General features: G+C 45.0%; 1 protein-coding gene and 1 pseudogene across 3 annotated transcripts; both read left to right on the top strand.

Annotated features, from left to right (window-relative positions):
• The first annotated feature begins 1,433 nt into the window (after positions 1-1,433).
• LOC115462076 lies at positions 1,434-14,268 on the top strand (annotated as a pseudogene).
• A 2,319-nt stretch (positions 14,269-16,587) lies between these two features.
• Positions 16,588-68,183, top strand: MFHAS1 (malignant fibrous histiocytoma amplified sequence 1). 3 transcript variants are annotated; one of them, XM_030194484.1, is made up of 4 exons: positions 16,588-19,591; positions 57,205-57,499; positions 61,789-61,844; positions 68,008-68,183. In XM_030194484.1, the coding sequence occupies exons 1-2, from the start codon at positions 16,684-16,686 to the stop codon at positions 57,333-57,335; spliced, it is 3,039 nt and encodes a 1,012-aa protein (XP_030050344.1). In that variant the 5' UTR covers positions 16,588-16,683; the 3' UTR covers positions 57,336-57,499; positions 61,789-61,844; positions 68,008-68,183. The 3 variants fall into 3 exon arrangements, with proteins under 3 accessions (XP_030050344.1, XP_030050343.1, XP_030050345.1); XM_030194483.1 differs by having other exon boundaries at positions 61,789-61,983; XM_030194485.1 differs by lacking the exons at positions 57,205-57,499; positions 61,789-61,844; positions 68,008-68,183 and adding an exon at positions 24,142-24,218.
• The last annotated feature ends 53,713 nt before the right edge of the window (positions 68,184-121,896 follow it).

Genomic DNA, 121,896 nt, shown 5'->3' with positions numbered 1-121,896 from the left:
TACTCGTCCTTCCCTACACCCCTTCCCGTGCACTCCGCTCCATGGATAAATCCTTCTTATCTGTTCCCTTCTCCACTACTGCCAACTCCAGACTTCGCGCCTTCTGTCTCGCTGCACCCTACGCCTGGAATAAACTTCCTGAGCCCCTACATCTTGCCCCATCCTTGGCCACCTTTAAATCTAGACTGAAAGCCCACCTCTTTAACATTGCTTTTGACTCGTAACCACTTGTAACCACTCGCCTCCACCTACCCTCCTCTCCTCCTTCCCGTTCACATTAATTGATTTGATTTGCTTACTTTATTTATTTTTTTGTCTATTAGATTGTAAGCTCTTTGAGCAGGAACTGTCTTTCTTCTATGTTTGTGCAGTGCTGCGTACGCCTTGTAGCGCTATAGAAATGCTAAATAGTAGTAGTAGTAGTAGTTAATCAAAAGAAGCTAGAATATATATCTAGGAATTAGATAATATACAGATTAAAAAGGGGAAATGTACAAGTCAATTCACTAACACATAGCTTCGAAAAAGTAAAGTTTTATAAAGAATTTCTAAAATCCCTCTCCTTCTCTGCACATATTCAGCAGACTGCTAAAACCTGTCGTTTCTTTCTCTACAATATCAGCAAAATTCGCCCTTTCCTTTCTGAGCACACTACCAGAACCCTCATCCACACTCTTATCACCTCTCGCTTAGACTATTGCAACTTGCTTCTTACAGGTCTCCCACTAAGCCATCTCTCTCCTCTTCAATCTGTTCAAAATTCTGCTGCACAACTAATATTCCGCTAGTGTTGTTATGCTCATATTAGCCCTCTCCTCAAGTCACTTCACTGGCTTCCTATCCGTTTCCGCATACAGTTCAAACTCCTCTTATTGACCTATAAGTGCATTCACTCTGCAGCTCCTCAGTACCTCTCCACTCTCATCTCTCCCTACATTCCTCCCCAGGAACTCCGTTCACTGGGGTAAATCTCTCTTATCTGCACCCTTCTCCTCCACTGCTAACTCCAGACTCCATTCCTTTTATCTTGCTGCACCATATGCCTGGAATAGACCTCCTGAGCCGGTACATCAAGCTCCATCTCTGGCCGTCTTCAAATCTAAGCTAAAAGCCCACCCTTTTGATGCTGCTTTTAACTCCTAACCCTTATTCACTTTGTTCAGAACCCTTATTTTATCATCCTCACTTTAATATTCCCTTATCTCTTGTTTGTCCTGTTTGTCTGTCCTAATTAAATTGTAAGCTCTGTCGAGCAGGGACTGTCTCTTCATGTTCAAGTGTACAGAACTGCGTACGTCTAGTAGCGCTTTAGAAATGATAAGTAGTAGTAGTAGTAATTATAAGAAAGCAAAAGATGGTTAGAAATATCCATTCCACCAACTGGTTCATATTTATTCTGAATTTCTTAAAGACATTTGAGGTGGGATACAAACATGAAACGACATCGACTCAGTGGAGCACAACAAAGAAAAATTAAAAAAGCAAAAGAGGAGGCGACTGAAGCAATGTCTGGATCTATGTTGAAATATGTAATGCCTTCAACATCGCATATAGGTAATGAAAATTTGGAAGAAGGTGGCGCATCCAAAGCACCTATACTAGAAACAACACAAGATGATTCAGATGACACAGGGCTGAAAGATGACAATGAATCATCATCATCTATAAGCACTGATAATGAGGAAGAGAAAGGAATTGATAGCAATGGAGAAGAAAGAGACACTAGTAGTAGAGACCAACAAGAGTTTGAAGAAATGGCAACAAATTATATTTTACTTTATTGTGATATCGCTTCTTGGCCAATACCGGTCCCAGATAACTTGAGAGTTAATCTGGTTAAAAGGGGAAGTGAACCTCTTCAGAATAAAGTCGGACCTTTCTCTGCAGTTCAACGAGAAGGAAAAAAGAGCAAAGGAGGCAGTCAACATTTAACAACTTAATGTTTTTATAAATCTTTACCAATGGGTGAAAAAGTGTTTAGAACTTGGATGATTTATTCAAAATCAAAAAATAGTTTGTTTTGTTTTTGCTGCAGACTGTTTGCAGATAATGAGACAAAAGCTGGAACATCAGTTTTTATAATTGGCTTTAAAAACTGGTGGAAGTTAAATCCTAAAGTTCCTGAGCATGAGATATCTGAACATCATCTGTCCTGCTTAGAAAAATGAAAGACCTTGGCAATGGGACTTGCAACTCCAAAAAACTATTGATAAAATCCATCAAGTGGAAATGGATAAAGAGAGAAAAACCTGGAGAGACATTTTACATAGTCTTTTGGATGTAATTATGTTTTTGGCCAAACAAAACCTTCCTTTCCGTGGTCACAGAGAGGCTATGTCTCCAGCAAACAAAGGAAATTTTTGGGAGTTGGTAGGATTACTCTCAAATTATGACCCAATTTTGAAGGAACATTTTGTAAAAATCAGTCATACTGTTCCTTCTGAAAGGCGATTGACTTCGTACTTATCTCCAACAATTCAAAATGAATTCATTCATCTTCTGGGAAATTATGTCAAAGAAAAAATAGTAGCAAATATTAAAAAAGCAAAATACTTTGGAATTCTTTTTGATAGCACTCCTGATGTTTCATACACTGATCAAATGTGTGAAGTGATCAGATATGTCCATATTGAAGATGATAAAGTTGAAATAACGGAATCATTCTTGGGCTTCTTTCCTATTTCCGGGAAGACTGCTGCTGAACTCACAGAACAGATCTTGAAACAACTGGATAGTGATGGACTGGACATAAACCTCTGTCGTGGTCAAGGATATGACAATGCTGCAACTATGGCTGATAATTCATGGTGGTGTTCAGGCAAGAATCAAAGAAATTAATCCCAAGTCTTTATTTGTGCCTTGTGCAAATCATTCTCTGAACCTTTGCAGAGTTCACTCTTTTGGAAGTGTTTCTTCATGTGTGACATTTTTTTTGGAACTTTGGAAAAAATTTACTCATTCTTTTCAGTCTCAACTCATTGATGGGAAGTGCTGCAGAATGTAGGTGTAACAGTAAAAAGACTTTCCCAGACAAGATGGAGTGCTCATTATGAAGCTGTGCGTGCAGTAAAGACACATTTTGAAAAGTTAATCTCTACCTTTGAAGTACTGTGTGATCCAAAAGAAAATGTAGATACAAGAGTATCAGCTCAGATTTTGCTCCCTGCTGTGTGCGATTTTTCTTTTCTGAGTTATCTTTTTCTCTGGTGTGAGGTTTTAGATGAGGTAATTCAGACACAAAAATACTTGCAAACAGCCGGAATCAGCCGTGAACAATGTACAGTGAAAATGCAAGCTTTAAAACTGTTCCTTGAAGATCAGCGCACAGAAATTGTGGAGAAGGCCATTAACTATGCAACAACAAAATGTAAGGAAATGGACATTGCCATAGAAAAACGAATCAAATTTCGAAGAAGAATGCCTGGAGAAACAACAAAACATGCTGGTCTTACATTGCCAGAAGAAATCAAAAGGGCTATGTTTGAATGCCTTGATCGTTCTCACCAAGAATTGAAGACTCGTTCTAAAGCAATGGATCAAATGATGTCAGTGTTTGCTATCATTCAGCCATTCTCTCTGATTTTTGCAGAAGAAGAAAAACTTCGTAAGCTTTTACCAAATATAGTTGAAGTTTATGATGATTTTTCTGGTGAAGAAGTTTTAGTGGAAATCTTTCGACTGCGGAGACATTTAAAACCGATATGGTTCTCCAAGCAAGTGGCTGAGAAAATAAAGGCTAAAGAGTTGGCGTTCCAGAAATATAGACAATCTCAAGAAGAGGAACACGGGGAGGAATACCGGATGAAACTGAAAGAAGCCAAGAGAGAGGTACGTCTGGCGAAGGCGCAAGCGGAAGAACAAATGGCTAGAAATGTAAGGAGGGGCGACAAAAATTTCTTCAGATATTAGTGAAAGAAGAAGGACTAAAAAGGGAATTGTGAGACTAAAAGATACAGCGAACCGCTATGTAGATAATGATGAAGAAAAAGCCAATTTACTAAATAGCTACTTTTGTTCGGTTTTCACTGAAGAAAATCCTGGAGAAGGACCGCGAGGGACTGGCAAAAGTACACCTGAGAATGGAATGGATATAGCACCGTTCACGGAAGAGAGTGTGTATCAACAACTTGGAAAGCTAAAGGTGGACAAAGCCATGGGACCGGACGGGATCCACCCCAGAATATTGAGGGAGCTCAGAGAGGTCCTGGCAAGTCCTCTTAAAGATTTGTTTAATAAATCCTTGGAGACGGGAGAGGTTCCGAGGGATTGGAGAACGGCGGAGGTGGTCCCTCTTCACAAAAGTGGGGATAGGGAAGAAGCTGGAAACTACAGGCCGGTAAGCCTCACTTCGGTTATTGGAAAAGTAATGGAAACCATGCTGAAGGAAAGGATAGTGAATTTCCTGGAAGCCAATAAGTTGCAAGATCCGAAACAACATGGTTTCACCAAAGGGAAATCGTGCCAAACGAATCTCATTGAATTCTTTGACTGGGTGACCGGAGAATTAAATCAAGGACGTGCTATGGACGTCATCTACTTAGATTTCAGCAAGGCTTTTGACACGGTTCCCCACAGGAGGCTCTTAAATAAACTAGACGGCCTGAAGATAGGACCCGAAGTGGTGAACTGGATTAGGAACTGGTTGACGGACAGACGCCAGAGGGTGGTGGTCAATGGAGTTCGCTCAGAGGAGGGAAAGGTGAGTAGTGGAGTGCCTCAGGGATCGGTGCTGGGGCCGATTCTGTTCAATATATTTGTGAGTGACATTGCCGAAGGGTTACAAGGTAAAGTTTGCCTTTTTGCGGATGACACCAAGATTTCCAACAGAGTGGACACCCCGGAGGGTGTGGAAAACATGAAAAAAGATCTGAAGAAGCTAGAAGAATGGTCTAACGTTTGGCAATTAAAATTCAATGCAAAGAAATGCAAAGTGATGCACTTAGGGAGTAGAAATCCAAGGGAGACGTATGTGTTAGGCGGAGAGAGTCTGATAGGCACGGACGGGGAGAGGGATCTTGGGGTGATAGTATCTGAGGACCTGAAGGCGACGAAACAGTGCGACAAGGCGGTGGCGGTAGCTAGAAGATTGCTAGGCTGTATAGAGAGAGGAGTGATCAGCAGAAGAAAGGAGGTTTTAATGCCCCTGTATAAGACGTTGGTGAGGCCCCACCTGGAGTATTGTGTTCAGTTTTGGAGGCCGTATCTTGCGAAGGATGTTAAAAAATGGAAGCGGTGCAAAGGAAAGCTACGAGGATGGTATGGGATTTACGTTCCAAGACTTATGAAGAGAGGCTTGCCGACCTGAACATGTACACCCTGGAGGAAAGGAGGAACAGGGGTGATATGATACAGACGTTCAAATATTTGAAAGGTATTAATCCGCAAACGAATCTTTTCCGGAGATGGGAAGGCGGTAGAACGAGAGGACATGAAATGAGATTGAAGGGGGGCAGACTCAGGAAAGATGTCAGGAAGTATTTTTTCACGGAGAGGGTGGTGGACGCTTGGAATGCCCTCCCGCGGGAGGTGGTGGAGATGAAAACGGTAACGGAGTTCAAACATGCGTGGGATATGCATAGAGGAATCCTGTGCAGAAGGAATGGATCCTCAGAAGCTTAGCTGAAATTGGGTGGTGGAGCAGTTGGGGGGAAGAGGGGGGTGGTTGGGAGGCGAGGATAGGGGAGGGCAGACTTATACGGTCTGTACCAGAGCCGGTGATGGGAGGCGGGACTGGTGGTTGGGAGGCGGGTAATACTGCTGGGCAGACTTATATGGTCTGTGCCCTGAAAAGGACAGGTACAAATTCAAGGTAATGTATAAACATATGAGTTTGTCTTGGGCAGACTGGATGGACCATGCAGGTCTTTTTCTGCCGTCATCTACTATGTTACTATGTTACTATGCTGGAATCAATCTGGAAGAAACAAAGGCATGGACAGTATTGCAATTTCTGGAATTTATTGTGAAATGGGATTTTTATGAATCTGTGCCAAACTTATCCTTATGTTTAAAACTTTTCCTATTTGTATATCCGTTGCTTCATGTGAAAGAAACTTTTCAAAATTAAAATTAATAAAAAGTGTTCTTCGATCAACTATGAATGAAGATAGATTGACAAATCTGGCTATCCTGTCCATTGAACATGAATATGCAAAGGAGATCAATTTTGATGAAGTAACTGACAAATTTGCAGAAGTTAAGGCTCGAAAACAGAAACTATGTTGTTGTTCTTCGTTACTGCAACACACCAATTTGTAGGTTTTCCACATCTTTTTTCAAAAAATACATTAATGTAATTAAAAAGTATTAATCCTTTACTTTTTCCCTTTTTTGTATTGTAATATTTATTTTATGTTTGTTTTTACTGGCATGATGATTACGTCTTCAAGTTTCAATAAAAGAAAATGTTCATGTTCACTGTCTGTTTCTTTTCTGACCATTTATCTCATTTAATGATTATTGCTAAAAATAATTTTTTTCATGGAGGGGGTGGTGTTTAAAAAAGGTCAGCCCCGGGTGTCAAGTATGCTAGCTACGGCACTGCTTTTACTTACGGATGTAGGGCAAGAAATGAAGAAGAAAGGCGGAAAGTAAAGAAATAAATGGAAAGGAAGCCTTGGAAATGGAGTTAAGAGGACAGATAGCAGCAGAATCGGATACTGGGCCAGCATTAGGGTTACCTTATGGCTCCAGAAAAAAGGAGGACAGATTGAGCCAGTCTGGGTTTTACTTTCATTGCTTTCAATGGAAGCAAAACCCGGACTGGATCAATGTGTCCTCCTTTTTCTGGAGCCATATGGTAACCCTATCCAGCATGATCAGAAAAACAAAGTCACCAGACAACAAAAGTAGAAAAAATCATTTTATTTTCATTATAGTGTTTGGAATATGTCCACTTTGAGAATCAGGTGCTCAACATTAAAAGTTTATATTTATTTACTTATTTATGGCATTTTATCCCACATTAAACATGAATTAGATTGGAACCTGGGATCATTTAAATTTTTTTTCTGGAGTAATGCATTGCCCCCCCCCCAGGCTCTCCCCCCCCCCCCCCGACTATAGCCAGCTCTGCAATTTGGGGGAGGGGCGCAGAGGTGGACGGGGGGGGGGGCAAGAGGTGGACCGGGGAGAGAACCTATTGTTAAACATTTACCAGCACACCACTGGCCTTACCTTATGGTTCACACCTGTGCTCTTTATTATACAGTATTGCCTAATATAAGTACCATAATCAAGGTCATTCACACTTGCAATCAGCAAAAGCTATAAAACAGTTTTCAGTAAATCAGTTTTCAGTAAATCATATCTCTGTTTCTCAGCATTCTGCAGTTAGTTCCTCTTTCCACTTGTTGGCAAGCACTTATGGAAACATATGTCACACTTGGTAACTGGCATCTCCGTGACTGTATTTTTGATCTTTAGTGAGGCCTAGCTCAACACACAACTAAGCAGGCTACATTTGTAAGCCTGTTCTATGGTTCTATAGTTCTATGGTTCATGTCCAGCATGTTCCTTATATTAACAAAAGGCCCCTAATTAAATAAATAAACAGATAGAAACTCTGAATGCTGAGCACCTGATTCTAATAACATGATGTCTGTTTTAGTGGCCCTTTACCAGGAGAAAAAAAAATCTCTGCATGACTATAACACAAGCTACGGTTTCCCTATAACCAGCCCCCTCCAAATGACACACTGATTACGAGTTATAACAAATTACTACTCTACCTATGAAAAGTTATTCCGTTATTATATTTTATTTGTGCACATCCATATGCTGCACAAGCTGGCATGTTTGAAAATATAAGTGAGATTAAATAAAAATACTACCAACAACGTGGATGCAGCAGTTCATAGGTTTGTTTGCTTTGAGCGTAGGGGAAACATAGACTAACCTAAGTGGCTTCAACTTTTTTACATCATGCCATCTCCGCCTGTTCTCAATCAAACATCCTTGGGTTAGACTCAGAACCTCCTCACCAGAGTTGCTCCCAAGGAGGTTTAATAAAGAGGAGTAGAAGTGAGCCTATCTAGTCCACTGTAAGCAAGGAAGCCAATTAATCTGTTTCCACACCTCCAATCAGATGTCATCTCTAGTACAATCAAAACAAAGCAAGCAAACCTATAAGCTGCTGCATTCACGTTGTCATTCTTTATTGTTGGTCCATCTGTAACAAGTCTAACACAGTTTAAATTGGATAGGTAGTGCCTTAAAAGGTGGAGGGCAAAAGATGTTTTTTTAACTTATTGGACAGCTTTTTAATTTATTTGAAAGCTTCCCATATCTATATAAATAATTCTCACCTGGAAAACATTCTGAAGCTCACTCTGTGGGTGGGAAACAGTGAAGGCTAGGCTGTCAGCTCACTCACTCTCACTCATGCACCACTCACTGTCACTCATAGACCCGCCCTCAGCCATGCCCCTTCTGGACATAATTCGCGACCCGAACATTCTAAATGAAGCCTCCAAACTGGAAGTGTGAGGCGCCCGAGATATCCTTTTTGCCCATGGCTCAAAACCGGAACTGTGAGGCGTCCTGTGCCCTGCCCTCGCGTCAGAACGTGATGACGACGAGAGCGGAGCACAGTCCACGAGCACACGTCATCTCCCCCTGCCCCTCGGTGGCCATGGTTCAGACGGGACCCGTATCACACAGCGCGCAGGTGCCTGGAGGGGGCTTGGGGGTCAGCTGGGTTGCTGGGCGGCGGTGCCAGGTGGGTCGCTGACCACGGGACAGCTGGATCACTCATGATATGTGCGGATGGGATGACGGGGCTGGAAACGCGATCTCCCCGTGCCTGCACGGGGGTTGGGGGACAGCTGGGTCGCTGACGATGAGTGCGGATGGGTGGGGAGGCTGCACGCACCAGCCCCCATGAGGATCGCTGCACACTAAAACTGGGGGTTGGGGGACAGCTGGGTCACTGACGATGTGTGACGATGGTTGGGGAGGCTGCACACACCGGGAGACACGAGCATCGCTGCACACCAAAACCTTGCTAGCGCCCATTTCATCTCTCCCAGAAACGGGCCTTTTTTACTATTGTAGATATAAATATTATGAAATAACAATTGAATATCACTAAAACAGCTTAAAAATTATTATAGCTTGTTGAAACAGCAATTTTAAACTCTGTACTCTGCCCTTTTTTCTACACTAAAACTTAAATAAATAAATACACTGTATACAATACAGATGGCCAAATTTCAGTGAGAATGGGTTCATCTTAACTGTTGGTATAATCTGCTTTGGGAAATCTGGTATTATAAAGATGATGGAATATATTGAAATTAAATGGAAATAAAATTAAACTTTCTTTTCATTGGGGCACATGGAAACACATCTTCATTTGTTTTGTAGACATTTACCTTTTAGATACACAAATGGATTATTCTGTTTTTTGAACATGTTTCAGGGGCAAGTGGTTTTATAAGTCAAAAGAAAAATAAATATTTTGTTTCATGCAGATCTCTTTTGTTTAAACATAAGCCCCTAACGCAGTCCACCGGTTTTCTTATATTTTGTTCTTCTGATGACTTATACTGTGCCAAAACTGAAAACTCTTATCTCTATCTGGTCAATAATAAAATGAGCTAATTGTGAACACTATCCACCCTAAAAGGTTGTTTTCTGGTTGTACATGAGGAATTGTGATATTGAATAAATAAGCTATGTTTATGTCTCTAGTCATGCATCCAAAGTTTATATAATCATTTCAAGAAAGCCAGTTAATCGTTTAACTTATTAGTGGAACATAACCACAGAGGGATAGTATGGTCACATCTATCTAATATAATAATTCGCACCTCCAACGTTCTGAAGCTGACTCCGTGGCAGCGTGGCAGTGAAGCCGTGTAGTGTTCGTAGGATTCGTAATCGCCCCGCCCTCAAGGGAACTCTGTATAGTTGCCAGCCCCCATGCCTCCCTCCCTCTCTCTGCCCTCCAAGCTCGATCTGTCCTCCGGCAGCCCCTCGCCTTCCTAAGTGCTGGCTGTATTTTAAAAATTCTTACCTTGGGGTGCGGCGTCCACAGTGAAGGCGAGCAGTGCTTCACACTGCCTTCACATGTGTCTCAGCTCTGCCTCTGGTCTCGCCCTTCTGGAAACAGGAAATGAGGACGGGACCAGAGAGAGAGAAGGAGGGAGGCGCGGGGGCATGGAAGTCAGAGGAGAGGGGGGCGTGAACCTCGGAGGGAGGGGGCATCCTGCAAGTCGAAGGGGAGGGGGGGTCGTACTAGAACTCGAAGGGGAGTGAGGGAGGCACGGGGGTGTGGAACTCGAACGAGAATGGGGGCATGGAACTCGGAGGGGAGGGAGGGGGTCCTGGAACTCGAAGGGGAGGGAAGGAGAGGAAGGGGATCCTGGAACTCGAAGGGGAGGGGGGCCTGGAACTCAAAGGGGAGGGGGGCCTGGAACTCGGAGGGCACACAGAGAGAGAGGTAGGGAGGAGGCCTAGAACTCAGAGGGGAGAGAGATGGAGGGAGGGGGGCCCTGGATATGGGTGGATGGAGGAGAGGCCAGGGGAGAATGCAGAGTTGATGCACATGTAGGGGGGAGGGTAAGGGAGAGAGGAGAATTGCTGCACCACGATAGATGGAGGGGGCAGGGGAGAAATGCTGCACATGGATGGATGAAGGGGAGACAGCATAATTGGTGCACACGGGACACACACTACACTCTCTCACTCACACAGACAGACACACACATTCTGTCTCTCAATCACACACTCTCTCTCTGACACATATTCACTCTCTGACACATACTCATTCACTCTCTCACCCATACTCACTCACTCTGTCTCACACATACTCTCTCCTAACAGTTCCCTTAAAAACATAATTGCCATTAGAGGACAACCTTGCTAGCGCCCGTTTCATTTCTTTCAGAAACGGGCTTTTTTTTACTAGTATCTATATAATTTGTACCTCCAACGTTCTCTGGCTGGCTGGCTGGGTTTGTAACATCCTGACGTCAGCAAGCCTCCAGCGTTCTCTTCCCTCTCACTGTCCCGCCCTCGCGTAAAGACATAATGACGTCAGAGGGCGGAACAGTGAGAGGGAAAGGAACGCTGGAGGTGAGCTGACATCAGGATGTTCCGAACGAAAGCAACTGAAGGCAAGTAGGCAACAGAACGCTGCGCTGGAGGGGAGGACAGAATCGAGGGGAGGGCAGGGCAGAGGAGAATTGATGGACATGGATGGGAGGAGAGAATCACAGGACATGGATGGGAGGGTAGGGCACAGGACAATCACTAGGGAGGGCAGAATCGCGGGACACGAATGGGAGGGCAGGGCACAGGGCAATTGCTGGACAGGGATGGGAGGACAGAATCGCGGGACATCGAGGGGAGGGCAGGGCAGGGGAGAATTGATGGATGAGATGGGAGGAGAGAATCGCGGGACACGGAGGGCAGGGCACAGGAGAATCACTGGGGAGGGCAGAATTGCAGGACACGGATGGGAGGGCAGGGCCACAGGAGAATCGGTGGACATGGAGGGGAGGCCAAGGGGAGGGAAGAATCACTGGACATGGAGGGGAGGGCAGGCGAGAGAGGAAAAATCACTTAGAAGACAGCCTTCCTAGGGCCCGTTTCATTTTGGACGAAACAGGCTTGGTTCCACTAGTTTTCAATATAGTAATACTAGGGCCCAGCTAAAGAACAGGTTGTTTTGAGTTAGTCTTCATTGGACCAAACTTCCTTCTGCCAGCACTATTCAGTGGGTAGGCAGTGTCTTAAAAGGTGGAGGAGAAAGGATTTTTAAAAACATTTAAATCACACATTATCCCACACAAAGCTGGGTTCAGTGTGGCTTACATTTGAAAATACAGTGCGACAGAATAAAAGAATTCAGTTATATCATGGGAGCAAATAGATGGATATGTCTGAAACATTTAACAAAGTTGAGATTAGCATACATACCCAACTGGGCATTTAAAAGTTTATCATTTAATGATGCTACATGTTCAGAAATCATAGCCATATGTACAGGCAGTTATTCAAAGATTATCGCATACAACCACCAGAACAGGCATCCATCACATTGCAAAAGTAAACAACAACTTCTACAGAGTACAACCAAAATTTAGTTTGTATTTCCTTATTTCCATCGTCCAAAATTCTAGACAGTAGATGTACAGATCAGCAGGACCCAAAACACTCCAAAATAAGTAAAGTCAGAAACAACATAGTTTATACCTAATTGTTCAACCACCCATAGGATTCACCTTTGGGTTTAAAAAGCAAAAACATGTGCATGTAAGGGCTGGATAAACAAAGTTCAAAGCAAATGCTCATAATATGTAATATGTGGTAGCAATAATGAATGAATGATGGAATATTCACATAGCAAGCAGCCTGAGGCAACAGATTTATTTTCCACTGAACATAATTAACTTTGAACTTGGTTGCTAATATTGTGCTGAACTGAACAATGTTGGCACATTTAGACTGATTCTGGATTTCTGCATAAAGGTAGCTCTGCTGCTCTCATTATCTAATATCTTTCTTTTACATAACAATATTAAGAGGTGGCTAACGCCTCACAGTACTATGTAAGCCACATTGAGCCTGCAAATAGGTGGGAAAATGTGGGGTACAAATGTAACAAATAAGTGCATTTTTATAACATACCAGTGCAATTCACGTTCCCACAAACCATCTTTCTCTTTTGATCTAGGTACAGGAAAAAATAACGATTTTAAATGTTCCCATGCTTTCAACCTAATTCATGTTAAATGTGGGATATAACTGCCTTAAATAAGTACATAAATAAATACATAGATAGAAACTCTGAATGTTGAGCACCTGATTCTCATAGCATGTCTGTTTTAGTGGCCCTTTGACCAGGAGAAAAAAGATCTCTGCACGAATATAACACATGCTAGGACCTATAACCGGCCCCTCCAAATCACAGACTGATTATGATTTATAACAAATTACTGTAAACCCCCCACTATGATGTCATAAGTGCTCTCTCTTGAAGGAACAGGCCCTGAAAAATGTCACAGTGCGTCCCCACAAAAATAATAGCCAGAGCCTTCGCCAAAACAAGGAAATTGTTACAAATCAAAATTTATTTACTAATTTCAAATTATTCCAGCAATTCAATTTCTTTAATCTATTAACAAAACTACTATATTAAAGAATTCTGTTTCTTGTCCTCAACAGCAATCAATTCTAGCAACTTGGATTTACTCAGTGGCATTCCTAGGGGGGGGCAGTGGGTGCAGTCCGCCTCGGGTGCACGCCACTGGGGGGGTGCCGCGTGCGCCTGTCCATCGTTCGTTCCATGCTCCCTCTGTTCTGGAACAGGTTACTTCCTGTTCCGGGGCAGAGCGGGAGCATGGAACGAAGGACAGGCGCGTGCGGCACCCCCCCTAGCGGCGTGCACCCGGGGGGGGTTCTTTCGCGGGGGGGGTGTCCTTTCGCTGGGGGGGCCGCGCTGCATCCGTGGGGCGCACTGCACCCGGGGGGGGTGGGGCGCATCGGCGATCCGCCCCGGGTGTCAGCCCCCCTAGGAACGCCACTGGATTTACTTTCAATCAACACATCAGATAAGTGTTCTAAATTTTGAAACTTAATATATTTAACAATAATGTTAAGATTATTCTCCTATATTAAGAACTGACTCTTTGTGTGTTATTTCTGTTCCTCCAGATCTCACCATCAAGAATCTGAAGGTAAGTATACAGTTTTTCAATTTTTTCCTTTAACTTTAATTCAGTCCCAGCACATCCTTAAACAATGCACATCTTGTGATGTAAAGGATACTGTCTTCTCTTTCTTGTTATCTTCTTTTCTTCGCCTTTCTTGATTTGATGGGTACCATGAAGTCATGTAATGCTTCTGAGGACTGAACTGTTCGGGTTCAGGAACACCTCCGGGTACCTACTGTCCTGCTCTTTAATTAACTCAATAATGCAAAACCCTAAACCCTACCATAGCCCTGAATGTTAACACTAACCTCAGTTCATAACAGCAATTAGTTTTTTCCCTATGGCTAGCTACCCAGAAAAAAATGATAATTCTGTGTCCTTACTCTTTCCCTCCCACAATTAATGAATGCAGGGAATATTGAGAGTAATTCACTGCCAACTAAAGACAGTGTAATAGATGTTCTCCTATAAACAATTTCTCATTCAAAGCCTCTTGGTATATTTTCACTTTCAGCCCTCCTTCCCAAATCCTTTAGACTTAATGGAACACTTGTCAGTGTCACAATCAGCACTTAAGCTAAAACCAGTGAATAATTCACTTTATTAAACTAACTCATCTCACCAGCTCATCACAATAATAATAGTCTGGTTGGATTTATTGAGTCATTACCCTTTCACTCTCTCAAATTCTTGAACAGCCGGTCCTCTCTAAAACCTCTAAAACACGATAGCTTTTTTTTATTAAATACTAAATCTTATTCATTCACTCCACAGTCATACCTGCTTCTCAGAATACTCTCAAATCCATTTTAACACAGATTTCCCTTGACAACTGAGCCCTGATCATCAAACATATAAATTGTGAGTGACTGTACTCACCCGCAAATGCACAGTAGAGACTTTCCCTCTCTGTCCCGCCCCCGCGTCAATACGTGATGATGAGGGCGGGACAGAGAGAGAAACTGCACGAAGGGGAGGGAGGGAACCGCCAAGGTTGCTACCGCTCCCCCCCCAACCGGAGTCACCGCCGCCACCCCCCCTCCACCTGGCCCGGGCCCTCTCTTCGCAATTCAACTTACAGCGCCGAAAATGCAGCAGGCAGATCAGCTGCCTCTGTCCCGCCCTTGCCGACATTACGTCACACGAGGGCAGGACACAAGCAGAGAAGGAAGGCCGACGGCAGCTCAGCTGATCTGCCTGCTGCGGTTTCGGCGCTGTAAGTTGAATCGCGAAGAGAGGGCCCGGGCCGGCGACTCCGTGGGGGGGGGGGGAACGGTAGCGGTGACCTCAAGGGGGGAGGGGCGGCGGTGACCTGGTGAGGAGGGTAGCTGGAAATCTCGCCCGTTTTAACGGGCATAACGGTTAGTTACTACAGATTTGCTCAGCGTCTCACTCACCTCCCAACTGACCAGCAAGCCATTGTCAAGGCAATCAGGTCTCAGCTTGCTCAGCTGTTCTCCCAGAGTGATGTCACTTTAGAACCCTCTCCCCAGCTCTAGCCCTCAGCACGAGCCCAACACTCCAAATTCCCCCAGCACACAAACCCAGCGTTTAAAAATTAATTAACACCAATTTTAAACATATACACACCAGCTTTTTAAAATTAATGGTAATATTAGTACCTGAGTGTCCCTTGAGCCCCAAAAATCCACCAGACTCCGGAACAGCCCAGAAGACCCGGGTAAGCCCCCTTAAAGGGGACATACTTCAATTTAATTTTTTCAGCCATTTACATTACTACTACTACTACTTCTGTGTTCATATAAGTGAGATTAAATAAAAATGCTACCAACAATAAAGAGCGACTACTACTACTACTATTTAGCATTTCTATAGCGCTACAAGGCGTACGCAGCACTGCACAAACATAGAAGAAAGACAGTCCCTGCTCAAAGAGCTTACAATCTAATAGACAAAAAAATAAAGTAAGCAAATCAAATCAATTAGTGTGCACAGGAAGGAGGAGAGGAGGGTTGGTGGAGGCGAGTGGTTACAAGCGGTTACGAGTCAAAAGCAATGTTAAAGAGGTAGGCTTTCAGTCTAGATTTAAAGGTGGCCAAGGATGGGGCAAGACGTAGGGGCTCAGGAAGTTTATTCCAGGCATAGGGTGCAGCGAGACAGAAGGCACGCAGTCTGGAGTTGGCAGTAGTGGAGAAGGGAACAGATAAGAAGGATTTATCCATGGAGCGGAGTGCACGGGAAGGGGTTTAGGGAAGGACGAGTGTGGAGAGATACCGGAGAGCAGTATCCCACCCCATGCATGGAACAAACTCCCTGAGCCCATATGCCAGGCCCCCTCCCTGCCCATCTTCAAATCATTGCTCAAAACCCACCTCTTCAATGTCGCCTTCGGCACCTAACCACTACACCTGTACTCAGGAAATCTCGACTGCCCCAACTTGATATTTCGTCCTTTAGATTGTAAGCTCCTTCGAGCAGGGACCGTCCTTCCTTGTTAATTTGTACAGCGCTGTTAAGTAGTAGTAGTAGCAGAGTGAGTACATTTATAGGTTAGTAGAAGAAGTTTGAACAGGATGCACAAACGGATAGGGAGCCAGTGAAGCGACTTGAGGAGAGGGGTAGTATGAGTAAAGCGACCCTGGCGGAAGACGAGACGGGCAGCAGAGTTTTGAACCGATTGGAGAGGGGAGAGGTGACAACACGGATGCAGCTGCTCACGGTTTGTTTTGAGTGTACTAGAGATGACGGCTACGCAGCGGAGTGGAAACTGAGATTTCCTTAATTGGTTTCCAAGTGTTGACGTCACTTGGTCTCCTGCCTATTAAACCTCCTCGCTGTCTTCGGTACCGTGCATGCGCGCCTGGCTTCGCCTTTGGCTCCGCCTCCGCCCTCTTTCCCGTGCATGCGCGCTGTTGCCGGATTTGGGCTGGAGGATGCATCCGGGCCGGGGGACGACGAGCACGAGCCGGCGGCTGCGGGCGGCCCGGGGTGAACGGATCTTCCTGCTGCCGCCCGGGGCCGCGAGCGGCATGTAGCGCGTCACCGGGGCCCTGCTCCCGCCATGACCGAGCCCGAGAGCGGCAAGCTGCGGGCGGCGCGGCTGTGGCGGGACCTGGCCCTGCGCTCCCGGAAGCTGCGGGGAGGAGGAGGAGAAGGCGGTGGCGGTAGCGCTCTGTGCCAGCTGTTCCCGGACGCTGGGAAAGAGGAGGACGAGGACGACGAGGTGGCTGCGGCCACTGCCCTGGACCTGGCGCTGCCCCCGGACCTGTCCGACGTCAAGGTGCTGAACCTCGACAACCGCGCGCTGGAGGCGCTGCCGGCGGCGCTGGCCGGGCGGCCGTTGGAGAACCTGCACGCGCTCATTCTGCGGCGCAACCGTCTTCTGACCCTGCCCGCCACCGCCCTGCCCCGCCGTCTGGCCGAGCTCGACCTCAGCCACAACCGCCTGCAGGCGCTGCCCGAAGCCTTGGCGTCGCTTCGGGGGCTGCGCCGGCTCTGCCTGGGCCACAACCGCCTGCAGGAGCTGCCCTGTCACCTGGGCGCGCTGCGGCTGCTGGAGGAGCTGGAGCTGAGCTTCAACCGCCTGGCTGCCCTGCCCGACTCCTTCGGCCTCTTGAGCCGGCTGCGCGCCCTCGACCTGGACCACAACAAGCTGCCCGGCTTCCCTCGGCAGCTGCTGCTGCTCTGTGCCCTGGAAGAGCTCGACCTGTCCGGCAACCGGCTCCAGGCGCTGCCTGACGACATCGGCGCCCTGCGCGGCCTCAAACTTCTCTGGCTGAGCGGCGCCAGCCTGCTGGAGCTGCCCGAAGGCTTATGTCAGCTCGGCAGCTTGGAGAGCCTCATGTTGGACAACAACGGGCTGGCGGCGCTGCCCAGCCAGTTCGGCCAGCTGCAGAGGCTCAAGATGCTCAACCTGTCCTCCAACGCCTTCCAGGAGTTTCCCGGCGCCGTCCTGCTGCTGCAAGGCCTGGAGGAGCTTTACCTGAGCCGCAACAGACTCTCCACCGTGCCCGAAGCCGTCTCGGGGCTGAGTAGGCTGCTAACCCTGTGGCTGGATAATAACAGGATTAGGTACCTGCCTGACTCCATCGTGTACCTGGGGGGTTTGGAGGAGCTGGTGTTGCAAGGAAACCAAATCGCGATCCTCCCCGACGACTTTGGGAAGTTGGCCAAAGTCAGCATCTGGAAGATAAAGGATAACCCTTTGATCCAGCCTCCCTATGAGGTATGCATGAAGGGCATCCCTTACATTGCTGCCTACCAGAAGGAACTTGCTCAGTCCCAACCTGCGGTGAAGCCAAGGCTGAAACTGGTACTTATGGGTCTGAAAGATGCAGGCAAAACGGCCCTAAGGCAGTGCCTGACCAGTGGGCAACAGAAGGTGCACCTGGTGCAGGGCAGTAAAGGCGTAGAAGTCACCAACTGGACAGCTGATGTGGAGAGAAACCTCACCTTTATAGTTTATGATTTAGCAGGAGACCAGAGCTATGATGTCATTAAACCTTTTTTCCTTTCTCCCGGGGCCCTTTACACTTTGGTAGTAAACTTGAAAGCTTATGTTTCAAAGCACTTTTATCCATATGTTGGCTATTTTTTAAATTTTATCTGTGCCAAGGTGCCACATGCTGTTGTGTGCATTGTAGGGACACACTCTGACCTCTGTGATGATAAGGAGCTGGAGGAGAAATGCCTTGACATCCACCACCAGATAGCTCTACAGGAGAAAAAAAAGTGTGATATTTTGCAAGACTTAGCACAAAAAATAGATGAGGCCCTGGGCCAGGACTATGATGTGCGTGCCTCCAGCCCCCATGCAGCATTTTATGGTGTGAATGACAAGAATCTGCGAAGGAGAAAAGCCCAGCTTCAGTATTTGTTAAACAGCCGCTTGCAGATCCTTTCTCCTGTGCTCTGCGTGAGCTGCCTTGAGTGCTCCAACATTCAGCGCCTGAGAGACAAGCTGATGTCTGTTGCAGAGCACAGGGAGATATTTCCAAACTTGCACCGAGTCCTTCCTAAATCCTGGCAGATGCTGGAAGAACTGCACTTTAAACCTCAAGAGCTGTGGCTTACTTGGTGGGATTCCGCTCGGTTAGGGTTACAGGCAGGGCTGACGGAGGACAGGTTACAGAGTGCCCTCTCTTATCTGCATGAAAGTGGGAAGCTGCTTTATTTTGAAGATAATCTGACACTTAAAGAGTACGTTTTTCACAACCTAACAAAACTGATTGACATTTTGAATGTGTTTTTTCAGAGGGATGCCACAGTTCTTCTTCAGAAGCTTTTGAGTGATACCAACATGGATGAACTGCGAGCTACCCAGCTGCATCACTATGTGGAGGGATTCCTTCTTCATGGGCTCCTTCCTGCGCATATTATCAGGCTGCTTCTTAAGCCCCATATCAAAACCCTTGAGGACCTGCAACTCATACTCGAACTGTTGGAAAAAATGGGGCTCTGTTACTGTATTAACAAACCAAAATCTAAACCTTTGAATGGAGCCACTGCCTGGCACAAGTTTCCCTGTTACGTAAAAAATGAGGTGCCTCATGCAGAGGCCTGGATCAATGGCACAAGCCCAGCGGGGCAGTCATTAGTAATTGAACAGCTGCAGATAGACTACAGCTTTCCATTTATCTTCCCTCCAGGATTATTTGCACGTTTTAGCGTTCAGATTAATAGTCATGTAGTTCATCGCTCAGATGGTAAATTTCAGATCTTTGCCTATAGAGGGAAAGTGCCTGTTGTGGTGAGTTACAGACCTGCCAGTAGTCTGCTACAGCCAGACACTTTGTCCATTGCCAGCCATGCTTCGCTACCAAATATATGGACTGCATGGCAAGCTATAACACCACTGCTGGAGGAATTGAATGTGCTTCTTCAAGAATGGCCAGGTCTGTTCTACACTGTACATGTCCTCTGTTCAAAGTGCCTTAAACGAGGGTCGCCCAACCCACATACTTTCCCAGGTAAGACTTGAACCAGTTTACAAGAATTTGGGGTATTTAGATATAATTTACTGTAAAGCATTTTAAAATTAAGGGTTGTACTTGATTCCTACTATATTTTATCACTGAAGATGTATTGGTACACAATCTCTTTATCTATTGGGATCAGACTCATTTTGGAATTTTTTGGATTTTGGAATGAAAGGAAGATTAGAGATCAGGAGCTTAGCGAAAGTATTACACAAGCTTATCAGTACTAATTGGTTAAAGTTCATGTTCTGCTTCTCACAGTTACCCATGTTGCATTGGGACATGTTTGGCACCAAACCTGAGATTTGGTGTACAGAAAACCTCCATGAAATAAATTTTGGGTTTTGGAGCTTTTCACTTTTTAGATTTTTGAATAAGAATTGTTTACTTGTAATTATAGTTAGTAGTGTAAATAGGGGCCCTTTTACCAAGGTGTGCTAAAAAGTGGCTTGTGCTATGACTAGTGCGTGGTTTTCCCGTGAACTGAGGCCACTTTTAGTGCTGCTGTAAAATGGCTGCATTTTCTATTTTTCAATTGGCCACATGCTGATTTCCCAATTAACATGTGGCCATTAGTATGGGAGCCCATACTTACACCTATTTTCTAGGAGGTAAAGGCTCCTGTTCCAGCCATGTGCTAATTAGTTAGCACGACTACACTGCTGCTCATGAGCCCTTACTGCCTGAAAAATAGGTGGTGGTAAGGGCTTATGCGCTAATGACCACGCACTAATGAGGAAATTAGTTCATGGCCATTAATAGGAAAAGTGGAAAATGGGGCCATTTTGCCACCGTGCTAAAAGTGGCCTCAATATGTGGGAAAGACCAGTGCTGGTGATTGCACTGGTCACTTTTTAGTGCAGCTTGGTAAAAGGGCTCCTAAATCTAAGCACAGCTGTGCACTGCCATGCAACAAATATCCAGGTCTTCTGCTCCTTGTGTTGACTGGGGATTAGGGATGTATAGGCAGAATTTTTTTTTTAATTAAACTTTGTTTTATGTATTAATGCACCTATTTCAGCATGCTCTAAAGTGAAATGGCACATCCTTACTAAGGATGCTTACAAGGCAGGATTTACAACCTCTTGGGAAAGGAGTTGTGACCCTTCTTTAGAGGTCACGTGTAATGGTCAGATTCAGGGCCCATGGTTGCAGTGTTCTTGAAGGAGCTCCTGGCCAAGAACTGTCACTGCATTGACCAGACTAGGTATGATGATGGGTAGAGTGGTTGTACTTGAAGGCTAGGGATGTGCATTCTTTAACATGCATTTGGTTCGTTAGCATGCCTTAAAATATTTAGGAAACTTATAGTAATAATCATAAGCCCAGAATAAGTGACCCACATCTGTCACAATTGGCGAGCTTATGCACAGTCTCTTATATACAAAGTATGTTTTCTGAAATATTTTTAAACATGTTTATGAAGACCTCAGTGGAGAAGTTAGATGTAGGTATTCACCTTTTATCCATTAAAGTAGTTCTCCCGAATCGTCACTGGTCCTCGTTTTTTACTTTTTTGTTGTGTTAAGTTTCACTAAATCTTCTAAATCATGCACAGTTTCTTCAATTCATAATTAGAATCAAAAACTTAAAATGGTGTCAGTTTCGAGGGTTCTTATGGTCCGACATGAATCATATTTTGTCTGCTGGCTGTATCAAGGATCCAGCCCCTTTGCAAAATAATTTTTTATGTCTTAAACATTCAATTCTGAAGTATAACAGTTAACTTATAGTTGTACAAACAATAGTTGTTCACTAGTGTCATCCTTAGACCATCCATGCCGACTGAGTAAATTTTTTTCTTGTCAAGATGGTGGTGACATTTTTCATATGCTAGAACAGCGCTGATTTGCGAGTCCACCAATCACAATCCTGGATTCAAATTTCATCCATTTGAGTTCTGTATTCAGTCCCCTTAGAACCACCAAATGGATGACACAGCAAAGACAATCTGAATAATAAAAGCTGTTCTTTGAGGACAAGCAGGATCATATTGCCACACTGATGAGAGATGTCATCTGACGGAGCCCTGGGTAGGAACACTCTCCAGCAACATGTTAAATAGTTTGAATATTTGGGGGAAACAAACATAATGAACCTTGTAGTCAAGGTTTATTATGTTTGTTTCCCCCAAATATTCAAACTATTTAACTATCCAGGAATGGCTCCTGGCCGGTTATATAGCATTTAAGTGCCTAACCGCAGGTATTCAGTGGGAAATAATGGGTTATCTGCTGCTGAATATCCCGGTTAGCCACTATCTGGTTAGGCATGGATATGCAGCATCAAACCAGCTATTAGAGCGGTCAAAATAGGCTACTTAACTAGCAGGCCTATCTTTAACTGCTAAAAAGTTAACCGGCTAGTGCTGAATATCGACATAGCCGGTTAACCTTTTAGCTGCCAAAATAAACCCGCATATTCAGTGCTGGTTGCCATATATGGCCTGGCATTGAATATCTGGGTTTAACGCCGGCAGCGGACAGCAAACGTGCTGCCCGCCACTGGCTGAAAATCGGGTCCTTTATGTTTATTACAGACTTGATATACCGCCTTTGCTGACTAGCAGATCAAAGTGCTTTACAAGTAAAATATAAATAATTGAGACAGGAAAGACTCAAATTATATACAGTATATTGCAAACTGTTTTGACATTGGATCAGATCAGTTAACCCATGACTCAGGTTCCAAAATAAAATAGTTAAAAAAAAACATCTTTAATAAAACCTTTAATTTTTTGTGAGACTGTTCAGCACGAATAAATCCAGGAAGATCATTCCGCAATTTAGGGGCCAAAAACTAAAAAGCAAAATGTCTCATTGATTCATAATGGGCCTTCTTAGGTCCAGGCAAAACCAAACAGAATCTAAAGATCTAAGGGATCCAGAAAGTGTGTAAGGAATAGTTAAGGAAGATATAAGATGGAACCCCTAAATGATAAGCCTTGTGTGCCAGACATAAGATTTTAAATGAAATGCAGAAATGAGCAGGGAGCCAGTGTAGGTGCTGGAATAATGGTAAAAGATGATTGTATTTGTGGGGCTGATATAAAAGTCTTCCTGCAGTATTTTGCAATGTTTGTAGACATTTAACGTGTTGTCATTATGCAGTGGCCATGGTGCCTTTCCTACCAGGACCTGTGAGCACTACTTCTACAGAATTTAGGCCCTGCTGATCTGGGAAGTTAGAGACCTGAACCAAAAATGGAACCTAGGTTCCTCCACCAGACGGGTGTTTCCTCCAAGGAGTGGCCTGGTGTGTGCAAATATTTTTTCATGTGAGCCAACAAGTTTTAAAAGCTAACAGTTTTTGAGTGCCAGTATTAGCAATTAATTTCTGTAGGTATATAGCACCCAAAAATATTTTTTTGTGAGCAACCATGTAAAATCAGTGAGCGACGCTTCTAAAATGTATGAGCAATCATTCCTGCGCTCCGCTTAGAGGGAGCATTGCACCAGACCATCCCTAGTAAATGTCTTTTAAAGGATGCAGGTGGGATTGCTAAAATGAGTTAAAAATTGTTGTACTTTCTTTTACAGTGGTGATAAATCAGTAATATTATGTGAGCTGAAGCAACAGGCTTGCTATTTCATGGGTCTCTATGGCTTTAATTTACTGCTGCAGTGTGGCTATAAACAGACAGCAGTTACTGCCATGTAAGACACAGGTGTTCTAAAATGTGAACATCGTCATCAATTTATAAATGATCTGGAAATGAAATTGACAAGTGAGGTGATTACATTTGCAAATAACACAAAATTATGCAAAGATGTTAAATTGCATGTAAGCTGTGAAAAACTGCAGGAGGACCTTAGGAAATTGGAAGACTGGGCATCCAAATAGCAGATGAAATTTAATATGGACAACTATAGTAACATAGTAAATGACAGCAGATAAAAACCTAAACAGTCCATCCAGTCTGCCCAATAGTCACACTCATTATCAATTAATGATTAAACCAACAATATATGCGATTTGGTTTTAAACATGTGGATTATCCTTCCCATGTGCATCATTTTACTCATTGGGAAGAATAATCCAAATTATAGCTACTTGATGCTTGGTTCTGCATTAGGAGTCACCACCCAGGAAAAGTATCAGAACACTATCAGTGTTTTTCTTACTTGCTAACAGGAAGACTCCTTGCAAATAGGTTCTCTGGAAAGGTTACTTTCTCTAGAAAATAATTTTAAACAGATATTCACAAGTATAACCAGGCCTTGCTTTCTTTTTGTATTGGTAGAGATGTATTTTCTTTTAAATAGCTAAGCTGTGCTCTAACCTGATATTAAAATATAGGTTTCCTTTGACTATTAAGTGGCTTTGCACAGATGCTATGGTAAACTCTAAAATAGTACCTTTTAAATACTAGCCTATGAAACTGTAACAGACTTTAAATTCTAAAAAATAATATTCCCTAATCTGCATAAAGACAATAAGATTATATATTTAACTCTACCTTTTCCCAAGTTTAAAGGCAATTTTCTAGTGGGTAAAATACTCACCAGTGAAATTCTTTCTCTCTGGATGTCCTTTCACAGCACGTCTTCTGTACAGCCTATACAGAAGGCTGACTGGGTATAGAGTCCAGAAGGTTCCCTTGGGCTGATTCTGAGAACCTAATGCTGGTGCTAGTGCCGATTAGTGCTGGACTAGTGCCGGTGTTAATCTGCGCAGAATGTTCAGAGGGCTGCAGCGTGGGATACAACATGTGCGCCAAAGATTAGCATAAATAGGTATTTAAATGTGGTCAAACGGATGTTAATGAGTTCATTTCCTATTCCCTCCCCAATGCTCTGAGATCAGCGCACAAAACATACTGGTGGAAACCAAACGCCAGATTGGAGCTGGCGTTAGGGTGTTTGAAGAGAGGATTTCTCATGATTTTCCCCTTTAAAATCTGCCAGTTTTGATTAAATTTGGAAGCCTCTATGCATTGGGAGTGAGAAACACGTTCGAGTCCGAGCAGAGCTGAAAATGAAAGCGCACAGTGCCTGTTTTTTTGTGCTTAAATATAAGCCTTCAGTGAAAAACATTTTTTTGGAAGGCTTATACCTAAAGGTGCAGAGGAACGGCGCCAATGTATGCTTCACCTCCGGGTTTGCCTGCCACATGTGCACAAGCGCCGCGCTTACCACAAAACCCTTCTACACATGCGCCAGGCACATTCCTCTTCCTTATTTTTGGTTTCACAGTGCGCATGTTATTGGCATTCAATTAGTGTTGAGTTTCAGGAAGCTATAGTAGTAGTAGTAGTATTTTTCTGCACTGTTCCTGTGCTGTTCATGGGCGCTCTTCGCTATAGTGCCAGAGTTCTGAGCATTGGGCCACCAGATTTGAGAAACTTCAGCTTCCTCACCATTTCATGAGGGTCAGATCTGTTCTCGAGCCCAAAACCTCCTTGGTTGCCCCTGGGAGTGAGCTTGGTCTTTGGAGTTTTTTGGGAGGAAAATTTTCTAGAATACTATGCTCACCTTCCACATACGTTCTTAATGCGCGTGCACTTGTAGAACTTAGTGAACAGTGTTGCAGAGTTTGCAGACACTCTGCTTTCAGAGAAGCTGCAGAACTTTGCCAGCTAGTAACCAAGCAGCAAGAGTGTAGGAAGCACATGATCTGGGCAACCTATGATGCTTTTGATACGGCATCCAGGGCCTCTGTCATGGGTATTAGGATGTTCAGACTTGCCTGGCTGCATGCCTCAGAGCTAGAACCAAAAAGCTGGAGTTATTTTACCATGATTTTTGAGACCTAATATGTGTCATTACTGCCTAATCTGTGGCAGTTTTTCACCATGGTATTTTTTTGCCAAGCGGCATGAGGAATGTTTAAGTTGCACTAAGTCTCTAACACTGCTTGAAGAATTCCCCCCTTAACCTTTCATGGCTTCAGGTACAAACTCAGAATGTAAGCCCACTGGGAGCAGGAAAAAAAGCTATTGTACTTGAATGCCACTTGCTATGAGCTATTCCTGAAAAAGGCATGAGCTAAATCTAAAATACCCCCTTTTTTTCTGCCACTGATGCCTAAATGATATAAATGTATGTATATGATTCCATCAGAAAAAGATTTTTGGGGGCTCTCAACCCTTAATTATCTGGAAAATAAACATCTCCAAATTTACAGTTTATAAACAATTAAGACTAAAAGCCCTAAATATCATTATTATTTCAAAACAGGTTTATTATAAACTGATATGCTAAAACTAATGGAAAGGAATATGTGTGTAAACCTAATGCTTATTTAAAATTCTCTATCAGCTTTTTTTTTTGTTACATTTGTACCCCGCGCTTTCCCACTCATGGCAGGCTCAATGCAGCTTACATGGGGCAATGGACGGTTAAGTGACTTGCCCAGAGTCACAAGGAGCTGCCTGTGACTGAAGTGGGAATTGAACTCAGTTCCCCAGGACCAAAGTCCACCACCCTAACCACTAGGCCACTCCTCCACAGTTGAATAGAGAAGGTATAATTTTGTCTGTGATGATGTATTAATAGCCATACTAAGTACTCCTTAAATTCTTTGTCTATTATTGTCCTAGAAAAATTGTTTTCTGACATTCTTGCAGTTTGTGGATCTGGAAGTTCTCAGTATGTTTATGAACAGATTCAGGGACTTCCATACTTGGCCACATGCTGTTCAAAAGAATTAATCTTTTAACTAAATAGAGGCCTTGCCTTTTTGGCAGATTCCTATAGGGAATATTTAATTTTCAGTTTCCAGATGTCTCTACAGGCAGACTGCTTGTCGCTAAACTTTATCCACCCAATAAAAAGTACTGCTTGATTTGATTCTCATTAAGAAGAGAACTGTTTGGCATTTCTTTCACAATACCACGCAGTGTAATTATAAATAATACAAAGCAGCAAAAGGGAAGAGTGCTGTCCTTAGTCAACATGAAGAACCCAGAAAACATATATCATGCCTAGGGTTTCTACTTTCCATCAATTAGGTGTAGTTTGAACATGTAAGCAATTGGTATTTATAAGTGTTTATGTGGCATGGATATTGAGGCTGATTTTAGAAAGGACATATAAACTGGAATTTAGACATTCAGGGCAGGACATCTCAAGTTCTGCTAGTATTTTAGAATAGGATCTGCCGTTGTAGAGCCTTTTCTAAAGTACATGGTGAAATGGATATTTATGTACCAGTTATATGTGGCAGGAAGATCTATTTTATTAAATGTATTCATTAGGATTTATTTGTTTAGAATCATAAACCGCTAAAATATGAACAGGTCAACATGGGCCCATGTGGCAACACATACATTTTTTTTTTTATTTGCATTTAAAATGTAAGTACATCTAATACATAAATGTAAGATATGGAGCAACACATACATGTTTAATGACATAAATGTTTGTCAGCCATTTTAGAAACAAATAATGATTTTTCCTGAAGTCACATAGCCCGCAGTCCCTTGCCAGTTTTGCTTTTGGGGGAGGGGGCATCAAAATGCGCTGGGTAGTGGGTATAAATCCCATTATCAATCTTTATGGACATAAATGTGCATTCCTCATCTGAAATGGGGAATACATGTTTACGGTATAGGTCCACCCTAGTTCTATCCAGAACACACTCAGGTTATGCCTCTTTGCCATATTCATATTTTAGATGTGTATGTGGTAGCTTTTTAAAATCGGAATTTAGATGTTTATGCAATTTAAAGGTCTAAATGCTGGTGCATGACTTAAACCTGAATAGCTCTTTTAAAATAAGCACCATTATTACTTGGTACCTACATGTTAGCAGTTAAGGAGCTGTTAGCTTAGAACTGGCAGAGATCGGAATGGAAGATCCAAGACAGACGAGGGAAGGTTTGAGAAAATTCTATGGGAAGTGTTATTTTTCTGGAATGTTTCCAATAAACATTATATATATATATATATATATATATATATATATATATATATATATAATATGCCATAAAGCCTGTTACAACAGGCAAAATGTCTGTTGTATGTAATGAAATAGCAAAATGGGGAAGATTTTTATTTCTGGAATGTAATTTAAAAGTTGATGAACGTAATGTCAGTTGATGTTTATATACTATGTTTTTTGTGTACACAGCATTACATCCTTCAGAATTTGAACCTTGTTATTGTTAGACTTATGTGAGTTCCCATGTCCCTTATTGTTAACATTTTGTGTGTGTGCCTGTTTGAAAGAGAGAGAGAGGTGTGAGAGTGAGTTCAGAGAGAAAGTGAGTGTGTGTGCGCCTGTCTGGAAGAGAGAGAGAGAAAGAGTTGAGGAAGGAGAAGATAAATTTCTCCCTGCTTTCCCGAGCTTCCCTCTTTCTTTTTGGCCTGCCCACTGCCCCAGCCAAACAGCTGATCCACACTGGTCCGCTCCCTGCAGCATCCCTTTGCCGATGCAGGACGCAGCCAAAACTTGACGCCACCCTGACCCCCGAAAATGAATGGGTCGCCTCAGCGAAAACACCCCTTGCCTGCCCTTAGCTCCCACGGCCTGTCTCCCGGATCGCCGCTTCAGCCCCGCAGCAACTTACTGAGTTGCCGACATGCCCTCAGGTGACTGCCCTGGTGCAATCGTCTGCGTGCTGGCTCTTGATTTGCCCGGTAGCAGGGTCGATCTGGTCCTGTCTCTAACCACGGCGGGAGATACCAAGATATTGTGTGTGTGTGAGAGAGAGAGAGAGACAGACAGACAGACAGTCAGTGATTGTGCGAGAGAGAGAAAGTGTGTGTGTGCGCCTGTCTGAAAGAGAGAGTGTGAGAGTGAGTTCAGAGAGAGAGTGAGAGACAGAGAAAGTGTGTGTGTCTGTCTGAAAGAGAGAGAGAATCAAGGAAGGAGAAGAGAAATTTCTCCCTGCTTCTGTTTGTTTTGTGAAAGTACAGGAGGTATTTTGTGTGTGAGAGAGAAAGTGTGTGTGCACCTGTCTGAAAGAGAGAGAAAAGACAGAGACATGGCACTGTTTCAGGGGGAGAGTGCTTGAGCATCCTGTGTTTTTTTTCTCCCCAGCTGTGGTACTTACTGGTTCTCCGAGGACAAGCAGGCTGCTTGTTCTCACGACTGGGTGACGTCCGCGGCAGCCCCCACCAACCGGAAAAAAGCTTCGCGGGACGGTCGGCACGCAGGGCACGCCCACCGCGCATGCGCGGCCGTCTTCCCGCCCGTGCGCGACCGCTCCCGCCAGTTCCTTTTTTTCCGCGTCTGGAGAGAGTCGTGCCCCGCCGCTCTCTCTGATTCAGCCGCCGGATTTTCGATCGCGTTTACGCCGATCGTGCTTTTTCTTGTTTATTTCGGTTTAGTTACCGTCAGGTTTCTTTTAAAAAAAAAAAAAGAAACCCTGCGCGTGTGGAGCACGCGCTCCCTTTTTTCCCTCGCTTCCAGCGGGGACGCTGCGTTGCGGCCTAGTGGCCGCACGGTCGTTTTCCTTTTCGTGGTGTGATTTCAGCCACCATTGACGACTTTGACTTCGCCGACGCGATTTTTCCGTCGATGTCCTCGAAGGTCCCGAGTGGATTTAAAAAGTGTGGTCGCTGCGGCCGGCCGATCTCGCAGACCGACACCCACGCTTGGTGCCTCCAGTGCCTCGGGCCGGAGCACAATATCAAGTCGTGTTCTCTATGTCTCGGTCTCCGGAAACGGACTCAGGTTGCGAGGCAAGTTCTGCGGGACCGTCTTTTTGGAACTTGCGCCGGCCCCTTGACGTCGACCTCGAAGGCATCGGTATCGACGCCCGGCCCTTCGGTACCGGTATCGATGCCCGAGACATCGGCACCGATGGCAGCGACCCCAGGAGAACAGGTCCCGTCGGCCCGCCGGTCCTCCGGTGAGAGTGGGGGTGAGAGGCCGCGTGGGCAGTCGGCCCCGGTCACTCCCTCAACTCGTGGGCCACGGGACCGAACCCTGTCTGACCCGGTACCTCGAGACCGAGGGGGATCGACCTCCTCCTCCTCCATGCCCGGCGCCGGTGACGGGCATTGTAAGAAAGATAAGAAGCGTCGTCACCGGTCGCCCTCGGTGCATCCGGATATCGGAGAGGAGGCGACGCCGAAGCGTCATCGTCGAGAGGAGAGGTCTCCGTCGGTTGTGGAGGTACCGACGCGTCGGGGTTCCGGCACCTCGGTGCCGTCTCCTGGCCCCCAGCAGCTTCTGGCGCCGACACCCCTACCGGCCCCACCGCCTTTCCCGGCAGCGGGCCTGGACGAGTGCCTCAGAGCCATCCTTCCGGGGATCCTGGAAGGGCTGATGCGCCAGGCTGTGCCGGCGCCGGGGGTGCTTGCGCCCTCTGCGCCGATGACTGTGGCGCCGGCGAGCTCTAGCCCGGCGCCGGGGCCGTCGACACCGCCGCCGCTTGCGGTGCCGGTCTCGACCGCCACGCAGGTGGAGTCCCCGTCGACGTTGATGGAGGGAGCTCCGTCCCCGCCGGCGCGGGAGTCCACCGCTCGACGACACCGAGACCTTGGTGCCTCGACGTCGAGCCGGGCCCGGTTCAGGACTCAGCTACATGAGCTTATGTCCGACACCGAGGATGAGGACTCGTGGGGGGAAGAGGAGGACCCTAGATATTTCTCCTCAGAGGAGTCTATGGGCCTTCCCTCGGACCCCACGCCTTCACCGGAGAGGAAACTCTCACCTCCTGAGAGTCTCTCCTTTGCCTCCTTTGTGCGGGATATGTCTATTAGCATTCCCTTCCCCGTGGTCTCTGTGGAAGAGCCGAGGGCCGAGATGCTCGAGGTCCTCGACTATCCATCACCACCTAGAGAGTCCTCCACGGTGCCGCTGCACAATGTCCTTAAGGAGACGCTGCTTCGGAACTGGGTGCGACCATTAACTAACCCCACCATTCCCAAGAAAGCAGAGTCCCAGTACAGGATCCACTCCGACCCAGAGCTAATGCGGCCACAATTGCCCCATGACTCAGCGGTCGTGGATTCTGCTCTCAAGAGGGCACGGAGTTCGAGGGATACCGCCTCGGCGCCCCCGGGGCGGGAGTCTCGCACTCTGGACTCGTTTGGGAGGAAGGCCTACCAATCCTCCATGCTCGTGACCCGCATCCAATCATACCTGCTCTATATGAGCATTCACATGCGGACCTATGTGCAGCAACTGGCGGACCTGGTCGAGAAGCTCCCGCCGGAGCAGTCCAGGCCTTATCAGGAGGTGGTCAGGCAGCTGAAGGCGTGCAGGAAAGTTCCTGTCCAGGGGTATCTATGACACCTGTGACGTGGCATCTCGTGCTGCGGCCCAAGGTATAGTGATGCGCAGGCTCTCATGGCTCCGTGCCTCTGACCTGGACAACCGCACCCAGCAGAGACTGGCCGACGTCCCTTGCCGGGGGGATAACATTTTTGGTGAGAAGGTCGAGCAGATGGTGGGACCAACTGCATCAGCGGGAAACCGCTCTCGACAAGCTCTCCCACCGGGCGCCTTCAGCATCCACCTCCACAGGTGGACGTTTTTTCCCGGGCCCGGCAGGCTGCACCCTATTCTTTGCGAAGCGTAGGTACAACCAGCCGGCCCGAAGGCCTCGTCAGGCACAGGGACAGCCCCAGCGCGCTCGTTCTCGTCAACAGCGTGCGCCTAAGCAGCCCCCTGCGCCTCCACAGCAAAAGCCGGGGACGGGCTTTTGACTGGATCCACGGGAACATAGCCGCCCTACAAGTGTCCGTACCGGACGATCTGCCGGTCGGAGGGAGGTTAAAATTTTTTCACCAAAGGTGGCCTCTCATAACCTCCGACCAGTGGGTTCTCCAAATAGTGCGGTGCGGATACGCCCTGAATTTGGCCTCCCTGCCTCCAAATTGTCCTCCGGGAGCTCAGTCTTTCAGCTCCCATCACAAGCAGGTACTTGCAGAGGAACTCTCCGCCCTTCTCAGCGCCAATGTGGTCGAGCCCGTACCACCCGGGCAGGAAGGGCAGGGATTCTATTCCAGGTACTTCCTTGTGGAAAAGAAAACAGGGGGGATGCGTCCCATCCTAGACCTGAGAGGCCTGAACAAATTCCTGGTCAAAGAAAAGTTCAGGATGCTTTCCTTGGGCACCCTTCTGCCAATGATTCAGAAAAAACGATTGGCTATGTTCCCTGGATTTAAAGGACGCATATACTCACATACCGATACTGCCAGCTCACAGACAGTATCTCAGATTCCGCCTGGGCGCACGGCACTTTCAGTATTGTGTGCTGCCCTTTGGGCTCGCCTCTGCCCCACGAGTGTTTACCAAGTGCCTCGTGGTGGTAGCGGCCTACCTACGCAAGCTGGGAGTGCACGTGTTCCCATATCTCGACGATTGGCTGGTCAAGAACACCTCGGAGGCAGGAGCCCTCCGGTCCATGCAGTGCACTATTCAGCTTCTGGAGCTGCTGGGGTTTGTGATAAATTACCCAAAGTCCCATCTCCAGCCAACCCAGTCTCTGGAATTCATAGGAGCTCTGCTGAATACCCAGACGGCTCAGGCCTACCTTCCCGAAGCGAGGGCCACCAATCTCCTGGCCCTGGCTTCGCAGACCAGAGCGTCTCAGCAGATCACAGCTCGGCAGATGTTGAGACTTCTGGGTCATATGGCCTCCACAGTTCATGTGACTCCCATGGCTCGTCTTCACATGAGATCTGCTCAATGGACCCTAGCTTCCCAGTGGTTCCAAGCCACCGGGAATCTAGAAGATGTCATCCGCCTCTCCACCAGTTGCCGCACTTCACTGCTCTGGTGGACCATCCGGACCAATTTGACCCTGGGACGTCCATTTCAAATTCCACAGCCCACGAAAGTGTTGACGACGGATGCATCTCGCCTGGGGTGGGGAGCTCATGTCGATGGGCTTCACACCCAGGGTCTGTGGTCCCTCCAGGAAAAGGATCTGCAGATCAACCTCCTGGAGCTCCGAGCGATCTGGAACGCGCTGAAGGCTTTCAGAGATCGGCTGTCCTGCCAAATTATCCAAATTCGGACAGACAATCAGGTTGCAATGTATTACGTCAACAAGCAGGGGGGCACTGGATCTCGCCCCCTGTGTCAGGAGGCCGTCGGGATGTGGCGTTGGGCGTGTCGGTTCGGCATGCTCCTCCAAGCCACGTACCTGGCAGGCGTAAACAACAGTCTGGCCGACAGACTGAGCAGAGTCATGCAACCGCACGAGTGGTCGCTCCACGCCAGAGTGGTACGCAAGATCTTCCGAGAGTGGGGCACCCCCTCGGTGGACCTTTTCGCCTCTCAGACCAACCACAAGCTGCCTCTGTTCTGTTCCAGACTTCAGGCACACGGCAGGCTAGCGTTGGACGCTTTTCTCCTCCATTGGGGGACCGGCCTCCTGTATGCTTATCCTCCCATACCTTTGGTGGGGAAGACCCTACTGAAGCTCAAGCAAGACCGCGGCACCATGATTCTGATAGCGCCCTTTTGGCCCCGTCAGATCTGGTTCCCTCTTCTTCTGGAGTTGTCCTCCGGGGAACCGTGGAGATTGGAGTGTTTTCCGACTCTCATCTCGCAGAACGACGGAGCGTTGCTGCACCCCAACCTTCAGTCCCTGGCTCTCACGGCCTGGATGTTGAGGGCGTAGACTTCACTGCGTTGGGTCTGTCTGAGGGTGTCTCCCGGGTCTTGCTTGCCTCTAGGAAGGATTCCACTAAAAAGAGTTACTTTTTCAAGTGGAGGAGGTTTGTCGTGTGGTGTGAGAGCAAGGCCCTAGAACCTCGTTCTTGCCCTGCACAGAACCTGCTTGAATACCTTCTGCACTTATCAGAGTCTGGCCTCAAGACCAACTCAGTAAGGAATCACCTTAGTGCGATTAGTGCTTACCATTATCGTGTGGAAGGTAAAGCCATCTCTGGAGAGCCTTTAGTCGTTCGATTCATGAGAGGCTTGCTTTTGTCAAAGCCCCCTATCAAGCCTCCTACTGTGTCATGGGATCTCAACGTCGTCCTCACCCAGCTGATGAAACCTCCTTTTGAGCCACTGAATACCTGCCATCTGAAGTACTTGACCTGGAAGGTCATTTTCTTGGTGGCAGTTACTTCCGCTCATAGGGTCAGTGAGCTTCAAGCCCTAGTAGCTCATGCTCCATATACCAAATTTCATCACAACAGAGTAGTGCTCCGTACCCACCCAAAGTTCCTGCCGAAGGTGGTGTCGGAGTTCCATCTTAACCAGTCAATTGTCTTGCCAACATTCTTTCCCAGGCCGCATACCCGCCCTGCTGAACGTCAGTTGCACACATTGGACTGCAAGAGAGCATTGGCCTTCTACTTGGAGCGGACACAGCCCAACAGACAGTCCGCCCAATTGTTTATTTCTTTCGACCCTAACAGGCTAGGGGTCGCTGTCGGGAAACGCACCATCTCCAATTGGCTAGCAGATTGCATTTCCTTCACTTACGCTCAGGCTGGGCTGACTCTTGAGGGTCATGTCACGGCTCATAGTGTCAGAGCCATGGCAGCGTCGGTGGCCCACTTGAAGTCAGCCACTATTGAAGAGATCTGCAAGGCTGCGACGTGGTCTTCTGTCCACACATTCACATCTCATTACTGCCTCCAGCAGGATACCCGACGCGACAGTCGGTTCGGGCAGTCGGTGCTGCAGAATCTGTTTGGGGTGTAAATCCAACTCCACCCTCCAGGACCCGAATTTATTCTGGTCAGGCTGCACTCTCAGTTAGTTGTTCTTCGTAGGTCAATTTCTGTTGTACCCTCGCCGTTGCGAGGTTCAATTGACCTGGGTTCTTGTTTTGAGTGAGCCTGAGAGCTAGGGATACCCCAGTCGTGAGAACAAGCAGCCTGCTTGTCCTCGGAGAAAGTGAATGATACATACCTGTAGCAGGTGTTCTCCGAGGACAGCAGGCTGATTGTTCTCACCTACCCTCCCTCCTCCCCTTTGGAGTTGTGTGTTTCATCTTTTGCTAGTCATTCAACTGGCGGGAGCGGTCGCGCACGGGCGGGAAGACGGCCGCGCATGCGCGGTGGGCGTGCCCTGCGTGCCGACCGTCCCGCGAAGCTTTTTTCCGGTTGGTGGGAGCTGCCGCGGACGTCACCCAGTCGTGAGAACAATCAGCCTGCTGTCCTCGGAGAACATCTGCTACAGGTATGTATCATTCACTGTCCTGCTTTGAACTCTGCAGCTATTTCTTTTGGGCTGGTAGGGGTGCTCCTTAGGATTGACGCTCATATGTTCGGTGCTCTAGTTGCACGGTCTGCAGCTTTATGGTAGTGACACGCTCTAAGCGTTGTCCAGTGTGTCAGCGACATTCTCTAAATGCCTCCAGTCACTGTGCTTTTTGTATGAGAGAACAGCCTGTACCTTCCTCAGCATCTATGTTGGTGGCACCGGAGCTGGGACCAGTATATACTTCGGTGGCAGCAGGGGAGTTGATGGAGCAGCATTCAAGGATAGTTCCAGTTTCAGTGGGCACTGCTGCCATCTTGAATACCCTGCCACCTCCTGACTTGCCGTCGCGTCTGGAATCTTGTCACTGCAGGAGAGTCAGCAGGAGCAGATGCAGCGCTTTCTGCTCCAACAACGGTGGATTTTTGCCCCAATTTTGTGTTGGCCATGTAACGGGCCTTCTCTCTGTCCCCGCCGGTAATGATTGTCCGCAGCAGCTGGTCAGGAGCGCTGGCATGGGGTGCCCCTGGACGCGAGAAGCAGGCGGACCGGCCCGTGTTTGGCAAGCGACAGCTGCCGGCTGATTTCAACGGCACGTACAGAGAAACCTGTGCCGTGACGTCGGGAGAGATCTGTGATAATCTGCGCTGTTCTGCGCATGTGCAGCACGTTGGTCACTCTTCATTTATATAGTAGGATATATTTTTTTTCCATTAGGAGTGTTTTATCCATATTTTATTGATGAAACCCTAATTACACAATACTTAAAGGCCATTCCACAAGTGTCTCACTTTGATGTTTATAAATAAGGGTGTGCAATCAAATACTGAAAAATAAATGGAGAAGAAAATGAAATTAACTTGTTTTCCAGAGTAGCCAGCAGCTTGGTTGCAATAAGATGCCTGGAAGATATGACAAGTATTTTAAATGGGGGTGTATAAAAAGGCAAAGTATCTGTTTAGCTAATAATACTAATTTTTGTAAAGGATATGAAACTTAGATCCTCATTTATCAGTAAAGAACTACAAAATTACTTTAAATATTTAGAGGTCAACCGGATATGTCGGATATTTTAATAATGGATATGAATAACTAGAAGTGAAGAATTTCCCATATGCTTGTGAACAGCAGCCAAGAAGACAATTACGAAGCAATAAGATAGGGCATCACTGAGTGTTCTGACCCTATCATGAAATACTTCTAAAACAGGCTCTGGCACTTCTTTAATCAATTTTGAATTTTCCTATGCCAAAATACCCTTTAGGCCAGTAAGTACTTTAATTGAAATACAGTGTTTCTATCTTTATCATCATTTCAGAACTAAGTAGAATGGAATTAAAGTTTCTTTTATGAGAAAGCAAAACTAGTATTTGAGAACATAATTTGTGAAGCACATGAAACTCTAACATCAAACATATAAAATGCGAGTGACCGTACTCACCCGAAGATGCGCAGTACAGACTTCCCTCTCTGTCCCGCCCCCGCGTCAATAAGTGATGACGAGGGTGGGACAGAGAGGGAAACTGCGCGAAGGGGAGGGAGGGAACGCTCCCCCCCCCCTGAGGTTGCCGCTATCGCTCCCCCCACCCAGAGTCGCTGCCACCTCCACCCGGCCCGGGCCCTCTCTTTGCTATTGAACTTACATTGCCAAAAACGCAGCAGGGCAGATCAGCTGAGCTCCCGTTGGCCTTCCTTCCCTGCCTGTGTCCCGCCCTCGGCGACGTTACATCACACGAGGGCGGGACACAGGCAGAGAAGGAAGGCCGACGGCAGCTCAGCTGATCTACCCTGCTGCGTTTTCGGCGATGTAAGTTCAATAGCGAAGAGAGGGCCCGGGCCGGGGGGGGGGGGGGACCGGTAACGGCGACCTTGTGGGGGGAGGGCAGGAGAAATGCTGGATATGGGAGGTATCAGGAGGGGGGGCCTTGGAGCTGGGATGGGGGGAAGGGACGGAGGGGTCCTTTGGAGCTGGGAGGGAATGGGCCCTTGGAGCTGGCAGGGAAGGAGAGAGAGCAGGGGGCCTTGCAGCGGCGAGGTGGGGGAGGGGGCCCTGGAAAACCCCCATACCAATACTCGCCCGTTTTAACGGGCTTAACGGCTAGTTGTAAATAAAGCATAGTTTATCAGTAAAAAGTGATCCCTATGGACAGCAGGCTCATACAGCCACACAAGAAGTGATGACAGTACCCAGTCGGTGTGCATTCTCAGAGCTCAGAAGCCTCTAAGAAGCGTCAGCATGCTCCTATTTTCCTGCCTCCGGGCATCACCTCAGTTAATGGATCTGCGTGATGCAGTCTTGGGATTGGAGGGTGGGATTGTGTGGCTGTAGAATCCTGCTGTCCACAGAGAATTCTTATTACAGAGTAAGCAGCCATGCTTTCTCCATATACAAGCAGGATCACTACTTTACAATCACACAAGTAGTGAGTGCCGAACTGAGGATTGTGATTTTGGTTTCAGAAGGTAGAAATATACATTTTGTAACCCAAACCCGACCAAGTAGGACACACTCACAGGAGCTCCGGGCTTTAAGGAAAAGCGGAGCCTGGGCTGGGGCAGCAAACAGTATTCGGGGCTGGGACGGCAACCGGCCGCCCTCATAGCAGGGAGAAGCGACCGAGCCTCTCCCCACGGGGGACCGCACAAGGCTCATGTGGCAGTGGTTGCACGCCCGGCTCTGCCTCCTTGCCCACCCGGAACAAAACTACAGTATTGTTTCCTGATAAAATTCTTATCTTTGGAGTGTCTCTGAACAATGAAGGGTTCCAATCCTACTGACACTTTTTGTGATCTTGGGCAAATCATTTAACCTTCCATTTCCTCAAGTCTAAACTTAGGGCTCCTTTTGCAAAGCCGTGCTAGCGATTCCCATGTGGCAAATGAGAGGAGGCCCATAGAAATTGAATGGGCTTCCGCTCGTTTACCGCACAAGAATCGCTAGCACAGCTTTGTAAAAGAAGCCCTTAGATTATAAGCCCTCAGGAGACAGAGAAATGCATACTGTATGTGAATGTAACTTTCCTTGAACTACTACTGAAAAGGCATGATCTAAATCCAAATCCCCTTACATGTGTTTTGAACAAAGCACATATTCTGTGTGTATTGAGGGTGGGCACTATTCAAAGAGCTCATTTTCATGGGTAAAATCCTTACAGAAGTGGCTTTCATTATTTACCTCTAAAACTATAATAATATCTTAAAATAAAACAAAACTTTTTTTTCCACTGACATACAGGTGAGCAGCCCACACAAATAGGATAACACCCACTATTCAACAGATCCCAAGTTTGGTATATTGTTTGCAAAGCTATAGAGCTATCTATGGTGGTCTATGCAGTGGGTTTTTTTTTTTTTGTTAACTTTTTACTTTACATACATCCCATATAGCTAAACACATTTATCACACAACTTTCTCATATATGAATCCCCAACCTCCCTCCACCCCCCTCCCCCCCCTAGGCATCTCAGGTATACATCCAACTCCCCCTACAACAGAGTATCCTCGCTATACATATGTCACCCCGTTAATCCTCGCCATTCCACATAGGAGGGCCATGTTTTTGCAAATCTCACCATGCCCCCTCGCCTTAGGGCTGTAAGTTTGTCCATCAAACAACAATAGTCCACTTTAGTCAATACTTGATCCACGGTGGGAGTCGCCGATTGCTTCCAGTATCTTGCAATTAGAATCCTGGCTGCAGTTACAATGTATGATAGGGGCCCATGACGTAAGCCACGTCTTATGCAGTGGTTTTTAACCCAGTCCTCAGGGACCACCCAGCTAATCGGGTTTTCAGGATATCCATAATGAGTTGCATGAGAGAGACTGCCATGCACTGCCTTTGTAGTATGTGAATCTCTCTCATGCATATTCATTGTTGATATGTTGAAAATCAAACTGGTAGGTGGTCCCTGAGGACTGGGTTGAAAATCACTTGTCTAGTACATATGTGCAGGTGTTCTTTTATCTGTGTTCTGTGAGTTCATCTCCGTTTCAGTTTTTCTGTAGAGCTTGCCGGTCATAGTAAGTTGATCTTTTTGCTTTAGGAAGTTTCTTTTTCACCAGGCTGCCCTCCTGTTTTTACTCAGTTTTCCTATTAATACTACCCTCATTAATTTTCGTGTAGGTTTTAAGCCTATCTCTCTGCAGCCTCTAGTTGTTTGATTCTTGAGAGGTTTGCTGTTGACAAAGCCTGCGGTCAAACCTCTTACTGTGTCATGGGATTTCAATGTCATTTTAAACCAGCTGATGAGAGCCTTGTGAGCCGCTTGACTCCTGTCATCTGAAGTATTTGACCTAAAAAGTTGTGGTTTTGGTGGTGGTCACTTCAGCTTGCAGAGTCAGTCAGCTTCAGGCCCTAGTGACTGATCCACCTTCCTCGAAGTTTCAGCACAACAGAGTGGTTCTTCGCACACCATAAGTTCCTTCCTAAGGTAGTGTTGGAGTTCCATCTTAACCAGTCAGTTGTTCTACCAATATTTTTCCCAAAGCCGCATGCCCATCCTGGTGACAGTGTACTGCATACCATAGACTGCAAGCAAGACTTAGCCTTCTGTCTGGAGTGGACTGAAGCCCATAGACAGTCCACCTAGCGTTTTGTTTCTTTTGACCCAAACAGAGTAGGGGTAGCCATCAGCACACACACCGTATATAATGGGCTAGCAGATGGCATGGATGGAGGAGTAGCCTAATGGTTAGTGCAGCAGCCTGAGAACCTGGGGAACTAGGCTCCATTCCCACTGCTGCTTCTTGTAACTCTGGGCAAGTCACTTAACCTTCCATTGCCCCAGGTACAAAATAAGTACCTGTAGATATGTAATCCGCTTTGTAGCCTCAGAAAGGTGGTATATCAAATCCCATCCCCTTTCACTTATGCCCAGGCTGAGCTGATTCCAGTGGGTCATTCCAGGGCTCATAATGTCAGAGACATGGCTACATTGGTAGCCCATTTGAGGCGAGCCTCCATTGAGGAGATTTGCAAGGCTGTGACATGATCTTTGTTCTACACATTCACATCTCACTACTGCCTTCAGCAGTTACCTATTGTTACAGCCAGTTCAGTTAGACAGCTCTGCAGAATTTGTTTGGTGACTAGAATCCAACTCCCTCCTAGGCCCAGTTTTGTTCTGTTCCAAGCTGCACCTTCACAACTAGTTTGTATATAGTTTAAGGTTGATTGACTTCAAGGCTTCCACGTTTCAAGTCCTTGTCCTAGCATTGTTGCTTTCGGTGAGCCTGGTAGCTAGGGATTCCCAGCTATCAGGCTGGTGGCCTGCCTCCTTGGAGAACATCTGCTACAGGTGAGTAACTTTGTTTTTCCTTTGCCCCATCCTGCTTATTTTCGAAAGAGAAGGGTGGCCATCTTTCGACACAAATTGGGAGATGGCCGGCCTTCTCTTAAACCCGGCCAAATCGGTATAATCGAAAGCCGATTTTGGCCAGCTTCAACTGCTTTCTGTCGCAGGGCCGGCCAAAGTTCAAGGGGGCGTGTCGGCAGGGTACCGAAGAAGGGACGGGGCGTGGTTAAGAGATGGCCGGCTTCGGCCGATAATGGAAAAAAGAAGGCCAGCTTTACTTGGTCCATTTATTTTTAGGACCAAGCCTCAAAAAAGTGCCCCAACTGACCAGATGACCACCGGAGGGAATCGGGGATCACCTCCCCTTACTCCCCCAGTGGTCACCAACCCCCTCCCACCCAAAAAAAAAAATATATAAACATTTTTGTGCCAGCCTCAAATGTCATACACAGCTCCATCACAGCACTATGCAGGTCCCTGGAGCAGTTTTTAGTGGGCACTGCAGTGCACTTCAGGCAGATAGACCCAGGCCCATCCCCCCCTACCTGTTACATTTGTGGTGGTAAATGGGAGCCCTCCAAAACCCACCCGAACCCCACTGTACCCACATGTAGGTGTCCCTTGTTACCATTTAAGGGCTATGGTAGTGTTGTACAGTTGTGGGTTTGGGGGGGCTCAGCACACAAGGTAAGGGAGCTATGTACCTGGGATCAATTTGTGAAGTCCATTGCAGTGCCCCCTAGGGTACCCGGTTGGTGTCCTAGCATGTGAGGGGGACCAGTGCACTATAAATGCTGGCTCCTCCCATGACCAAATGGCTTGGATTTGACCGGGTTTGAGATGGCTGCCATTAGTTTCCATTATCGGCGAAAACCAATGGCGGCCGTCTCTAACGCTGGCGATCTCTAAGTGCGGCCCAAATATTGAGATTTGGCCGGACCCGACATTATCGAAATGAAAGATGGCCGTCCATCTTGTTTCGATAATAAGGTCAGGTATGCCGCTTTACGGGGTCGGCCTTAGAGATGGCCGGCCCAGTTCGATTATGCCCCTCTATGCCTCTTTGGAGCTTGGGTCCTAACCCTCTCATGATTTAGGTACTCAGACTGCTCGAACCCAAACCCCTCTGGAAGTTTAGCAGGAAAGAGAAAAAACCCGACAAAAATCCCTCCCATGCACATGATTTTGTGCTCTTACATGACATTATCTTATTTCACTGTGTTCTCTAATGACAGTTCCATGATGCATGTCATATGTCCACTCCCATCTACATACACACAGTGCCACCACTGGTAAAAGGTACACTTACAGTACAGTGTTGCCATCATACCTGAGTTAATGTCTGAGGCTGTACCCAATACAGTCTGGAATTAATAAGTGTCTTTCTGTTCCTCCTTACGTGTATATTTTATGTGATTAAATTTACAAAATAGCCAAGTAATTACAGATGGGATGTACTGGTGGCATCTTATAAACTAACAGATTTATTGAGGTATGAACTTTCAAGGGAAGGTATCCATATCATCAAAATAGAGCTGTGGGCTATATTCATTTCTCTTCACCTAGGTTTAAACCCCTCAACCCTGCGTCCCATCTTAGCTTCCATGGTCTTATATGCAGAAAACAGATGCTAGTTATAGGGAGTGGAACCAGATTTAGCATTGATACCTCCCTTTCTGTCTTCTCAGATGTCAAATTGTTAGAGTTCCAACCCTCCTCCAAAAGAGCTCTAGGAAGCCTTTACTAATCATTGCACTGATGTCCACTAATCCTTCAGTACAGTTAATACACTTTGCATATGGCAGCTTCTTGTTCTCATATCAAAGACTTTTAAAGATCAGTTCCTTATGAAATAGAGGAACAGCCAGCCAGCGTACAGTTTATATGATGTCAAGGGATTCTTCATAGACACAAGTTCTCTTTCCGATTATAGGTTGCAAATTAAGCAGCTGAAAACTATTTACTTGTTTGTTTCTCTATAGGAAAAATTTCAGTAGAGTAAGCAAGCATCAATAGTACGAAAAGGTCCATATTTATTGAGCAATCTGTGGATAACTTAAATTAACTTTACATTTCTTAGCGTCAGCTCCTCTTTTCTGAACTTATGAGTGTTACCCCTTTCCAGCAGCAGGTGGAGATAGAGAAAACTGAATTCTGCTAGTGACATCACCAGTGTAAGCTAAGGTGCTCCCTGGAATAATCCAGTATTTTTTTTCTACCTTCAGCAGGTGGTAGGTTGTGCTGACGGTGATCTTTCCCTGGACTTGCTCTCTGCTCTGCTGTCTGTGGCCATACATTGTGGTTGAGCCTAACAGCTGCTCCCAGGTCACAGTCTCAAGACCATACCTGATTGAGCTCATAGCTTGGCTCCGAAGCCCTTAGTCACACTTCTTTGGGAAAGGGAAATGGGACTTGATATACTGCCTTTCTGAGGTTTTTGCAACTACATTCAAAGCGGTTTACATATATTCAGGTACTTATTTTGTACCAGGGGCAATGGAGGGTTAAGTGACTTGCCCAGAGTCACAAGGAGCTGCAGTGGGAATTGAACTCAGTTCCCCAGGATCAAAGTTCACTGCACTAACCACTAGGCTACTCCTCCACTCCCACTCCACTTTGTGAGGCTTTGGCTTGGTCCTGTGGGGCCTTGCCCAAGAAATGCAGGTCCCCATCCCCCCCACACCTCTTGCCTATTCCCCCTGTTGGGGTGTACTTCCCCACAGCCTCCCCATGCAGCTCCCAGACCCCAACTACCCCCGCCCCGAGAACATACCCCAAGAACCCTTCCCTCCTGTACTTGCTTCCCTCCCTATAAGCTCACCTGTTTCCACCCGCCAAAATAACACAACAGATGTACAGATCAGTAGGACCCAAAGCAGTACAAAACAAGTAAAGTCATAACACAGTTTATACCAAATTGGTTAACCACCCTTAGGTTTTGCCTTTAGGTTTACAAGCAATACAATGTACATGTAAGGTGTAGATAAATGAATTTAAACAATCTATGTTTAAGGCATATGCCCTAAGTATGTAATACTTGGTAGCAATAATGAAAAAGTGATGGAATTTTCAAATAGGAGGTAGCCAACGGATTTAATTTCCACTGAAAATAATTAATTTTGTATGAACATAAATGTCATTCAGCTACAACTGTTCTACTGCTGCTTTCCCTTAGCCATCATTATTCCCAGGACTCATCTATATACAAACACACAGCTAGGAGACAAAGAACCCCCCCCCCCCCCCCAAAAAAAAAAAACAAAAAAACAAAACACCATGCATTTTAGAACCAAACAGACCTGAAGAAGAAATAAATATATATCACAGAACTGGAAAATGTTGGCACATTTAGACTGACTCTGGACTTCTGGATGAAGGTATCCGTGCCCTTATTATTAAAGATCTCTTCTTTAAATAGTAGTAATAAATAATATTAAGTGCATTTTTATAATATACCACTGCATTCCACAAAACAAAAGGAGTAAGTTCCCACAAACCATTTTTCTCTTCTAGGCACGGGGGAAAAAAAGATTTTCAATGTCCCCAGGCTTCAACCTAATTCATGTTTAATGTGGTATAGAAATGTCATAAATAGAAACTCTGAATGTTGAGCACCTGATTCTTATAACATGATGTCTGTTTTAGTGGTCCTTTACCAAGAGAAAAAAAATCTCTGCACGGATATAACACATGCTAGGGTGTCCCTATCCTCTTCAAATGACACACTGATTACATTTTATAACAAATGACTATTCTACCTATGAAAAGATATTCTGTATCATACTTCCTCTGTGTTCATCTGCATGCTGCACAAGCAGGCATGTTTGAAAATATAAATGGGATCAAATAAAAATGCTACCAACAATAAAGAACAACAATTTGGATGCAGCAGCTTATAGATTTGTTTGCTTTGTTTTGAGTGTACTAGATGACGGCTGCACAGGGAAGGCAAAACATAGACTACCCTAATTGGCTTCAACTTTTTTACTTCATCCCTTTTCTTGTTTTCTTGCACCTCCTTGGTTCCCCCCCCCCCCCCCCCCCCCCCCCCCCCATTCAGTTCAAATGGATGCATGTCTTTCTCTCAAAGTGTGCTTGCCATGGCACATTTGCAGATAGAATCTTACCTTCAAGACGGTATTTTTGGTGGCCATCACCTCCACTAGGAGGGTTTCAGAATTGCAGGCGCTGTTGTGTCTGGATCTCTATCTGTCCTCCTTGGAGGATTTTGTGTCCTTGCTCATGATGCCATCCTTTCTTCCTAAGGTGATGTCTCCATTCTGTGTGAATCAGGAGGTTTGACCTCCTGTGTGGTGCAGGGATTGTTGCCAGAGGATCGGAGGCTTCACAAGCTGGACATCCGGAGGATGCTGCTCAGGTGCCTCAAGGAGACAAGCAAGTTTTTTCTCTTGGACCACCTCTTTGCACCTTTCCATGGCTCTAAGACGGAGCAGGCGGTTTTGAAGGCCTCCACATTTTGGCAGCTATTGAGTCCGTTTACATCGGCAAGAATTGTCTGATGCCTCAAGCTCTATACCCAGTCTACTAGGGCTCAGGCTGCTTCCTGGGCAGAGGATCTGGTGGTATCCCCTGAGAAGATCTGCAGGGCGGCGACTTTTTTGTTGTTTCATTCCTTTGCTAAGCACTACAGATTGGATGTGCTGGCCAGAGCCCGCTTGGACGTTGGCAGAGCCGTCATTCTGGGGACCTTGTCTTCCCCTGCCCAATAGATCTGCTTCGGTACATCCCATTGGTTCAAAACAGTAGAGCTGACACTAAGAAAGGAGAAATTGTCTTACCCGATAATTTTCTTTTCTTTAATCATTGACACTGTTCTCAAGTCCTGCCCTTGGATGATTTTGGCCTGAGGTTCTGGGTGTGCTTTGTGCTTCCTTTTCAGTGCTTCAAAAAAAAAAAAAGAGAAATTTGTTTTGTGATTGGCAGCCATATGGGTTTCCGTGATATGGTTGTATCCTGGTATATGCAGGGTAGGTAGCAAGTGCTACTCTGTGGTATTTTGCTCATTTGATTACCATTGCAGCTGGAGTGGTTGATGGGGCATAAGTGCATTACAAAGGGACCTTCTGCTGCTTATCTGATGATGTCACAGGCAGAATTCAGTTTTCTGTACCTCCACCAGCTGGTAGGAAGGGATATACTTAGATGTCTTTTGTAGTGCTGGGAGAAGAGACAAAAGAGCTTCTGCCCTTTTGTCTCTTCTCCCAGCATTGCAAAAGACAGGCCATTCAGCTTCTCTCGCCATTAATTTTGAATCCTGCAAACTACAAAAGCAGAGGGGAAAATGCCTGCAGGAACTTCTGCTTAGTAGGGAACAGTTCTCCTGAAAAAGCTTGATACAAGCGAAACACAGCTTGTGTTGAGAACGAGAACCCAGCAGAAATGAAAACTGAGTGGCACTGAAGGCATGTGAGAACAAGAGTTGGAACTGAAGACAAACGGTCGGCACGGGAAGAGGGTCACGAAACAAAAATTGCACGATTCAACATATCTACTCCGGAGCAACAACCACATCAACATCAACGGAAGAATAAACCAGCCCCAAGATAAGTGCATTAATTATTACGTTGAAATAAACGGGACAGATTGTTAAATATAAATGCACAAAAATAAGACATAGAAGCCTGAATACACAAGGAGGCAGGGAGGGCTATGGTGCAATGATGTGGGTTATAACGTATTACTAAGATAAACATGACCGGAGTAATATGTAACAACTGAGCACTGTCATTAATGTTTAAAATATTATTAGGTGTAGCACATAAGACAAAGCAAGATAAAAAAATATAAAAATAAGGCGTAACGGTTTCTTAGTATTAAGTTCAAGAAGTAAAAAGTGAAACCAGAAAGAACAGGTACCCCAGGAAAATTATTGTGATATATAACTAAAAATTAATGTCAAAAATTGCAAGGAAATACATTTGAGTTGCAATCATTCTCAGGACATGTGTTAGGCAGGGAGAAGAGTAGCTGTGGATTTCTCATGTCCCTTTTCCAATTTCTGTCCACAATAAAGAAAATGTCCAGAACGGGTTGGTTGATCAAACAGCAGTAAAGTTACTGAAAGAAAATGACAGAGGTTCAGGCCATAAAAATAAGAGTAAGGAAAAGTAGGAGGTTGCAGTTCATATCAATTTGGATACAGACAGAATGCTTTGTGAAAAGGCATCCAGACCTCTTGTGATCTATCAGACTTTTCTTCCTTTCGGGATAGCTATCTTGTAAGGGACCATGAGCAAGCAGTCTCCATTTTTCCTCAGAATGGTTGATGCATTCCTTAGCCAACTTTGCTTCATGCTTCTTTGCCTCTCTAGTGGCTCATGAGCCCTCCTTGAAGTCCTGTGGGATGTAGACTCCAAACTGTTTTAACAGTGGAAGCATTCTCGCATGTCCTATCATCTTGGCTCAAAGGATCCACTTTCAAAGCCCAAGTGTTCCTTGAACCCTGTTACTCCAAAGGAATGGTAGAGAATGAACATTTATCTCTCCTCCAGCAAGGGGTTTATATCCAAAATTATATCATCATGACACCACCAGTACAATCCTTTAATCTCCTATTGCATATTACCATCAAAGACTACTCTGATATCTATATAGAATTGACTGATGTGATGTGTATGATTGATACAATTAATTGTTTTGTCTTCTTTGGTATGGAAGTTTTTGTTAGTGCTGTCCTATCATAAAATGGATTTCTTTAAAAATATTATTTATGTATGTTTGTATTTTAAAGATATAAACCGTTGTGATTTGCTATGCAAGAAGTGACGGTATAGTAAATAAATAAATAAATAAATGATAAACAGTTATATTATTAAAGGGGATTTAGTGACTGGGGAATTCTGTGCTACTGTGCAATGCAGAATTTTGTACAGAATTCCCCACCTCCACAGACCACAGAGTTCTGCCAATTCTGTGCAGTCTGCTGTTACAGCATCTGTGCAGTGTGTTTCTGGCTGTCTCACTCCCTGCACACTCACCACTCCAGCGCAGCAAGAGTAGCTGCCCATCCACAAATTGGGCTGCATCGTCCTCTGCCACTTTGGTCCCCAGTGGTTCCTTTAAGCCCTTATAATGGAGGAAATCTGCCCAAGAAAATTATAAATAAAGTGTGTAAAATTTTCAGTGTTTTTTTTTTGCACAGAATTCCCCCCAGGAGTGAACCCTAAAAGTCAGAAGAATGCTTGGGTGCATAAAGAATGGCTGGTAAGAAAAAGGAGGTGATAATCCTTCTGTAGTAGACTCTTGTGAGATCTCATTTGAAGTATTGGGCATAATGCTGGAGGCTGCACCTTCAAAAGGATATAGATAAGGTAGAGTTGGTCCAGAGGCTAGCTACTAAAATAGTTAAATGATTCGCTTCATAAAGCATATAGGGATGAACTTAAAAGATCTAAATGTCCATACCCTGGAAGAAAGACTTTTTAAATGCCTCCAGAATATAAATGTACAAGACATAGGGCCCTGTTTGCTAAGGTGCACTAGCGTTCTTATCACATGCTAATGCTAGAGACCCTCATATATTCCTATGGGTGTCTCTAGCATTAGCGCACACTAAAAACGCTAGCGCGGCTTAGTAAACAGGGCCCATAGGCTTGTACCAACAGAAATGGGGCTCTGGAATGAGGAATCGTAGCGTGAGGGTGACAGGAGGTAGACTAAGGAGTAACCTAAGAAAACATTTCTTTACAGAAGGGGTAGTGGATATGTGGAACAAAACCCAAAACTGGAGACTGGAGTAGAAACAAATGAAAATCTAAAAGTCCAAACTACTCTACTGTTGACCTGTGTACTTTCCAAAAATTTATTAGAGTATATAAATTAAGTGGAGAAAAATACCTAAGTAAAAAAGTTCCACGACTCTCAATACTTCATAGTTGGGAAACATTAATCATCAGTCTAAAAAAACCTCCACTCTTCAAAAAGTAAAAAAAAAATCAAACCTTCCAAATGAATTAACTTCAGTGAAAATGCCCAAAGTCAAAAATGTTATCCAGTCTCCAACTGTTTCCAATAAAAATTTTGTCAACAGTTGAATACCAAAAAATTAACTCTTGCCAGTCACAGCAGTCCTCTTCACAGCTTTTCAGTGGAGATGGCGGGGACAGGGACAGAATCAGAATTCAAGAAAGCATAGGATAAACAGAGGATCTCTGAAAGAGAGGTCTATCTGAGCAGTTGGTATGGCTGGGCAGACTGGGTAGGCCATATGGTTTTATCTGTTGTTATATTCTGTGTTTCTATATTTCTTAGTTGCAGGATATGGTCTGCCCCATTTAAATGGTAAGCAGCTATAATCTTTGTAATGTGTATGATCTCACCACACTGGCATCAATAGACCTACCTGGCAGGTGACACACAGCTGCCCACTGCTAGTAGATAGGGTTTGACAAAAGTGCAGCTACTTGGTACACCCAAAGCTGACACGAAGGCAGATTTTTAGAAAGAATGTACAAATCAGAATTGAGATGTTTGGGTTGGGACATGCCAAATTTAAGGATCTGCTGATGTAGAGCCTTTTCTGAAATATATGCAGTATTAGATGTTTACATGCAGTAGAAGCATCTCTGTTACAAAATATCAGCAGTGGCAACTTGTAAGTATCAGCACTTTACATATTTCAGAAGATAAACCTTTAAGGGCTGACACGTAGGCTTGCGTGTTTGCCATTTTAGAAACTTACATGTCTATCTGTGCCCAAATAGGTACAGAGCCCACAATAATTTGGCACAGTAGCAGTGGGGAGGAGGATTAAGGAGGCAACCCCCCCCCCCCCCCTAAATTTGCAGTTACAATCCTGACCAGCTTACTAGGCAGACTAGATGGATCATTTTGGTCTTTTACTATGTTACTAAGGGACCCCTTTACCAAGCTATGTTGGTGCCTACGCATGTCCAACGCACGTCAATTTTGAGTTACTGCCTGGCTACCGCGTGGCCCTTGTGGTAATTTCATTTTTGACGCACATCTGCTACGCGCGCCAAAAAATATTTTTATTTTCTGGCACATGAGCGGTAATTGGCATTTTACGCACATAATCCATTATTGCCTGGTTAATGCATGAGACCTTACCGCTAGATCAATTGCTGGTGGTAAGGTCTCAGACCCAAAATGGACAAGCAGCAATTTTCAAAAATTAAAAAAAAAGGCATTTTTTACAGGTGTGCTGAAAAATGATTCTGTATGCACCCAAAATAGGCATCTACGCTACTGCAGGCCATTTTTCAATGTGCCTTTGTAAAAGGGCCCCATAAAGTGGTTATTTAAGAAGCCTCATTTGCAGTTTACATGTGGAAATACCAGCATTTATACATGCATATTGAATAATCTTAGAAAATCCAATTTTACAAAACCAGTATGTACATGTGCAAATCACAAATATATGCATATGGAATGGGGGCGTGGTTAGGATGGGACTAGAGTGGGGCCAAAATATATACATGTATTCCCCATTTCAGAAAGAGAATGCATGCCTGTGTGTGTCAAGATCAACATCAGAATTTACACCTACTCCTGGGCATATCTAAGTTTCTGCAAAGTGCTAGTTTTGGACAGCACTCTATAGGCGAGTTACTAGTGTATCATCTTAGAAGTACAAAAAGGTAATTTTACTGCTGTTTTGAGTGAAAACAGCCATTGTTGGTTTCTATATCCTTGCTATTTAAGGATTGTCTGTGTTTTTCCCATTCCTTTTTGAATTTCATCACTGTTTGTGTCTTCTACCTCTTCCAAGAGCGCCCCCCCCCCAAATGTTTTTTTTGTGAAAACATATTTCCTGATGTTACTTCTGAGTCTCTCTCTTTGTGGCTTCATGTTGGGCCCCCTAATTCAACAGTTTCCTTTTCTTTGGAAAGGGTTTGTTTCTTGTGCATTGATACCTTCCAAATATTTGAAAATTGGTATCATATTTCTCCTTCCCCTCCTCTCCTCTCAGGTGTGCATAGTACATATTGAGATATTTAAATCTCCTCTCTCTATATCTCTGCTTTTCTGTCGTCTTTTATATCCTTACTGAAATATGGCCTCCAAAACTGAACACAGTGAGGCCTTGCTATCATCCTGTACAGAAAAATGAAAAAAAAAAAAGAAAGACCAATGTCCTTTGGAAACACTAATTAGGTTTCTAAAAAAAAAGGGGGACCTGATATTCAGCGTTATTTAACCGGCCAGGAATGGCTCCTGGCTAGTTAAATAGCACTTATCTAGCTAACCACTAATATTTGGCTCAAGATAGCTGGTTATCTCTGCTAAATATTAGTGCTTAGTGGCTAGCTGCTAACCGACTGTGTCGTACAACTTAGCCAGTTAAGTGTGAATATTCATCGTTAACTGGCTAAGTTTAGCGGTTAAGATAGGCCTGATATTTATGCGACCTGTCTTTAATTGCTAAACACTTAACCGATTAGTGCTGCATATCGGCTTAACTGCTTAAGTTGCTGTGGACAAAAGTGAAACCGGATATTCGATGCCAGTTGACAGATATGGCCTGGCATTGAATATCTGGGGTTAGTGCCATCAGCGGCAGCTAACTATGCTGCCTGCCACTGGCTGAATATTAGGGGGAGGGAACCCTCTTTCCTTGGAAGATTTTTCACTTTATCACATCTTATTTGGAGAATGACTTCTTTTGTAAACAAGTTACTGATGTACTAGGAACTTGTAGTTCAAACTGTTCTCTTTCCTTGCCAAATTTTAAAAAAATGTATTAACAGTAAATGCTTACGCAGTTCACTAAAATATGTTTAACAGAATTGTTTTTCCATTTTAAAACTCACCGAGATAAAATTTGGACAGTGTGGAAGCTTTTAAGATTTTAGTGGAAAGTAGAAACACTTTAACAAATAATGCTGCATGCTTTCGTAACAGCATTAGTAGCAGATTGACATGATTGAAAAAAAATTAGTCTTTACATGAATGATGAATTGATTAAGATGGGGACCATTTAACTGTCTGTTTTTCTTCAGCTCTGGAACCTATCAGTTAATAAGTTGTTGAATATAGTCTGGTAAATTCTGGGGTGAAAAGGGGTTGTTCACAGAGCTCAGGAAGCTTGCTGTCTGTCTTGAAACCTGCCATGCGCAAACAACTTTACTAAAATATATTTTATAAATTCACTGTACACAGTAGCATAGAAAGAATATCTAGAAAAATATAAACAATCATTTAATTGATATAAAGCATTAATTTCACAAGCCTTGCAACATTAGGCTCAGCTGCAAGAGCTCGCAGCCAAATAGGGGCTGAAAGAGAAATGCAGAAAAAAATAAGTAAAACACCTTGCAGAATATGCACATAGTTCATATGGAGCCCAATATAATATGGTAGAAATGTTAATATTTTCTAGGCAGTTCCTTGAGAGCTCTAATAGTAATAAATGCTTTACTTGAGATAAGTCATTGTGTAACATATGTCAAAACAACCTTTGCAGTGCCCCACATTGGGCAGTAGTCCCTTTCTGGGCTGAATGGATCCAAATGCATTCTTTGACCAGCTCTGGTGGAGATTTACACCGCTTGCCTTCTGTGACTGATAAAGAGTCCCTGTGGAAGTCCCTCTCTGATTCCTTCTGTCTTCAGGCTGGGGGGGGGGAGGGGGATCCACTCTGAAGAAAAGCCTTTTTACTGCTGCAGTCAAGTATCTTTCTTTGAGAACAAGCAATTAAGAAATTAGTTATTGAAAAAAGAAGAATATGAAAATAACAGCTGAAAAAGGGAAAGCACGTAAAAGGTAAAGTTTGACATGCTGAGAAGAGATTTTAAAAAACAACCTTCCTGCTCTGTGGAAAACGATAGATTGCTGGTCCCGCGCTCGAGCATCAGGCAGAAAGGCACCTGCGCATGCATCATGGGGGCACTGCCTCAAAGATTTAAATTGAGAGTGCACTTGGCCCTGTCTGCATCAGGCTCCGTGGATGAAGTCACCCACATGTGAGAATATTATGCCTTTAGTTGTTTTTTCAGTTATTTTTCATTTTTTCAGTTTTTGGCCTATGGGGCCTCCAAGCCCATCTTTTGCCCAGAAAGGATCGACCATTCTCAGGTATGCGACTACTCGACCTCCCCGGGCCATAGAGCCTTTTGACCTTGAATTGGCCATTTTTTCCCTCTATGTCAACAAGGGTGTTGAGTGGCTTTAAGAAGTGTACTCGATGCAATAGGACTATTTCAGGCACAAACCCCTATAACTGGTGTGTTCAGTGCTTGGGTCCAGAGCAATGGGATATACTTTGTAGCCTCTACCTGTGCATGCAAGCAAGGACCCTTAAAGCCCACAGAGTCCAGCATGAAAATTTTTTTGGTTCTGTATTGGTATCAGTATCCGCATCGAGCTTGCCAGGGGATTCTGCACTCAAAGCGGAACCTGCATTGGCATCGGGTGCACTGACACAACATTGAGAGGGTCCGATTTTACACTTGGTACCATGACAGCATAAGGACCCTAAGTCCTCTTTGTCAGTGCTGTGTGCTTTGAGGAACCTGCAGTGTAAAAAATCTAAGAAGCATCGCAATCGTTCTACCTCCAGGCACTCTGCCAATAACGCCCCTGCATCAACATCCTTGATGCATGTGGGAAGCTTTCATGCAATGGCAGCTGTCCTTTTCTTCAACATTTCTCATAGAGAGCCTTTGAGGTCTTTGAGATCTCCAATGCCTACACAGGCTATTACTCATGCTGCATTCATACCATTTTCCCAGCAAGTACCAACGCTTATTCTACATAAGGAAATCTGGGCTATGCTCAAGGAAGAGCTTTCAGGGCTACTACATTTGCAGTCTATACAGGTTGCAGGTTGCTTGCACCAGCCTCAGCCCAGCCTGTCAGTACATTGGAGAGACAGTCATTGGAGAAGGTACCATCCGGGGTAGCATGAACCCAACTGACGCATGTGTCAGCTTTGGCAGAGGAATTGTCTCCAACTTCAGAGACTCATCTGCTTTGACGCAGAGCCAGCGCTGTAGTTGACACTCTCTTCCACATTCTTCCCATGAACAGTACTTTGAAGAGGCAAACCTCTCTTGAGAGATGGATCAGGACCCACAGGACCTCTCAGCTGTGGAGTCCTATGACATTTCATCTGTTTCTTCGCCACCTGGGAGACGTAGATATCCTCCAGAAAGTATATTCTTTCCTGGCTTTGTCCTTGAGATGACTCAGGCCATACCTTTCAAATTAGAGACAGAGGAAGAATTTCATTCAGAACTTTTTGAAGTTCTGGGTTATGATTCTCCACTTCATACAGTTATGAAAAGTACTCTACTCAAAAACTGGGAGACTCCACTTACAGTTCAGATAGCCCCAAAAAACTGATAAAATGTATAGGATACAGAAATCCACAGTTACTATCAATCCCTAGTTGTGAAATCTGCTTTAAAACTCACTCACGGTTCAAGATCTCATGCTTCTGCTCCTCCAGAAAGAGAAGCTAGAACATTTTGATTCTTTTGGCAGAAAAACATTTCAGACTTCAATTCTAACCAATTATCAACTTTTTTTCCACAATTCAATTTAAATCTCAAATACAGAGTACTCTGTCCTTTGTGGAATTCTTCCCCCCCCCCCCCCCCCCCCCGAGAAAGCTGAGCAATTTCATAAGCTTTAAAGGAAACTTCTCGACTGTCGTAAATATCTGGCAGGGCAGGCCTTTGATGTCTCTTCACACATTTCTGCCATAGCAGTAGCAATGTGGTATCTCTCCTGGCTTAGGGTCTCTGACCTCTAATCTCTTGTCCAGGTGTGTCTAACAGATGGCCCTTGTCATGGAGAAAACTTGTTTGGTGACAAAGTCGAGGAAGTGACTGACCTAATTAGAAAACATACAGATACTATAAAAAACTCTATCCAGTACATGAACTTCTGCTACTTCTTCTAGAAGATTTGAAGGAGGATATTGAAGCTCTAATTACTATATGTCTAGCGTCATTACATTCCTACTCTTCCTTCACCTCAAAGGACTACGTCCAACTCTTATGTCCAAGGCAGCATCGGGATCAAAAATCCCAGACACCACCTCAGTCTAAACTGCCCAATTTTTGATTCCTTCATAGAGAGCATTGCCACTGTACAGTTGTCCAGATATTTTCTCATACCAAAAAAGATGATGGGGAGTACATCCAATTCTCAATCTGCAAGGCTTAAACAAGTTTTTACTCAAAGAAACGTTTGCATGGTTTCCTTGGAATCACGACTTCTCATGCTACAATTCAACAACGTATTTGCTCTCTAGATCTCAAGGAGGGTACACGCACATATCTATTCTCCCTGCACACAGAAAGTTCCTCTGCTTCTGCTGTGGGACTCTGCACTATCAATACAAGGTCTTACTATTTGGCTTGGCTTCTGCGCCTCGAGTCTTCACGAAGTGTCTGATAGTGGTAACTTCAACAGTTCGCACGTGGGGCATCCGTATCTTTCCCTATCTGGATGACTGGTTAAGGTAGACTCCCAGGAGTCGGCACACTCCTCTATTCTATCCACCATAAGGCTCCTAGAGCTCCTTGGGTTTGTGATCAATTAGCCAACCAGTTCAGACATTAGAGTTCATAGGGGCTCTCTTTGATACTACTCAGGGCCAGACCATAAGGCTCCTAGAGCTCCTTGGGTTTGTGATCAATTAGCCAACCAGTTCAGACATTAGAGTTCATAGGGGCTCTCTTTGATACTACTCAGGGCCAGACCTTCCTTCCTCAACTAAGACCTAACAACGTACTGACTCTTGCCACTCAGGTGCGCAAATCCATTCAAGTATCTGCTCGTCAGATGCTCTTCCTACTGAGTCACATGGCTTCAACAGCCCATGTAACACCGTTAGGTCGACTCTACTTCCTCTCAGTGGTCCCAAGCCACAGGATTGCTCTCAGCTCAAATTCAGGTCACTCCACAGCTACACCACTCTAGACAGTGATGGATGGTATACCAGAATCTCACCCGGGGTCTTCTGTTTTAGCCCCCTCCACATCACGAGGTCCTCACCAAGGATGTCCATGGTAGGTTGGGGTGCTCACCTTGACGTTCTCCACACACAAGATTCTTGGAACCCACGGGAGAAACGACATCATATTAATCTCCTCGAACTGCAGGCGGTCTAGAACACGCAAGGCTTTTCAAGACTGCATTCTTGATCAGGTATTACTCGTGTCTTTGCAGGGTTTTGTGTTGTTTTGCTAAGTGTCACATTTGAAAGTAGGTCCTTGGTGCAGAATAAAGATGTTCAAGACTAGTGGTCTCTACATCCTTTGGGTTGTTACACATACAAAAACCCATCTGATGTATTCAAAGTGTCCAGCAGTGAAAGGAACGTGTATTGCAACTTAGGTGATAACCACAATTTTGATTTTTTTTTTGTATTTGTATTCCTCACAAATGACCACTTCCATCTCTCCACTCTCCAACTCAGCAAAATCACAAATGAGTCTAAAGACAGGTTTAGCCTTACCCTAGACCAGTGGTTCCCAAATCTGGTCCTGTAGGCACCCCAGCCAGTCACGTTTTCAAGATATCCACAATGAATATTCATTAAAGAGATTTGCATGCAGTGGAGGCAGTGCTTGCAAATCTCTCTCATAATTATTCAGTGTAGATATCCTGAAAACCTGACTGGCTAGGGTGCCTCCAGGACCAGGTTTTGAAACCACTGCCCTAGACACTTCTGGGAGTTTTTCTTTCCACCCCCAGGAAGTCGATTTGCTTATCCATTATCAGCAGTAAACATTCATAATGTTACACCGCCCATGTCACACCTATGAACGCCCCCTGTGGGAACACCTTCTTTTCGGCAGCTAGCGGACTTGGGCGGTTTTTGTGTGTGGTTTGATTATACACTTTAGACTGTTTTCTGTGAGAAATATGTTTATTTGCCTGTATGTCATTTTTTGGACATTTTTCTGTTTTGAAAATGAGCACATAAATTGACAAGAAGGTAGGGACATGAAGCTATTGGATTGTGAAAACGGGCCATCTCTCAGGGGATATGGCTCAGAGCCACACATCTAGCAGGGAAAGAAAGCTGTCTGGTGGATGCACTGAGTCTGGTATTGCAGCCTTGCGAGTAGTCTGTATCTCCACATAATCTTTTGAGGGTAGGGCACCCCATCAGTAGACCTTTTTGCCACTCATTACGACAAAGTCCCTCAGTTCTGCTCCAGCCTAGAATCCCACAGCAAACTAGCCTCGGATACCTTCCTCATTCATTGGGAGGAGAGTCTTCTGCACTTGTATCCTCCAGTACCTCTCATAGCAAAACCTCTTCTGAAACTCAAGTAGAACCATGATTCTGATCACTGTTTTCTAGTAGAGGCAAACCTAGTGCCCTCATCTTCTGAAGCTTTCCTGCAGAGATCCAAGGAAACTGGAAAATTTTCCAACACTGATAACTCAGGATCAGGGATCCCTTTAACATTCCAACCTGTAGCAGGTGTTCTCGAAGGACAGCAGGATAAATAGCCTTCCGCCTCGGAATGAAATTGTATCAGCTTAAAAACTTGACTGACTAGGTCTTGCACTGTGATGTCAGGTGGAAAGACATACACGCTTGTGCAGTGCAGTATTCTGAAAAGTTGTGGTAAACAAGCTGAAGAGTGTTCCTGCGCAAGCTCCATTGGATGATGTTGCCCACGTGTAAGGCTATATCCTTCTTTCCTCATAGGACACCTGTTACAGACCTGTTACAGATAAGTAATTTCACCTTAGATGTTTTATAACATTATCCCCTAACTGTAAAATATAAACCACAGCAGAATTGAAGTTTGCTTCCATGGTATATAAGGGGTTCCTTTAGGCAACAAGCTAGTGGGGCAACTACTGTTTTTCAGTGTTCTTTGTCCATCTTTGAATCACAACTGTTTGTTTAACTTTGCTGCACTTCCAGGCCCTCAGAATGTACTGTGACAATGCATAAAGTGTTACGGATCTCATTTGACTATGAGATCTTATTTACAAGTGCTTGCTTTAACCCTGCTGTAATTTGCAGTGTCTAATTGAAAGTCTTGAGATAGCCTGTAAGAATATACTGTACTGAAATTAATAGGGTAAATGGTGACAGATTTTGCCTGTCTAGTCGTTTTTTTAATTGTAGGTACTCTAATATAAACCTTTATTTATCAGAAAAAGCAAGTATATTATCAATGTCCAAATTAGCATATATTTAACATTTAATTTTGTAAAGAAATGATGTCTTGTTTGTTTTAAAATTACCTTAACATTTCTTTTTCTTTCCCTTTTACCAGGAGAGTTACTGAGTCAGCCCAGACCAGAAGGTGTGGCCGAGATCATGTGCCCTAAGAATGGTAGTGAACGAGTTAATGTGGCCTTGGTGTACCCACCCACCCCAACTGTAATCAGCCCCTGTTCCAAGTAAACTCTGAAGAGACACACCGAACCTCCCCCTTCCTCCCACCTCTGTGCGCACCAAAGTAACACAAGAACAGCCACCAAAAAAAACCTGAGAAAAGTAATCTTCAAGCAGCCAAGGCACTGCTCTAATTATTTGTGACGTAGCATCATCAGATTTTATAAGCAAAGGTAAAATTAAAATCAGTATAACATTTTTTTTATGTTTCATTGAAAAGGAGTGACAATTTTAGTTTTGAGTGCAGATATAGTGGAAGGCATATACTATACAAAATATTCACCAGTTATGATTTCTGGCTTGTACTGCAGTAGAAAGTAGTAAGCAACTTCAGAAGAATATGCTAATGTTTTTATCAACCACATTGGTGGGGAACAGTATTTTCTGTCTGGGAATGATTTTTAATATTTAATTAACTATTAATGATGTCTTTTTCCTAAACTGACAGCCTATACTGTGTCTGAAAACAATGGACCTATGCAGTAAAAGTTAGCATATATATTAAGGCCATTTTGCATGTGCAAAAAATAGTCAAGTCAGTCAGTATTCAGCTTCCATGGTTTCATTGGGGTCAGTATTCAAAGCAGTGTAAATCGCGTTCAGTGGGCACTTAACTGTTGAATATCGGCATAGGCGGTTGGTGACTCAACTGTTTGGGGAGGCTACGGGTGGGGTTAAAGAGTAGGTGGGGTTAAGGCAGGGCCAAGGTGCGGTTGAATGGAGTTTGATTGGGCAAGTTAAAATCCTTAGGAGTAGCCCTTAGATTGTAAACCCTTCAGGAACAGGAAAATACCTATTGTATCAGAATGTAACTTGCCTTGAGCTACTGCTGAGAAAGGCGTGATCTAAAATCAAATCCCGAAAACTAGTACCACACATAATAAAGTGATATAAAACACAAAAAATGTCACTTAGGACCTAAAGAACAATTCAATACTACCATAATAACACTAACTTCCAGGAGTCACACAACAAGGGCAGCAGCATAAACAATTCAGTGGGCACTAGAACATCAATATTGGAAAACTAAACAAGGTGGATTAGAACAGATCAGCCCTACATAAAAACTGGTTAAAAGATAGAAAACAGAGTAGGGTTAAATGGTCAGTATTTTCAATGGAGAAGGATAGTTAATGGGGTTCCACAGGGGTCTGTGCTGGGACCGCTGCTTTTTAACATATTTATAAATGACCTAGAGATGGGAGTAACTAGTGAGGTAATTAAATTTGCTGACTACACAAAGTTATTCAAAGTCGTTAAATCGCGGGATGATTGTGAAAAATTACAAGAGGACCTTGGGAGACTGGGCGTCTAAATGGCAGATGACATTTAATGTGAGCAAGTGCAAAGTGATGCATGTGGGAAAGAGGAATCCGAATTATAGCTACATCATGCAAGGTTCCACGTTAGGAGTCACCGAACAAGAAAGGGATCTAGGTGTTGTTGACGGTACATTGAAACCTTCTGCTCAGTGTGCTGCTGCGACTAAGAAAGCAAATAGAATGTTAGGTATTATTAGGAAAGGAATGGAAAACAAAAATGAGGACGTTATAATGCCTTTGTATCACTCCATGGTGCGACTGCACCTCGAATATTGTTTTCAATTCTGGTCGCAGTATCTCAAAAAAGATATAGTGGAATTAGAAAAGGTGCAGAGAAGGGCGACGAAAATGATAAAGGGGATGGGACGACTTCCCTATGAGGAAAGGCTAAAGCGGCTAGGGCTCTTCAGCTTGGAGAAAAGGCAGCTGAGGGGAGATATGATAGAGGTCTATAAAATAATGATTGGAGTTGAACGGGTAGACAGGAGGCGTCTGTTTATGCTTTCCAAAAATACTAGGACTAGGGGGCATGTGGTGAAGCTAAAAAGTTGTAAATTTAAAACAAATCGGAGAAAATATTTCTTCACTCAACGTGTAATTAAACTCTGGAATTCGTTGCCAGAGAATGTGGTAAAGGCGGTTAGCTTAGCGGAGTTTAAAAAAGGTATGGACAGCTTCCTAAAGGAAAAGTCCATGGACCATTATTAAATTGGGGAAAATTCACTATTTCAGGTATAAGCAGTATAAAATGTTTTGTACTTTTTGGGATCTTGCCAGGTATTTGTATCCTGCTCAGGCACAATCCTCCCCCACTTTATCCTATGATCAGAAATAATAGCACACATAAATTTGTGTGCTATTATCTCTGATCATAGGGGCAGTAAAGCCCCGCACTGTTCCAGCACTATTTTTAGAGTGCTATTTGGAAAGGTTCAGGGCTTTCGATCAGCTGGGCATTATTGACTCTACCCCCAGTTTCTGTTGTTTGCAAGGTGCGTACTGGGTTTCATAGTCATAAGGGCACAACTCTGTAATGTATTGCCATCAAATTATGCTGTGAAAGAGATTTTTTGGAAAAAACAGAGCACATTTGTTTCATACAGCATTTGCATAATTGTATTATATTTAACATTTCAGGATGTTTTAATTGACATGTATGGTTTACTGGAAATTGCTTAAAATGTAATGATAGGCAAATTAAAAATATAGGAGTTGATATTCAGTGTGGTTTAAGTGGGCAGGAGAGCATCCTGCTTTCTTAAACCATATTAAGCAGGCTGGCCACCAATATGCAGAGCATTTTACTGGGAAGTGCTGCTGAATATCGGCTCTGACTGCTGGCACTGCCCAGATAGTGCCGGGATGATCTGGGGGTAGAGTCAAGGAAGCATCAGCAGATATGTGGCTACCAGCCATATTCAGTGCCGATGCTTGCAAAGCTCAGTGAGCATATAGGGCTGCACAAAAGGCAGTCCTATCTTTACTGAACAAATTTCAGTTTCAGTTATGGTGCCGAAACCAGCCCAGAATCCTTTTTCTTCCCCAATACAGTTTCAGCCAAAAGGTTATTTTAATTTTCGGACATGTTTTTGGTTTTAGCCAATGACCATGTGTTTTCGATGGCAGCTGAAAATTTGTGATTTGTCCCATTTGTTTTCTTCACTCTCCCTCTCCAAATAGACATTGCTCCTTCTCCTTGGCTCCCTGTCGAGTGTCTCCCCCACCTGTAGGCTCCCCAGGGCCTATTTTACAATCCCTGCTGGTCTAGGGGTGTAGTTGGGCAGGAGCGATCCGCAGTTACTCCTGCCCATTCTTGCTCTGCTTTGAATATTGGCTGGAATGTGGAATTATGACGTCGGCCATCACTCCGAGTGTGGCTCAAAAGTCAGCCACAGTAAAAGCATTGTGGCTTTCAGTCACAGTTTTCATTAGTTGCAAGCCATGTGTGTGGGGGCTATTTTGTTTGGAGGTAAAATACGGTCTTTCATTTTTTAAAATATATTCTGGCTTGGATACTGTAGGTTTAACAGAGGGATGCAGACTGCAAGCTGTTAAAGTCCCCATTGGTCCTCACTGGTTCTTCTCATTCACACAACCAAATTGAGTTTTCAGTTTTGGTTTCAGCTAAAAGCTTTCAGATAACTTCAGTGGCAGTTTCAGTTTTGGCTGAAACTCAAAAAAGCAGTTTTGGTTGGCCTCTATTTGCCTGTTTAGCTGTGCGTTGCTGGCACTGAATATCAGCAGACACCTGCACAACTTCAGTTATTCAATGCTGGTGCCTAGACATGGCTTGGTATTGAATTTACAGGTTTAATTGTACCAGCCACGGTCAGTGTCAAAAACTGCTGATTGCTGTAGGCTGAATGTCAACTGGATATTAAATATATTAAGTAAAATATAAAACTTTAGCACTGGGCCATAGGCCTCTGTTTATGAAACAAGTGATAGTAGTTTTTGGTAGTGACAGCTTTTTGAGCAAGTAAAATAGTTTTATCTGACTTTTAAATAATGTTCCTTACACCACTTCTCTGTATTTGGATAGGATATGTTCTACATCGTTCATTGTAATTATCAGAGATTTTGCTAAAAATTGTGATTAGATGAAATATTTCCACAGGGTACCACCTTTGGAGGATATACAACTTTTTAGTTGGTTTAGATCTTTCTTCCAGATGCCACACACTTGTAAACTCATTCTTACAACTTGATTGCTTCAGCAAGTGCTTATAATAGCAGCAGGAAGAAAATAAGCATTTACTGTTGGTATATGACAGTTCCAAAATTTCAGAGAAAACATTATTAATTTTAACAAATTCTTTCCCCCTCCCAAGGACCTGTGTTGCATATTTTAGAACTATACAGTTGTAGGAACCATTTATACTTAGCACACTTGGCATGATTCTTTAGGTTATGAGCATTTATAAAAGCCAGGGATTTTATAACCATTCTGATATCCTATGACAAAGTCAATTCCCCTGCTTACAATGTATATGCACATGAAATCTTATGGAAGCTTTGTCCTTGGAATGCATGCTGAAGGTAAAGGAAATGAATAAGGAGCCAAAAGAATTACAGCAGCTTTTATGGTACAGTGCATTGTGCTTTTACTATCATGTGACAGATTTTCTTTCCTTTTGCAGGAAGTATGCTGCTGAAAAGCACAGAAAGCAGTGATCTCTATGTATAAAGGAAATAGGTAAAATAATTATAAATCCTGAACCATTTTCAGCATATGGAAGACCATCAAGGAGTATCACAGCAATCCTGCTGTAAGGACAAACAGAAGTTTGGATGCATTTCAAAAATAATTTGGCTATTTATGGGAAGAAAATGGAGTAAATATTACAATCTTCTATCTGGATTCTGGGAGATGGAGCTGCTGGAAAGAGAATATATCTTAATGGCTTCTCAGGGATTGTTTGCTGTGCACATATAAGCCATAATTTGTCAGTAGGGATGGCAGAATTTAGTATTCTCACATTTTTAGTTATTTTAAATAGGAAAAATGGCATCACAGACGTTCACAGCTGTTCAGTAACACATGTAAAGTCACAGAATTGTACATTTTTATCTTTATTTTTATAATATGAATTTGCATTTGAATTTCTACAGTTTACAGCTTCTAGCGTTACTTAACAGCAGGTGTAATGTTCTGCATGAGAGCCACGTTTACATTGTCATATCAAAAAGGCTTACAAATATATTATGTTATATCTGAATGTGTACATATAGTGCGTGTGCATATATAAAATTATATATATATATATACACATACTATATATATGTATGTGTGTGTGTGTGTGTGCATATGTTTGTTTGTTTTTTGTGTTTTTTTACAGACGTTCGTTGGGCAAAAATGTTGACATACCTCCCACTTAAATTTTCTTTCTGGTTTCTAGTTAACCTGCAAATGAAATTAGAACATGGAGGTTTTGAAGTCTCATCCTGTCACTTCACATTTTATGTGTCTTTATACAGTGCTGTGTACACATGGTATGTGCTATACAAACAATATGTAAATTATGGTGCTGCTCTACTATTCATTAGAATCCAAGGTCAGTGCCACCCTGGTACATGCAAGATAGGAATATAGAGGTAAATATTCAGTCGGCAACTGTGAGCATTTTGCTGAATGCCGCTGGCATTATTCCTGGATATTCAATGCCAGCCATGTCTAGGCTTCAGCATTGAATATCCAGTTTATGTGGAGCCAGCTAACACATGGCCGGTTAGGTCGATATTAACTTAACTGGCCATGGGTTGCTGCATAAAGATAGGTCTGTGTTTTATGCAGGCCCATTTTTGTGCTTACTCTGGCCGGTTAAGTGCTAAATACCGTTTTTTAACTGGCTAAATGTTGACTCTGCCCTGGAATGCCTTCAAGCAGCCGGTTTTCACTTAGGTGCTAACCACTAATTTTCAGCGGTGTTATCCGATTAAGTGCCACTGAAAATTAGCGGATAGCCCCAGCCAAGCATTTAACCATTCAGTGGCCATTTCTGGCCAGTTAAATCGTTTTCCATATTGACCAGATAGGGCCCAAATTTCAAAAGCACGTATCCATATGGTGGCAGCTGCTGTATGGATTAGTGCTCTATCTAGGGCTTAATTTCTGGGGGAACGGCCTGGAACTCAGTTCCATTACTTCTTTTCAGACTCTAGAGCAGTAGGGGTGCTCTGCGTCAGCCCTCACTTTAAGGCAGACTGCAGGGAAGAGGAGGGGAGAGGTGAGTCTAGAACATAGCAGAGAACAATCACTCTGCTCCCTAATCCAACCTTCCTTTTCCTGTTACCCCTACCTTTAGCCTGCCTGCGTGCCCCCTCCCCACAGTTCCACTTCCTTTTTGTCTACAAATTAAGCCCTGGCTGTATATGAGAATTTTCTGTGGTACTGTACAGTGCCACTCAAAATTCTTACAGATCATCCTGGTACATGAAGGGTAATTTTATAAACCATTTTTGTGTCTAAAATAGTTTTATGTGCATAAGTAGGTTCTTAAAAACTTGGGTCACCCATCTAAAAGTACAAGTGGTACAAGCCATTGCATACTTTTACAGTAGGTGTGCACAGGCATGGAATTTGTGTGGAGCATGTGCAGAGTCACAGTTCACCTGCCAGCACTTATATCTGCTTATGAAAGGGAAATGGAAATGGGACTTGATATACCGCCTTTCTGAGGTTTTTGCAACTACATTCAAAGCGGTTTATGTGTGCTTTGAATATAGGCACTATTTCTGTTGGATTTGCATTTGTATTTTATAAAGATACATAGGTACCTGTGTGTCTTTATAAAATACTGTCAAAATAAGCATCTTATCCACCTTCAAAGTTAGGCATCTTGTTATAAAATGAACCCCTATTCATATAGCGCTGGGACAGAACCTGGACTTTCAGCCTAACTCATCAGAAAGTCAGCAATATTCAGCCACTATCCATGAGCAATGCAGTTTAATTTAGGAAACAAAAAGGTTGCCCTATCTTAAACCATATAATTATACAGATAGCGGCTGAGTATTGCTGCTATCTCTATAGCTGTTTCTGGTCAGTGAACTCTATGTTTATTCAGTGCTGCATGCTATGGAGGCAATTCTGTAAGTAGGTGCCTATAGCATTTTCACATATATAACACACACTAATTTCGGAACATGCAAAAAAAATGTGTATAACACATGCACGTTATATGCATGAAATTTTGCCAGCATCAGGCTCTTTACCCCCATCTGTTCCTTTCTCCCCTTTCTTGCTTATTCACTTCTCCACATGAGTCCTGCTCTGGTTTCTGTTTAATCACCGCCTCTCCTCCATGCAAATCCTGCATCTTTTCCTTTCCTCCTTACTTCTTATGGCCTCTAGCTGTACTGCCATACTGGCAGCAGTCCACACAAGCAGGCTTCTGCTAGCATTGGGACCTATGCTGTGACATGAGAACAAAAAGTTGTGTCAGAGCAAAGATCCTGATGCTGGTGGAAGACTGCTTGTGTGGATATAACTAGAAACCATGAGAAGTTAGAAGGACGCAGGGGGTGTGGGGGAGAGGTGCAGGACTCCCGTGGAGGGGAAGGAAGATTAAAGAGAGACAGAAATTAGAGCAGGATTAGTGCAGAGAAGGGAGAGCCAAAGAAAAATGTACAAAAAAAAATCAAATATATTGCACTCACACATATAACACTCAGTGGGTTATCTGGCATATAAAACAACATATGTGTGCATTTTGGCAAGGAAGCACCTAGCTTGCAGTTTTCTGTAAGTTATGTGCATAAGTGGGGAGCCTGTACCTTTATCCCGCCCCTATGTATGCCCTGCTTGCAGATTCACACTAAGTGAAGCAGGTATTTGCAGAATATCGCCTGTCTACTAGCACATAATGCAGGTATGTGCACACATATGCACATAAGTTTTAGTATTTTAAACATTTACACATGCAGTGGGCATATAAATGTTAGCACACAGTTTATAGAATTGTCTTTTATATGGATAGCAGGACTGAATATTCATGCTTTCTTGTTTGTTTGTTTGTTTGTTTAAAACACCATGGTTGGCATTTTTAAAAAGAAATGCCTGCTGCATCAGCTAAGTGCATAAGTACCGCCATATTGGAAAAAGACCAAGGGTCCATGAAGCCCGTCTCCGACAGTGGCCAATCCAGGCTTCAAGAACCCAGCACCCCCCCCCCCCCCCCCCCCAAAAAAAAAAAAATTAATAATGTTCAATGGACTTTTCCCTCAGGAATCTGTCCAAACCCCCTTTAAATTCCATAAGGCCAGCTGCTGTCACTACATTCTTCGGCAACGAGTTCCAGAGTCTAACTACACACTGAGTAAAGAAAACTTTCTCCTGTTTGTTTTAAAATCTACCATATTCTAGCTTCATCTTATGTCCCCTGGTTTTGTTGTTGTTTGAAAGTGTAAACAAACGCTTCACATCTGTCCGCTCTAATCCGCTCATTATCTTGTAGACTTATATCATATCACCCCTCAGCCGCCTTTTCTCCAAGCTGAAGAGCCTTTCCTCATAGGGAAGTTGTTCCATTCCCTTTATCATTGTTGTCGCCCTTCTCTGCACCTTTTCTAATTCCTTTATATCTTTTTTGAGATGCAGCGACCAGAATTGGACACAATACTCGAGGTGCGGTCGCACCATGGAGCGATACAACGGCATTATAACATCCTCGTGTTTGTTTTCCATCCCTTTCCTAATAATACTCAACATTCTGTGTGCTTTCTTAGCCGCCACAGCACACTGAGCAGAAGTTTTTAACGTCTTATCCACGATGACTCCCAGATCCCTTTCTAGGTCCATAACTCCTAACGCGGAACCTTGCATGACATAGCTGTAATTCGGGTTCCTCTTACCCACAAGCATCACTTTGAACTTGTCAACATTGAACTTCATCTGCCACTTGGACGCCCAATCCCCCAGTCTCGCGAGGTCCTGCTGTAATCTTTCACACTCCTCCTGCGACTTGACGACCCTGAATAATTTTGTGTCATCTGTGAATTTAATTACCTCACTAGTTACTCCCATCTCTAGGTCATTTATAAATATGTTAAAAAGCAGTGGTCCCAACACAGACCCCTGCGGGACCCCATTAACTACACTTCTCCACTAAGAATACTGACCATTCAACCCTACTTTTTGCTTCCTATCTTTCAACCAGCTCTTAATCCATAGTAATACCCTACCTCCGATCCCATGACTCTCCAGTTTTCTCAGGAGTCTTTCATGAGGCACTTTGTCAAACGCCTTTTGAAAATCCAAATACACAATATCCACCGGTTCCCCATTGTCCACATGTTTGTTCACCCCCTCAAAAAAATGCAGTAGATTGGTGAGGCAAGACTTCCCTTCACTAAATCTGTGCTGACTTTGTCTCATCAGCCCATGTTTTTGTACATGCTCTGTAATTTTGTTCTTGATAATAGCCTCTACCATTTTGCCCGGTACCGACGTCAGACTCATCGGTCTGTAATTTCCCGGATCTCCTCTGGAACCTTTTTAAAAAATCGGCGTAACATTGGCTATCCTCCAGTCTTCCGATACCACACTAGATTTTAGGGATAGATTGCATATTACTAACAGTAGCTCTACAAGTTCATTTTTCAGTTCTATTAATACTCTGGGATGAATACCATCAGGTCCTGGTGATTTACTACTCTTCAGTTTGCAGAACTGACCCATTACGTCCTCCAAGTTGACAGAGAATTTGTTTAGTTCTCCGACTCGCCTGCTTCAAATTTGCTTTCCGGCACTGGTGTCCCTCCCAAATCCTCGGTGAAGACCGAGGCAAAGAATTCATTTAATTTCTCCGCTACGGCTCGGTCTTCCCTGATCGTCCCTTTAACACCATTTTCGTCCAGTGGCCCAACCGATTCTTTACCTGGCTTCCTGCTTTAAATGTATCTAAAAAAAAAATGTTTACTATGTATTTTTTACTATGTAATTTTTTACTATGTATTCTAATGCTAACTTTTTCTCAAAGTCCTTTTTTGCCCTCCTTAGCTCCGCTTTGCATTTGGCTTGGCATTCCTTATGTTTTATCTTGTTACCTACAGTCGGTTCTCTTCTCCACTTTCTGAATGATTGTTTTTTGGTTCTAATGACTTCCTTTACCTTACTGTTTAGCCACGCCGGCTGACGTTTGGTCTTTTTTCCTCTTTTTCTAATACGCGGAATATATTTGTCCTGTACCTCCAGGATGGTGTTTTTAAACAGCATCCACGCCTGATGCAAGTTTTTTACCCTGCAAGCTGCACCTTTCAGTCTTTTTTTCACCGTTTTTCTCATTTTGTCGTAATCATCTTTTCTAAAGTTAAACGCTAGTGTATTTGATTTCCTAAGTTCACTTACTTCAATGCCAATTTTAAAACTGATCATATTATGATCACTGTTATCAAGCGGCCCTCGCACTGTTACACCCCGCACCAGATCATGAGCTCCAGTAATGACTAAGTCTAGTATTTTTCCTTCTCTTGTGGGCTCCTGAACCAGCTGTTCCATGAAGCTGTCCTTGATTTCATCAAGAAATTTCACCTCCCTAGCATGTACCGATGTTACATTAACCCAGTCTATATGTGGATAATTGAAATACTGACCAATAGTATTTACTGTTAAAGACCAACTGGGAGGTAGTTTCAGTCTTAATAAATTATGCATACATTTAATTCCAAGAAATATTACATTAGCTGATATAAGTTTTTTAGAAATGAAACAAGTCCAAGAGAGCAAAATGTGGAACTAAATGAATAAATGTATTTGTTATTTATAAACAGTGATGGGAAGGACCAACATGAATAGATGACATTATTGAAACTTAAAGGGGAGGTGCCTAAAAGGTCTTTTATGTGTTTTAATGTTCTAGATCCAAAAATTGTACTGGCCCAGTTCATCTTCCCTCACCATGGAATAAAAATGCAGTATTCCTACTTTGTATGCAACTATCTTGTCAAGAGTGAATTTGGAGGTAACAGATGAGAAGAGCTAATGAGAATTTGTAGTAACATGGAAAGTTTGTAAATAAAATTACTATGGAGCATGGATGTGTGTCACTGATTGAACATAGAGTTATGGATAGGCCAACATCAATTATATGTGGTCCCAGTCTCAGCACACACTTTTCTACAGTTCCAGCCACTGTCTCCATTCTCACCCAGTAAGCCAATTAATAGTTAAAACAAAACTTAAGACAGCAGGTAATTGAGTTATTTACAGTATACCTTAGGGCCTTAGGTGGAAGTTAATCTTGAGAAAACTTTCATTATATTGACCAATAAATTATGTTTTTTTAATTTCAAAGAAAGTTCTTAGTGACTTGCTTTTTATTAGAATTCATTGCCATTCTTGCATCTGGACACCTTGGAGGTAATTCTTTAAGGAACAGCCTAGATTTAAGCTGCAAGTACATGTATAATTGCCAGCATTCTAGTCATTTGTGTGCATAAATGTCAATAATCTGGCTACATGTTGTTACTTATATATCTTTGATAGTGTGTACTTTGTAGAGATGGGCATTTACATATGTGTGGCATACACTTACATACATATCTTACAGACTACTGTAAGTTCTCCTAGTATAAGCAGGCCGTCATATTCTCATATCTGGGTGACATCATCCAGAGCCCGGTGCAGATGCTAACTAGTGAGTAATGCAGAAGCTTATAGCAGCGTTCCACCACACGACCATGAGTACCCCATTTTCATTTTTCCGCAGAGCTGAGAGGATGCGTTCTTATGTTCGCTCCCTTCTCTTGTGCCTTCTCATGTAGGTTTTTAATTTTATTTCAAAGTATATTTTGTCGCCTTTTATTTTTTCCTCAACCCTTATTTTATTAGAGTTTTTCGGCTCTTCAACTTTTCTTTATTTTTTTGAGTATGGCTCAGTGGTTTAGGCCACAGCCCCAGCCTCAGTTTGAATGCTGCCCCTTTTTGAGAGTTCAAGATTGAGGAATTTAATTTAGCTGCCATTCTTTTTTCATTGTCTCAGAAGACCCCCCAGTGGCTTCAAGAGGTGCACCCAGTATAATCAGGTGATTTTGGTTACAGACCCACAGTCTTGGTGCATTGGGTGCCTTGGACCTGACCATGACCCTTCTGTTTGTTCTTTCTCTGTTTACAAATGCAGGTGAGAACTCAGCAGGCATGGAAGGTTGAACAGGAGCAGCTTTTTGGCTCCTCAAAGACCAATACATTGACTTTGGCACCAGCAGCATCGACCTCCATGGCTGCTTAGATTTATACATCCACTGGGAGTTCACTGGCATCTAGGAGGTCTCAACATTGGGTGCTGATAGCAGACTCCAGAACCGGTCAGCATCGGAGCCTACACCAAGAGTGCACATAGGTTTGGTGGCGTCCTCATCAGGACCAAGACCCTATGCATCAGGGGAAGCCCAATAAACATATGCACCGGTCTTCTTCGATGCATGGTTCTAGGATCACTGGGGCATTGGATCCAAAATACCCGAGAAGAGGTGTCGGTGTGTACCGAGCAGCCAGGTCTTCGCTACCGGTTTGGCACCGACTCCTTGTCAGGTTGCATCTCTCCCGGCTACCATGCTTTGCTGATGCATGCCTTCGATGAGCGGTTGTAGAACAAGCTAAGAGAGGAGCTGGCACAGTTACTGCAGGGGCACACCACTTGGGCATCAAAGGCACTGGCATCGCCAGCGGAACAGCCTCAGGCCTGCTCTGAGCCTCCATTGATGCTGATACAGAGATCATTGATACCGGCGCCCTGCAGGGCATCAATGTTGATGCATGAGTGCTGCTCTTGACGTTGGGTTCGACCGCTTGGGCCTGTAGAAGGGTTTTCCTCTACAAGTACCTGCTTGTGCTGAGAGCTTATGAAAGATGCTCTTGGTGGGCAGTTTGGTGGTATCTGACACCAGAGCGTAACTGAGATGGACTATTTGAAGAACCCACCAATCAGAGGTTACAAGGGGCTATTTGTGATGATAAAAATTCAGCCCCCCCCCCCCCTACTGGTAAGCAGTCTAGGATGGTTGAGTGCAGCTATGCTCTTTTGGAACCAGTCAAAAGCCTGTGCCCTACTTTGACTGGAGAGCCAACTGGGGCCTCTGGACGTGGGGTAGGTGAGGCTCGGGATGCTGGGCCAAGGTCACCCAAGCTGAGTGAGTGGGAGATGGGAACCTACGCCTCTGCAAGTAATAAGGTTGACACCTAGACCTGCTTGAAAATCTTCTTGTTGAAGAACACACAGATGGAAGATGCCGAGACAGAGTGGAGATGGTATCTGTATGTTTTTTTAATAAGGTCAGCGACCTCCTCCACCTTTTCTCCAAACAGATTGTCCCCTTGGCATGGCATGTCCGCTAACCTCTCTTGAACTGCAGGTTCAAGGTCAGAGACATGCAACCATGAGAGTATGTGTGTGAGTCTGGTGTAAGGGCCAGGCCCTAGATACTTTCTCTTGCCCTACACAAAAACCGCTGGAGTCCCTCCTGCACCTCTCTGAGTCTGAGTTGAAAACCAACTCTTTAAGGGTTCACCTCAGTGCAATTGGTGTAGGAGGCAAGTCTGTCTCTGTACGCTAGCGTTTAACTATAGAAAAGGTGATTACGACAAAATGAGAAAAATGGTGAAAAAAAGACTGAAAGGAGCAGCTCGCAGAGTAAAAAACTTGCATCAGGCGTGGATGCTGTTTAAAAACACCATCCTGGAGGTTCAGGACAAATATATTCCACGTATTAGAAAAAAGGGAAAAAAGACTAAACGTCAGCCGGCGTGGCTAAACAGTAAGATAAAGGAAATCATTAGAGCCAAAAAACAATCCTTCAGAAAGTGGAGAAGAGAACCAACTGAAAGTAACAGGATAGATCATAAGGAATGCCAAGCCAAATGCAAAGCGGAGATAAGGAGGGCAAAAAAGGACTTTGAGAAGAAATTAGCGTTGGAAGCAAAAATACATAGTAAAAAAATTTTTAGATACATTAAAAGCAGGAAACCGGCCAAAGAGTCGGTTGGGCCGCTGGACGAAAATGGTGTTAAAGGGGCGATCAAGGAGGACAAAGCCGTAGCGGAGAAATTAAATGAATTCTTTGCTTCGGTCTTCACCGAGGAGGATTTGGGGGGGACACCGGTGCCGGAAAGAATATTTGAAGCGGGGGAGTCGGAGAAACTAAACAAATTCTCTGTAACCTTGGAGGATGTAATGGGTCAGTTCAGCAAGCTGAAGAGTAGTAAATCACCGGGACCTGATGGTATTCATCCCAGAGTATTAATAGAACTAAAAAATGAACTTGCGGAGCTACTGTTAGAAATATGCAATCTGTCCCTAAAATCGAGTGTAATACCGGAAGACTGGAGGGTAGCCAATGTTACTCCGATTTTTAAGAAAGGTTCCAGAGGAGATCCGGGAAATTATAGACCGGTGAGTCTGACGTCGGTGCCGGGCAAGATGGTGGAGGCTATTATTAAGAATAAAATTGCAGAGCATATACAAAAACATGGACTGATGAGACAAAGTCAGCACGGATTTAGTGAAGGGAAGTCTTGCCTCACCAATCTAATGCATTTTTTTGAGGGGGTAAGCAAACATGTGGACAATGGGGAGCCGGTTGATATTGTATATCTGGATTTTCAGAAGGCGTTTGACAAAGTGCCGCACGAAAGACTCCTGAAGAAATTGCAGAGTCATGGAATCGGAGGTAGGGTATTATTATGGATTAAGAACTGGTTGAAAGATAGGAAGCAGAGCGTAGGATTGCGTGGCCAGTATTCTCAGTGGAGGAGGGTAGTTAGTGGGGTCCCGCAGGGGTCTGTGCTGGGTCCGTTGCTTTTTAATGTATTTATAAATGACCTAGAGATGGGAATAACTAGTGAGGTAATTAAATTCGCCGATGACACAAAATTATTCAGGGTCGTCAAGTCGCAGGAGGAATGTGAACGATTACAGGAGGACCTTGCGAGACTGGGAGAATGGGCGTGCAAGTGGCAGATGAAGTTCAATGTTGACAAGTGCAAAGTGATGCATGTGGGTAAGAGGAACCCGAATTATAGCTACGTCTTGCAAGGTTCCACGTTAGGAGTTACGGATCAAGAAAGGGATCTGGGTGTCGTCGTCGATGATACGCTGAAACCTTCTGCTCAGTGTGCTGCTGCGGCTAGGAAAGCGAATAGAATGTTGGGTGTTATTAGGAAGGGTATGGAGTCCAGGTGTGCGGATGTTATAATGCCGTTGTATCGCTCCATGGTGCGACCGCACCTGGAGTATTGTGTTCAGTACTGGTCTCCGTATCTCAAAAAAGATATAGTAGAATTGGAAAAGGTACAGCGAAGGGCGACGAAAATGATAGTGGGGATGGGACGACTTTCCTATGAAGAGAGGCTGAGAAGGCTAGGGCTTTTCAGCTTGGAGAAGAGACGGCTGAGGGGAGATATGATAGAAGTGTATAAAATAATGAGTGGAATGGATCGGGTGGATGTGAAGCGACTGTTCACGCTATCCAAAAATACTAGGACTAGAGGGCATGAGTTGAAGCTACAGTGTGGTAAATTTAAAACGAATCGGAGAAAATTTTTCTTCACCCAACGTGTAATTAGACTCTGGAATTCATTGCCGGAGAACGTGGTACGGGCGGTTAGCTTGACGGAATTTAAAAAGGGGTTAGATAGATTCCTAAAGGACAAGTCCATAGACCGCTATTAAATGGACTTGGAAAAATTCCGCATTTTTAGGTATAACTTGTCTGGAATGTTTTTACGTTTGGGGAGCGTGCCAGGTGCCCTTGACCTGGATTGGCCACTGTCGGTGACAGGATGCTGGGCTAGATGGACCTTTGGTCTTTCCCAGTATGGCACTACTTATGTACTTATGTACTTATGTACAGCCTTTAGTTCACTTCTTGAGAGGTTTGTTGTTAACAAAGCCCCCTACCAAACCTCCTACTTTGTCATGGTGGAATCTCAACATGGTTCTCACCCAGCTGATGAAAGCTCCTTTTGAGATTCTGGATTCCTGTCATCTGAAGTTTTTGACCTGAAAAGTTCCAGGCCCTGGTAGCTTATTCACCATATACTAAATTTCATCACAGCAGAGTAGTTCTCCGCATGCACCCTATGTTCCTTCCTAAGGTTGTGTTGGAGTTTCATGTTAACCTGTCAATTGTTTTGTCAGCATTTTCCCCCAAAACCACATGCCCATCCTGGCGAGGGTGTACTGCATACCTTAGACCAGTGGTTCCCAAACCTGGACCTGGAGGCACCCCAGCCAGTCAGGTTTTCAGGATATATATGAATATTCATGAGAGAGATTTACATTCTGTGGAGGCAAAACTCTCTGATGAATATTCATTGTGGATATCCTAAAAACCTGATTGTCTGGGGTGCCTCCAGGACCAGTTTTGGGAACCACTGCCTTAGACTACAAGCGAGCATTAGTCGTCTATCTGGAGCGGAGTAAACTCCATAGACAGTCCACCAAGCTTTTTGTTTCTTTTGACCCAAACAGGATGGGGGTGGCCATTGGCAAACACACACTTTCAAATTGAATAGCAGATTGCATCTTCTTTGCTAATGCCCAAGCTGGGCTGACTCTTGAGGGCCATGTCACAATTCATATTAGAGCCATGGCTGCATTGGTAGCTTTGTTGAGATCAGCCTCCATAGAGGATATTTGCAAGGATGCAATGTGGTCTTCATACTTTCACATCACATTACTGCCTTGATCAAGATACCCAGTGCAACAGTTTGGGCAGGTAGTCCTGCAGAATTTGTTCGGTATCTAGAATCCAACTCCACCCTCCTCGACCCTGTTTTATTCTGTTCCAGGCTGCACCTACACAGTTAGTATGTATATAGTTTCAGGTTGATTGGAGTTTTAGTCTTGACATTTCGAGACTTGATTATCCTAGCTTTGCTATTTTCGGTGAACCTGATACTAGGGAGTCCCAAATGTGGGAATATGAAGGCTTGCTTGTCCTCGGAGAAATCAAAGATACTTACCTGTAGCAGGTGTTCTCCGAGGAAAGCAGACTGATTATTCTTACATACCCTCCCACCTCCCCTAGGAGTTGAATTTATTCTCTTTTTGCCTTTTCACCTGAGTTGGTTACCTGTGCTCAGGGAAGGCACCTGTGCATGCGCAGTGGGACACTGCTAGAAGCTTCTGCATTACTCGCTAGTCAGTGTCTGCACCGGGCTCCATCGGATAATGCCACCCAGATATCAGAATAATCGTCCTGCTGTCTTTGGAGAACACCTGCTTACAGGTGTCTTTGTTTTTCACACATTTCCCCAATCTAGGTTCAAGCATTAACACGAGCTCTATGGCTGGTGTAAGTTCTCATGTCTAAACACATAATGAGCATATATATCCATTTAATCTAGTATTCTATAAAGGAAAATAGGCTCCAAATAGGTGCCTCTTTATAGAATTACCTTCATAGGGGCCAATTTTTGAAATTGATCAAGGGTGCTAATTCATTGACTCAATACAAATTCTCCCTCAACAAAAAAAAATGCATTACAGGTTGAGTTCATATTTAAATGTCAAGAGCAGGTAATGTGGATGTGGGGAAGCTCATGTGGCCAAATGAGAAGCTAGGAAAGTATTCAAGTCCCACCAGTCATGCTTTTGCCTAACTCAGTTCATGCCCATCATATTTCTCTCCCCCATACCTACATAGTCTGTGTGATATGTTTTGCCACCTGCCTGCCTTGAACCCTGGGAGCACAGAGATCACATGCTGGCTGGGACAGCCAAATATATTCCAAAGGTCTTAGATATGGGAGCATGCACTCATACTAACCCACTGCATTCTGGCCTACCCAGTAGCTGAGGAATAAGAATCCTGTCTAAGGAGCCATTGCAAGCTTAGAGGTGGCTGCATAGGTTTATGAAGACCAAGGTAGGGAGTGAGAATTTACTACATGAGCTGGAAGGAAGTCAGGGAGGCAAGCCAGGAAACTTACTGTTTGGGGGATGGCAATGGAATTAAAGTGGATTTTAAAAAGTGGCAGTAAATGATGCCTACACCTCTAGAGAGTCCTGTAGCCAGTCTGCTGCCTCCTCTCTTACCTCTCCCACTTTCCCACAGCCCATCTGCCCCTCACTTTCACATCCCACCTGCCTGCAGCCTGTCTGCTCCTCTCTATCACACAAATCTTCCTCCCACCCTCAGAGACCTTGTTAATTTTGCTGTCTCATGAGATTGGGAGCTGCAAGGTCAACAGGTTCTTAATGAACCTCATGTTGCTCAAAGCTCCGTGGCTGCACAGTGCAGTTGGAAACCATGGGGAGAGGGGTAAGGAAACTGTTGGAGGTAACGTGGAGGGGCATAATTGAAATGGACGCCCAAGCTTTTCTGAGGACGTGCTCGCAGGACGTCCCCATGAAGGGGCAGGGAAACCCGTATTATCGAAACAAGATGGATGTCTACTACTACTATTTAGCATTTCTATAGCGCTACAAGGCATAAGCAGCGCTGCACAAACATAGACGAAAGACAGTCCCTGCTCAAAGAGCTTACAATCTAATAGACAAAAAATAAATAAAGTAAGCAGGAGGCAAGTGGTTACAAGTGGTTACGAGTCAAAAGCAATGTTAAAGAGGTGGGCTTTCAGTCTAGATTTAAAGGTGGCCAAGGATGGGGCAAGACATAGGGGCTCAGGAAGTTTATTCCAGGCGTAGGGTGCAGCGAGACAGAAGGCGCGAAGTCTGGAGTTGGCAGTAGTGGAGAAGGGAACAGATAAGAAGGATTTATCCATGGAGCGGAGTGCACGGGAAGGGGTGTAGGGAAGGACGAGTGTGGAGAGATACTGGGGAGCAGCAGAGTGAATACATTTATAGGTCAGTAGAAGAAGTTTGAACAGGATGCGAAAACGGATAGGGAGCCAGTGAAGGGTCTTGAGGAGAGGGGTAGTATGAGTAAAGCGACCCTGGCGGAAGATGAGACGGGCAGCAGAGTTTTGAACCGACTGGAGAGGGGAGAGGTGACTAAGTGGGAGGCCAGCAAGAAGCAGATTGCAGTAGTCTAAACGAGAGGTGACAAGGGTGTGGATGAGGGTTTTGGTAGAGTGCTCGGAAAGAAAGGGGCGGATTTTACGGATGTAAAGAAAGAAACGACAGGTCTTGGCAATCTGCTGGATATGAGCAGAGAAGGAGAGAGAAGAGTCAAAGATGACCCCAAGGTTTCGAGCTGAGGAGACAGGGAGAATGAGAGAGCCATCAACAGAAATAGAAAACGGGGGGAGCGGGGAGGTGGGTTTGGGGGGGGGGGGGGGAATGAGAAGCTCGGTTTTGGTCATATTTAATTTCAGGTGGCGTTGAGACATCCAGACAGCAATATCAGACAAGCACACTGAAACTTTGGTTTGGATGCAAGGTGAAATATCAGGGGTAGAAAGGTAGATTTGGGAGTCATCAGCATAGAGATGGTAGGAAAAGCCATGGGATGAGATTAATGAGCCAAGGGAAGAAGTGTAGATAGAAAAGAGGAGGGGACCAAGAACAGAAACCTGAGGTACGCCGACAGGCAGAGGGATAGAAGTAGAAGAGGATCCACCAGAGTGAACACAAGGTGCGGAGGGAGAGGTAGGAAGAGAACCAGGAAAGGACAGAGCCCTGGAATCCAAGTGAGGACAGGGTATCAAGAAGTATGCTGTGATTGACAGTGTCAAAAGCAGCGGAAAGATCAAGAAGAATGAGGATGGAATATTGACCTCTGGATTTAGCCAGTAATAGGTCATTGGAGACTTTAGTAAGCGCAGTTTCGGTTGAGTGGAGAGGGCGAAAACCAGATTGTAGTGGGTCAAGAATAGCATGTGAGGAGAGAAAATCAAGGCAGCGGCGGTGAACAGCACGCTCAAGTAATTTGGAGAGAAAAGGAAGGAGGGAGATGGGTCGGTAATTAGAGGGACAAGTAGGGTCGAGTGAAGGCTTCTTAAGGAGAGGTGTGACCACAGCATGTTTAAAGGCAGCAGGGACAGTTGCAGTGGAAAGTGAGAGGTTGAGAATGTGACAGATAAAAGGAATAAGAGTAGGAGAGATGGCATTAAGAAGGTGGGTGGGAATGGGATCAGAGGAACAGGTGGTACATTTTGAGGAAGAAAGGAGAAGTGTAGTTTCAATAGTAACTTCAAGAAAGGAGGAAAGGGAATGAGGGGAAGGAGAGAGAGGGGAACGGACTAGTGGAGGGAGAGGTGGTGAGGTAGAGAAAGCAAGGTTTATCTTTTGAACCTTGTTGTGAAAGAATTCAGCAAGGGTCTGAGGAGATAATGAAGGGGGAGTTGGGGGAGGGGGCACCTTGAGGAGAGAGTTCAATGTGGTGAAGAGAAGTCGAGGATTAGAGCCAAGAGAGTTGGTCAGTTGGATATAATAATCCTGTTTGGCACGTAAAAGAGCAGATTGGAAAGAGGTCAGCATGAACTTAAAGTGTAAGAAATCAGCAAGGGCCCGAGATTTCTGCCAGAGGCGTTCGGCGGAGCGGGTACAGGAACGTAGGTAGCGGATATTAGAAGTCAGCCAAGGTTGGGGTTTTGTACGCCTTACAGGGCGGGTCATCAAAGGTGCAAGAGTGTCTAATGCAGAGGATAGAGTATTGTTGTAAGAAGAAACAGCCTCGTTGACAGATGTGGATGGTGCCACAGTAGAGAGGAGGTTTGAAACATGGGAGGATAGAGATGAGGGGTCAATATCGTGAAGATTCCTAGATAAATTAGATAGGATAGGACGGGACTGGGAGGGAGGAGATTTAAGTGTGAAAGTTATAAGATGGTGATCAGAGGAGGGATGATCAGAGGCAAGGAAACTAGAAGGTGAACAGTTGGAGGAGAAGATGAGATCAAGACGGTGACCATTTTGATGAGTGGGGGAGGTGGAGCATAGTTGGAGATTAAAGGACGACGTTAAAGTGAGTAACTTGGAAATATAAGAGTTGGAAGGATCATTAGCAGGTATTGTTTCGATAATACGGTCGGGGACGCCCAAATCTGGAAATTTAAGTTGACCTTAAAGATCGTCGTCCTTAGACTTGGTCGTTTCTGATTTTCGGCGATAATGGAAACTGAGGACGCCCATCTCAGAAACGACCAAATCCAAGCCCTTTGGTCGTGGGAGGAGCCAGCATTCATAGTGCACTGGTCCCCCTGACATGCCAGGACACCAACCAGGCACCCTAGGGGGCACTGCAGTGGACTTCAGAAATTGCTCCCAGGCGCATAGCTCCCTTACCGTGTGTGCTGAGTCCCCCAAAACCCACTACCCACAACTGTACACCACTACCATAGCTCTTATGGGTGAAGGGGGGCACCTAGATGTGGGTTTTGGAGGGCTCACATTTACCACCACAAGTGTAACAGGTGGGGGGGGGGGGCCTGGGTCCGCCTGTCTGAAGTGCATTGCACCCACTAAAACTGCTCCATGGACCTGCATACTGCTGCGACGGACCTGAGTATGACATTTGAGGCTGGCAAAAAATATTTTTAAAGAATTTTTTTGAGGGTGGGAGGGGGTTAGTGACCACTGGGGGAGTAAGGGGAGGTCATCCTCAATTCCCTCCGGTGGTCATTTGGTCAGTTCGGGCACCTTTTCGTGGCTTGGTCGTAACAAAAGGACCAAGTAAAGTCGTCCAAGTGCTCGATTATGGGTCAAGGACGCCCATGTGTTAGGCATGCCCAACTCCCACCTTCGACACGCCCCCTTGAACTTTGGTCGTCCCCGCGACGGAAAGCAGTTGGGGACGCCCAAAATCAGCTTTTGATTATGCCGATTTGGGCGACCCTGGGAGAAGAACGCCCATCTCCCGATTTGTATCAAAAGGTGGCCGTCCTTCTCCTCTTTTGAAAATAAGCCTGATAGTAACATAGTAGATGATGGCAGATAAAGACCTGTATGGTTCATCCAGTCTGCCCAACAAGATAAACTCATGTGCTACTTTATATGTATACCTGACCTTGATTTATCCTTGCCATTTTCGGGGCATAGACCGTAGAAGTCTGCCCAGCACTTGCCCCACCTCCCAACCACCGCTGCTTCTGAGGATCCATTCCTTCTGAACAGGATTCCTTTATATTTATCCCACGCATTTTTGAATTCCGTTACCATTTTTATCTTCACCACCGTTTCCGTTACCGTTTTTATCTTCACCACCACCATGGGAGGGCATTCCAAGTATACACCGCTCTCTCTGTGAAAAAATACTTCCTGACATTTTTCTTGAGTCTGCCCCCCCCCCCCCCCCTTTCAACCTCGTTTCATGTACTCTAGTTCTACCGCCTTCCCATCTCCAGAAAAGATTTGTTTGCGGAATAATATCTTTCAAATATTTGAAAGTCTGTATCATATCACCTCTTTTTCTTCTTTCTTCCAGGGTATACATGTTCAGGTTAGCAAGTCTCTCATATGTCTTGTAATGCAAATCCCATACCATTTTTGTAGCATTTCTTTGCACCACCTCAATTCTTTTTACATCCTTAGCAAGATACGGCCTCCAAAACTGAACACAATACTCCAAGTGGGGCCTCACCAATGATTTGTACAGGGGCATCAACACCTCCTGCTGGTTGCACCTCTCTCTATACAGCCTAGCATCCTTCTGGCTATGGCCACCACCTTGTCAGATTGTTTCATCACCTTCAGATCCTCAGATACTATCACCCCAAGATCCCTCTCCCTGCCTTTACATATCAGAATCTCACCACCTAACACATATGTCTCCCGTGGATTTCTATTCCCTAAATGCATCACTTTGCATTTCTTTGCATTGAATTTTAATTGCCAAACATTAGACCATTCTTCTAGCTTCTGCAGATCCTTTTTCATGTTTTTCACTCCCTCCGGGGTGTCCACTCTGTTACAAATCTTGGTATCATCCGCAAAAAGGCAAACTTTACCTTCTAACCCTTCTGCAATGTCGCTCACAAGTATGTTGAACAGAATCAGCACCAGCACTGATCCCTGAGGCACTCTGCTACTCACCTTTCCCTCATCCGAGCAAATTCCATTAACCACCACCCTCTGGCGTCTGTCCGTCAACCAGTTCCTAATCCAGTTCACCACATTGGGTCCTATCTTCAGCCTGTCAAGTTTATTCAAGAGCCTCCTGTGAGGAACCGTGTCAAAGGCTTTGCTGAAATCTAAGTAGATTACATCTATCGCATGTCCTTGATTCAATTCCCTGGTCACCTAGTCAAAGAATTCAATGAGATTCATTTGGCACGATTTACCTTTGGTAAAACAATGTTGTCTCTGATCTTGCAACTTATTATAAGTACATAAGTACATAAGTAGTGCCATACTGGGAAAGACCAAAGGTCCATCTAGCCCAGCATCCTGTCACCGACAGTGGCCAATCCAGGTCAAGGGCACCTGGCACGCTCCCCAAACGTAAAAACATTCCAGACAAGTTGTACCTAAAAATGAGGAATTTTTCCAGTCCATTTAATAGCGGTCTATGGACTTGTCCTTTAGGAATCTATCTAACCCCTTTTTAAACTCCGTCAAGCTAACCGCCCGTACCACGTTCTCCGGCAATGAATTCCAGAGTCTAATTACACGTTGGGTGAAGAAAAATTTTCTCCGATTCGTTTTAAATTTACCACACTGTAGCTTCAACTCATGCCCTCTAGTCCTAGTATTTTTGGATAGCGTGAACAGTCGCTTCACATCCACCCGATCCATTCCACTCATTATTTTATACACTTCTATCATATCTCCCCTCAGCCGTCTCTTCTCCAAGCTGAAAAGCCCTAGCCTTCTCAGCCTCTCTTCATAGGAAAGTCGTCCCATCCCCACTATCATTTTCGTCGCCCTTCGCTGTACCTTTTCCAATTCTACTATATCTTTTTTGAGATACGGAGACCAGTACTGAACACAATACTCCAGGTGCGGTCGCACCATGGAGCGATACAACGGCATTATAACATCCGCACACCTGGACTCCATACCCTTCTTAATAACACCCAACATTCTATTCGCTTTCCTAGCCGCAGCAGCACACTGAGCAGAAGGTTTCAGCGTATCATCGACGACGACACCCAGATCCCTTTCTTGATCCGTAACTCCTAACGCGGAACCTTGCAAGACGTAGCTATAATTCGGGTTCCTCTTACCCACATGCATCACTTTGCACTTGTCAACATTGAACTTCATCTGCCACTTGCACGCCCATTCTCCCAGTCTCGCAAGGTCCTCCTGTAATCGTTCACATTCCTCCTGCGACTTGACGACCCTGAATAATTTTGTGTCATCGGCGAATTTAATTACCTCACTAGTTATTCCCATCTCTAGGTCATTTATAAATACATTAAAAAGCAACGGACCCAGCACAGACCCCTGCGGGACCCCACTAACTACCCTCCTCCACTGAGAATACTGGCCACGCAATCCTACTCTCTGCTTCCTATCTTTCAACCAGTTCTTAATCCATAATAATACCCTACCTCCGATTCCATGACTCTGCAATTTCTTCAGGAGTCTTTCGTGCGGCACTTTGTCAAACGCCTTCTGAAAATCCAGATATACAATATCAACCGGCTCCCCATTGTCCACATGTTTGCTTACCCCCTCAAAAAAATGCATTAGATTGGATTGGATTCCAGGAAATTCACCATCCTTTCCTTCAGCATCGCTTCCATTACTTTTCCAGTAACCGGTGAGGCTTACCGGCCTGTAGTTTCCAGCTTCTTCCCTAGTAGAGAGAAGGAATATACTGGACCAGAATGCAGAGCAGCCAAGGGTGGCTCCTCCAGAAGAGTAACATGTACCACCCCAATAAGTGAAATTGAAGGACAATGAGTGAGGTTTTTTTCACAGTGCATTCAATGTATAAAATTTGGCAACATGATGAAGGGACTGAAGCCCAAGGAAGGGTTTCTGGCTACTCATTTTTATGGTAACTAATGTCGCCATAAAAAAATAGATTTCTGTATAATTGATGACATGTTACATATTTTAGACTCAATTCAAACACATAACAATACTAGTCCATATACAAATCTATGGAAACAATTACACTGTATTTAAAGATCCCACATCTGGCAGTATTTCATAATTTAAGTCTGATCACAGACGTCAGCTATAAAAACAACCACCTCAACACACAACAGATTCTGCAAAATTTTCTAAAACCCTGTCTGATCTTATGACAAACTAATATTAGTGTTTTGATGTCACCTCAGTAAGGCCAACATACAATCCCTCCACCACAAAACACTATGCACAAACTTGTTCAAAAACACACTCAGAAACATACATACCTTAACAGCAACAACTTTATGCATGAAAAGGCAGCACTATAAATATTACACCATGCTGAAAAAGCCCAATACACCACCTGGTGAAAAAACACAGCAAACACAACTGCAACAAGATCTCTACACAGACACTACATGCTAGCAGAATACCACACCTTAGTCACACATGCAAAACACAGACTGACCCTCAACAAATATGAAACAAGGGACCACACATCTGTAATAGAGCTATGGAGGCAAGACACTGAACTGAAAACCTCATGAATTCAGACCCTGCACACAACAATAATAAAAACTGAAATGCAAAATACCAGAGATATGCATTTCCAAAAGCTGACATATTCCAATTAATAAATTCAGAATAAAATACTTTTTTTCTACCTTTGTTATCTGAGCATTTTATTTTTCTATTCATTTTGGTCCCAAAGTCTCTTTTCTGCTTTTTGTTTTTCTTCTGTCTTTGCAGGGTCGCCTGTCTATTTGACATTTCTTCTTTCTCTATGCTAACTCCCAGCTCCGTTCCTTCTATCTCGCTGCTCCCTATGCCTGGAATAGACTCCCTGAGCCAGTACGTCAGGCTCAGTCTCTGGCTGTTTTCAAGTCTAGGCTTAAAGCCCACCTCTTTGCTACTGCTTTTGACTCCTAACCATGACTCTCTTACTGAACACCCTCACTTATCACCCCTACCACTGCAATTTCCCCACCCCTAGCTGTCTGTTCATCTGTCCAATTTAGATTGTAAGCTCTGTTGAGCAGGGACTGTCTTTTCATGTTCATTTGTACAGCGCTGCGTAAGTCTAGTAGCGCTATAGAAATGTTTAATAGTAGTAGTAATAGTAGTAGTATGTTCACCATCCTTCTCCGAGGACAAGCAGGCTGCTTGTTCTCACGACTGGGTGACGTCCGCGGCAGCCCCCACCAACCGGAAAAGGCTTCGCGGGACGGTCGGCACGCAGGGCACGCCCACCGCGCATGCGCGGCCATCTTCCCGCCCGTGCGCGACCGCTCCCGCCAGTTCCTTTTTTTCCGCGTCTGGAGAGAGTCGTGCTTTGCCGCTCTCTCTGCTTTCAGCCGCCGGAAAGTCGATCGCGTTTACGCGGATCGTTGTTTTTTCTATTTAATTTTTTGTTACCGCCGGTTTCCCTTTTCTTTTTCAAAAAAAAAAAAAAAAAAACCTGAGCGTGTGGAGCACGCGCTCCCTTTTTCCCTCGTTTCCAGCAGGGACGCCGCGTTGCGGCCTAGTGGCCGCATGGTCGTTTTCTTTTTCGAGGTGTGATTTTCGCCACCATTGACGACTTTGACTTCGCCGACGCGATTTTTTCCGTCGATGTCCTCGAAGGTCCCGAGTGGATTTAAAAAGTGTGGTCGCTGCGGCCGGCCGATCTCGCAGACCGACACCCACGCTTGGTGCCTCCAGTGCCTCGGGCCGGAGCACAATATCAAGTCGTGTTCCCTGTGTCTCGGTCTCCGAAAACGGACTCAAGTTGCGAGGCAAGTTCTGCGGGACCGTCTTTTTGGAACTTGCGCCGGCCCCTCGACGTCGACCTCGACGGCATCGGTATCGACGCCCGGTCCTTCGGTACCGGTATCGATGCCCGAGACATCGGCACCGATGGCATCGACCCCAGGAGAACAGGTCCCGTCGGCCCGCCGGTCCGCCGGTGAGGGTGGAGGTGAGCGGCCGCGTGGGCAGTCGGCCCCGGTCACTCCCTCAGCCCATGGTCCACGGGACCGAACCCTGTCTGACCCGGCTCCTCGAGACCGAGGGGGATCGTCCTCCTCCTCCTCCATACCTCCCGGCGCCGGTGACGCGCATCGAAAGAAGGACAAGAAGCGTCGTCACCGGTCGCCCTCGGTGCATCTGGACATCGGAGAGGAGGCGACGCCGAAGCATCATCGCCGAGAGGAGAGGTCCCCGTCGGTTGTGGAGGTACCGACGTGTCAGGGTTCCGGCACCTCGGTGCCGTCTCCTGGCCCCCATCAGCTTCTGACACCGACACCCCTGCCGGCCCCACCGCCTTTCCCGGCAGCGGGCCTGGACGAGTGCCTCAGAGCCATCCTTCCGGGGATCCTGGAAGGGCTGATGCGCCAGGCTGTGCCGGCGCCGGGGGTGCTTGCGCCCTCGGCGCCGATGTCTGTGGCGCCGGCGAGCTCTAGCCCGGCGCCGGGGCCGTCGACACCGCCGCCGCTTGCGGCGCCGGTCTCGACCGCCACGCAGGTGGAGTCCCCGTCGACGTCGATGGAGGGAGCTCCGTCTCCGCCGACGCGGGAGTCCACCGCTCGACGACACCGAGACCTCGGTGCCTCGACGTCGAGCCGGGCCCGGTTCAGGACTCAGCTACATGAGCTCATGTCCGATACCGAGGATGAGGCCTCGTGGGGGGAAGAGGAGGACCCTAGATATTTCTCCTCAGAGGAGTCTACGGGCCTTCCCTCGGACCCCACGCCTTCACCGGAGAGGAAGCTCTCACCTCCTGAGAGTCTCTCCTTTGCCTCCTTTGTGCGGGATATGTCTATTAGCATTCCCTTTCCCGTGGTCTCTGTGGAAGAGCCGAGGGCCGAGATGCTCGAGGTCCTCGACTATCCATCACCACCTAGAGAGTCCTCCACGGTGCCACTGCACAATGTCCTCAAGGAGACACTGCTTCGGAACTGGGTGCGACCGTTAACTAACCCCACCATTCCCAAGAAAGCAGAGTCCCAGTACAGGATCCACTCGGACCCGGAGTTAATGCGGCCCCAATTGCCCCATGACTCGGCGGTCGTGGATTCTGCTCTCAAGAGGGCACGGAGTTCGAGGGATACCGCCTCGGCGCCCCCGGGGCGGGAGTCTCGCACTCTGGACTCGTTTGGGAGGAAGGCCTACCAATCCTCCATGCTCGTGACCCGCATCCAGTCATACCTGCTCTATATGAGCATCCACATGCGGACTAATGTGCAACAACTGGCGGACCTGGTCGATAAGCTCCCGCCGGAGCAGTCCAGGCCTTATCAGGAGGTGGTCAGGCAGCTGAAGGCGTGCAGAAAGTTCCTGTCCAGGGGTATCTATGACACCTGTGACGTGGCATCTCGTGCTGCGGCCCAAGGTATAGTGATGCGCAGGCTCTCATGGCTCCGTGCCTCTGACCTGGACAACCGCACCCAGCAGAGACTGGCCGACGTCCCTTGCCGGGGGGATAACATTTTGGTGAGAAGGTCGAGCAGATGGTGGACCAACTGCATCAGCGGGAAACCGCTCTCGACAAGCTCTCCCACCGGGCGCCTTCAGCATCCACCTCAGCAGGTGGACGTTTTTCCCGGGCCCGGCAGGCTGCACCCTATTCTTTTGCAAAGCGTAGGTACAACCAGCCGGCCTGAAGGCCTCGTCAGGCACAGGGACAGCCCCAGCGCGCTCGTTCCCGTCAACAGCGTGCGCCTAAGCAGCCCCCTGCGCCTCCACAGCAAAAGCCAGGGACGGGCTTTTGACTGGATCCACGGGAACATAGCCGCCCTCAAAGTGTCCGTACCGGACGATCTGCCGGTCGAGGGGAGGTTAAAATTTTTTCACCAAAGGTGGCCTCTCATAACCTCCGACCAGTGGGTTCTCCAAATAGTGCGGTGCGGATACGCCCTGAATTTGGCCTCCCTGCCTCCAAATTGTCCTCCGGGAGCTCAATCCTTCAGCTCCCATCACAAGCAGGTACTTGCAGAGGAACTCTCCGCCCTTCTCAGCGCCAATGCGGTCGAGCCCGTACCACCCGGGCAGGAAGGGCAGGGATTCTATTCCAGGTACTTCCTTGTGGAAAAGAAAACAGGGGGGATGCGTCCCATCCTAGACCTGAGAGGCCTGAACAAATTCCTGGTCAAAGAAAAGTTCAGGATGCTTTCCTTGGGCACCCTTCTGCCAATGATTCAGAAAAACGATTGGCTATGTTCCCTGGATTTAAAGGATGCATATACTCACATCCCGATACTGCCAGCTCACAGACAGTATCTCAGATTCCGCCTGGGCGCACGGCACTTTCAGTACTGTGTGCTGCCCTTTGGGCTCGCCTCCGCCCCACGAGTGTTTACAAAGTGCCTCGTGGTGGTGGCGGCGTACCTACGCAGGCTGGGAGTGCACGTGTTCCCATATCTCGACGATTGGCTGGTCAAGAACACCTCGGAGGCAGGAGCCCTCCGGTCCATGCAGTGCACTATTCAACTCCTGGAGCTGCTGGGGTTTGTGATAAATTACCCAAAGTCCCATCTCCAGCCAACCCAGTCTCTGGAATTCATAGGAGCTCTGCTGAATACCCAGACGGCTCAGGCCTTCCTTCCCGAAGCGAGGGCCAACAACCTCCTGTCCCTCGCTTCGCAGACCAGAGCGTCTCAGCAGGTCACAGCTCGGCAGATGTTGAGACTTCTGGGTCATATGGCCTCCACAGTTCATGTGACTCCCATGGCTCGTCTTCACATGAGATCTGCTCAATGGACCCTAGCTTCCCAGTGGTTCCAAGCCACCGGGAATCTAGAAGATGTCATCCGCCTCTCCACCAGTTGCCGCACTTCACTGCTCTGGTGGACCATCCGGACCAATTTGACCCTGGGACGTCCATTCCAAATTCCGCAGCCCACGAAGGTGCTGACGACGGATGCATCTCGCCTGGGTTGGGGAGCTCATGTCGATGGGCTTCACACCCAGGGTCTGTGGTCCCTCCAGGAAAAGGATCTGCAGATCAACCTCCTGGAGCTCCGAGCGGTCTGGAACGCGCTGAAGGCTTTCAGAGATCGGCTGTCCTGCCAAATTATCCAAATTCGGACAGACAATCAGGTTGCAATGTATTACGTCAACAAGCAGGGGGGCACCGGATCTCGCCCCCTGTGTCAGGAAGCCGTCGGGCTGTGGCGCTGGGCGTGCCAGTTTGGCATGCTCCTCCAAGCCACATACCTGGCAGGCGCAAACAACAGTCTGGCCGACAGACTGAGCAGAGTCATGCAACCGCACGAGTGGTCGTTCCATTCCAGAGTGGTACGCAAGATCTTCCGAGAGTGGGGCACCCCCTCGGTGGACCTTTTCGCCTCTCGGACCAACCACAAGCTGCCTCTGTTCTGTTCCAGACTTCAGACACACGGCAGGCTAGCGTCGGACGCCTTTCTCCTCCATTGGGGGATCGGCCTCCTGTATGCTTATCCTCCCATACCTTTGGTGGGGAAGACCTTACTGAAGCTCAAGCACGACCGCGGCACCATGATTCTGATAGCGCCCTTTTGGCCCCGTCAGATCTGGTTCCCTCTTCTTCTGGAGTTGTCCTCAGAAGAACCGTGGAGATTGGAGTGTTTTCCGACTCCCATTTCGCAGAACGACGGAGCGTTACTGCACCCCAACCTTCAGTCTCTGGCTCTCACGGCCTGGATGTTGAGGGCGTAGACTTCGCTGCGTTGGGTCTGTCGGAGGGTGTCTCCCGGGTCCTGCTTGCCTCCAGGAAGGATTCCACTAAAAAGAGTTACTTTTTCAAGTGGAGGAGGTTTGTCGTTTGGTATGAGAGCAAGGCCCTAGAACCTCGTTCTTGCCCTGCACAGAACCTGCTTGAATACCTTCTACACTTATCAGAGTCTGGCCTCAAGACCAACTCAGTAAGGAATCACCTTAGTGCGATTAGTGCTTACCATTATCGTGTGGAAGGTAAAGCCATCTCTGGAGAGCCTTTAGTCGTTCGATTCATGAGAGGCTTGCTTTTGTCAAAGCCCCCTATCAAGCCTCCTACAGTGTCATGGGATCTCAACGTCGTCCTCACCCAGCTGATGAAACCTCCTTTTGAGCCACTGAATACCTGCCATCTGAAGTACTTGACCTGGAAGGTCATTTTCTTGGTGGCAGTTACTTCAGCTCGTAGGGTCAGTGAGCTTCAAGCCCTAGTAGCTCATGCTCCATATACCAAATTTCATCACAACAGAGTAGTGCTCCGCACCCACCCAAAGTTCCTGCCGAAGGTGGTGTCGGAGTTCCATCTTAACCAGTCAATTGTCTTGCCAACATTCTTCCCCAGGCCGCATACCCGCCCTGCTGAACGTCAGTTGCACACATTGGACTGCAAGAGAGCATTGGCCTTCTACTTGGAGCGGACACAGCCCCACAGACAGTCCGCCCAATTGTTTGTTTCTTTCGACCCTAACAGGCTAGGGGTCGCTGTCGGGAAACGCACCATCTCCAATTGGCTAGCAGATTGCATTTCCTTCACTTACGCCCAGGCTGGGCTGACTCTTGAGGGTCATGTCACGGCTCATAGTGTTAGAGCCACGGCAGCGTCAGTGGCCCACTTGAAGTCAGCCACTATTGAAGAGATTTGCAAGGCTGCGACGTGGTCATCTGTCCACACATTCATATCACATTACTGCTTCCAGCAGGATACCCGACGCGACAGTCGGTTCGGGCAGTCGGTGCTGCAGAATCTGTTTGGGGTGTAAATCCAACTCCACCCTCCAGGACCCGAATTTATTCTGGTCAGGCTGCACTCTCAGTTAGTTGTTCTTCGTAGGTCAATTTCTGTTGTACCCTCGCCGTTGCGAGGTTCAATTGACCTGGGTTCTTGTTTTGAGTGAGCCTGAAAGCTAGGGATACCCCAGTCGTGAGAACAAGCAGCCTGCTTGTCCTCGGAGAAAGTGAATGATACATACCTGTAGCAGGTGTTCTCCGAGGACAGCAGGCTGATTGTTCTCACCTACCCTCCCTCCTCCCCTTTGGAGTTGTGTTTCATATTTTATTGCTTGTCATTCAACTGGCGGGAGCGGTCGCGCACGGGCGGGAAGACGGCTGCGCATGCGCGGTGGGCGTGCCCTGCGTGCCGACCGTCCCGCGAAGCCTTTTCCGGTTGGTGGGGGCTGCCGCGGACGTCACCCAGTCGTGAGAACAATCAGCCTGCTGTCCTCGGAGAACACCTGCTACAGGTATGTATCATTCACTATCTTCCCTCTGTATCCCTAGCTTTCCTGTCCAGCATCTCCCCTCTGTCCCTGTCCCTCCCGTTCAGCATGTGCCCTCTTGGTGTCTGTATTCTCCCCTATATTTAGTCTCTGTGTCCCTTTCTTGACCTACCCTGCATTTCCACCCTATCCCTTCCTCCGTGATCAGCATCTCCCCACTGCATCCAGCATTGTCCCTCTGTGTCCCTATTCCCTCACTATCCAGCATTGTTCTTTTGTGTCCCTGACCCTATACTTCCTCCAAGCCCAAAAACTCTTCTCAGTCTCCCTGTCCCTCATCTCTCTTTCTCCCACACCCCCTACCTTGGGACCAGTATCTTTCTCCTCTCTTCCTCCACCCCTCTCCCATCCCACCCTCTTGGGTCCAATGTCTTTCCCCTTTTCCTCTAATTGCAGTCTCCCTTCTACCCCCTCCCCCACTGGTCCAGTATGTATCCCTCTCCCCTCCAACTCCTGGGTCCAGTATCTTTCCCTGTCTGCCTGTCCCTCCCAAGTCCAGCAGAGGAGCATCCCATGAATCCTGCATCTCTCTATACTTGGGTGCAGCACCTCTATCCCCCTTCATCTTGCAAGTCCAGTCTCTCTCCCCTTTCTCCCCCTCCCCCCCGGTTCCACTGTCTGTCCCTCTCCCTCTCTCTACGTGGTCTCTGTAGGATTAGGCAGAGCCCTAAACTTCATTGATGGCAGCTCGTGGCCATATTCCATGAAGATATGGGGCACCTTTTGGCCCGTGAGGAAACTATGGCATCAAGGGCACCAGTGCTGGCTCCTCAGGAACTTCAGCCCATCTTGGAGGCCCATGCACTACCTGCAGGCAGCACATCAATACCAAGGCCTCAAAGCCAGTCTGTGCCAAACCAGTGTTGATCTCCAGATCCTCAGGGGAGGGGAAGCTTTCTTGAGGAACTAGGGATCCCCAGTGCCTTTGGCCCAGGCCTGAGCAACCTGTCAGAAATGTGAGGTAGGCAGAGACTCAGATGTCTCCTGGTGAGTACTTCTATGAGTCTGATTCTGACTGCTTGATGTTTGAAGAGGCATCCGAGTTCCTGTCAGGGGTGAGGTCCCTTGGTCTCTCCTCAGACCCCTCTCCTGCACAAAAGGAGAAAGTCTTCTCCAGAAGAGCTCTCCTTTTTTTATTTTATCAGGGGGATGGCTAATTCCATCCCATGTCATTTGTAGATTGATGACAGCCATTATGTTGGACACCCTTCAGCTGTGACAGTGCCCATGCAAAGAATCCTTAAGCTTGTACAGATGAAACAGTGGGAGATTGCACTCTCTGTATGGCACCTAACCAGAAAATTGACTCTTATGTATAGATTTCAGAAGGCTCCAGGATTCAAGAAGCTTCAGCTTTCTCACCATCCTATGGTGGTCAAAGCTGTTCTCAAAAGAGCCAGGAGTTTCAATACTCACTCCATAGTACCTCCAAGGAGGGAGACTTGAACCTTGGAGATTTTTGTGAAGAAGTCTATCTCAACGCTATGCTTGTCTCCCACATAGATTCTTACCAGCTCTTAATGAGCATGGATTGCAGTATGGTAGGGTTCGCAGACACTCTTCCTCAGAAAAAAGCTGAGGAATGCCATCAGCTAATAACCAAGCAGCAGGAAAGGGGAAAGCACATGGCCTGGGCAACCTATGATGCTTTCAGTATAGCATCCAGAGCATCTCCCGTGGCTACTGGGTTGTGCAGACTCACATGGCTGTGAGCCTTAGACCTAGAACCAGTGTGGTTCAGGAGAAGCTGGTGGACTTTCCAAGCCAGGGAGATGACCTTTCTTGTGACAAGGTAGAGGAGTTTGCAGACCTCATCAAGAAACATTCTGATGCCATCAAGTCGCTATCGTAGCCCACTCTTGGCTGAGCCTCCACATTCAGGAGGCACTCAGGCAAAGAGCAAAGGAGGGCCTGCTACTTTCAAAGATGTATATATTCTCCCCTCTCACAACCTCCCCAGAATAACCAGGGTTCTTGCTTCTGCTAGAAGCAGAAGAGAGCCCAAAAATCTCTGCTGGCTCCCCAGTCACAACAAGAGATGAGCTTTTGACTGGCTTCAAGAGAGCAGAGCCACAATTCCTGAATCTGTTCCAGATGGCTTTCTGTAGGAGAGAGGCTGATTTTTTTCCCCAAGCAAAATGATCACTTGTAACCTCAGACCAGAGGGTTCTCAAAATAGACTCAAAAGGATACACTCTGTAATTGGAACACATCCCTCCGGATTGCTCAGTAAGAGTGTCAAACTTAAACTCTCAGTACCAGGAGTTGCTTACAAAGGAGCTCGCATCCCTTTTGCAGAGTAGTCAAATCCATTCCACCAGGGGAAGAAGGGAAGGGATTGTATTCCAAGTACTTCCTGGTCACAAACAAGACAGGGGGATTTCATCCCATCCTAGACCTAAAGGCCCTGAACAAATACCTAGCAAAGCAAAACAGTGGCGTAGCTACGTGGGGCCTGAGGAGGCCTGGGCCCCCATAGATTTCAGTGGGGACCCCCCTCCCGGCGAACCCGCCCCCGCCTACCTTCCGTTTTGCTGGCGGGGGAATAAAATTTAAAATCAGCCTTGAATTATCCTGGCTGCATGTTTGCACACAACTATGGAACGCATTGCCAAAAGCAGTAAAACTAGCGTAGTAAAAACTACGCACAACCACCTAAATTTTCGGAAAGCACTAAAGACAGACCTGTTCAGAAGAGCATACCCCACTGACCCAACATAAAAATACCTGTTCACTTGCGACACAATGCAACCAAAGACCGTAACGAATATTACCTGACTCTTCTTCCCCCTTTCCCCCTCTAAGTTCCCCCCAACTGTACCTACCATACATGTACCTCATTCTACAACACTATCACTTTGTATTCATTCATACCATGTATTTGTTCAGACCGGAATTGGCTAACGCTGTTAACGGTTATATGTAAGCCACATTGAGCCTGCAAAAAGGTGGGAAAATGTGGGATGCAAATGTAACAAATAAATAAAAATAAGTGTAGCCAGCAGCCCTTCCTTGGATGCCAGTCCCTTCACCACCGTTTCAAATTTATAAATTGAATGCACTGTGAGAAAAATCTCACTCATTGGCCTTCAATTTCACTTATTGGGGTGGTACATGTCACTCTTCTGGACCGGCCACCCCTGACATCTCTGACAACAAATGTAGAAAAAATAATTTTATTTTCTGTTTATTGATTGGAATATGTTGGTTTTTGGAAGGTGCATCTGCCAGAACTAGTTTTAGACATGACTGGGGCCTGCAAGAAAAATTTTACTCATTGGCCTTCAGTCTCCAGCATTGTAGTGGTAAATCTCCAGCATTGGGATGGGCCACCCTTGGCGTCTCTGGGCTTCTCATTCCTGGAGAGAGCAGAATTGTGCCGGACTGCGAGGCAGACTCCGACAGGACAGAGAGAGAGAGAGGTGGGCAGGCACAGCGCGAGCGCATCGCTCCCACCTTCCAACCACATGCACGCGGCACTGGGGGCAGGTGGGTGTTTCGGGATACCTACAGTCATCTTGCAGGATTTACATCTGCATATGTTTGAGTCTCCAGGTAAAGATAAGCACAGAGGAACTTTAGCTTCTTAAAGTGTTGAAAGCAAAAGCACCTCATTTCAGAAAATGTGAGAAATTTCTTTAGTAAGGTAAAACAGAAGTCCACACATATGACAAATGCAGCTTCCTTATTAAACAAAACAATCTTACAAGCAATAAAAGGACAACATGTAAATAAAGTGCAGTCTTTAGTCAAATTATTAAAAAGATGAATTCAAAGACAAGATTCAAACTAGTATTGAAATTGCAAGGGGGTGCCTCCTACAATTAATGAGTGGTTTTTACCTTGGTTAAGAGGCACTTTTACAAAGGCGCGTTAGGCTCTACGTGCATGTTGCACGTGCCAAAACGAGACTACCGCCAGGCTACCACTCCCCCCTGGTGGTAATTTCAGATTTGATGCGCACCCGTAACACCTGGGTGATTTATTTATTTCCCCCCACACGCGGCATTTCCAGCGGTAATCGACATTTGGCATGCGCCGACTAGTTACCATGTGTGTAGCACGTGAGCCCTTACCGCTAAATCAATGGGTGGCGTTAAGGGCTCAGGCCAGTTTTAGGTGCACGCCGGTTTCAGTTATGCCACCAGCTCTTTTTTGCAGACGTAAAATCTGGCCCGGCACGCACCTACACTACTGCAGGCCACTTTTTACCATGGTTTAGTAAAAGGACCCCTAAATGAGGAATGTACAGTTAAAAACATATTAGTATATTATAACAAACCACCAGTTTATGAGTAGGTAAAAGTGTAAAAGATGCTCTGAAATGTGGGAATCTCAAAGTGATGCTTGTTTTGTACCCTGGAAAAATGGAGTATGGGCCCCATTTTTAAATGAGCAATATAAGACTGTGTGGCCTCCTAAGCATAAAGAAATCCTCCCCTCTGCTCCACAGATAGCTTGGGGGGGGGATACCACCCCCCACTCATGCTCACTTGGAAAAAAGTTCCTTAGAAGGACCACTGATCAGGGTCACGGTCTTTATTCTCGGCTGATAATGAAGTAAAACACACTTTGGCATGGAAAGTGGGTATGCGTCCCAGGGTGCTGATAGAATTGAAAAATGAACTTGCAAAGCTATGGGTTAGTAATATGTAATTCATCTTTAAAATCAAGCATGGTACCGGAAGATTGGAGGGTGGCCAATGTAATGGGTTCCAGAGGTGATCCGGAAAATTATAGACCGGTGAGCCTGACTTCAGTGGCGGACAAAATGGTACAGACTATTATAAAGATCAAAATTACAGAGCATAAGCATGGATTAATGAGACAAAACCAACATGGATTAGTCTAGGGAAATCTTGCCTCAGCAATCTGCTACATTTCTTTAAAAGGGTGAATAAACATATGGATAAAGGTAAGCCAGTCAGTACTGTGTAACTGGATTTTCAAAAGGCATTTGACAAAGTACCGTATGAAAGACTCCTGAGGAAGCTAGAAAGTCATGGGATAGGAGGTAATGTTCTATTGTGGATGCCAAAAAGGAGGTGCCAATTTATAGAATTAACTCCTTAGTGAAATTTTCAGTATAATGTTGTGCACTCAGCCCTAGTAAAAAAAAATTTAATCCAATTTAATAGCATAGCTTTCAAAGTTAGGAGCACAAATCCTTTGACTATCAGGTCCTAAATAAATAAATAAATAGACTTTTGTGTGTACCTAGTCTCTCTGTACTGAAATATGTAAGTTTTACTTCAGTTCAGACTATGCTGGTGTAGTGATACTCAAATTCAACTTGACCAGAATATCCATTTTGCACCAATAGAATATCATTCTGTGATTCTTCCAGCACTGGTTGGGGGGCTTACCCTGACTCTTATCTTATTCAGGGAGCTGGGTCACAAGCCAAACAACTGCTCAATACATAGGAGCCAGCTTTGTATTGAGTGAATTCCTTGTATGTGTCCAGGGAGGGGTTATTTCCATTGGGTTTAGCCAGGGGCAACCCGACCATTAGTCCACCTGAGGCAGGGGCCTCAGGCGGCACTCTTCAGGGGTGGCATGTCTCCACTCTTCTGGGAGTGGCAACCCCGTTCGCGGTGTTTACCTGTTTGTCACGTTCCAAACGCAGCAGCAATTCCCATACACTGTCCTTCCGCCAGCACCTGCCTCTCCCCTTTATTGCGGCTGCCTCTCTGATGTAACTTCCTGGGAATCGCTGCCACTGCCAGGTTTGAAACATGACAAAAGAGTTAAACATCACAAATGGGGGAGGCAGCATTTTAACTCCACCTCAGGCGGCATCCTGCCTTGGGCCAGCACTGGGCTTAGCACCCCCAATAATTCTGAAAAGTTGGCTCCTATGGCTCCATATCAATCATCTGGAGTTCCAAGGGATATACCACTTCCTCTGAGTTTTTGTACTGTACATCGTCTTCAAGATTATTCGGTGCCAATTTAAATGGATAATTAAGTTACCATGTTTTATGTCAAATTTATTAAGTTTCTATCCTGGAGCAGGTAGCGGTGAATTTATTTTTTTACACATTCAAAAAGTACAAAGACCAGGGGACACTCAATGAAATTGCGGAACACCAATATCAAAATAGGACAGAAGAATTTACATAGCTTAGACTAGAAAAGGAAAGAATAGATCAAGACGGGACAGGGAAAGAGATGACCAATCGCCTGTCAGCAGTCCTGCCTCCAATCAAAAATGGATAGATTAGGGAAATGCCTGAGAAAACAGATGAGCTTTCAGAAGGGCATGAAAATAGGGAAAAGAAAACTCTGACTTGAGAAAAAGTGGTAGAGCGTTCCAAAGAGAAGGAGCTAAACAGAATAAAAGCAGAGGTGCTTAAAGCTAAGTCGAGAGCAATGAACAGAAGGCACCGATAAGTTATCCAATGCAGAACGGAGCTTGTGGGTAGGACAACAGGATGTCATAAGAATGGATAATATGGGAACCCAGACGCAATATTTTGAAAGTAATGGTAAGGATTTTATTTATGATCCTGTGGTAACAGCAGTTAGCTTATCTGGATTTAAAAGTTGTTTGGACAAGTTCCTGGAGGAAATGTCCATAGTCTGTTATTGAGATGGACATGGGGGAAGCCACTGCTTGCCCTGGGATTTGTAGCATGGAATAGTGCACTAATTTGGTTTCTGTCAGGTATTTGTGACCTGGATTGGCCACTGCTGGAAGCAGGATACTGGGCTAGATGGACCATTGGTCTGACTCTGGCCCAGTATGGCTATTCTTGTGCTATTTATAAAATCTAAGTGCAATATAGTCCCTCTTCTTATGGTAAGGAGGACCATGAATTTGGGACTGTGATTTCCAAGTTACATCCTCCAAAAGCCCTTCTTCCCTAGGCCTTTATCAGCCCAAAGGGGAAGGAGTAACATCAAATCCCTCTTGCATGCACTTCAACTGTGTGCTAGCAGTGTCATTCAGCAGAGGCTGTGGTGTGTGTATCTCAGCATTTACTGCCAGTTAAATTTTACCACAAGCTAAAAACGCTAGCACGGCTTTATAAAAGGCCCCCTAAGAGAACAGTGAAATGTGGAAAATGGAAAACTAATAAGAAAAAGATAAAAAATTAAAGATATGAAATTTAAATCAAAGCATAAAGAGAATAGATGAAAGAAACTGAGGTAGGATCAGATAAGAGGAACAATAAAGGATGGAGAAGAGATTGAAAGAACAAGTAATACAAAGGTTTGAAATTTTTATTGAAAAATATATTATTGCACTGAAGGATTTGCAGACTAAGGGCCCTGTTTACTAAGCCGTGCTGTAGGCACGCTAATGTTTTTAGCGCACGCTAAAAATTAGCACATGGTGTCTTTAGCGTTAGCGCATGCTAATTTTTTACCGCACACTAAAAATGCTAGTGTGCTTTAGTAAACAGGACCCTAGAATTAAGAGCCAGTGGTGGCCATAGGGTTGTCTAAGCTTTGGACAAGAGAACAGAATCATTTGGGACTTCTTAGAGGTTTAAACTAGATGACCTATGAACATGAAGGACATTTTTATGCCATATTCATGAAAATGCAATGAAATTTATATCATAAATCTTACAATTCTTTGAGTGGATTAGGTCTCTATTTATTGCATCTTTTGATCATATATAATAGGTGATAGTGCCATCTAGTGTTAATTTATAGAGTCTGCAACAGCAGAGATGAAACAAAACCAGAGAATCAAACATATAAATGCCAAGTGACTGACTCACCCGCAAATGTGCAGTAGAGACTGAATGTTGAGAGTACAGAAGTCCAAGCCCCGCCTCCACCAGCAGTACAGCCCAAAAGGGAGGAGGGCTTGGACATGGGCGTGGAAATCGGAGGAGGAGGGAACAGGGAGGGAAGGAGGGGGCGGAACTGAGGGAAATAGACGCAGCGATGGAGGAGAACTGACGACACGACAGGAGGAATTACGGGAGGTAACGAAAGCAGCTGAAGGAGGACACGATGACGGTGAAAAGAGGGGGGCAACGCTTGGGGTGGTCAAAGGTGGCGGTGGTGGCGGGTGGGGTGAAATGGCGGAGGAGGGGACAGCAGGGCAGAGGAGGTCACAATCGCAGTACACTTAGGAGATGGGTGGACATGGATGGGAGCCCAAGGATGGAGGGTAGAGGTTGATGGACACGGGTGGATGGAGCGGATGGGAGGGGGGAGAGGAGGGTTGCTGGACATGGGGGGAGGGCGGGGGAGAGAGCAGGGTTGGTGGATGGGGGGAGGCCATAGGAAAACAAAAAACTCGCCCGTTATGGGCTTAACGGCTAGTAAGACTATAAGACCACTGTTCCCTCTAAGCCGAGGAGTCCACCACCTACAGTCCTGCCAGTGGGGGAGCAGGGGTGCTGTTTCACTGTCACATTTTCAATAGTGAGGGACAGGCAAACTCTGCAGGACTCCAGGGAACCTGCCTGTCCCTAGCAATTCAGTTATGTGATTTGATAATATTCCTATGGGTGTCTACTCGGTTAGCACACACTAATTTTTAGCACGTGCTAAAAATGCTAGCTCACCTTAGTAAACAGGGCCCTTGGATAGGCCATGGTCCCAATTCTGGACTAGTTCAATTTGCTGCTCAGTGTCAGCTTCACTATTGCAATACCTTTTTTTTTGTAGCACACAGGGTACTATGGACCTTGTGAGGCTGCATAAAATGGGCACATCTAAATTTAATTTGTGTTGGATGTGTGCATCTGAATTTTTCTTTTTGTTACATTTGTACCCCGCACTTTCCCACTCATGGCAGGCTCAATGCGGCAGGCAATGGAGGGTTAAGTGACTTGCCCAGAGTCACAAGGAGCTGTCTGTGCCGGGAATTGAACTCAGTTCCTCAGGACCAAAGTCCACCACCCTAACCACTAGGCCACTTTTTAGATTATATGCTCTTAGTTTGTCTGGTGGTCCATTTTTTTTACTGGCAACAAGTATGGACTCATTTGTAAAGTGTTACAATGCCAAGCTCCCTTTTCCTATCGTATGCTTCAGTCTCCACCACATTTTACATACTTATTTTCAGCTGACACTGGAGGATGATTTTTACATCTTACGCTAAACATGGCATTGCAATTGGTGACCAAAAATTGAAAGAATGCTCAGCTTCTTAATGTCCAGTTCTCTGAGGACAAGCAGTCATGAAGTCCTGTGAGAGAATAAAAAGGGTACACAAAGTATCAATTCATTTTCTCAAGGATAACCTTGTAAATTGAGACAGGGGGCTAATATTGGGATACTTATCTGATATTGCTCATGAAAATAGTTGCTGGAGAAGTGGTTCTGTAGATAAAAAGAAAGTTAATTAAAAAGTATAAAGGTTGTGCTTATTTTAGGAATGATATGCAATCATAATATTGACAACTAGAAACGTTGGTTAATACTAAAGGTACCTTTAAATAACAATTTAGTAAAAAAAAGTTGGAAGTAATATACATTTTATTGTTACATTCTTGAAACTAAATAAATATTATTGAGTTTGATTTCTAAGTCTGATATCATTTGAATTCAGGAGTTGTCCTAATTTAGCATGTGGGTGATGTCATCAATGGATGCAGACACTGCCATAGTGCACTGTCACTTTAAAGATTTGAGGCAGTGCCCCCACCACACATGTGTAGGTGCCTTCCCGCCCTACGCTCAAGTGCAGGACCAGCAGTCTATCATTTTTTCACAGAGCAGAGAGGTTGGGTTTATAATCTCTCCTCAGCATGCCTTTTTGGTGCCTTCCCTTTTTCAGGATATTTTTTCTCATACTCTTCTTTCTGAAGCAGGCTGTGAAAACTGTAAGCCTGTTTATAGCTATTCTGCATGCTGTTTGAGATTCTTTAATTTGTCATTTTTCAGTTTGTATTTTCTATTTCTTATCTTTTCATTACGTTTTATTCTTTAATTTTTTAGGCCTGCATTTTGACAAATATTTGTAAATGCAATTAATTGCACAATTAACGGTATGTTATTTATTTATTTTTGTTCCCGTTGCAGCTCCTTGTGACTTTGGACAATGGAGAGTTAAGTGATTTGCCCAGAGTCACAAGGAGCTGTAATAGGAACAAAATTAAATAAATAACATACCTTTAATTGTGTGATTAATTGTGATTAAAATTTTAATCAAAATGCAACCCTAATTAATTTTATCTAATTTATTTTTTAAATTATTTTTCATTTTTTTCAGCCTTTGGGACCTCTGAGCCCTCCTTTTGGCTGGGAAGCATCGACCATTTCTGGGTACAGAACCATTCGAGCTCCCCAGGCCATTGATACTTTTGACCTTATGTCGGACGTTTTTCTCTCCATGTCAACGAGGGTGCCAAGTGGCTTTAAGAAGTGTGCTCGATGCAATAGGACCATTTCAGGCACAGATCCCCATAACTGGTGTGTTCAGTGTTTGGGGCCGGAGCACCGGAACATACAGTGTGGCCTCTGCACAAGCAAGCGAGGACCCTTAAAGCCCGCAGAGGCCAATGGGGAAAACATTTTGGTTCTGCATTGAACATGGCAGGAGATTCAGCACTTGACGTGGAACCTGCATTGACGTCTGCATCGATATCGGGTGCATCAATGCAACATCGAGGAGGTCAGACATGAGACATGGTAGTGCAACCACGTAAGGACTCTATGTTCTCTTCATCGGTGCCATGTGAATTAAGGGACCCCCTCCCCCACAGTCCACTAAGTTATCCCTTCCCATCTTGGTATATGTTAAAACTTATGTTTATTTCGAAACATCACTGGAAGTGGCAGCAATTCACACACAATGCCTGCACCACCCCGAGCATTACCTTTCATGCAACTTCCTGTTTCCAGCAGGGCAGGATGCATCAAAGGGAACTTCTCTGGGGTGGCTGGGGAGGGAGCATGGACGTTACTATGGAGGTGCAAGGGAGTGCAAATGTACCCCCAAAAGTCTTCATTGTATCCCCTTTGCACCCCTAGCGAAAGCCCCAAGTGCCCGGATCTACCCGAACGATTCAAGTAGGTCCGGGGACTCGGATATTTCCCCAGTTCGTGGAAGAGGCCTTGGTGTGTGGTTGGGCAGCAGCGATCCTCCAATCGCTGCTTCCCATGCCGGTTCCTAGGTTCTAAATGGTGGCTACAAACCCTTGCGAGACAACTGCGAAAGGTTGCAGCGCCATTTTGATTCTCGGAGCCAGCACAGGCAGCAGCGACTGGGGATCGCTGTTGTCCAAGGGAGAGAGGTGCTGCACGATGGGAAGGGAGAGGGGGAAAGGCTACACTTGGATACTACTACTACTACTACTTAGCATTTCTATAGCGCTGCCAGGGTTACGCAGCGCTGTACAATTTTAGCATGGGGAAGGACAGTCCCTGCTCAAGAGAGCTTACAGGGCAGGGAAGGGAGAAGGCTGCGTATGAATGGAAGGGAGGGGGGAAATACTGTACTTGGATAGGAGGACAGGGAGAGGGTGAAAGGCTACACTTGAATGGAAGGAGTGGCCTAGTGGTTAGGGTGGTGGACTTTGGTCCTGGGGAACTGAGGAACTGAGTTTGATTCCCACTTCAGGCACAGGCAGCTCCTTGTGACTCTGGGCAAGTCACTTAACCCTCCATTGCCCCATGTAAGCCGCATTGAGCCTGCCATGAGTGGGAAAGCGCGGGGTACAAATGTAACAAAACAAAACAAGGGAGAGAGGGGATAGGCTGCATATGAATGGAAGGGAGAGGGGGGGAATGCACATGGATGGAATGGAAGGCAGGGGAAAAGGCTGCACATAAATGGCATGGAAGGGAGAGCGGGGAATGCACATGGATGGAAGGGAAGGGAGAGGATGAAAAGCTGCATATGAAGGGAAGAGAAGAGGGAAAACAGGCTGCACATGAAGGAAAGTGAAGAGGGAAAACTAGATAGATTTGAGAAGGAGGAAGAAAAATTGAAGAAAGCTGAATGTGAAAGATCAGTGCCAAAAAGATATAAGGCAGGAAGTGAAGAAAGGAAGTGAGAAAAGAAATAAATGAAATAGAAAGGAGAGTTAAACAGAGTTTAACAGAGAGTGGAAGCAGAGTTAAGAGCACAGACAGAGGAAAGCAGAACCAGAAATTGGGAACAAGATGATTAGAATAATAAAATCACCAGACGACAAAGGTAGGAAAAATTATTTTATTTTCAGTTTAGTGATTGAATTATGTCAGTGTGTTGAGAGTTTACTTCTGTTGGCTTTATTTTGCACTGTAGAGAAGGACATGCATTTCTTTCTATTTCTCTGACGTTGCATGACATGCAGAGTCTGGTATCTCTGCTTACAATATCTCTGCTTACAATTTTTGTCTGCATGTTTTTTGTGGTTCTCTATTTTGTATCAGGTGAGAGTCATGTTCTGCATCTGCAACTGAGGTGGCATGTGGTTACTTTGTAGGATTATGCCACAGTCCATCTTGTACCAGTTTTCCAGTAGTAGGTTATTTTTGTGCTCTAGGGCCTGTTTTCATAGGTGGGTTAGGACTATTTTGGTAAGTTTTCTGTATAGGTTTTGAGTGCTTTTTTGCAGGGTTTTGTGTTATTTTTCAAAATGTCTGACTTGTTTGAAAAATAAATGTTCTCAGGACTAGTCGGGTCTCCATTTCTGGTAGAGCAGTGCTGGGCACACCCAACCAGTTGGGTTTTGGGAATATCCATAATGAAGATGCATGAGAGAGATATTCTTACAGTACCTCCTTGGTATACAGACTTATCTCATGCAGCTTCATTGTAGATATCCCGAAAACTTAACTGACTGGGTGTGCCCCAAGGACAGGATTGAGTAGCACCGGTGCTTTTTTTGTGCCAGTATGTGCCGGTACAGCGTACCGGCACCTTTTTTCTGAGGGCCGGCTCACCTGCTAGCCCTCAGCTCACCAATTTTCCATTCTGCCCCCTGCAAATCTAATATTTACCGGAGTCGTTGCGCAAACCGGCGGTAGACAGTGAAACCAGCAAGCAGGCAGGCTCTCCTCCTCCTTGCTTCCCTGCCCTCTTTCAACACAGTGTCCCACCTTCCTCTGATGTAATTTCCTTTCCGCAAGGGTGGGACGCTGTGCTGAGAGAGGGCAGGGAAGCGAGGAGGCGAGCCTGCCTGCTTGCTGGTTTCACTGTCTACCGCAGGTTCGCGCTGCGACTTCGTAAATAGTAGATTTGCAGGGGGCAGAACAGAAAGTTGGTGAGCTGAGGGCGGGCAGGTGGGAATTGGGTTGGAACAATCTCGGGGGGCAGGTGGAGGCTGGGGCGAGTCACTGGATATGGAAGGGAGGGGAGGATAAGGGGAAAGAAGAACCGCTGGACATGGAGGGGAGGGCAGAGAATCGGTGAACAAGGATGGGAGGGAAGGACAGGGGCAAAGGAGAATTGCTGGACATGGATGGGAGGGGAGGGCAGGAAAAATGTAGGACATGGATGGAGGAGAGGGAAGACAGGAAGGAGATGCACTTGGATGGAGGGGAGGGGAGAGAGGAGAATTGCTGGATATGGACGGGATGGGAGGGGAGGACAGGGGAGAGAGGAGAATCACTGGACATGGATGGGAGGGAAGAATAGGGGCAAAGGAGAATCGCTGGACATGGATGGATGGAGGGGAGGGCAGGAGAAATGCTGGACATGGATGGATGAGAGGGAAGAGAGAGGAAGGACAGGAGATGCATATGGGTGGAGGGGAGGGAAGAATAGGAAGGAGATGCATACTGACGGAGATGAGGGAATGGGAAAAGAGGAAAAAACTGCACATGGCTGGAGAATATAGGCAAAAACTGGATCCACTCTGTACCTCCCCCAGTCAAGTCTGCGGAGGACCCAGCTTTTACCTATGGATGTAGAGCAAGAAATGAAGAAGAAAGGAGGAAAGTAAAGAAATAAATAGAAAGGAATCCTTGGAAACAGAGTTAAGGGAATAGATAGAGAGCAGCAGAATCAGAGACTGCGACCGACATGATCAGAAAAACAAAGTCACCAAAGGTAGAAAAAAATCATTTTATTTTCATTTTAGTGTTTGGAATATGTCCAATTTGAGAATTTACATCTGCTGTTTTATTTTGCACTGGGTATACTGGAGCTGTAACATCTTACAGAAATTATTATAATGAAAAATTCAAGTTATTTTTTCTCCTATACTGGTATAATTATATTTTCAATGATGCCTGTTTATATGCACCATGGTTGGTATAAGGGGTGTGGCTATCATAGGGGTGGAGCCATATGTGGTGGCCCTGCCCGTAATGAGTACCAGTACCTTTTTTCCTACAAAAAAAGCACTGAGTAGCACTACAGTTGAGTCACCATACAAACAAAAACCCATGTACTTTAACCAAAGTATCTGGCAGTAGAAGGAGTGTGTGCTGTTCCTGAGTTGAGTGTCATAATTTGAATATCTTTTGTTTGGCCAGTTATAAGGGGGTAGCTTCATTGTTGGGGAATATGAGTTTGTGATACAGGACTGGAGCTTCAAGGTTTATATTGAGATTCTGGCCAGTCCTGTAGAGAATCCAAACTTCACGCCCACATAGAAGAATTTGGATATCAATTATACGATGATGGTTTTACTAGGTGGTTTAAATAGGCTGGAGGGGGGAAGGTTTCTTTTATGTATAGAAGGTTGCTAATTTAAAAATGGTGGTGGGAAGGGGAATATGTATGCAAATGTTGCTTTGACTTGCCCCCCCCCCCCCCATACCTACCTTGTAGCCTCTTGCCACCCTAAATATTTATGTCTACAGACTCCACTGAGAGAGAGGGGACAGGGAAGAAGAGATGCTAGACCACAGATGAGGGAAGAGAGAGAGATTGCTGCCCCCAAAAGTTTGCTGCCCTTGATGGATACCTATAGTTAGCCAGTGCTAGGGCTGATCCTGATCCTACATATATATCAGTTCAGCAAACCATATACATTTTAGACTGAGTGCTAAGCGGATTAGAGTTCAGTTCTGAGCCATCATTCATTTTGTGTCCCTGATAAGAGAAATCATAAGAACATAAGCATTGCCATACTGGGATGGATCGAAGGTCCATCAAGCCCAGTATCCTGTTTCCAACAGAGGCCAATCCAGATCACAAGTACCTGGTGAGATCCCAAAAGAGTCAAACAGATTTTTTGCTGCATATCCTAGAAATAAGCAGTGGATTTTCCCAAATCCATCTTAATAATGGACTTTTCTTTTTGGAAATTATCCAAACCTTTTTTAAACCCTGTTAATTTAACTCCTCTAACATTCTCTGGCAACAAATTCCAGAGTTTAATTACAGGTTGAGTGAAGAAATATTTTCTCCAATGTGTTTTAAATTTACTACTTAGTAGCTTCATTGCGTGCCCCCCTAGTCCTTGTATTTTTGGAAAGGGTAAACAAGTGATTCACGTCTACCTGTTCCACTCTACTCAGTATTTTATAGATCTCTATCATATTTCCCCTCAGCCGTCTCTTTTCCAAACTGACGAGCCCTAGCCACTTTAGCCTTTCCACATATTGAAGTCATCCCATCCTCTTTATCATTTTCGCCATCTTTCTCTGTACCTTTTCTAATTCCTTTTTTGAGATGTGGTGACCAGAATTGCACCACAGTATTTGAGATGCGATCAAACCATGGAGTGATACAATGGCATTGTAATATTCTCTGTTTTGTTTTCCATTCCTTTCCTAATAATTCCTAACATTCTATTTGCTTTCTTAGCTGCTGCTAAACACTGAGCAGAGGGTTTTGAAACCCATGCAGTTCGGGTGATAGAGAGATCTGACTGGTGACTTGCAGTTTAAAAGTTATTGTGGCTGCTTGACATAAGTGAAATGAGTGCCATTTATTTTACTACATTAAGATACTTGATGGTGTGTTGGTTTTGCATAAAAGCTTTGCTGTTTCAAGAATTTGTTGAACTGATATGTGGAGGGCCGGAGAGCCATTTTCGATATGATGTTAAAATCCAACTTTGGATGTTTTGCTCAAAATGTTCAAAATTCAAGTGGTGAATATAGTGATTTTCGAAACAGTAAAATGTTTATCTTTTTGTTTCAAAAATGGCCATTTGCTAAATGTTGCTGTAGTCAGTGTATCTATGTTTTTGGACCATTTTCGGAAAAATGCACAAAATCAAGCCATTGGGATGTAGGAGGAGCCAGCATTCTTAGTAGACTGGCCACACAGACATCTCAGCAGAGCAGGGACACTGCCCTAGGGGGCACTGCAGTGGACTTCACATAAAAGGTCCCAGGAACACATCTCACCCATGCCCCCCCTTATATTGTATGGTGAGCCCTTCAAAACCCACGAAAAACCTACTGTACCCAACTAGACACCACTACAATAACCCTTATATCTGCAGGTGTCACCTATATGTGGGTACAGTAGGTTTTTGGTGGGGTTTGGGGGGGACTGACACTGTCCACCACAAGTGTAACAGTTAGAGTGGATTATGGGTCTGGATCTCCTTCTCCACAGTACACTGCAATAAAAACTGGGCTACTCCAGGGACCTGCTTGCTGCTGTAATATGATTGGCTATGAGGCTGGTATACCAGCTTCAGATGTTACAGCCTGTCTTTATTCAATGGATTCAGCTCCAATCAACTATTTAAAAACTAAAAATAGACTTCAGTCAATTTTTAAAGTCCTGTTTATTGGACTGTGTGTTACAAAAATTGTTTCTACAAATCACAGAGCATCTCTTTTTTTTAATAAAATTTTTCAACTCAGTAAGAAAAATTCAACTCAGGTACCCAGGGAGCCTGGGAATCAGATCTAGGAGACTCTTTACCTTCTGATTCCTGGAATACCTTCTGGTCTTCAGGCCCTAGAACAACCTGTCTGCTTCAATTACTCAATCAATATATTTTTTACAACATCATGCAATATGGACATCAAGAAAGTCTAAACTTTCTGACCTCTCCTAATTGGATTCCTGTTGGTAATGCCATAAATCCATTGGCACCTTTTTACATATGATTTTTGAATGTTGTAATCTTAAACAATTTTGGTCAGAAGTCTAAAACAAAACTCTTCTCATTTTACAATTTCCTCTCCTCCAAACGTGTAATTTGGAAATCAGCAGCTTTAACACATCCTTTATCTGAAGAAGACCAAGAACTTTTCAATTTCTTAATTTCTGTTGCTCAAAAACTTGTGATTACACACTGGAAAAACAATACTCAACTATCCATTCATAAGTACATAAGTACATAAGTAATGCCATACTGGGAAAAGACCAAGGGTCCATCGAGCCCAGCATCCTGTCCACGACAGCGGCCAATCCAGGCCAAGGGCACCTGGCAAGCTTCCCAAACATACAAACATTCTATACATGTTATTCCTGGAATTGTGAATGGTGAAACTGGATCCTATTATATAGAAAATACAAAAGATTTTGGCTTCAAAAACCATTAACAACAAGCAACACTTTTGTATTGAAAAATTAAATTAATTACCTTTTATCCTCCTAATTTTCTTCATTGAACAAGCCTTTCTATCTGTTCATTGCCTTTAACCTTATACAGTATACTAATTTCCTCTATCCGTTTTGGGTTTTTTTTTTGATAGCTCATCATATGAACTTCTGCTGTAGTTCATCGTTGCATATGGTTATACTACTCGTTTGTAACCATGATGTGCACGGCAAGCGTCTCTGGAAGAAGTATCTAGAGCTGACGAGTGGGGTGAAGAAGGAGAGATTGCATTGGGGATGCCTCGGAGAGGCAATGCAGGGAAATCTTTGCAAGCTGTGTCAGGATTGCAACCTCAGGAGGGAGACTTGGCACTATGGAAAACAACTGGAGCTGAAGGTATAGTCAAGGCTGCAACTACAAAAGTTAACGAGACAAGTCAAGTTTTAACTTCTACTTTATTGAATAAACCACCTGACATTGGAGGCTATATGGTTGTCTGTTGGATCTTGCTAAAACTTTGCTGCCTGTTGTTAATAAATTAACCCAAGTACAGAATTTGGAGAGTAAAGTTTCCCAGCATGTTATGCTTTTGGAGCAGTTAAAAACTTTAGTTGAAAGTCATCAAGAAAGTATACATTCTGTCTCTGAGTTACAATCAGTGCATGCAACTATGGTATCGGATTTAAATGTAATTAAAGGTGAAATTGATGGAAAATTTAACGAGAAGTGTAAATTTAAGATTATTGAATTTTCCTTATGAACAAACCTGTTCACGAGAAGATATGTTTCAAAATTATTGTATGGAAATTTTGAAGCTTACTACTGGAACAATACTGTTTATTAACAAGGCACAGTGGCTTCCTTCTGCTGCTAGAAGACAACAAAGCTGTGGGTAGAATTAAAGATTTTATGGTAGACTTAAAATTTTTTGGTGCAGTGGCTACAGCTATGGAGTCATCTTGTGGAACTATGATAGTAACTTGTAACAAATAGTTTTGTGTAATTTATTTATTTATGAAGAGATTCACTCAAGGCGGTGTACAGCAGATACAGTTTTAACATAAAATGTACAATTTTTTGTTAACAGCAAGCAATAGTAAATTGAACAAGTATAAACAGAATACATAAATGAGGTAAACGTAGAAATGCAAATTGAAGCATAATAATAGGATTAACATGAAATAGTATCAGAAATATACAAATTTAACAGCACTGTAGAACAATGATATAACAGAAATATGATAAATACCAATATAATACCATAATAAAGCATGGAAAATAATAACAATGATATACTAGCTGAAGGGCCAAGTGTAGATATATAGAAAGGGACAAGATGGGTAGTACAAAATCAGTTGGAATAAATAGATGGGTGGCTAAACTGAAGGCAAATTATGGGGCCCTTTACTGAGCCGCGTAGGCACATGCGCCCAATGCACGCCAATTCAGAACTACCGCCCGGCTACTGTGTGGCCCAGGTGTAATTTCATTTTTTTGTACGTGCCCACTACGCATGGCACTAATCGGGCGGTAATCGGCACGTGGACGATTATCACCCGGTTTAATGCATGAGACCTTACTGCTAAGTGAATGGGTGGCGGTAAGGTCTCAGGCCCAAAATGGACGCGCGCCAATTTTGATTTTGCTGCACATCCATTTTGGGCCAAAAAAAGGCCCTTTTTTGCAGGTGTGCTGAAAAATGGACCTGCGTGCGCCCAATACTCGCGTCTACACCAGCACAGGCCACTTTTCGGTGCACCTAAGTAAAAGGACCCCTATATGTATAGTTAAACAAGATATGGGGAACTGGTCTAAGTTACAGGGTGTACAGCAAGCTAGTCCAGGTGCAGAGTGACAGTATTTATTTATTTTATTTATTTATTATCTCATTTGTACCCCACATTTTCCCAACTGCCTCAGGCTCAATGTGGCTTACAGCGCACAACAGAGACAGACGCCAATGCAGTAAAATTAAGCTAATACAACAGAAAACCTACATAAGTAATAATGGGGAGGATGGGGAAGGGACGGAAGGAGCAGGGAAACCAGGAGAGAGGAGGGAAGGGTGGATGCGTCCAAAATTGTCACTAGATTGATGTGTATCAAGCAGAAGAGACACATGCTGAGTCCTTGGGATAAGCTTTTCCAAATAACAAGGTCTTAAGTGATTTCCTGAAATTTAGATGGTTGGAGATGGTTTTCATAGTTTTTGGTAAAGAGTATAGTCAGTCACCCTATTATTAAAAGCTTGGGAGAACAGCCAGCGTTCACCTGCTTCCTGAAGTAGAGGAGCTCTTGAGTTAGACATAGCACCTCTGGGAGCAGGTTCCAGAGTGTGGAGGCTACTTCTGAGAAGGCTTGTTGGCAGGTATCACATTGTACACCGTCTTGATAGGGAAATAGTGTTGATAGAGGTTCGGTATTGATACATTATTTTAAGATTAAACAGAAGAATTCTTTGGAGGCAAAAGTAAGGCTTTCCTAAATTAGGGTAACCCAGACGTTTCCTTTTTTTGAGGGCGTTTTGACTACTTTTCCAGGTTTCCGGCAGCACCGTGGCAGATACTCACATACACGTCAGTAGAGGTCACTTGATCTACTGGTGTGTGCATGTAAGTCGGTCCTTCTGTGCCAACAAGAAGGTCCTCCATGTGGAATGCATGCATCGCGTCACAGCCAGCAAGGAAAGTCACAGAGGAGGTGCATCGTATGTGAGCAGCCCTCTTTTTAAGCAAATTATGATATGTCTTATAAAATCAATAACAGAACATGCATTTGTCTGTTTTTCAACCAGGCATACTAGGAAAAATAAATTTTGACTGAATTTTAACCAAGGGCTTAACCACAGCTGGGCCTGTAAGAGGGGAGGGGAGGGGAACAGGCAACTTCACTATTGACTAGACAGACTCTCCAATAATTTGGTAATTTTTGATAACCACTATATGCTTGCCTTGTGGCAAATAGAGGAGTATTCCCAGACCAGTTCTGAGTCCACTGGCATCAGCAAGAATGCCAGCCAGCACAGCTTGCCTTGAGAGAAAGGAAGGAGAAGCTGTCTGGCCAACCAACTGCCGGTCTTTTTTTTTTTTTTAAGAGACCGGTGCAGCCACAGAGTGGACATTGGAGTCACATACTAGACTTATAAACAGAATGTGGCATGCTTCTTACCAGCTTGGCTGGCTGTCGCACCCTCTTCCTGACTGAGGTGCAATTCTCCTCCCCACTTCCAATCCAGTTTCATACTGCTGTGGCTTTTTCCACAGGACTGCAGAGCAGCAGTCACACTGGAAGCTGTAAGTTACATGGCTGTAAAGGATCCGGCAGTAGCATTTAAATTATACAGTTGCCACTGCTGCTGACCATTGACTCCATTGTTTTTCTAGAGTCCCAACTGTGTGCAATGTTCTACAAGAAATGCAGCTGCATGCATCTGGGACTCCACATAAATAATGGCTTTTCAAAAAGCAAAACTTTAAGCAGGGGCTTAAAGATGCAGTGTCAGGGGCAGGTCAGCGGCAGCAGGCAGGAAAGAGTGGAGTTCTTTCCTGTCCCAAAGAGGCCATAACCACAAGGGATCTTACAGTAGGTTCAGGGAAGATGGATAGAGTAATGTGGGGGGGGGGGGGGGAAGAGAGTATAAAAGGTGGATGGAGTGTGGGTGCAGGGAGGGGGGGCTGGAAAAAAGATTGGTGATGGGGATGTACATGGGGGGAAGGGAAACGTGGGAAATACAGCACATGGATAGAAGGGGATAGAGAGGAGAAGATAGGGGGACATGCTGCTCATAGATGTGAGGGAAAGGAAATGGGGACATGCTGCTCATGGATATTTGGGGTTTTTTTTTTGGAAATGTACATATTTTCTAATTTTGTATTTAGCAAGTATGGAAGAAAAATGCATTTCTGATACTTTTACCAGGAGTGTCACGGTGACTGCTGAATGGGGCGGGGCAGTATTTTATATTTTGTGTCCTCTTTTTTTGTCTCTGAAAATATGGTAATCCTATCCGAAGATACCTCAAGAAACAGAGAAGAGCAGGAGGCAATTATTGTTGCTTCGTCTGGTGTTGCTGCAGTTGGTGGCCTCTTTCCTTTCTGAAAATTCCTGCCTACCATGCCGGGCTTCATCAAGTGACATCACCCATCAGTGTGGATATTCAGCCTGCTGTCCTCAGAGAACACCTGCTATAGGTGAGTAACTTTGCTTTGTGAAGATGGGACAGAGTGTTCTCCTTGTTTCCCCTTAATTAAATACCTGATCATAGCTCCTATAATGTAAGAGCTGCGAAGGAAAATGTTTCGTTCATGACATCACACGACACCATAATCTCTTCCCCTTTCCCATCCTTCAGTAAAATATCTTATTTACTCCAGTGATTGCAAGACTAGAAGAAAAGAGCAGATACCAGCTGTTGCCCTCTTCACCCAGGTCAGGACATCAAAATTCCCCCTGTATTTTACAAAAGGCTCCGCCAAAGACGGGACCCCCCCCCCCCCCAATACTCAAAACATCTTAACCAGCCAGGAATGGCTCCTGGCCAGTTAAATAGCATTTAAGCACCTAACCGCGGATATTCAGCGGACGATAACTGGTTGTCTCCTGCTGAATATCCCAGTTAGCAGCTAGCTGTTAACCAGCTAATCGCACAACATAAATAGGTGCAGATATTCAGCACAAAACCGGCTATGCTGAAACCAGCTTGACACTGAGCAGTTAAAATAGCCCGCCTATCTCTGACCGCTTAAAAAGTTAACCAGTTAGCGCTGACTATTGGCATAGCCAGTAACTTTTTAGGGACTAAAATAAACCGGATATTCAATGCCAGTTGCTGGATACGGCTTGGCATTGAATATCTGGGTTTAACGCCGGCAAAGGCACTGCCCATCTCGGCTGACTATCAGGCCCAGAGTTTTTTTTTTGTAAAATACATAGCCAGGCATGTACAGTGGGAGCACTGCTTTTCAAGAACCTACACATGCAGGAAAAAAGAGCAGAATCACTTAACTTCCACATATAAGTGCTGGCAATTATACATGGATGTACCAATTTTTGCTACTCCTATGTATAAGTGCCAGCAAATATACAGATAAGAGCCATATACCAGACAATGATATGTATAGGTACAGAACGTAGATCACATGCATGTGTAAATTGTGATTTCAAAATGCCTCTGTTTACAACTGGAGCTGGCCTGGAACACACAGAAGTAAAGGGGGCATATATCATTCTATAAATTTCCTCCTCAGCTTCACACTTCCTCCAGGGTACACACAAACTTCTGCAAAGTGCGTGTTTGTAGCAGGGCTCTTGAAGGACTGATTGACAGGCGCCATGTCTTATGGAACTCCCTACCCTTAATGATCTGAGGAAAACTATCTTTAAGGCATTTTACGTTGGCAGTAAATCATGGCTTTTCCAGCAGGCTTACAGCAGTTAATTAGACTGGTTTTGACTGATCTGGGCACTTTCCCTGGAACTTGTTTATTTTATCGTAGGGCCTCTTTTACCAAACCACGCTAGCGATTCTCAGAGTGGCAATCACTATTGCGGTTTGGTTAAAAAAGGACCTTAGTTTGATTGTATGCTTTTATTATTTAAGTATATAAGTACGTAAGTAATGCCACACTGGGAAAAGACCAAGGGTCCATCGAGCCCAGCATCCTATCCACGACAGCGGCCAATCCAGGCCAAGGCACCTGGCAAGCTTCTATACTGTTATTCCTGGAATTGTGGATTTTTCCCAAGTCCATTTAGTAGCGGTTTATGGACTTGTCTTTCGGAAACCGTCTAACCCTTTTTAAACTCTGCCAAGCTAACCGCCTTCACCCCGTTCTACAGCAACAAATTCCAGAGTTTAATTATGCGTTGGGAGAAGAAACTTTTCTCGATTTGTTTAAATTTACTACACTGTAGTTTCATCGCATGCCCCCTCGTCCTAGTATTTTTGGATAAGCCTGTGAACAGATGCTTCACATCCACCTGTTCCATTCCACTCATTATTTTATATACCTCTATCATGTCTCCCCTCAGAGTCTCTTCTCCAAGCTGAAAAGCCCTAGCCTCCTTAGTCTTCTCTCATAGGGAAGTCGTCCCATCCCCCGCTATCATTTTAGTCGCCCTTCGTTGCACCCTTTTCCAGTTCCACTATATCTTTCTTGAGATGCAGCGACCAGAATTGACACCAATACTCAAGGTGCCGGTCGCACATGGAGCGATATGACGACATTATAACATCCTCACACCTGTTTCCATACCTTTCCTAATAATACCCAACATTCTATTAGCTTTCCGAGCTGCAACAGCACACTGAGCAGAAGGTTTCAGTGTATTATCGACGACGACACCCAGATCCCTTTCTTGGTCCGTAACTCTAACGTGGAACCTTGCATAACATAGCTATAATTCAGGTTCTTTTCCCCACATGCATCACCTTGCACTTGCTCACATTAAACGTCATCTGCCATCTAGCCGCCCAGTCTCCCAGTCTCGTAAGGTCCTTCTGGTAATTTTTCACAATCTGTCGTGAGTTAACGACTTTGAATAACTTTGAGGCATATTTTCAAAGCACTTTGGGAGGCTAAGTTCCATAGGTTTCTATGGAACTTTGGGAGGCTAAGTGCTTTGAAAATGAGCCTCCTTGTGTCATCAAAAAAGCAGCGGTCCTAGCACAGACCCCTGAGGAACCCCACTAACAACCTTTCTCCATTGTGAATACTGCCCATTTAACCCCACTCTCTGTTTCCTATCCTTCAACCAGTTTTTAATCCACAATAGGACTTTTCCTCCTATCCCATGACCCTCCAATTTCCTCTGTAGCCTTTCACTGAGGTACCTTGTCAAACGCCTTTTGAAAATCAGATACACAATATCAACCAGTCCCCTTTATCCACATGTTGTTACTCCTTCAAAGAATTGAAGTAAATTGGTAAGGCAAGATTTCCCCACACACAAGCCGTGCTGACTTGGTCTCAGTAATCCATGTCCTCGGATGTGCTCTGTAATTTTGTTTTTAATAATAGCCTCTACCATTTTCCCACGGCACGACGTCAGACTAACCAGTCTATAATTTCCCGGATCTCCCCTGGAACCTTTTTTAAAAATGGGTGTTACATTGGCCACCCTCCAATCTTCCGGTACCACGCTCGATTTTAAGGATAATTGCATATCACTAGCAGTAGCTCCGCAAGCTCATTTTTCAGTTCTATCAGTACTCTAGGATGAATACCATCAGGTCCAGGAGATTTGTACTCTTCCGTTTGCCGAATTGCCCCATTACATCCTCCAGGTTTACCGTGAAGTCAGTAAGTTTCTCCGACTCGTCCGCTTGAAATATCATTTCCAACACCGGTATCCCACCCAAATCTTCCTCGGTGAAGACCGAAGCAAAGAATTCATTCAATCTCTCCGCTACGTCTTTGTCTTCCTTGATTGCTCCTTTTACCCCTCGGTCATCCAGCGGCCCAACCAATTCTTTTGCTGACTTCCTGCTTTTAATATACCGAAAAATTTTTTACTATGTTTTGCCTCTAATGCTATTTTTTTTCGTACTCTCTTGGCCTTCTTTATCTGCGCCTTACATTTGCTTTGAAACTCCTTATGCTGCTTCTTGTTATTTCAGACAGTTCCTTCTTCTATTTTCTGAATGCATTTCTTTTAGCCCTAATAGCTTCCTTCACCTCACTTTTCAACCAGGCCAGCTGTCTTTTGGAGTTCCATCTTTCTTTTCTAATTAGTGGAATGTGTTTGGCCTGGGCCCAGGATGGTATTTTTGAACAGCGTCCATACCTGTTGTACATTTTTACCCTCTCAGTTGTCCCCCTAAGTTTTTTTTCCACCGTTCTTCTCATTTTATCATAGTCTTCTTTTTTAAAGTTAAACGCTAATGTATTTGACTTCCTGTGTATAGTTACTTCAAGGTTGATATTAAAACTTATCATGTTATGATCACTGTTATCAAGCGGCCCCAGTACCATAACGTCCCTCACCAGAACATGCGCTCCACTAAGGACCAAGTCTAGAATTTTTCCTTCTCTCGTCGGCTCCTGCACCAGCTGCTCCATAAAGCTGTCCTTGATTTCATCAAGGAATTGTACCTCTCTAGCGTGTCCCGATGTTACATTTACCCAGTCTATATTTGGATAATTGAAGTCACCCATTATTATCACATTGCCCATTTTGTTTGCGTCTCTGATTTCTTTTATCATTTCTGCGTCTACTGCTCATCCTGGCGAGGCGGACGGTAGTACACTCCTATCACCGTCCTTTTCCCTTTTATACATGGAATTTCAACCCACAATGATTCAAAGGTGTGATTTGTGTCCTGCTGAATTTGTAATCTATCTGAGTCAAGGCTCTCATTAATATACAATGCTACCCCTCCACCAGTCTGGTCCACCCTATCACTACGATACTTTGTACCCCGGTATGACAGTGTCCCACTGGTTATCCTCCTTCCACCAGGTCTCAGTAATGCCTATTATATCCAATTTTTCATTTAGTGCAATATATTCCAACTCTCCCAACTTATTTCTTAGACTCCTAGCATTTACATATAGACATTTCAGAGTATGTTTGTTGTTCCTATTTGCATGATGCTTAGTACTGGACACTACTGATTTGGAATCTTTTGTCTGATCTTTAGTTGTATTTAAGGGCACCTGATCTACCACTGTCTGTTGTGCAACCTCACTATCCAGAAACCCTATCTTCCCTGTTTGTGAGGTATCTTTGCAAGATACCTTATCCCGAACCATGCGCTTTTGAACGACTGTCGGCCTTCCCCCCATTTCTAGTTTAAAAGCTGCTCTATCTCCTTTTTAAGTGCCGATGCCAGCAGCCTGGTCCCACCCTTGTTAAGGTGGAGCCCATCCTTTCGGAATAGGCTCCCCCTTCCCCAGAATGTTGCCCAGTTCCTAACAAATCTAAAACCCTCCTCCGTGCACCATCGTCTCATCCACGCATTGAGACTCCGGAGCTCTGCCTGTCTCTTGGGCCCTGCGCATGGAACAGGTAGCATTTCAGAAAATGCTACCCTAGAGGATCTGGATTTGAGCTTTCTACCTAAGAGCCTAAATTTGGCTTCCAGAACCTCTCTCCCAATTTTCCTATGTCATTGGTACCCACATGTACCAAGACAGCGGACTCTTCCCCAGCACTATCTAGAATCCTATCTAGGTGACGCGTGAGGTCCGCCACCTTTGCACCAGGCAGGCAAGTCACCAGGCGATCCTCATGTCTACCAGCCACCAGCTATCTATATGCCTAATGATCGAATCACCAACTACAACAGCTGTCCTAACCTTTCCCTCCCGGGCAGCACTTGGAGACATATCCTCGGTGCAAGAGGATAGTACATCCCCTGGTGGGCAGGTCCTGGCTACAGGAGTACTTCCGACTTCACCAGGGACCTCCCTCCTCCAAGGTAGCAAAAGGGCTACCAGACTGGAGGTGGGAATTCTCTACAACATCCCTGTAGGTCTCCTCTATGTACCTCTCTGTCTCCCTCAGCTCCACCAAGTCTGCTACTCTAGCCTCAAGAGAACGGACATGTTGTCTAAGAGCTAGGAGCTCTTTGCATGACATCTCACCAACTGGGAGATAATCATACATGTGACACTCAACGCAAAAGACTGGATAGCACCCTCTCGCTGCTGGACTGCTGACTGCATCTTAGTGTTTTTGAGTTTTTCAATAATTTAAAACTTGCTACAGTATTAAGGATATTAGCCTAATATAAAAGTGTTTTTTTAGTTTATATAGTATATTTTATGATTTATTTAGTGTTTCCTTCTTAGATGGTAATGAAATGTATTTAAAACTCTGTAAGAGTACTCCTTGCTTGTTACTCTAATTACAATAACTGACTATAAATAAAGAGTTGTCCTAGGGGTGGGTGGGAGACTAAACTAGATCCTGCAGTGTCTGTTAGATTCTATCTGTTAATGCTGTGGTACAAAGTTTTTAAAACTAAGTGGAAAAGACTATGGAGATTAGTTGTTCAAATTTGCTTTTTATATTTTTATTTTTGCCTAACACTAACCTACAATTCCTCCTTTAAACCCCAATCTTTAACTCCCAAAGCACAAATCAAAGTAGCGTTCACTCACCAGAGAAATGTCCTCTTCTCTCAGAACTTCTCAGAATACCAAATACCAATGTATTTTCCATTTTCATATTATTTTAGGGGTCTGTTTATTAAGCCGTGCAACATTGCCAACACAGCCCATTCAAAGTAAATGGGCTATGTCTGCACTAGCACACAGCCAGCCGCACTAGCAGCTTAGTAAACCCAGTGTTAGTTTGTAATCCGCTCTGTCCTGTTAAGTCAGTTAAAGTGGTAAAGAAAGTCTGCAATAAACACTAATGTATTATCCTATATTGCTCAAATAAGTATATATTTTTGGACCCAGCACATTTAGGGTTACCATATGGCTCCAGAAAAAGGAGGACGGATTGAGCCAGCCGGGTTTTACTTCCATTGCTTTCAAAGCAATGGAAGTAAAACCCGGCTGGCTCAATCCGTCCTCCTTTTTCTGGAGCCATATGGTAACCCTAAGCACATTTGACTTACCTTTTTGGCGTCCAAGAGAATCCCAATGTTGGCTCCTGAGGGGGGAGGGCAGGGCCAGTCTTAGGCAGAGGTGACCAAGGCGGCCGCATAGGGCCCCACGCCTAAGGGGGCCCCGCGCGGCGCGCCTCAACTCTGCCTCACTCGTGCCTCCGCTCCGACCTCCGCCGCTGCTCGCCTCGGACGACCATCTGCATAATCATCATCCCACTCCCGCTCCATTTCCGCCACCACCGGTGCGGAGCCCACCCCCCTGGCTTTGGCCCGCTGAGCCCGCCGTCAGCTCCCGAGTCCCCGGACCCCGGTGACTAACTTTGTAGCGATGCCAGTGAGCCAGCACAGGCAGCGACGGCCCTGCCCCCGACAGCGACGACAGACAGTTGCAGCACGATGGCTCACCTCCAGGCTCCAGTTTCCCACTCAATGTCCCGCCTTCTGATGTATTTCCTGTTTCCGGACTGCAAGGGCGGGAGTCACTGAGCGGGAAAAGCTGGAGCTTGGTCCGAGGTGGTGAGGTGAGCCATCATCGCTGCTGACGCCTACAACAAAATCAATCAGATTTCATTAAGGCAGGCAGGCAGGCAGCAAGCCAGGTATGATTGATAGCTTTTTTTTCTAGGAAGAACCTTTTTAAATTAAAGTACTGTCTGTCTCTGTCTGTGGTGGTTTGAGAAATGTTTCAGCTGCCTGTATGTCCACCATTTTGTCAAAGGGTTTTTTTTGCCTGTGGGACCCACCCTTGCTTCCAGTGAGCCATAGTAGTCCCCTTCCTCCCCTTTCAGTCCCTGCCCACCTTTACCCATAGATATCCTTTTAATCATCTTTTACCTCCCTTCTTCAATGCACCTTAATTTTATTAATTCTTCCTTCTGAGCCTTACTCATTCTCCCCTAAGTGGTCCCATATGCCTCATCCTTCCCCAGGGTTCACCCCAAGTCTCACCTGTACTCCACACTACACCTCAGTCACCCTTCCAGAATCATTAATTCTCTCACTAGTGCTGCCACACATCCCCATCCATCTTCCTCCCTTAGTGCTCTCCCACTCCAGGATCTGTTATCCAGATCCTGTATTACAGCCTTAGTCATCCTTGCTGCAGTGCTCCCTTAACTTCATTCATCCTTCCGCTCTCACTCATCCTGCCTCCAAAGTGAATAGAAAAACTAAATGCTCAGACAACAAAGGTAGAAAAAACTATTTTATTCAGAATTTATTAATTGGAATATGTCAGCTTTTGGAAATGTGCATCTGTGATATTTTGCATATAAGTTTCAATTTTTCTAGTATTGCTGCAAGCTGAGTCTGACTTCTTGAGGTAACTTTCCAGTTCAGTATTTTGCCTTCATATTTTGCCTTCATATCTGTGTCATGTGTTTTTCATGTGTGATCAAGGTGTTTTTCATGTGTGATCTAGCATGTAGTATTTGCAGCCCTTTTTGTTTTTTTTCACAAGGTAGTGTATTCGTGTTTTAGAGCCTGGTGTAATTACAGTTCTGCCTTTCCAAGCATAAGGTTGTAGCTAGTCCTGCCCTTGGAATTAGTGCTGTTATGGTTTGGTAAGGTTATGAGTGTGTTTTTGCACAAGTTTGTGTATAGTGTTTTGCAGTGGAGAGATTGTGTGTCCGCACCTCTGACCCCCCCCCCCCCCCCCCCCGGGTTATGAGAATTGGAACTACTAATTGTAGTGAACTTGAACTGAATAATTTCTGGGGAGGGGGAGGGTTCATGATAGCATTGTGCTTATTATTTCAATCAGTTTTTCTGTACAGTTTAGCTTCATTTGTCTTTATTTGAAATTTCATAAATAAAAAAATTTCTAAAAATTGAATAATCTTATCAATGGGGTGGAGCTGGGGTGGGGGCGGGGCTAGGGCAGGAGCAGGGCTAGGATGGGGCCCCACCAAATTGGTCTGCACAGGGCCCCGCACTTGCTAAGACCGGCCCCGGGGGAGGGGGTGGTGGTTTGCTAGTGGTTCTTAATAGTATGACTTTGCTGTTGTAATTAACATGTAGAGATTGCTTTTCCTTGTTTTCTCCTGCACATGATATTGGATCTTTCACTATTATGGACTGAAGCTGAATTTTCTTTATTTTTTTGTTTTGACTACTTTATTTCTTCTATTTTTTTCTTTGATCCGCTTTGCTGTACAATGTTTATTTTGGGTTATATATTGTAAATACATTAAGCATTAAAAAAAAAGATCCCCAGTGTCTCGGGAGAGAAGAACCAAAATAGATAAGGAGAGAGAGAAATTAAATGGCTTATTTTCAAAACAAAACAAAAAAAATCCAGAAAAGGTTATAAGGTGGCAGAAGCATATTTTTCTCTCAAAAATGTCCAAGTTGCGATTTCAACACCCCAATTTTAGATGTTTTGCTCCACAGTTAATTAAAATCTCAAGGGGGCATGTTTTCGGTGGGACCTGGGCGGCAATAAAAGATAGATGTTTTTCTGCAAAAATGGAACAAAATGAAAATGTCTAGGGCCCAAATTAAGACTTGTTGGCTAGACCTGTTTCAATCACAACTAAGTGACCAAAAGTACCCTAAATGACCACTAGATGGATTAAGGCATATTCCCCCCCTTATTCCCCCAGTGGTTACTTACCCCATTCCAGCCCTCTAAAATGTGATAGTACATATAGCCTCTATGACAGCTTCAAATATGATGGCCATTCCTATCAGAGCAGTAAGTAGGTCCCTGGAGTAGCCTAGTGGTCAGTGCAGTGGACTATAGACAAGGGGACCCAGGCCCATATCCCACTCTAACTGGTACACTTATTGTGGAACATGTGAGCCCTCCAAAAAAAAAACCATTAAATACCTACTGTACCTGCATATGGGTGACACCTGCAAGCTTGAGAGCTATTGTAGTGAGATACAGTAGGTATTTTTCTGCTCCTGGAGGGCTCACCATACAATTTAAGAGGGTAATGGTCAGATGTGCACCTGGGACCTTTTATACGAAGTCCTGCCCCACTATTCTGCTAGGATGTCTGTGTGGTCAGTCTACTAGGAATGATGGCCCCCAGACATCCCAATGGTTGGTTTTTTGAGCATTTTTCTCTTGGATGTTTTATTTTCCAAAATGGTCCCAAAAGAAAAATGCACTGAGCACAAAACATCTAGGGAAAAGGTGATTTTTGAACAAAAAAGAGAGACATTTTTCAGGTTTTGGACGTTTCTAGCAAAATATCCAAAATCAAGACTTAGACGTTTTATCGAAAATGCGCCTCCATGTATACCAGCATTTAATCCTGAAGAAGTGGAATCTGTGCATAATACCAGATTCAGCTCTGGCTACCTTGTTGGGCAGACTGGATGGACCGTGCAGGTCTTTTTCTGCCATCATCTACTATGTTACTATGTTAAGATGATAATATGTTTGGCAGGCCATTTGAGACTCTAAAATAGTTGTCTTTTTCAATGGCTATGATTTTCAAAAAATCTCCAGAAAATACAGCAGAAAACCCCCACACAAAAGCAAAACAATCACTGCAAGTATTTATTCTCTGCTTGTCCTCACAGTCCTATACTGAATACAGGTTATGCAGCCAGGACTCCTCCGGCTATAGCCTACAGGTGAAATCTGAAGCATTTGTTTCCAAAGCTCGTGGACTGCTTTTGTTCCTGGGTAAACAGGAGGTTTTGTTATGAAGTGCACTTGCCAGCTTTTTAATTTGTTGAATAACTGAATCTAGCCGTCCCTGCTGCCATGGCAACTGTGATAAACAATCGCTGTTCCACAGGAGGGAGGAAGCTGCCTTGAGCCACTGTGTGGCCACACGTGGCAGGAGGGAGCAGCTGCTGAGCACAGGCCTAAAATGTCCATGTAATCTACCCTTTAAACTGAGGCAATGCCTATCTCCTCTGGAGCTGAAGGCCACGTGGGGGTCGGTGTGGACACATCCATCAAGTGGTTCCCCGAAGGAGGAGGCAGGGACAATCGGACTGTGCTTTGGTGCAAGAATAACAATTCTTACCTACAACGGTAAGGTACCTAGGACAGAAAACATCATTTTTAATTTTGTTTGTTCTAAAATCTTGGGGGTAGGGGAACTGGTGCCTCTTGAAAACTGCTCTGGATTACATTGTGTACACATGCACACCCTTAGGCAATTCATCTTTCCACACAAACTGAACATTCAATCATATTTTTGAGTATTTTTCAATTTTTAGTTGCGGAAATCTTTTATATCCATTCTCTTTAACTTGGCTACAAACTTTCCAAGTTAAGGATAACCCCTTGGAAGCTGTTGATTCTGTGTCTACCTTTAATTGAAAGTTTACTTACCATTAAGGAAATGCTGATTTCAGACATCTGGGCTGAACTACAGTCTGGTGTATACAGCGAATGCCTTAGACACAATATATGAACTCTGTCCAATTATTTGTGCACACGGGGGGCAGTTTGCATAATGGTTCTGGCCGGCACACACGAGCAGGAGACCAATACAGCTTTCTGCCTGTGTGTGCCTACCTGCCACTGGAAGCCTTGCCAATGCAGTGCCCCTGCCAGGCTACCCTTGGGGAATCTTGCCCCACTGTCCGCTCTCTCGGTGGCCCTGCTGGATACAAAGCCCTCCCCCTACTCCCTGCCATGAAGCCCTTGAATATCAAGCCCCCCCCCAAAACCGTGAGATCTATCCATAACCATCTTAACTTC

Source organism: Microcaecilia unicolor, chromosome 2, assembly GCF_901765095.1.
Source record: "Microcaecilia unicolor chromosome 2, aMicUni1.1, whole genome shotgun sequence".
NCBI lineage: Eukaryota > Metazoa > Chordata > Amphibia > Gymnophiona > Siphonopidae > Microcaecilia > Microcaecilia unicolor.
Note: the sequence above shows the minus strand (reverse complement) of the source record. Positions and strands in the feature narration are given on the sequence as shown.

Coding starts and splice junctions, on each gene's coding strand:
- MFHAS1 (XM_030194484.1), top strand. CDS start 16,684: ATGACCGAGCCCGAGAGCGGCAAGCTGCGGGCGGCGCGGCTGTGGCGG. Junction 19,592..57,204: donor CAACCCACATACTTTCCCAG/GTAAGACTTGAA, acceptor CCCTTTTACCAG/GAGAGTTACTGAGTCAGCCC.